This window comes from Abramis brama, assembly GCF_963993115.1.
Source record: "Abramis brama genome assembly, chromosome: 14".
NCBI classification, from domain to species: Eukaryota; Metazoa; Chordata; class Actinopteri; order Cypriniformes; family Leuciscidae; genus Abramis; species Abramis brama.
The window spans coordinates 33078914-33200809 of NC_139976.1; the positions used below are offsets into that span (position 1 = coordinate 33078914).

The 121896-nt window shown below is 38.3% G+C and overlaps 3 protein-coding genes across 4 annotated transcripts in view; 1 reads left to right on the forward strand and 2 right to left on the reverse strand.

Annotated features, from left to right (window-relative positions):
* The window catches only part of dlx3b (distal-less homeobox 3b), a 3412-nt gene extending 1225 nt beyond the window's left edge, over positions 1-2187 (reverse strand). Inside the window, exons 1-2 of the mRNA XM_084134172.1 lie at positions 1712-2187; positions 808-992 (exon numbers count right to left, since the gene is read on the reverse strand). Coding sequence (XP_083990298.1) covers positions 808-992; positions 1712-2033 — 507 coding nt within the window. The 5' untranslated portion in view covers positions 2034-2187. The remainder of the gene's footprint in view (positions 1-807; positions 993-1711) is intronic.
* A 21047-nt stretch (positions 2188-23234) lies between these two features.
* itga3b (integrin, alpha 3b) lies at positions 23235-78104 on the forward strand. 2 transcript variants are annotated; one of them, XM_084135965.1, is made up of 26 exons: positions 23235-23654; positions 47747-47883; positions 54106-54182; positions 55422-55668; positions 55806-55910; positions 58529-58733; positions 59207-59403; positions 60080-60168; positions 60379-60515; positions 62157-62237; positions 62342-62409; positions 62491-62627; positions 63946-64092; positions 64177-64274; positions 65018-65174; positions 65433-65510; positions 65688-65767; positions 65931-66008; positions 69334-69436; positions 70144-70320; positions 70404-70511; positions 70600-70713; positions 70797-70895; positions 72770-72895; positions 74248-74406; positions 75954-78104. In XM_084135965.1, exons 1-25 carry the CDS (start codon positions 23482-23484, stop codon positions 74356-74358), a joined length of 3129 nt encoding a protein of 1042 aa, XP_083992091.1. In that variant the 5' UTR covers positions 23235-23481; the 3' UTR covers positions 74359-74406; positions 75954-78104. The 2 variants fall into 2 exon arrangements, with proteins under 2 accessions (XP_083992091.1, XP_083992090.1); XM_084135964.1 differs by lacking the exon at positions 74248-74406.
* A 464-nt stretch (positions 78105-78568) lies between these two features.
* ace (angiotensin I converting enzyme (peptidyl-dipeptidase A) 1) lies at positions 78569-107577 on the reverse strand. The gene is made up of 25 exons (XM_084134323.1): positions 107175-107577; positions 98948-99118; positions 98776-98863; positions 96810-96953; positions 96521-96712; positions 95925-96022; positions 95253-95425; positions 93172-93395; positions 92946-93090; positions 92042-92140; positions 91810-91932; positions 91483-91694; positions 90390-90532; positions 90157-90315; positions 89829-89916; positions 88920-89063; positions 88489-88680; positions 86924-87021; positions 86149-86321; positions 85026-85249; positions 84801-84945; positions 83270-83368; positions 83050-83172; positions 82763-82950; positions 78569-79051 (listed from the first exon to the last, which is right to left on the reverse strand). Exons 1-25 carry the CDS (start codon positions 107382-107384, stop codon positions 78846-78848), a joined length of 3861 nt encoding a protein of 1286 aa, XP_083990449.1. The 5' UTR covers positions 107385-107577; the 3' UTR covers positions 78569-78845.
* Between the last annotated feature and the right edge of the window lie 14319 nt (positions 107578-121896).

Sequence of the window (121896 nt, forward strand, 5' to 3'; positions counted from 1 at the left end):
TAGGCTACTTTATTTCCATACAAGACAACATGGTTTCATTTCAGTGTAATAAAATAGAGTTACAAGTCAAAGCACGTATTTTGGCATTTCGATTATAGGCACACCAAACGAAAGTCGAAGGAACCATAAAAATAGTTGCCCATGTGCTTTTGATCATTTTAGATATTTTTAAGTATTAGGTAACTACAGATTTACAAATCAATAATATATGACAAACACTTCAGTGTTTAAAAAGTATTGTGTGACGATTACCTCGACAGACTGCGCCCCGAAAAGTTGGCCTATCTTTACTCTGCATTTATTTAAATCTTTAAAATCCTTTATAAGGCTAAAATTATTGCACACTGACTTTGAGTTAGATTACCAACGTTTAAAATTACAAAATATAACGGATAGAAACAAAGATGTTATTAATATTATATAATGATGAAATTATTTTTTTACAGTCTAAAAATTGGCCATATGATTAGCTTTTATGCAGGCTAAGCCGTCATTTTTTAAAAGCCTATAAAACTTTCCATAGCGACATATTGTGGTAAAAAAAAAAAAAAATGTTGTTGTTATAAAACATTACAGATGAATTTTAAACAATTATTACTTAATTAATTATGATGGTAAAAAAAAGAACGAGCAATAACATTTCCACACATCTTTTATGACCTGATAAGACTGCTGCTTATCCTTATCTCAGTGTGCTCAGTGTCAGCGATTGAAGTGCAAGAAATCGCTTTAAGCTAACACAATGTCAAGTGTCAGACGAGTAATTATGTTAACAGTATTATAAGTGAATGTGAGCTGCAGTGTTACCTGTGTCTGCGTGAGCCCCAGCTGTGCGGCGAGTTCCGCGCGCTCCGGCAGCGCCAGATATTGCGCCTTCTGGAAGCGGCGCTGCAGCGCGGCGAGCTGGTAACTCGAGTAAATGGTGCGCGGCTTGCGGATTTTCTTGGGTTTTCCGTTTACCATCCGAACTTCAGTCTCAGGTTCCTCTTTGACTGGAAAGAATAAAATGACAGACCACGTTATCTCAAAGTAGGATTATTTCAGGACCTAAAAGAAAACCGAAAACTGATTGGTTTCATTTTTGGGACTAAAACCACACCATTCTCGTTAAATCGTTAAACAAGTAAGCCTATGCTTCTTTAAAATTAAATAAGCGACACGAGTAAAATGATACATGTATTCTTGCTCTGGTAGGCAGTATCAAACGCAAAATGTGGGCACAAACAGACTAGCCTAGTTAAAACATCTTCAAGGAATGTCTGTAGCCTATAATGTAATTTAGGCCAACACCGACAATAAAATATATGATGACATCTATAGCCGGAGCAGCGAGTAATAATGATTAATCGTGTTACAGTCGCAATAAAAATGTCATTGGCTAATTGTTTTACAGCGACCACAAGTCTGTTGTGATAAAGAGGCAACTTTCTACCCTTCTGAAGTATATTTTATTTGAACTATGTCAATTCTTCAATGGGATAATAATACAGAGTAAAAACAACCAAACAAGTTAATTATTTAGGCTATAATAGCCGATTTCTTTTTCTCAAAAGAAACGCGAACTTACGTTTCTCGAGCCGCTCAAAACATAATTTTATAATCTCTAGAAAATTATTATTGAACCCGATATAAAGAAGGCAAATCCAGACAATTTGTAGATGTATAGGCATATAGCCTACCTCTGGCATATTTTCTGAATGTAATATCTCACCCGCGCTTTGTGGTGGCGTCTGCAGGTCTCTGCTGTAATGTCCGTATTGTCTGTAAGTATTGCTGTAAGGATACTCTGTCTTGGTGGGGTAAGGTCCGGCTGATGCCCCCATCCCAGACAGATTAAACTGGTGATATGAATTCATCTGTTGAGAGTATGGAGGACTCTGGTAGTATTCGTGATGGCTGCTGTAATAACCCATGTCTGTAGCCGAGGACTCTGGAAGAGTCGGAGAGTCCTTAGAAGTCGGATGGCAACTCATAGAGTTCGAAAGATCGGTTGAAATACCGGGTATCTTCCTGTCATATGTCGGTCCACTCATCCTTTAGGGGAAATAAAACAAGGGTCGTCCACTTTATTTCCAGGGCAGACTTGAACGAGTCATGCAGACGTTTCGATCAGGACGATGCCTGTAACACAATCCTCGATGAGCAGCTTTCTCTAACTCCCTCGGTTGAAGAACTGAAGGTAATGGCAGGAATCTGGTATGAGAAACTCTGAATTATAGGGCACATGGGTGGACGCTTGGCTCCTATTGGCTCCTCGCTTCTGCTTTTCTTTCTCTCTCTCTCTCCCTCCAGCCCTGAGGGCGAAGCAAGACTCCTCTCCGCCTCTCGCCCTAACGTCTCCAAACTTCAGCTTTTGGGATTTTAGCTGTGATAATTAAGTATAGAGCTGTACACTGTAAAATAAATAAATAAATAAATAAATATATATATATATATATATATATATATATATATATATATATATATATATATATATGATCAATAAGTTATGACAACATGTGTTTTTTTACATTGCTTTAACTCATCAAAATAAGCAATTTTCGTTTTTTTAAATAAATTATACAAGACTCATTTTTTTTTAAGTCAGTTTAATGTAATTTAAGTTGAAATGACTTTAACATCCACGTTGCTTGTAGCTACTCACATTTTTTTAGTTATAGTAAAGTAGGCTATGCATGTTTTCTTGGTGCATTAAAAAAAAACATGCTTCACTACTTTACAATATAGGCCTAAATATAGCTTAAACACCTAGAAATATAAATATCCTTTATCGTTTTAATTCTGATAAATGTCAGTTATAAGTAGCCTACATTATATTATTTAATGTGACTGAATTAGGTTGCAACAACAAAGGTCTAAGTTTTTTTTAAAGAGTCAGTTAGGAAATGACACAAATCTACACTCTTAAAAATAAATGTTCAAATTAAAACCAAAAACAGTCTTGGAAAAAAAAATTCCACACCAAGAACCAAGACTTAGCCTATCTGAAGAAACTGTAACGTATAACATCAAGACCTTTTTCAACCATCTAGCCAACTTGAGAACCTAAAAGAGTGAAAAGGGATCTTTCCTGAACCAAAGGTGCTGCAAAGAACCATTCAGGAATCTTTATTTATAATAGCGTGTGGAAGGCCAGACGTGCCTGTTTTACATTTTACAAGGTAAACCTTTAAATCATTTTTAATTTAGCTCAAATGTAAGGCATGGTTGGCTATGGCTGTCAGTCTGTTGGGAGACATGTTGATGTGATCAGTTCACTTGTTTTCTGGTTGAGAGTGTCTGCTGTGGTGAAAGAGGTTGGAGGAGTTTATCTGCTTCTCTGATCACCCCTGTGGCTCTCACTTGTGTACCCTCTTTATTATGGCAAGGCGTGGTCCCAGTACGTCTTACCTTCTTACACCCATAAGCTTTATCAGCCGCTGACCTGTAAATGCAAACGTGGAATGGACGAGAAGAACTGTTTACTGCTCCGCGTTATTTATTGTCAATATGCAAATGATATGCACGTGAACGCGCTGCTTCACAAGCTCCTCCTGCGAACTTCAGCCGCAAGACATCGGGTTGTCACATACCTGATGTGCACCGTCGTGGCATGTAGTCAAATTCCATGGAGTCTTTTGAAAGATATGCAAACCATTCTTGAGAGCTGTGACATTTTGTGCTATGTGTCAGTGTCAGGTTTTCAGTTAGTCAATTAATCAATAAAATAAAATGTTAAAATAATAATACATTTATTTAAAAATAAAAACAAACAAATTAAGTCAAATCGTCTTTCTAGCTAAGGTTTCAAATGATCACATATTACTATTTTTTATTATTTTAAATGGGTGTGTATACCTACATTAAATTGATGCCTATTGTGAAATGAATATTGTATGGTAGTAGTTGTGCAGCAGCTGTCCAGGCATGTTCTGAGCGCTGAGATCTTTGGTCTGATACTGCCTCCTTGTGGTTGTAGTGCAATAATTCATACTGGTGGTTAGAACTACATTTCTTCTTAAAGGGATAGTTCACCCAAAAATGAAAATTTTGTCATCATTTACTCACCCTCATTTTGTTCCAAACCTGTATGAGTTTCTCTCTTCTATTAAACACAAAAGAAGATATTTAGATGAATGTTTTTTTTTTTCCTACAATGGAAGTCAATGGCTGCCGTCAACTGTTTTATTATCAACATTCTTTAAACTATATTTTGTGTTCAGTAGAAGAAAGAAACTCATACAGGGTTGGAATAACTTGAGGATTTGTAAATGATGACAGAATTAAAAATTTTGGGTGAACTATCCCTTTAAGTAGAGGAGAGTGAAAGATGAAGTTTCCACTTTTATTGCAGGAGAATTTTTTTTAAAATCAAAAGGCACAGTCTGAAGGTGTCCTGTGGTTTCTGGCACCAAGGCGTTAGTAGCTGGTCCTTCAAGTCATGTATTGTGAGGTGGAGCCGCCGTGGATTGAACTTGTTCCCACAGATGTTCAACTGGACTGAGATCTGGGGGATAACAGGGAACACTGTTGACATGAAGAGTGCTGGTCTGCAACAGTGTTTAGGTGCCACATGCCAAATTTACGTCCACACGAATGACCGGATCCAGGGTTTCCAGCAGAACATGCTCAGAGCATCACACTCCCTCCACCGGCTGGTCATCGTCCCACAGTGCATCATGGTGCACTGCCATCACTTCCCCGGGTAAATGGAGCACACGTGCACGACCGTCCACGTAATGGAAAAAAAAATATGACTCATCAGTCCAGGCGAACTTCTTCCACTGCTCCAGGTCCAGTTATGATACTCATTGTAGGTGCTTTTGACGGGGATCATCATAGGCACTCAGCCTTGAGCGCCCAACACCCTGTCGCCGGTTTGTGGTTTGTCCCTCCTCGGACCACTGTTGGTAAATTCTGACCAATGCAACCCACAAGCCTTGCCGTTTCACAGATACTTTGTCTCGGTCAGCTTGCCATAACAATTCGACCCTGGGTCCTTGTCAAAGTTGCTCAGATCTTTAATCCTGTCCATTTCTCCTGCACCCAATACTCTTGTATAATCAGCAGGTGGCGCCAGTAACACAGGGTTTCTCTGTAATCTCACCTGCACTAAGTTACTGTAAACCTCAATTTTAATGCAGGAAATTATGCTTTAATTAACAAATAATGGTTAATAATAAATAATGAATTTTTCTTAGCAATTATGTGTGCATGTTTGCATTTTAAAACCAAACCTTTCTGCAACATAGGCCTAATGCTGTTTTATTTTGTATTATTATAAGAACATTTATTATATTATATGTGTTTTCTTATTTTTTACACTATACATGTAACAACATGAATAAGAAAGTTTCCTTTCGCCTCTTAACATTGGTTCATTCTTGCTGGTCAGTGGAAAGACTAAAAAATGCTGGGTTGTTTTAACCCAATGTTGAGTCAAATATGGACTAACCCAACGTTGGGTTAAAAAATGCAGTTTAAAAATGGACAAATTGCATTTTGGACAAAATCAAAAATGGACAAAAATGCAATTTAAAAATGGACAAATTGCAGTGGTTACATTAAAAATGTAACCCAACGTCTGGGTTTGTCCATTTTTAAATTGCATTTTTAACCCAACGTTGGGTTAGTCCATATTTGACCCAACATTGGGTTAAAATAACCCAGCATTTTTTAGAGTGATCTGACATACGCCTGGAAATAGACTAGCAGAGGATTAAAGATACATTGTTCACAATTTCCGACCCGATCTCCTGGCACTGCATATCTATAGCATGAGTTCATGCTTTTATTTGGCGTGCCTTTTTATACGCAAAAAGTAATCTTTTACGTACATCTGGTATATTTCGTAGCCTATCATGCTACCAAAAAGTGTGTATCACACTGTATGCACTAAGGTAATTTCTACAAATAAAGAGCATGCAAAATGAAAGCATGAACTCGTACTATAGATATGCAGGAGATTGGGCTCCGCTTTCCCTTTCTCAGGAAATCATTGGGCATTTCTCTGATAGGCCTATATCATGATCTATGAGAGTTTGAGGACTCAGCACTTAGAGATGTTCAGAATACACAGAGTCTTTTAAAAGTCTTGATGGAAGCTCTTGTAGACCTTCTTTATTTGATGTTTGAAGTGTTTAAACCTCTCATTTGTGGCTTGGCCAAAGCATTGAAGTCCTTCGGGGAAGCCTGCAATTACAGGATGAGTGTACAGTTCCACTGGTCATCCAGGTTGAGCGCAGTCTTTTGTTGTGACGATTACAAATGGTTCCGTCTTTCCTCAAAGTGCGTAATTTCCATTAAGCACTCCCAAATCCACCGGAAAATGTGCACAGCTGCGGCTTAAGACACTGCCTTTGGCAGGTAATGGTTGTTAAATTGTTGATGAATTAAGCGGCGATGTTCAGATGAAAACATTGTTACAGTTTACGTCCGAAATCGCATACTCTCCTGAGTAGAAACTTATTTTGAAAAAGTACTTACTTTGCAAGCTCTAAAAGAGTATGTTCTATGTAGTACGGGTGTGTGTAGTAGCGTATCAATGTAATCCGGTCAGACTACATTCACCATGTTGTCATTATCATGTGACCTACTGTACCAGCGTCAGTTGCGTTGCTTCACTGCCATTCACAAATCCTCTGGGATAGTAAAGTGTCCATGATATGCACACTTCAGGGTCTCGTCAGAAGAAGTAGGTCATCCAGATACTTTTTGCCTACTCGTTTACGAGTACTGGTACTTTGTCATACTATAAGTATGTGATTTCGGATGCAGCCAGTGTCTGGGAGTGTTTTAGTACACAACTTCCTCCAAAATGCATAGTGCATGCATTCAATAGATTCAATTTAGTTACTGTATTTCTAAATGTATAATGTAAATGTATTATACATGTCTACATACGTATGTGTGTTTGGCTTTTTCAACATTTTCTTTTTTGAAATATGCATTAAAAATGCGTGTGAACAAGTGCATACATGTTCTTACGTCACACACTAACTAATGAAGGGAGGATGAGAGGAAGAGGAATTTAATTAAGGTTGGAGAGGCAGGAAACAACAGCCCTCCCACTTGTGATTTTTTTCTCTCTTTTTGTGTGCTGAAAACCAACTCAGTTTCTTTGAGAAAAAAAATCAGAGAGCTCTCAGAGATAATGAAGTTCAAGGTTCTCTACATGCTTTCAAGTACAGACTGAACAGCAGGCTTAAACAACAGAAGCTCTGCACGTTTTTAAAGGGATTTTTCTTCACAAAAAGTATAAAAGAAAGGAAGAGAACTTGAACAGGACTATATCTTCATTAGGAGGGCACATTTAATATGAAAACAGAATCTTTCAGCATCTCAGCTGTGCTTCCAAATACGAATGCTGTCTTTTGCATTTTGTTTAATCTGTTTCATTCATTCTATAAGGTAGTTCGAGTGCTTACAGGGGCTCGTAAAGATTGCTGTGGGAGGCAGTTTAGGGGTTATGAGCTCTCAGTGTATAGGGTGTTAAAGGAAAAGCCCAAGCAATACACTCCCAGAGGACCACAGCTGTCGAAGGAGTCAGTTAGCAAACGACTGCCAGCTGTGGCTGGATGTGGTGAATGAAGTTTTTGCTTGATGCTTTACTATCCTTTACTAACTTTCTTACCGACACACACATATATGAATGCTCACAAGCATTTACCATCTGTTAAGAGTGATCTAATGATTTCTCATGATGTTTCCGCTTCTCGAGCCTTCATCTTTACCCCCTTCACAAGTACAGCTTTAGCCTTACATCATCTCCTCCAAAGGGATCCCGGTTCACAGCAGGTGCAACTCACGTCCACACAAATATACTGCTGCATGTTCTTCTGCACAAATACATTCTGCTAGAGCAGATTGTTTTTAGATCATAAACAGATTTGAATGAATTTCTCTTCTTTGGTGCTGAGACATCATAAAGTACCTGTATTATGCACATTTTTATTTTGGAGGTCTCCTACGATAGGTTTACATGCATTCAAGTAAAAAAAAAAAAAAAAAAAATCATGTTCATTTTCTCATAATAAACATTGCACATCACATCTTTTCTCACAGTGTCTTAGATGGTTTGATAAAGCATTCCTCCTCTCTAAACCCCTCCTTTCCGCAAGCCTACTCTGCTCTGATTGGTCAGATGGCCCAGTCTGTTGTGATTGGTCCAGCGCTTACAATGCGTTTATAGAAACAAAACGCCCATTACCATATCTGAATTCTGAATTCCATTGCCATATCTGATATGAACAGTAGTGATGCCCCGTTGTTCTCAGAGAGCAAATTGAGGACCATAGAAGACTGGAATTTCTGATTATTCATTGCAGGCAGTTCAGAATTAGTTCTTTTTTTGGGAGGCGATAGCTCCACTTGTCACGCACTTTGATCTTCGAAACTTTGCAGAGCTTTTACATACACAAACAGCTATATTACACAATATATAAATGGTAATTATGTAGCTTATGTGCTTTTTTGGTTACTTTTTCAGGAGACTTTAACTGAGCTCTTCATGGACTAATGCTTCAATTATAGGTGTTTCTCTTCAAATTTCTCAAGAGAAATTCAATTTAGATAGAAATAGGACTATTGCTGATATACAGTACAGTTAAGGATCCATAAAATGAATGTCAGATCAGTTGTTTTTAGAAAAAAAAAGTTTATAGTCTATATTGAGATCTCTGAGATTGATTGCAAAAAAAATCTGAGCAGAGTTTGAGATGTTGTTCAGACCACTATAAGATACACATGTGAGATTACAAGGGCACTTTTAAGAAGAAGAAAAATCGAAGAAACCATTGCTAGGAAAACAAATGAGATGTTTAAGAGATATTACGAGATTTTCCTTTTGGAAAAGAGCTGGCTTTAATAAAGCTCACTCAAGGGAATTCCACTGCCTTCAAAATTTTATTTAAAGATATTTGATATGAGACTAATCTGAGAGTCTATTTACTAAAAAAATATCACATTGCTTCTCTTCAGCAAGAATAGGATCTGCTGTGTTTTCTCTGAAGCTCTTGTACAGCATTTTCTAAATGTCTTCGTCTGTTCCATTCTCTGTTTTCCAACTGGTATCAGAAGGAATAGACGGCACAGAAGCAGCTGGTTCCTCTGGGTAACGCGAGCGTGCTTCACAGGAATGTGTTCATTTCGCAGGACTGACTCGTTCTGAACTGCTGGACAGAACAGCTGTGGTGGGACAGCCTCAAAGGGGAGAAGGGGGTCCCTCTTTTCTTAATGAACTCTGTCAATGCATTCAATCTCTTCTCATTCTTTAGCACCACTCAAGCCTTCAGCAGCTACCATGGTGGCATTTTGTGCAGCAACTGTATGTTGAAGATCTTAGAGCTCAAACCTTTTATAAATCAATTAGCAAAACCAGTGTGTGTGAATCAATCAAGCCTACATTTAAAAATAAATGTTCCAAAAACAGGTTTTTGCAGTCATGCCATAAAAGAACCGTATTTAGTTTGATATCTAAACAGGGGTCACAATGCAAAAAAGGCAGTTAGGTTTAGGTTTAAGACTTGAAGGAAATGAAAAATAAATAAAAGTCTTAAAAAATAAATAAGCGTCTTAAAATGTTTTCATTTGTTTGCTGATTTTATCAATGAAATGAAATGATTTTGAGCAAATTTGACATTTATAGACATTTAGTTTTAACAAATAAAAAAAATATATATTATTATGTTTAATTTTTTTGTTTACATACTAATAATAATTATTATTATAATTATATTATTGTTATCATTATTATATAATATATATTATTGTTGTTATTTCACCATGTTGTGCAGCAATTTTTGGCAGTCTATATCACAGTCCATCTATTTACTTCACAATATTTTAGCATTCCTTTAAATCATTTCATTTGAAAAAAGTGCCAGGTGTTTCTTAAAATTAGACACACAAAAAGCCCTGCAATACTGCAATAGGAAGTATTACAGTCTAAAGAAGAAGCCTAAAAGTCTGTTTCCTACTAAAGATAATAAAATGTGTTATTTGCGGTCTGGCCTCCCAGACTGGCCTGTTGTGTTTGCTGTTGTGCCAGGCTTTGACCTGTGTTCTGCTGTGCTAATGAATGGGCATGTAATGATCTGAAAGACGGATTCAATTGAGTGTGAAACATATAGGTTTGTGGAGCGCTCTTCTGTTCAAAGAGAACAAAGACCTGCTCTAACACTCAACTCTTCCCGTCTTTCTTTGTTTAACGCACTTCAAAATCCTAGGGATTTCTCAGACCTTAAAGTCGACATGAAATCAAAATTGACCCTATTTACTTTGTTAGCGCATATTACTAGTCTTATGGTGAACAATTAATATGTGCAAGTTAATACACAGAAAAAAATTGTTTGCCGTGGCAATCTTTAATCAAAATCTGAAAAGTTACTTCCGGTCTGGAATGGCGTTCCTTTTCTGATGACGTCAGTTTGACGGCTTGGGTTGAAAACGCTTAACCACTCCCCTCAAACCGTTAGTCTGCTATGAGCAGAGATGGAGAGGAGGAGCGCTAAAGTAAAACCCTGACCTCGGTTCAATATTCTGTTTCACTTGGAAATACGTCACAGCACTGGAGAAAAGTCGTTTGCAACTTCCAGTTCACGAGGACTATAAAAAAATAATTAAAAAAATATATATATCATGGCGTTATTATCTCTGGGTCTTTGAGGCTTTAGCACATTTCATAATTAGATTATATAAAATTTTGCATGAGGTCATGTCTTTCACGGTGCCTTCCATCCTTCTCTAACCGAAAACCCACACAGGATTGATGATCACACAGAGAGGGGATTGGAGAGAGAGAGTCGTAAATGTACAGAAAGTGAGCTGAAACAGTGTGATGTGATTCCCTCACACAGTTCTCACAACATGTATCACATAACAGGCCCCTATTGTCCAATATTTGATATGTTAAACACATGTAGCATGCGCCTCATAAGCCGCCGAGATAGCCTCAATCACCCAATGAGACATTCTCTGTTTGGTGACAGCAGCCCCTCTGTTTTTACCACCAAAACACACAAACAATTGCTCTGATCTACGCCACTGGGCTGAGCGGTCGACATAAACCTTCAGTGCCCTGACCGGGCAAAGGCAGAGAGGCCGTGCATCACTCCCAGTCTCCGAATCAGGAGGAGAAAAAGCCTCCAAAACCACCTGCTGGGAACAAAAAGGGATTGACACGACCTTAGGAATGTATCCGGGCCTGGGACGCATCAAGACTTTAACCAGCCCTGGGGCAAAGTCCATACAGGAGGAGCTAACAGAAAGAGCCTGCAGGTCCCCCATTCTCTTAAGAGAGGAAAGGGCCACCTAAAGAACTGTCTTAAGAGTCAAAAACTTCTCTGACACAGATTCTAATGGTTCGAACGGCTGACCTGCCAGACCTTCCATAACAGTGGTTAAATCCCAAGAGGGAATTCGTACAGGGCAGAAAGGCCTAAGCCGTCTCGTCCCTTGTAGAAAACGAGAAACCAGTAGGTGACGTCCAACGGAAACACCTCCTATTGGTACATGCTCTGCCGAAATAGCCATCACGTACACTTTAAGAGTTGCGGGGGCCGCACCCTCCGAAAAACAACTTTGCAGGAACTCCATTATTGAGCTCACAGGGCAATGAACTGGGTCCAAGTCGCGCTGGCTGCACCAAGAGGCGAACAGCCTCCATTTATAAGCATACAGACGCCTCGTAGAGGGGGCCCTAGAATTAAGGATAGTATCTGTAATCTCAGCTGAGAGTCCAGAATACATTAGCGCGCCCCGCTCAGGGCCCAAACTCACAGCTTCCATAGATCTGGACGGGGATGCCATATCGTACCCTGGGCCTGAGTCAACAGGTCTGATCTGAGGGGAACCTCCCACAGAGCCAAACGGGGCCACCAGCAACAAATATTTCACTTTGACTACTTTTACTCTGAGGAGGACCGCTGAGAGCAATCGAATCGATGGAAAGGCATAAAGCCTGGCCCTGGGCTACTCCTGAGCCAGAGCATCCAGTCCCAGAGGCAACGGAGGAGACAGGGAGAACCAGAGTGGCAGCAACACACTCTTCTGAAGGTTTATGCGTAAACCCAAGCTCCTCAAATGGCTGAGTACGATGTAGTTTCGATGTACTATTGCCAAGTCCTGAGATTGAGCTAATATTAGTCAATCGTCCAGGTAGTTTAAAATTCAGACACCCTGGAGCCGCAGCGGGGCCAGAGCTGTGTCCATATCATTTGTGAACGTTCGAGGAGCCAGAGCCAATCCAAACGGAAGAACACGGTATTGAGGCGCTTTGCCCTCGAAAGCAAACCTGAGGAACTTCCTGTGGCTTTTGACGACCTGGATGTGGAAGCACGCATCCTTCAGATCGATAGTCACAAACCAATCTCTGGTTTGGACATGAGTGGCGGAAACCTCTACAACAGGGAACGGTCTCATCGCCCGATCGGGCTTGGAGCGGAGTGTCTGGAGTGTTGCTCATCAAGGAAGCCCCGCCCGAAACCACCCGAGGCACAACATGTGGTGTAACAGTTAAGGTCGGAGCACGAAGGCCACAATAAGAGAGGTGAATACGCAGAGAGGGCCAGGCCTCCAAGGACGAGTGATGGAATCAGGAACTATTTCAGGGGGCCTGGGGTCGAGAGCTCTTTGCCGTCAGACCCAGGTCTATCCTTCTGCGTCATGAACGAAACGGTGGGCGCGTCCTAGGGCCCCAGTCTCTGCGAGGGGGCCTCCATATGTGATGGTTCACTTCACTGTGCCTCACGGTGGCGCTGTAGGGAAGACGAGTGTGAACGGACTGTAGGTGGTTGTTTCTCGCACTCCCTAGGCCTACGTCTAGGGATTCGTGCCGAAGAAGGCTGCTTCCAAGACTTCGAAACCTTATGGTGGAGGTATTGGAAGAAAGGGAGAGGCCTACGGGGCTGGGCTGGGGCGCGGCTAGTCAAATAGCGATCGTCCAGCTTCGACTGGGCCTGAGTTTGAGCAGGCTCGCTGTCCCAGTCTAGCCCCAGCTTGTTTACAGCACGAGTAACCACGTCTAACAGCTCATTATAGGACGGAGAAGTGCACTTTTCCTGTCCGCTCAGAGGGAGAGAGACCTATCGCCTATAAGTTCCTCAGAATCAGAGGCCGCCGTTGACAAAATGTCATCGTCAAACCGGCCACAACCAAAATAAATTGCATCGCGAGCTTCTGGAGTAGGCTGCAAATCGTCACGAACAAAAATGACGAGATGACGAGAGAGAGAGAAAGGGCGAATATTCCGTCTGCTCACTTTCCATGCGCTCGATCTCATAATCGTCACCTCAAGAATCCATCTCATGCGGCGCCTCGCAGAAATGGAGAGGCGAGGGTTAGAAGCGAGGCCTTCTTTCCTCAGAAAGCAGGTGAGTCTAGAGTGCAAAACTTTCAAATGCAGGCTATCACAGTGATTACAGTCAGATAGGCCGTTAAGCGCCACCTGGGCATGTTTAAGATCCAGACATTGCACACACCTGTCATGAGTGTCTCCTCCTGCAATGAACCTGTCACACGGGTCGATGCATTTCTAGAAACTCATCGTGACCAATTGAGAGGAGAGGTAAAACTGCTCTGAATTATAGTAAAGAACACAACAAACATGCTTTCCTACAGGCAACAGAAAATGCGCTTCATGAAGGAATAAAATCTGAGGAAATAGCGCGCAGCACACTAATATGAAGCATACGTGACGTATTCTTAGGGTGGTGCTAAGCGCTATTGGCGTGATGGTTTAAGGGCTTCAACTTTCGTCCACACCAAAGGTGTTCCCATTGTTACGAACTGCTCCGAGACACGAAGATCGATCCAAATGCAGCTTTTAATAAGGAAGGTCGTACAGGCAAGGGTCATACACAGATAGGCAGTCCAAACAAAGAAACAAACAAACAAACAAAACAGGCAGGGACCAGAGGCAAGAGAGTAATCCAGGGACCAGAGGCAAGAGAGTAATCCAGGGAACAGGGCAAGATATCCAAAAACCAAGAGACAAGAAAACCAAGAGAACGCTCAGAAATGCAGTGTGACACAAACAAGACTTCGCGGTGAGTGAATGAATGAACATGGTATAAATAGACTGAGACTAACAGGATGATGAGACACAGGTGAATGCAATCAGTGAATGAGGTACAGGTGAATGTGATCAGTGATGATGAGTCCGGGCAGTGAGTTATGGGAAATGTAGTTTGTGAGTGATAATAGTCTTATGTGGAGTGCCCTCTGGTGGCTCTCAAGGGCACTCCAGCTGGTGACCGTTACATAGCCCCCCCTTTAAGGAGCGGATTCCAGACGCTCCTAAAACTGTCCAGGAGGGAGGTGGAGCGGAGGCGGACCCGGGGGCGGGATGGAGGGCCAGGCCCGTGCAGCGGAAGAGGACCTGAATACCCCAGCAGGGTGGAAGGCCAGGGCGGAGCAGGCTGTGCAGGCGACCAGGGCGGATCAGGCTGTGCAGGCGGCCAGGGCGGAGCAGGCTGTGCAGGCGGCCAGGGCGGAGCAGGCTGTGCAGGCGGCCAGGGAGGAGACAACCCTTCAGACGGCCAGGGCGGAGACGACCCTTCAGGTGGCCAGGGCGGTTCCGACGGTTCAGGAACCGGAACGGGCTCAGGAACAGAAACGGTTTCAGGAACAGGAACGGGCTCAGGAACAGGAACGGGCTCAGGTACAAGCTCAGGGTCAGGGTCAGGAACAGGAACAGACACAGGAACAGGAACAGGTTCAAGCTCAGGCTCAGGGTCAGGAACAGGAACAGGAACAGGAACAGGAACAGGAACAGGAACAGGAACAGACACAGGCTCAGAGGATGCGGTGGCCATCTTGTCCGAAGACACAGGCTTGGAGTCGGCCATCTTGTCCGAAGACACAGGCGTGGAGTCGGCCATCTTGTCCGAAGACACAGGCGTGGAGTCAGCCATCTTGTTCAAAGACACAGGCGTGGAGTCAGCCATCTTGTTCAAAGACACAGGCGTGGGGTCGGCCATCTTGTCCAAAGACACAGGCGTGGAGTCGGCCATCTTGTCCGAAGACACAGGCGTGGAAGACGTGGCGTACACAGTCTCTGGCTGGGCAGGACTGACGTGAAGCTCTGGCTCTGGCTGGGCAGGACTGACGTGAAGCTCTGGCTCTGGCTGGGCAGGACTGACGTGAAGCTCTGGCTCGGCAGGACTGACGTGAAGCTCTGGCTCGGCAGGACTGACGTGAAGCTCTGGCTCGGCAGGACTGACGTGAAGCTCTGGCTCGGCAGGACTGACGTGAAGCTCTGGCTCGGCAGGACTGACGTGAAGCTCTGGCTCGGCAGGACTGACGTGAAGCTCTGGCTCGGCAGGACTGACGTGAAGCTCTGGCTCTGGCTCGGCAGGACTGACGTGAAGCTCTGGCTCTGGCTCGGCAGGACTGACGTGAAGCTCTGGCTCTGGCTCAGCAGGACTGACGTGAAGCTCTGGCTCTGGCTCGGCAGGACTGACGTGAAGCTCTGGCTCTGGCTCGGCAGGACTGACGTGAAGCTCTGGCTCTGGCTCGGCAGGACTGACGTGAAGCTCTGGCTCGGCAGGACTGACGTGAAGCTCTGGCTCTGGCTCGGCAGGACTGACGTGAAGCTCTGGCTCTGGCTCGGCAGGACTGACGTGAAGTGCAGGCTCGGCTGGACTGGCGTGGAGAAGCTCAGCCTCGAAGGACGTGACAGGACGAGGCTGAGGAATGAGGGCTAATGTGGGAGTACCATGCTTCTCCTCCGTGATCCCCACAGCATAGGCAGAACCACTCAGTTGCAGGGCCAAATAAATATAAAATCCTAAAGTCCATTGGGGATTGTGCAGTGGCATAGCAGAGCTGAGCGGCTCGGATAGCCCTCCACGAAAAAATATCATAAGGCATACCTCATCCATAGAAGTCAGGTGAGCAAGCTCCAGAAAGTCAACAATGTAACTCTCGATGGGTTGATCTCCTTGACGGAGACGCATAATCTTGACTGCTGAATTCATGATGGTGAGTTCTCAGCTGCTGGATCTATGTGAGGCGAAGTCTTCTGTTACGAACTGCTCCGAGACACGAAGATCGATCCAAATGCAGCTTTTAATAAGGAAGGTCGTACAGGCAAGGGTCATACACAGATAGGCAGTCCAAACAAAGAAACAAACAAACAAACAAAACAGGCAGGGACCAGAGGCAAGAGAGTAATCCAGGGACCAGAGGCAAGAGAGTAATCCAGGGAACAGGGCAAGATATCCAAAAACCAAGAGACAAGAAAACCAAGAGAACGCTCAGAAATGCAGTGTGACACAAACAAGACTTCGCGGTGAGTGAATGAATGAACATGGTATAAACAGACTGAGACTAACAGGATGATGAGACACAGGTGAATGCAATCAGTGAATGAGGTACAGGTGAATGTGATCAGTGATAAGTGATGATGAGTCCGGGCAGTGAGTTATGGGAAATGTAGTTTGTGAGTGAAATTAGTCTTATGTGGAGTGCCCTCTGGTGGCTCTCAAGGGCACTCCAGCTGGTGACCGTTACACCCATAGCGATATTCGCATTGTTGAGAGAACAATGAAAGGGAACTATTTTTGTCTTTGACCCTTTGACTTTGTATTTGCTATATATATATATATATATATATATATATATATATATATATATATATATATATATATATATATATATATATATATATAGATTGTGTCCTGTTTCATTTAATAATTGTTTTTTTCTGAGCAAAAAAATTAATTAACTATGACTTTTGCCTCAATAAACTCCTAATTATTGCTTATTAATAGGTAGTTGTTAAAATTAGGTATTGGGTAGGATTAAGGGATGTAGAATGGTTATGCAGAATAATGCATTAATATGTACTAATAAACAACCAATATCCTAGTAATATGCATGCTAATAAGCAACTAGTTAATAGTGAGAATTGGACCTAAAGTGTTACCGAATTTTTCATTTTGTAAGACTGACAGTTGGTCAAAGAGGACCACAAGGGCATTTCTCTTTGATTGTCTGAAACTATCTGACAAAGAAAGTTTGAACCAAAGCAAAAACTATTTTCCAAACAGAGTATTATCTTCCCAGTGCAGAACACCATGAAAGCTTCAAAGCTCTGAAAACACTGCGGACATTCTTTGTGGTCTACACTTTGCAATTGCTTTACTGCCTTTTTGTTGTCAAATAAATACATGAACTAAGCCGGAAGACGTGGATTAGACATGTCAGAACAGGAGCTATATAAGCAAAATAACCATGAGTGCTCATAATAAATTATGGTTGCACACTTATTAATTGTAAGGTATCAAATTCTCAGTTCCTGTAAAGTTGCTCTATGGCCACGATCATGGATTTGATCACTGACTCAATCAATGGCATAAGTTTGGTGCGAGACTGACCGACTGACTGGGTGACCAATGGCAGATTGGTGAATATTCCGGAAATCAGTGATTTTATTTGCAGTCTTGGTGACCTTGGTGGTGCAGATATTAGACGTGCTTGACCTTAAAGGACTGAGCGCTTTGTTTGTCACAGACTGACTGTTACATTGTCAGTGAGAAACATACTGTCTTTCACAAGCCTTCATGTGTCATTCTCAAAATATGGTGACAAACCTGTCCTTTGAATTTGAGTCATATTTTCAAATAGTCAAGAAAGTAATGTAAAAGACATTCAATATTTGAATGAGTCAAGTGCCTGAAAAAAATTGAATCTGGTACACCGCCTTTATGGCATTATGTCTACACGCAAAAGCCTTTCAGAAGATTTAACTTATTGTCCTTAACTCATAGCCTTTAACAGTGACCATTCCTCAGCAACAATCTTAATACAACTCATTTAGGCCACAAAAACTCACATTACAAGATTATATTGTCATGTCTGGCCCTTTTTGAATTCAGAAGTTGCCACAATGTAAAGTTTCTCTGATACAGCACAGTGAAGCAGTAAAGGTCACTAGAGCTGGAAAACTTGGCAGGGCTTTAAAAGAACTCAGTGCTCTCACATTTTGAGAGCACTGCGCACATAGCAACCAGGGTCTCCATGACAACGGCAGGCCTTGTTATCTAGGTGCGGACAGGAGTGAAGCCACTGACCGAAATTCTGAAAGCAGTACGCACTGCAGACTTGCTCAGTGAATCTGTACAATAATGGATTAAATTCACTTTAACATTGGTTTGCTTCTGAAAGATCTGAGCTGAGGTTAAGTAGATCAAGATATGTTTTATCAGCAGGATTATTTGCTCTTCCACCAATCCAGACAATGTTTGTTTTATTATTGTTTGAGGAAGCCGAAATCGGTCTTTCTTTTAGACATTACTGTATAGAGTGCAACAGTCGGGTTCCAACTCCAAACTCCATTCATTTTCTCCATAAGGAAAATGATTTTGAACGAAAACGTATAAACGTTTTAAGACAGACCTACTGTGAGCTATGAGGTTGATAATCCATGGTATTTGCTTCTGCTGAAGCCATCAGCCTGCATTATTTGTAAAATAATCGTGTATGGAATTCCTGGGGAAAAACTACATTACCCATAATGCTGTACAGAAAATTACACCAATCAGAGAGCCTCCAAAAAAATAGCTCTTTAACTCCACCCATTCCCATGAAGCACTGCGAATGGCGTAATCGAGTTGATCGCCCTATGCTTTCAAAATACTGAAATGTTTGTATATATATATATATATATATATATATATATATATATATGTATGTATATATATACATACGTTAATTTTTATTAAGCCCTAATTTGTATATATGGCCCTAATATATATATATATATATATATATATATATATATACATAGGCCTACTGTACAAATTAGGGCTTTAAAAATGAATGCCTTAATGCAAGCGATAATTGTTTTTCAGTTTAACAAGTTAAAAATATTTAAAGCAATTAAGTTTTTAAAAAACTTTTTTGCTTCAAATCAAAGTTTGTAGTGTTATGATTCTCCTCGTAGCTGATTGGTTTGGTTCATGGCTTATAACTCTTTAACAAAGATCATTTTAAAATCCCTATGAGAAAAATTAATGGAAAAAAAAACAATTCTGGAACCAGCGCCGCTGAAAAGGGGGCGGGCACTAATGCACTCTATTGTTAGCTCGCATATTTACTGTGGCAATGAATACTTGTTCCGACTCGACTGCTTTTGTCTGTATTCAAACTCTTTTGTTTGGACAGTGCAAACAAAACCCTGTTTACGGCAACTGACAAAGTCTAAAACGGATTAACAACTGATAACCCTTAGAGGCCTGAAGAAATAGACATACCCATAGCCATGGGGTTCAAGGGTCAACAGGACTATGCCATTTAAGAACAACGTAACAAGCCTTAAAGTGATCAGAGATCAGATTTCCCCCTCTCAGCTTCATTTATCTTTAGTGGCTAAACTGATCTCACTGAGAAATAGCCCTAAGGTAACGCCTATGCATTGTCATTCAGCCTAGATGATGTTTGGGCAAGAGAATTCCTCTTGTCATGTATCTCTATTATTTGTAGTATTTAAAGGGATAGTTCACCCAAAAAATTAAAATTCTGTCATCATTTACTCACCCTCAAGTTGTCAAGAAGACAGAAATTCATTCAGGTTTGGAACAACTTGAGGTTGAGTAAATGATGACAGAATTTTCATTTTTGGGTGAACAATCCCTTTAATCACCCTCAAGGTGTTCCAAACTCGTATATGCTTTTATATTATGTATTTAGTTTCATGACATGATATTTCCAATATTTCTACTGTAATTGTGCAGCTCGTTTTCAGACTTTTATTAGCAGAGAACTAGGACAATTTATATATTAAATGAACCATGATTGTGAAACCAGAAGTTCCAAGAGCCATATGTTCTTCAGTAAAAACTATTTATTGAGGGGGGAAAAAGGAAATACAATGTTAGTTTACTCTTTGATTTGTGTTTTTTACAAAATGAATTTAGATTAGAGTTAAATCTTCAACACTCTCATGGCAATTCGAAACTATTTGGCAAATTGGTGGCTAATTGTTAATTTTTTATACAATCTCGTACGATGCTTTTGTTCCACGGACAGTTATGTTTAGGGATGGATCTTTTTGCGTATTTTCTTTTCTAAAAATCATACATTTCCATTCATTTCTGTTCATCAGCACCACCAAGTTGAACTTTTATGTAAAAGCAGCAGCTCTGGACATGTGATTAAAAGTGCAATTCTCATTGGTTGCTTACAGTGTTTTTCACAGTACAATGAAAAATAGATTAGAACACCATGAAAAAAAAAATCACGGCATGTATGTTTTCATCTGTCTAAACAGCTGTTCATTCAAACTAAAATGTTAATCGCACTAAACATTCGCTTTGGTGTGAACAGGCCTTTATGGTGCAGTTTTGTCACTTTAAAACTTTGTTGTATGAAAATGCGTGAAAATTCTTCAATATTTCTACTTTTGTGTGCCTTTTACGTATATATAATGACAGTATGTTTTGGGGAAAGGGTAAAATTGATTCTTTAATTTGTTGGCAATAGCCAATTGCTTTGGGTAGAACACTTTTATGAGTTAAAAAATTAATGAGAAATAAGGGTGCTTTAGGCTATATTACTCAATACATCCAAGTATGTACTGTGGTTAGACTCTGTGGTAAACCCTATAGGGCCTAAGGTACTAGGGGGCTTTGTTTCGCGAGAGCAGTCAGACTGGTGTTGGTTTACTCAAGAGTCTGGGCCTGGGAAACAATACAACTGACATGTCTATCGATACAGAACTGTACACTGAATTAATCCATTAACATATTGCTATTAATATCCCACTTTTTTATCTCTACCAACAATGAATTCACAAGTCACTTGTGTCGCTAAGTCTCATTTGCTGTGTAATATTCACACTTACGGATCCAGCTCAGCATTCCCTTCACGCATATGTAAAAATGTTGTTGTCATGGGCAAGAGTAATATCTGTGTCCATAGAGAGAACAGAGCCCTACTAGATTTACAGAGCTCACTGTGGAGCAGGTAACATCATCTGTCCGGCTGAATAGACTGAGATATATATGTGCGGTTGCTTCAGGTGCGGTGAAGAGCTGGAGGGAGTGTATTGAGACCATTTTACAAGCCTGTATGCTTTACTGACAAAGACACTGATAATGCAAAGCCAGAGGATCCAGTATAACGGGAAAATGGAGGCAAACAGTCACTAAAACAAGATTTAATATGATTGGTGCTTACCATGCAAAAGCTGCTGCTGCAATGGTGTTGGGTGGTTTCTAAGGTGTTGCTATAGGCGTTGACTCCCACCAAGTCCCAAGTCTCCAGGATATTCCCGTCTCTAGATATGCCTCAGGTCCAGTCTAGATTTTTTCAACACAATCTAATGGCAATTCGTATATATATTTTACGTTTTGGCAAATTAAGGGCCAATTTGTGTGAATTTGCCTAATTTCATTCATATTTTTCTGCTTATGCCCCAGTGATGGTTATTTTTAGGGGTGGACCTTCATGCTTTCTCATTTCTAAAAATCGTACATTTTTGTATGATTCACACTGTACAAATTCATACAAAATCACCACCTTGTAAACTAGTAACATTTGCCTGTGAGATACATTTTTTTGAGCATATTTTATCATCTGCCAGTCAAAAATCAAAAGCCTAATTGCTCTGAAAAGTAGAGCACCTATCGTTAACAAGTTGCAAATTCAGGCGTCATTTATGTCTGTAGAACAAATGTATGTGCAATAATAGTGATGTTTGCCTTAGCAAAGGCAAACTGTATTTCAGTCTGGTTACAAAACCTGTTTGATATGAAAATCTTTACCCCAAACATATTTCCTGGAGTTTAGGAGTATCTCTGTAGTGTGATCAATTTGGCCTTTGCCATTTACAAGGCACCATCTGTACTTTGCCATTTCCATTTTTGACAAAAAACATTTGAGTGTTTTCAGTGTATTCCCCTAAATGGATAATTCTAAAACAGTCTAAGGGCTTTCATGGGCACACAGTTCAAGGCTTAAGGTTAATCCGAGAAGGTTCAAAAAGCACATCTACAGGGAATATAAACTAGCAGCAAAAAAACCTTTCCATGCCCTTTTTAATAGATTCAGATCTGCTTGGAGACTCATATCTGCTGCTGTGTTTTCCCACAAACTGGAGTCTTCCTCCCTGTTACAGAAGCTGGATCAGTCTGTCATTTTCCTGTGATCTGCTATCTACAAAGCTATTATTTCAGTTCAGATGGTGAATTCTTCCCCCCCCAAAACCATCCGCACCTCCATCCCCCACCTCCCTGGAAAAAGGGAGGAGAAACTCCAAGGCATGACAAGGCAGATCAGAAAGAGAGGGTGGTGGCGTTTTAAGGTCCCTGACACATGTGGGATCAAGCCTTGTCCCAAACCCACAAGCAGGCAAACGTAATCATAAAACTAAGATGGAAATCTCTGGTAATGTTATTTTGAATGTTGCTTCCTCCCTGGTCTATGTTCAGTCAGTTAGACCTGGGGATGACCTGGGGTCAGTCGTTGGTCTGTTTTGAGTATTGCTCTTATCAGGACTCTGATGTGTGTATACAGTGTGACGGCACCTCCGCTCCAATCAGAGTCTCGATTCTCATTTTTGATCACAATCGTATTCTTACGATTATTATGAGCAGGCTGATATTCAACGAGTTAATCTTATGTGTCCAGTTTGAATGTTTTTAAGAGGGATATATTTTTGCTAAGTTTGTGCCATTAAAGTAAATGGGTGAATCTCACAAAAACCTCTAAAAATTCTAAATGCTATTTTTATATAATACAATTTTACTTGGAAATCCAGCCATTTTAGGGCGAATCCATTGTAATGTTATTGACAATTATGCACATTTTCACCCAGTAATTGTTAGATCAATGCCGAAAAATATCTCATTTTCATTACCGTAATGTCAAAAATTGTTTAATTTCTATATTGAATTCTAAAGTATTTATATGCATCATGATAGTATTTGTAGGCTACTGATTTTGTAGCCTAAAAAAAAAAATCATTGTCATATTATATTAAGGAATGTGCTTAATTGTAATGGAAATAATTCCATAAGTAAAAAAGTAATTTTGGGCATGTTTTCTCGAGATATGTGGTAAAATATGAACAACAAAACCTTGAAAAATTAAATCTTATGTACAGCATAGCAACAAGTGAATGCTTGTATGTAACAGTGTTGTGTGTGTGTGTGTGTGTGTGTGTGTGAGGGGAGGAGGGGGGGAGGGGGGGAGGGGGCAGGGGGGGTTAGAGAGAAGAACTTTAAGTACTCTCTCTCCTTATCAGACTTGTGGGACACTTCTAGTCCTCTATTTGTGGAAGCGGGACTAGTAAAGTGTGGCGGGAGAGGCAGGTCGTAATTCGCTGTGAGGGTGTGTGGAGGCGGGGAACAGAGAACAGCAAGAGACACCTTACAGCTCAGTGCCAGAGTGTGAAGAGAGGGAGACGCTTACCTATGACTGACCAGTGATTGACCAGTCCACTCTTATTGGCTTTGGTTGTGCAAGTGGAAGAGAGAGCGAGAGCTGGGAATATTAAACATGGCTGGAAGGTCTCTGCACTTGTGCGTATTCGTAATCTACGCGATTCAAACGAACACTGGATTTAACATTGACGTGCAGTTCCCGGTCATCAAAGAAGGAAAAACCAAGGGCAGTTTATTTGGATTTTCTGTTGCATTGCATAAACAGACCGAAAAGACAAAGAAGAACTTGTAAGTACCCTCAGCTGCTTTGCGGAATGATACATTATATGTCACATTTGCTTCTTTTCTGTCTTTCTGAGCTGATCTGATACAGACTAGAATAAGGAATGACTAAACATATTCAACATTACAAACCTTTAGATGTTTATGCTCCTTACATGGATTCATGTATGAATTAATATCTAGCTGTGCGCATATAAAGAGAGAGAGAAAGAACAAAACTAGGCTACCTCTTTCGCACCTGCAGTGCTAGTGGTGTCCGATTCGCGAATTGTTTTTTTGAACCGATTCTGTTGAATGATTCGGTCGAACTAATTCACAAAGCTTTCGTTGCTTATTCTCTATTTTTGTATTTTGCCTATTATTGACTGTACGATAAGGGGCGATTCAAGAGTAAAACTAAGAAGGTAACAATAAAAATCTCGAGTAGCCTATTATATTTCTAAATATCTTCATTAATAATTGGCTATTGTAAACAATATTGTAGCTGCATGATTGCTGATTTATAGCTGTTCCAAACAGCTGGTGCCGCTGGTAGACCATCTTGGACCAGCAACCAACAACAACCAGCTGTTCACCCAATTCTTCAGTGACTCGCATCATTGAAACAATCGTCTTAACGAACCAACTGGCTAAAATGAATCGGACCTCTTAACGCTAACTGCGAAACGCAACCTTCACTAACTAGCCATTTACTTATCTACAATATTTAATTTCAGTTATAGGCCTATTACCTTCTGAGTTGTCCTGCTTTATATATGTGACAGAAATGTGCAAGCCTGAAGTTCTCTTAAACTAAATGCACTAACAAAAAAATACCACCATGACACCTTGATACTACTATATGTTGTTGTTGTTGTTTTATCTTCTGGAAATGATACCATGGGAAAAGCATATATTTTTGGGGTAATAACGTTGACATCAAGTAGCATGTGGCATACAACTATCATAAATAATCATTCAGCACTATGCAACAGTGTATGTCACAATACTAATATTAAGATTTGATACCATGGTACCACCACTGAACGTTTCTGACCTGTTAAACTTACTAGGCTCATTTAAAAATCGTTCTAGAACACACGGCTATAATTGACAACTTTTTTTAAATAATACTATTTATATAATACAAGCTCTTTTAGTGGTGTATATCAGTTTACAATTTCTACAGTGTTCTAGTTACCCTGCTAAGATCATTGTAATACAAATCCAGTGAAATAGCCCGGGTGTTAACGTACCAACAGACGCCAAGAACAGTCAAAACAATAGGACTGTAGCTGGAGAAGGCAGGACAGAGTAACCTACTGCAACTATTCATAATCATTTTCCTTCTAATGATAAATGCCTGCAGCTTCAAAGTTGTCTAGTTCAGATGGGTCAGATGAACCTGTTTTAGACTAATTTTACCTTCTCCACTGGGCTGGCGATGCCAAAGAAAAATAGGCCTTCACCTCAAGACATGGATTTAAAGCTGGCTGTGCTTTCGTAAAGACAGGAAACAGTCTATCGGATAAACATAATCTACTTTCTTTAGGCTTTTACAGTTGCTTTAATATGATATCTGGTGTCAGAAGTGTTCAGTTTTCTTACTTCAAAGTAAGGTTTTGTTCAGCAGAGCTCTGTCATTCCCTCATATCCTGTGCCGGTAAAACCTGTTGCCTGGAGAGACTGTTTATCCTCCTGATAAACCTATTGCCCTCTCTGTGGTTGCTTTCAAAAGGAAAACTCTCAGCAATGCCTTGCTGCTATATATCTAAGCATGCATATGTAGTGCCAGAATTAGTGGCACAAATTCACCTCTCTTTAGTGAGAAAAATGTATTGAATGTGCTGAATGTAATTGTCGCTGATGTATTTTTTGAAGCTGTCAGTCATGCCTCTGTTGTGGGATGGTAGGGAGTTCCCCCAAACGGCTCTTTCCTTATTTGTGATTTCCTGCTAATTAAGAGCCTATCATCTAGTTTCATCTATACAAGCCCTGAAGGAGGCACTTCAGAGAACTGTGGAATCTCCTCTGCGCATTTTTTTGCAGACGATGACTCTGCTTTGAATGTAATCACCTAAATCACTTCTTTTTGTGACCTCTCTGGTTCATCAAGCTGCTATAAATTTGCCACTTAATGCAGTGTTATTGTTGAAGGACTGGATCAATGGGCTCTGCAATCTGGGGAGCTTGATGTTGTCCAGGCTCTGAAACATGAGAGGGGGCCACATGGTCACAGTGACGTCCATTACTCATAGGCGTGTGGATGCACTGGTACAGAAATGGCATTTTGGATCTTTAGGAAGGCTAGATGGGCAGATGATGGGCAGTTAAAGAAGACCCAGCTGTGTTCACTTTAACAGCCATCTAAATAGACCCTTTACCCTTTAGAAAAGATGCTTTACATGCTATAAAACTGACAGCACACTGGCTTGTGAAAGCTAGCTAATAAAGTCAGTGCAGTTTATCTCATCATGAAAATGAGATTGTAATTTTACAAATTAAAGCAAATGAATTATAATGATAATGATTCTTTAATATTGTTGAAGTTAAAAATGAAAGACTTTATGTATCTGACTTTATGTATGTCATTATATATATATATATATATATATATAAAGGTTTAACTAAATTAACGAATACAACTTTTGATTTTAGTAATGTATTAGCGAATGTTAAAAACTAACATCAACGATTAATATTAACATTGTTAGTTGATGTTAACTAATATGTTTAATTCATTTTAACAAATTGAATAAACCTCATTTGTAAAATACAATGGTAGAATTAGTTTTAAATTACTTCAACTAGATTTCAATTTATATACAATTTTAAAGAAAAATTATCCTGATGATATCCTTGATATTTTTGGGTTTATTTAAATGAAACAATTTTTTTTTATTGGATGAATGATTGGATGCTTTAAATTATTTTGCTATAGAAAAGAACACAAGATTTGTTTTTGGATTTTGTTACTGACAATTTGGGATAAAATATGCTTTACAATATAAACAAAATACTGTTGTAATTTAAAAAAAATGCATGAGGGCATTGATGCATCTTATGAAAGAGATCTAATCAAATCTCTCTTTACTGTAGGCCATGTTTGCCTTAGCAGGACACTTCCCAGACCCCTCTCTTCTCTCGGCATATCCTGGGAGATGGAATGTGTTGGCTCAAACTGAGGCTTTATTAATGAAAAGAGACAAATATATTTCTCTGCTTTTCTAAATTTTACAACCAAAAACCAAATGTCTGCACTCTCTCACCACAGAGACAGGAATTAGACCTGGTTTTAGTTGAGCATGAGGAGTGTGAAGATTTAAATAATGCAGGAGTAAGGTGCGATCACCCTCTTACAACATGCATTAACACTGCTTTTAGAGCTTTTAGTGTGAAATGAAGACATAAGAGACAAGGGAGGTGAAGGATTTGCTTTTCAGGGAATGACATGGTGTGCCCCACTCAGGGTTATCATCTTTAACTAAAACAAAAACCATAAAAAAAATTGTAACTTGAAATAAAATAAACGTTAACTTAAAATAAAATACATAAAAAAAAACTTTAACTTATTTTATTTCAGCTATTTGCCAAGGCAACATTTCTCAACATTTTGTCAACATTTCTCAACATTTTCTCAACAAGGCAATGTTTCTCAACATTTCTCATTTACATTAGTTTAACATTAGTTTAACTTAAAGTGAACTAATACAATACAATCTATATAGATACGTATATTTAAAAAAAAAAAAAAAAACCTGCAACAAAATTACTTAAACTTTAACTAAAATTAAAGTGAAAATAGAACATTTAAAAAAATAAAATCTAATTCAAAATATTAACAAAAAAAAAGTAGTATATCAATGAAACTGAGGGACTGTTTACACAACACCATTTTCATCTAAAAGCGTAAAACATTCATTTACACGACAACAGCGTTTTGGGGGCCTGAAAACACAAACTTTGAACGTGTAAACTACAAAAAAGCATATGACTACTACAGTACGTATTAGTCGCGTAGCCTTTCTTTACAAAGTGACATCGCCAACTACTGGCCTGGCAGCATAGTACAGCTTTTTTAGTCATTTTCGCAGATCCGTTGTCGTCTGTACGCAAAAAAAGCGAAGGAAAAGCTTTTCCGTTTTTAGTACATTGTTGTATAAATGTACAATAACACTGATATAGAAAACCATCTTCATATCATAATTGTGGTCCAAACGAGAACATGAAATGAAAACTTGCTTCTTATAAGTCATGTACTTATCATGTATTTTACTTGGTTTTGTCCATTAGGTATGGGTTGGATCATGAGAAGCAATGAATTATATTTTGATTAAAGATACCACATACCAACATTTTTGTCTTTGGAATAAAGTGCACCAATGAATCATGCACACACAGTAGTATTTTTTAAGAAAGTAAAAGGGGTCATTTTTAATTTCAGGTCTGCTAGAGTAAACTCTTCATATCCCTGCTTGATCCCTTTTCAGAGATGGCAGCCTTTCAGAGCACAAAACAAATATATACCCCTCTTACGACTTCTTTAAACAGCTCATTCAGCATGGAGTGCCCAGTGGTTCTTTATGTCCTCTTCCTGTGCAGAATCTAGTGGTGTTGTGTTCAGCTCTATGATTGGTTATTCCAGTCTTCTGACCCTGTGGAATGCTGAGAATTCCTCATCATGCCCTGCTCAAGTGGACCTGCCAGGTTGCAGGTTGGGACAGGACGGGAACCTCTCAAAAACAGAGGAGGATTATAGCGCTATTAGAGGCCTGAAACCCAGACAGACATGCACAGTCATGGGCCTCAGAGTGAGAGTTTATTAAATGCTGAATGTGCTTTTGTTTTTTGATGGAGAGTAAGAACAGATCAATGAGTCTAATTACTCTGAGTCACACATTTAATTAAATTAAGGAAAACGTGTTGCCAGGCTTCAACTGTCTGCAAACTATGGCTTAAGGCAATGTTCTTTCATTCAATAGGCATGATCTTCTTATTAGCTATGTTTCCATTCACCTCTTTTTATGCACATTTTGGGATATCGCTGGATGTTTATCGTTGGGAAACGCCAAAATGCGCATAAATTCTATAAATGCATAGGATATTTTATCCAATAAGAAAACATGCACATAAACTACGATGGAAACATTTGTTGCTCAGCATCTGAAATGCTGTTTTGGTTGTTCTGAAATGCCTGAGCAAAGTCTGTTGTAAAAGTGGTTCAGTATAATTACCACCCAGAACTGTCTTACACGACTGCCTTCCCAGACAGCAGCATCCGCCTCCAAAAGCAAGATAACTTTATTGTGTTTCGTCAATTTATTATAATTTATTACAGTTTATTACAAAGTAATGCATTATATACAAAATTATTTGATATTGTGGCTTCTCTTACTGCAGCAACTTCCATTTCCAATCGCAACTTTGGATGGAAACATAGCTATTGAGAGTTTAAACTCTTTTGTAACTAAACATTCCATGAACATATCGACTCCCTCTTAAAAAACAGCACTCTTGCTCCATAAATAATTCAAAAACTCTTTTTCCCGGTATTTCATTCTCAGCTCCCACAATCCTCACTGGTATACCTCCCTCATTCTGATTGTTTATGTACAATAAGATAGAAATAATTAATGAGCTCTAGAGCAAATGTTTGCATGAACTTTCACATTCCCAAGATTACTTTCGTATCACTATATTTAAACGAGAAAAGGACTTTGTTTATGAGTGAATAAACAGAGAATGAGCTGTTCACGGTGCTTCGGTGCATGGCATGAATACGTGAGATTTGGCAACCCTCCAGCGTTCTCATTTTTCACCCCAGCCGTTACACTGTTTGATTCAGGTGTGGGTCTTTCAAAGCTCCAGCTGTGTACCATGATGATACCCTGCAGCGACAATGACATTTAATCCAATTCTTTTTTTGCCCATTCTATTTTTACAAGTGATAATAGACTTCAGGAACAAATTTTAAAGCAAAGGATCACTTGTTGACCCTCATGTCATTCCAAACCAGAGGTGCGTTTCCCAAAAGCATTGTTAGCCAACTATGGTCAGTTGTAAGTTCGGTCGTTATCAGCATAGTTCAACGAGTCGGTGTTTCCAGAAAACATAGTTCTAACGAACATTCGCAAACAGCATCGCAAAGTTGTGTGGTTGGAACGACAGATCTCGACCTGTGTGTAGAAGCATAGTTTCTTGACATTCATGCATGTTTGCATGACTTGTGGACTCAATAAATCCTTGACCCTAACCCTAACCCTAACCCTGTACGGGAAACGCAAATCACAAATCACAAGAAAATGTTAGAAGTTCTATGCTGTTGCTTGGGTGTTTTTGGAGGATTGGTAAGTGGTTGTTAGGGTTTTGTAGTTGTAATTTTTCTTACTGTTGTGGGACAGTTGGGACTGAAGTCTGTTTTACAGATTATCTCAAGCTGAGCTGTAAATATCTGGCCATCAAAAGACCCCTACTGGGAAGATCATGAAGTCCTCACCATTCTCATCAGGGAACTGGCTTTAATTCTCATCCTGAGCAGATTATATCAGATGAGAAAGAGTGAAGGTGTCTCACGGATAAGTGAAAATGGTCACCTAGGGTGCTGGATACATCTGGTTGTTCGCTCATCATTACTCAGTGCTCTCAGGAAACGTGATACAAAGGGCCCACCTTTCAACACGCACAGGAGAATACTAATTTGTGACCCCAGAGTCCAGACACTCTTCACAACACAAGTGCATCATGAAACATCAGGCTCTTTTGTTCCACATTTGATTAGAATTAAATGTTTTAAGGACGGCCAAACATTATAAACACAATATTAAGTGTTGAATATTCACACTTAACCTACTCAGTGCAAACTTTGATTTGTACAATATGAAATCTACAGTAGTATCTTTAGTTTTTGTACATTTTTGTACAAAGATTAAAGGTTTGCAAATGTTGAGTTACATTTATCAAATGTTCAGAATACAAATTGTAACCACCAACAACCATGCCATAGTACCATTTGCATACTGAATCACAGTAATTCTTTTGCTGTGTTGTAACCACTGCTGTTTCCTTCAGGACATGCAAATCTAGTTGTATGTTGATCCTCCTAGCGTGTCTGAGGTCGCAGTGCAAGTCTATAGCCTATGTCTCTCATCAATATTTTTCTTTTTCCTACTGTTTGCAAATCAGTGCAAAGACAACCGCGTAATCTGCAATTAGTTGTGTAGTTGCTCACCAACATGGCAGACTGGTTGGCTTATTCAGCATATTCATCCGAGCACTCCCACCTCTACCAATAAGCGGGCAATGGTGCATCCAACACAAATTAGCTAAACAAGAGTCAGCAGCTTTCAGAGAGCCAGATTTAAGTCTCCTACAGGGGAAGTGAGAGTTGATGGATGTGCTTTTCTGGGGCCACTCAGCATGAGCTTCTGATCAGTATGGATTAGATAACTGCATTCAGGTCACCATGAAATGTATTTTGCTCTGGTCATTGTGGTCAAGTCAGACTTCTGATTATTGACATAAAGTCTGGTCCACACTGAAGCTTATTCTGGCCAATAAATACCCTGAAACTGACATGAAAACTGCTGTTTTAAAGCAGTAGAAAATAGTTGACAACACAAATAATCTGACTAATAACTATTTACACTGCACAATTAATCGTATTTAACCAAAGGTTAACTATTTAACTAGTGTTAACTAGTGTGAAAAGCCCTCCTGTGTTCCTTCACGAGGCCGACCGCTTGTGCTATTTGCTGCAACTAAAGACCCTGAAATACTACAAGCGAAATCAGGGTTCGTATTTATCAAGCCTCTAAGAATTACTTTTTTTTGTTTAAAACTGTTTGAATTTACGTAAGAGTAAAAAAATTATTGTCTCAAAGCTGCGCTTAAAAGTTAGTTATCAAGCATCTAAGTCGTAATTTAAGTGAAGTGTAGATATAAAATCTTAAGTGTCAGTCTTAGAGATGATTCACGACACTTGAATGTTGAATCCCACAAACGGGATTTTGGATGACGACATTCGCATGGACCAATCACTGAATAGATTTCCTTATTGAAGAATATTCTCAGATAAATTCACATTGAATCGTAAAATTCCTAAGAGGAGTTTACATTCAAAAGAATACATTATGATACACATTGGAATGAAAGATAAACACGTTTTCCACCATGTCTTATTTACAAATTTTAAACCGGTGTGCTGTTAACTGACCTGCCTATATATAGCCTAGATTTTATGATATGGCAAATTATATGATATGATATGGGAGGAAGAAGCGCAAATGCGTGCTGAATTAGTCGAACAGCAGAAACATGTCATAAAAGGGAAGTTCAGCCCAACATTAACCAGCACTGACAAAGATAATGCCTGCTCTGTCCAAACGATACCGTTTGATTAACTGCTCGCCGTCAAATATTACAAAAACATTCTTCCTCTCCTGAAAGATGTGTGCATGTCTCTGTCTCCTCAGTGCCTTCACAAGCCCCTACTGGCAACTCCTAACCACTTGAGAGACCTCTCGAGCTGTCTTAAAGGGTTGGTTGATTATGATTTCACTTTTCTAACTTTAGTTAGTGTAATGTTGCTGTTTGAGCATAAACAGCATCTGCAAAGTTACAAAGTTCAAAGCAAAGGGAGATATTTTCTTTTAAAGAAATTGCTTTTTAAGGACTACAACAAATGGCTGGTAGGGACTACACGACATTCCTCTCGGGTTAGTGACATCACCAACCCTAAAATTTACATAAAACCCGCCCCTGGCAACGCGATTTATAGATTATCATTTATGATTATATAGATTTATAGACAGAATATGCTAATCAATGACTAAGATAGACACATAAGCTACATACATTCATCAACTAACCATTCAGAAATGTCCTGTTGCATTCTAGATGTTGTCACCACTTCTTGAGTCTCTCCATTATTGTCTGACTCCGGTCTGAACATAAAAGGCTAGAAGTTTTTGAAATTTTCAGTGTATGTCTGTGTGAGGAGGCAATTGAAGCTCTGCCCTCTGTGCTGGGAGCAGCAGCTCATTTGCATTTAAAGAAACAGACACAAAAACGGTGCGTTTTTGCTCACCCTCTAAAAGTGACAGTTTTAACATGTTATATAAAAATATCTGAGAGGTATTTTGAGCTAAAACTTCATATACACACTCTGGGGACATCATAGACTTATTTTACATCCTGTGAAAAGGGCATTATACCACCCCTTTAAATAACTGGGAGAGTAAGAGTGATTCTTAGCTTTAAGAAATTTGATAACTTGGTTTTATACTTACATTTAAAATTAGGAGTAAAATTCATGAATTCTCAGCACTTAAGACTAAAATGGCACTTTGAGAAGCTTGATAAATACAGGCCCAGGTCTTCATGATTAATGTGAGAAAGATTCATTGAGAAAATATGTCAATTATTACAGAATTCGAGGACCATTGATAATCATTGAGAGATCAATTAATTTAATGTTATAATATTTGAAAAGTTCATAGTGTTTATACTATAGTTATTTTTAGCCAGTTATTTATTTGTTGACATGCTCTTAATTAAAGGTTCCGTTCTTCGTGATCCCATGTTTCAAACTTTAGTTAGTGTGTAATGTTGCTGTTAGAGCATAAATAATATCTGTAAAATTATAAAGCTCAAAGTTAAATGCCAAGCGAGATATTTTATTTAACAGAAGTCGCCTACAGCGAACGGCCCGTTTGGACTACATCCCTCTACTTCCTTCTTTAATGACGTCAGTAGAACCGTTTTTTGACTAACCTCCGCCCACAGGAATGCTCCCTCAACTCTACCGAAATTCGTTTATGTACTTGCGCACTTCTTATAACTTACTGTGTTTACTCAGCTCTTATGGTGATTTTCTGAAGTAAAACTGACACTTCATCTTTTGTGTGATGTACAATAAACTTTATTAAACTCATCAGTATATGTTTGATCATCATTCAGACAGCAGACTTCACATACACACTCTGGGGACATCAGAGACTTATTTTACATCTTGTGAAAAGGGGCATAATACGGGACCTTTAATAGAATTCAAATGCGTTTGTGGTGGGGGATTCTCTTCAGGATGTTAAATTGTCTATTGGAGGGGTTTCCATCTCTTCTCATTATGGTTGCTGATGGCGTGTTTGGTAACAGATTTATTTTCCTCTGAGTCTCTTCTACTAATGGTGGCTGGTGCTGCTCTGACAGGATGTTTGCCTGCTGGAAAAGCCACTGACAGATGTGCCTGTATGTAGACACACACCTGAGAGACACAACAACAGATCTGGATGTTGCTAGTGTCAACATTGGAACTGGAGCATAATTTCTGTTAAGAACTGTTCTGACACGGCTGAAGATCCAAACGCAGCTTTTATTTAGGATAATTCACAGTCGTAATCCAGAAACAGGCACAGGGTCAAAAATACAGGCAAACAATCCAAACATAAAACAAGGTCCAAGAAACACAGGCAAACAAGGTAATCCAATGAACAGGTAACGGATCAAAACCATGAAAGAACGCTCAGAATTGCAGTTGTAACACAAAAAAGACTTTGCAACAAATGAGTGGAAACACAGGGCTTATAAAGGCAGATCTAAACAAGGTAATCACACACTGAACATAATCACACAAAATGAGTCAGGCAATGGGTACTGGGAAATGGAGTTCATGATGAGGAAGCTAAGGAGATGGAAGGAGTGCTCTCTGGGGGCGATCATGGGCACTCCAGCGAGCAGATGTGACAATTTCGATCTTACTGTCTATCTGGCCAGTGATTATCTACTGTCTTTTTTTTTTTAAAGTAAATATTCAGTTAAATTGCTGTAACGAAGATCTCATTGATTATGTCAAAAAAAAATTGCCTTATCTGAAAGTTGAAAACTGTTTGAAGAAAAATGTAAAGAATGGGGGTTAAATTTTTTGTTAAATAGGTTAAAAACTTGTACTTTTCTTCATGGTTGCTAAAAGGATTGTGAGAGATTGCTAGGTAGTTGCTAAGGTGTTTATGCTAGCTTCATGTGCTATCGAAAATTTCCTACTACCCACTTCTGAAGTGATTATGAGCTCCTCACTGCATTCAAGTGCTTTAGCGGCTGTTTACACGACACCATTTTAAAAACGTAAAACTTTTTATGCGTTTTGGCTGTTCGTTTACACGACAACAGCGTTTTGGGTGCCTGAAAACGCAAAGTTTTGAAAACGTGTTTCAAAGTGCAGGTTTTTGAAAACGGTCTCCGTGTAAACAACAAAAACGCGAATCTCTGAAGATGATGACATCATGCACATGCGTATTACGTGTATTATGTGTTACATATAGAGCTTCAGTGATTGAATGGAATTCAAGCGTAGTTCAGGCAGACCACTGATCGCTAAACAATATCAGCTGACGCTCAGCTGATTTGTTACTCCACCTACTCTAATCTACTATAGTATTTAAGCTCATTCAACGAATTCTCTGCAGTCTGTCGCACAGACATTTACACCCATCTCCATCCCTTCACCTCCTAGCATCTTCATAAGCTTAGACTCTTTAGACTCTATGCCTCTCGCCAAATCCAAAGATTGTCAATAAATTTAATTCTCAAAGTGGTCCTGACTGAACTAATGGCCTGGTAGCAGAAAAAAGGTTTTTAGTAGTTTTCGCGGATCCGTGTGAATGGGAATCATTTAGACAATGGTGTCGTCTGTACGTGGAAAACTAAAAGGAAAAAGCATATCGTTGTCGTGTAAACGTACCCTTAGTCAGCTTGCTGACGACTCTGGAATTTTGGTCAAATGCAGGCTATTTTTTCGCTGAGAATAAAACATACAATATGCTTCAAATGATTATTCATAATTATATGTAAATATACACTACTTTAACAACAAGACAAGGCGATGTAGCAGTTGTAGAAAAAAAATCATAAATAATACCATTTACAGCAGCAATCGTTCTCCCCTCCACCATGTTTAAAGTTTATGGCCCGCCCAACCCTGGAACTTGGCATTCAAATGATCCTAGAGCTTTACAGTTGTAAATATGGCTTGGGAGGGCATTCATGTCTAGTATTGCTTAGAATTTGGTAGAAACCTACTTTCAGCTATTTTCAGAAATGTTGGTCTCAGGCTAGAGATAAAAAAAAAAAAAACTTTAAGTCCCCCTGTAGGCAATAATTGTATCCCTTAAAACTCATCTTTGATCACCAAAATGACATATTTAAACATATTTAAACAAAAAAATTATTCTTGCCTTAAAATAACTTGAATGTAGCTCTACACCCTTGCTTCATTTAGTATACGGTTCTATGAATGTGCAAATTAGCCCCGCCTCCACTCACTCACAGCAGCTCAGAGATCCGCTTGTTGACGATCACACGTTGACGTGATTGGTTAGTTTGTGACGTCAGAAACACCAGCGATTTCAAACCGTGTTTTTGAGATTGTCTTTGGTTCACTGCAGTTTTAAAGTGAAAATACTCAGCAATGGTGTTGACTTATGAATTTTAAGTATATTAAAAACACAATATAGACACAGGGGGACTTTAATAAATGTTGATCTATTACGAACCAAACCAGTTATCCATGCACAGTGACAGACAAGAGAAAGAGTAATATAAAATATGGAAACATATGACATTTTTTCACCAATTATACTTTCTCTTCCTTGGGGAAACCTCTACACTTGCTTTGTGGTACTATTTAACATTTTTATTAAATTAATTTCTGAACAGTTATATGGCAGTAATGTTGATTGTTGCTCCATAGTCATATTGTGACTCTCCTGCTCAGAGTTGTAATTATGCCATTTACAAAAGGCTAAATAGATTAAGGACTTTGTTCCCGGCTTGTATTGTCAAATTCAATATGCCATCTGAGTGGTTGTATTACCCTGTTTACGGTATTTGTACAGAAATGAAAATCTGGTCAGCGGGGAACTTCACTGAATAATCCAATCACCAATAATTAAATTCATTGAACAATCTATTTATAGAGAGAATCAACTTCGGAGTGGAGAAGGAGCCCTGGCGTGACTGTGTTTTCAGCTATTTTAGGCTTGTCTGACTCTTGTGCCAGTAGTTTTGTCATGGAGCTGTTTCTGCCCTTCAGGCTAATTCATAAAATAACCACAAATTCAAAGTGTAGGTTGATATAAATAGGCAGTACTATTTACTGAGTACTATTAGTACTTAGTACTTTTACTTAGAACAAATACTTCTATGATGATACTTTTTTTCAATTTGTGAAAAATCAAATATACAAAAAACAATGCAAGTAAGTAAAAATTAAAAGTTTTTTGAAAACTACTTTGAGATAACTTGAAAATAATGTAAAATGTTTTCTATTTGAACATGTTCTGACAAGTGTGTGAATCACCTGATCTAATCTGATCATATTTCCATACGGGCATGAAGTTCACTGATTCATCTCAATAAGATGTCTACGCTCCATTCTAGACCGGTTTAGTTGAACATACATTGCTTACAGTGATCTTGAGCCATGCAGGTTGTTTGGGTTTTGCCTTATCACATTCACAACGCTGCTTGTTAAAGCAACACTAAGTAACTTTTGCTCTCGGGCGCCCCCTACAGTTGGGAAACAGTATTGTCTTCTACTACTGTCGTAAAATCTGTCATGGTTACATGGTTAACACGTGCATTTGTTGACAAGCCGTTACCCAAACTCTGCAGAAGGAGTTCTCACGTCTTGGGCAGACAGCCTGCGTTGCGTGTGAAATGTCTTCAACCCAGGTACAGTGGCATATATTTCAGCATGTCATATGAATATAATTTCATGGGTTTTATTTTTTTCAAGCGCCAAAAGATCGCGTAGCTCACGTTTACAAGCCAGCGTCATTATAGTAGCCTATTGGCTACTGTTTTACAGAATTCTAATTCAATTCAATGTTTGTGGGGTAGGTAATAGCCATATATCGTCAACATTATAATATCAAGCTACCATAGATGAATCTGCAAAGTTGAAAAATCAATTTGCATTATAGCCTGAGGCAAGACACTTTCACCAGAAAAATAAATAAACAAACATGACTATCAGCCTGCAGTCATTAGGCTAGTTAGCCTACTTCTGACTTTTTTTTTTTGTCCGTTGCTGCTTTGGCCATGGGGCTGTTTACACCTGGCCACTTCATGCGTTTTCTCAGATCGGATAGCTATCTGATATATCAAAACGATTCCATTTACACCTGGTCACATAAATGTGTTTTTGCGAAACGGATTTAAATCCGATCTTCAATTCCCGTGATATATATGCATGTTTATTGGAGTGCACGTCACTGAAAGCAACAGATACGAGCGGCATTTTATTGATCATCAGCTAAATTTTCAAAATCAGAGACCGCAATAAGAGAGAGCAGCAACAGCCCTGGTAAGATCATTTCATTTATTTACTTTTAATGATGATGATTGTGTGTTAAGCGTCTGCGACTTACTTTCACTTTGATTTGCGATAGTTTGCACGTTGGCTTGATGAATACATAACTTACTCAGCTGCTCATCTGCGGTGATTCCAGTAGCGTCGTCATATCTGGCTATCACATTACATATAGCCTATAACGCGTGTATTTATTTATTTTTTTAGCATTTTTGGGAGGAGTACAATTCAGGGGCGATTCTAGGATTTTCATTTTAGGGGGGCTCAGCCCCCAATGAGGGAAAAAAAAAAGTTAGTTTATGGTCTAATGCTCATTATTAACTAGTTTCATTCATTCATCCAGTAACATGCATATGGCAGGGTTTTAGAATCACTGAGGTCCCAAATGTGAGGTATTTAGGGGGGTTCGGGGGCATGCTCCCCCGAGAAAATGTTGATTTCTCTGATCTACATATGTGCATTTTAAGATGTTTTGAAGGCCAAAAAAATTGGATAACAATAGCTTTAAAACCATGTGCGGGCAGCTGTTTATTTTTCACACCTCATCAGCATCACACTCTTTTTCTCTTTGTTTTTATCTTGCTCTGTCTTTTCCCCTCCTAAAGCTGAGCTTTGACTGATATAGGCTTTTCATTTTTGTCTGTCAGTGAAGAAAGTAAACATAGGGTCAACTGATAGGTTGATTTATGAATCATTTTCTCAGACAAAGCTACCAGGAAAGCTAGGTAACTAAGTCTATTAAATTCATTCACAATATGTACACATTCATTATTGATCTAGGCCTAATACATGGCCGTAGACAGGGCTTTATAATCAAAGAGGTCATAAATTTGAGGTTGTTATGGGGTTAAACATTTTTATTTCTCTGATATGTGCATTTCAAGACGTTTGAAGGCCAAAAAAGGATAAGAAATATATTTAAAACCCGCTCTCTCCTCATCTCCATCACTCTGTCTTTTTCTCTCAGTCTCCTGATCTTGCCCTGTCTCTAATTCCCCTCCTAAAGCTGAACTTTTTTAATTTACTGAAGGCTACAAATTGTATTATATTAATTCTCAACATGTACACATGCATTATTAATCTTGTGCCTATGAAAACGGCTTTGTTGATGTTTCTTGTCCCCTCACAATGACATAATTACACGTTATATAGGCCTATTTTCAGCTCAAAATGGCGAAAATAGACAAAAGTTTATTAGTTTTCTAATTATTTTTGTCATTCGTTTAACATTTATGACCTAAAAAACTGTCAAATATAAAATGTTTAGTTTAGCTACTTACATCTTAACTCGCACTATAAACTGAAGCGTCAGTCGTGCTGCTAAAATTCCATGTAAAATTCGCGCTCAGCAGCTTCTGTGAACATAAAGCCCGCCTACTTTGATTTGATTGGTCATCTCAAATATTCTGACATTGACGAGAAGTGAAAGACCAATGAGGCTCAGATGAACAAACACACACACACACACACACACACACGCCTCTGTTTCTGACCTGCGCTCTGCTTGGCGCTGCTGCGGATTGAAGATGAAGAACATTATTTAACCTTGTCAAAGACGAACAAAAATTTTAGAATAACAACATTTCTTACTCCAAGTTTTAGGGGTGCTGAGCTCCTTTTTAGGGGTGCTGAAGCACCCCTAAAAAGGGGCTAGCCTCGCCCATGGTACAATTTACATATGTGGTTTCAACAACCAGATGCATTTTTACACTTGTCCAGTTTCATCTGGAATGCGTCTCAGACCTCCTCCTGAAGTGGTTTTGAGCGATCGGTTTCAAATCCGTCTCGAATGCGTTTCGGAGGGCATTTACACCTGGTCTTTTCACGATCGGATAGCTATCCGAATTGAGAAAACGCATGAAGTGGCCAGGTGTAAACACCCCCAAAAACATATGCATGAAAGCCGGAAAAACAAACGCTGGTTGGCCTCTCGCGTCCAAGGCCCTGTCCCAAATGGCACACTCCGGACTTGTGGACTTCCTCAGAGTCCACACTTTGGTGACGTCATGTAGTGCAGACCTATAGGGCCCTTGGTGTGAGTCCACGAGGGCGCATTGAGAGGTATTTTTGGGACAGACTCGATCGGCACGCCGGAAATAACAGCCTGGTTGTTGTTGGCCAGGAGAAACATTTTTCACATTTTTGCGCTCCGACGTCTTATCTGCATGTCAACTATACATCCTAATTTTACAGTTCTATATTTTGATATTGTGCATATCACCTGGGCATTAAACAATAGATATATCATGCTTATTTAAATGATGTATACAGTTGTACATAATAATAGGCTACATAATGTTCCATTTGAACTAAGATTACAATTTTAAAACATAATTTAAACATAATTTTTTCAATTTACAGGTTTCAATATTCATACTATGTTTACATTGATATGACTCAGTAAAGCCCTGACATTCGGTTCTATTTATTTAATGAATCATAATGCGATCGTATTATTAAACACGCTATTATTATGTTTGAGACATCAACCACTGGTCGATGACCATAATGTTTGTAAACTGTAGGTAACAACTGGTAAAATGTACATTTAGGTCATAAAAACCGTAATATTTTCTTCTCAGCCATGTCAACAATTATCCGTGAGTGAAATCTCCTCCCATCCGTTGTCTGATTGGCCTTTCGCAAGGATTCCTGGGTAGTTAAAGTGCGTGGAGCCTGCTTCTATGCGGGCTTCGCGGAAGACCGCTTCAAGGGTACAAAGGGGGCGCTGCTGAGCACACTTCAGAGCGGTAAAATGCTGAATGGGACGGCCTACGGACTCGTAGACTCAGCGAGCACGCGCAATTCAAGTCCACGAGACCGAAAGTCCGCATGAAGTGTGCCATTTGGGACAGGGCCCAAATTTGACGAAGTGGTGGGGGAAGTGACGTATGCCGTAAAGCAGTCGAATTTTGTAGTTCTTTTTGTGCTCGGGTAACTACCCGAACCCCGAAGTTACATAGTGCCAGTAAAAGCGATACAGACCCCGTCAGGCTATGGCAGATGTGTCATTCAACCTATTGTAAGTCCATGTACCATCACAAGGGTTTTGGAAATATATTATGAAGGTCGAAAAGTTACATAGTGTTGCTTTAAATGTGTGTGGCCTGGAGGTACTTTGAGACAACAGTACCTGCTATCTGCAGGTCTTTTTGAAGCTCTCCACAAGTGATCCTTGGCTCTTGGACAACTCTTCTGATTATTCTTTTCACTCCTCTATCAGAAATCTTGCGAGGAGCACTGGTCGAGGCAAATTTATGGAGAAATTATTGTCTTTTCACTTCCGTATTATGGCCCCAAAAGTGCTCACTGGACCATTCAGAAGCTTAGAATGGCGCCTATAACCAATGCCATCATTATGTTTTGCAACAATTAGGTTGGGAAGGTCTTGAGACAGCTCTTTGCTTTTACCCATCATGAGATGTGTCTTGTGTGACACCTTGGCAATGAGACCTTTTTGTAGGCCATCATTTGGGACTGAACCAGCTGTTATTAATTTCCACTGACAGGGGGCTGGGTTGCTTTTTAATTACTGTAAGTTTTCAGCAGTTGTCTTGGCTTTCAATGCCTTTTTGCGCCTCCCTTTCTTCATGTGTTCAATACTTTTTCCCTGTGTCATTTCACATTATTACACATAACTTAATTTCTGAACTTATTTTTGTTTGTTTCTTTGTATGTATGGCTTACTTGGGTTGTTACCAACATCTGGTGAAAATTTCATGTCAATAGCACCTTTGGAAATATATTTACTGAGAAAAATGATGACGTGTTCAATACTTATTTCCCCTGCTGTATAGTAATAGTATTCAGTGAATATTAATATGAATAGTATATGAATAACATTCTGATGAATATGAATAGTAGTTCAAATAGTATTGCCGGCGCCGGCGTGACCTTTCAACGTGATGACATAGTTCCCTGTCCGTTTGTTGGTCAGCTCAATCCAAACTATTGAAGGTAAAAAGTCTATACATTATATATTTTTTTTAAATGACCTATCGTTTCGCTAGATAACAACCTCTTCTTCAGCTGTGATCACGTACAGCCCGTTTAAACACTTCAAAGACTTTTGAAACTGCATTGATTTGGACTTAAAAACGATGGTAAGCAATTAAGTCCAATGTTAGAAGAAAAATCCAGAAATGTTTTCATCAAAAAACATAATTTCTCTCCCACTGAGGAAAGAAAGACATGGATATCTTGGATGGCATTGGGGTGAGTAAATTATTAGGAAATTTTCCTTTTGGGGTGAACTAATCCTTTAACTTTTTTGCGCACCAGCCACTGTGGCTAGTGATTTTCCAAAGTTACTAGCCATTCAGCATTTTCACTGGCCACAATTTTGACATCAATACCATAGGGAAAAACTAACATCTAGTCATCATTTTTAATATTGTCTCATAATTTGGCAGCCAGTATATTAGGCTGCTGCCACTTACTGTTTGATATAGCCAATATACTTTGTTTTATCTGCGCGCTTTTTGTTTGTGAGCACAAAATCTGCAGGAATGAGTAAAATTATGCGCAATATCCATAATCCCACGGGATACAGGTTTGTGTGTCAACTAGCTGTCATAGAGATGAGAGAGCGAGAACGCGCAGCTGTTATTGTGTATCCTACGGAAGAGTTTGAGATATTTCAGTGATATTTCAGTGTATTTCATGTCGAAAAAGCCATATTTTTGACAACACTACATTGCACTTAGTTTATTATTTCAGATGCCTTTTTAAAAGACTACAATTGAAAAATATATATAATATGTATATTTTATAAAATTCAACCCGCCAAAGCGGTTACTGGTTAGTAGGAGTGACTGAGTTACATGGCAATGCTGAAATACACCAGCATTTGGCGGGTTGGCGGGTGTTAATGTTATAATGTGATATGTTTGAAATAGATCTGCTACACTGCTGCTGCTGACCCGCTGCTGTCGGTTATTGCTGCTTTTGCTGCTGCAAAGCAAGTACGGGACTTGCTACTGCCAATACGCTGCTGTGAGCAATTAAGACATGGTGCTGCTGTACAATATAGCATACATGAATTCCCCGTAGCAGCTTTATAGAGGTGGAGCTGGGGAAGATGAAGGGTTTCTGAAAGCGCGCTGCAATTGCTACAGCAAATGACCAGTATTTTTAGGTTGAGCAGTAAGCTCATTTGCTACTGATACAGCAGGAACCAATCAGCTGTGCCCTATAGAGAACTATGTGATTGCAAGAAGATTGAGTTACGAACCTATCAGCCTACGCTATTTAGAGTTTCATGACATAACTTTTATTGTTGACAATCCTTCAACCTACTGATACTTTGAACTAGTAGCTACTAAACATAAACCACCTTACATCATGCAAAAAAGTGAACAGGTTTACATTGGGCCTGTAAGTCACAACGTAGTGTGAAGCTAAGTGTGTTGCATTGAGCCAGAGGTGCCTGTTCTTAATGTCAGTCTCACAGGCACTAAACACCCCTGCTCTCAGATTAGCTTAGCATGGCATGCCCTAATTCCTCTCAGCATTACTGGGACAAACTGAGGTCATGCTTTATGTTTTTTGTTTTTGTTTTTTCACAGACTGCTGTGGTTGTTGGCAAAAGTTAAAGTTAAAGATTTATTTTTTGTCGATACAATGAATGTCAATGAGGTCCTGTATTGTTTGGATCTCAACATTCCTCAAATGATATGCTATGAGTAAATGAACAGGTGAACCAACCCTTAATGCTGCTATTACATGCTGTCGGAAATGACCTACTTCCCACTTCTGAAGTCGTAATTACGAGTTCAAGAGCTTTGTTGTCAGAGACAACTATGGAGGACACCAGGTTCATTCTTGCCTATTTTATGGGGAAATCTTATTAAAGCCAATATGTATAGATTAAAGAAGATATTTAGTCAATATCCAATTGTGAATAAAATGTTGCATCCGTTAGTTGGCAACATAAACATTACTGTGCAATAGTAGGCCTATACATTCATGCTATAGTCAGCTTGCTGACTATAAATGCTGTTTTCGCTGTGTAAAATACATGCAATATGATTCATATAGTTATTTATATATACAAATTTACATGACTGGAACAGCAAGAGAAAGCAATGTAGATGTGAGGAAAACGTATCAAATGTATCATTCACTACTGCAATTCTTCTTTCTTCTGCCATGTTTAAAATTTATGGCCAGCTCAAGTTGGAAACTTGGGTATCAAAATGATCCCTGAGTGTCCCAATTATAAATGCATCTTTAGAGGGGTTTCATGTCCAGTTTCCTACTAGTAAACTTGAATTTATGGCAATTCCAAAGGCAGCATTTGACGTGCTGTAACATTCAGTGACTGAGAACAGATCAAATACAAAACAACATCATATTTGAAGTGGATATATACTTTGTTGACTCAGAAGCTCTTTTTTGTTAATGCATCAGGCATTTGAGTTGTGTTTGATGAAGGGAGTGTTCAGGAAACCTGTGAGAAAACAGTCATTACTAACACAGTTTTGTTTGGTGTCACTATTGACACACTTAACACAGCTTTCAATTTAGTTGAACAGTATGCTGGAATTGCTTTACTTTGATGTTATACACCAATCGGTCTGCACAGCACTGCTTCAAGTCGAACACCATGTGACTTTGTGATCCTGTGACTTATATAACCCTATGGCTCCTTGATTTGTTTTTGTTTTTTCAGGCAGAAATGTTTCTGGAATTTTAATCCCAGCTGTTCAACTGTTCTTTATTTGACAAAACAATTTTACAATTTACAGTGTTACTGCATAGGATACCAATAGCTTTATGTGAAAAATGCAACACAGGTTATTTGCAAATGTGACTGTGGTGGCATTCCTACATTTCACAACACTTTCAAAGCATAGTGTCTAGTGAGTTGTGCTAAAATCACATTCAAAAGTACTGAAACAGATAAACGTTAATCTGGCCATGTTTTATTAAGTTGGTTGTACGTATTGCGACAGTCCAGAAATGTAATGTCCAGTTAGAAGTGCTAAAAGGCCAATGCTCCATCACGTTTGAAAATAATGTACCACCCACACAAAACCCTACCCTTATCCTAACTGATAGTGTTAACAAAAGTAAACGTGATATAAGAATGCATTTGCTGAAGCAACAATGCCATTTTAGCTTGCTTCTACAAGTGCTTGAGCTTTTTACCGTGTCTTGTGTTTTACAAGTGCAATGGTGTGTATCATGTGAGCACCAAGGAAGTTTACTACATCAGAAAAGCAATGCATATGGAGCTGGTTATATGATGCAAAGATCAAAATGTATTAGATTACAAATCGTGCACTATGGTAAAAGTGTTATTGTGCAAGGAACCGTGCAAAAAAAGTCTTTATTAATCAATAATATGTCCCTGTAATCATAATTTGTGTGAAAATGAATACAAGTTGTTGGTGTTTCGCTGCCACTAGTGTTCATTTAAGCTGGAATCTGCAGTGAATTGTATGTTTAGGTGTGTTTTTGGAGTTTTGGAGCTTTTGTTTCAGCTATTTTCTGTAAGTGTTCCTCCCTCTCCTCTGCGGTTTGCTCAGTGTAAACACTAATGTAAGCAGCAGGGTATCGGTGCTAGTATGAGACAGGTACTCCAATTTTGGGGAGGAGAGTCATTCCTGCAAAAACCACTGGCAAATATTAGTCATGACTGATTATAGGTTTGGTTCAGAACTCTCACCTGTGAAAAATTCCTGTAATGCCATTTTACTGTGGGGGTCTTGTCTGAACATGAGCAAACTGCACTCCGCAGCTTTAGCTGCCATTTATGGTGCCAATAGTCTCACTCAGACGTCCACTAGAAAGTCACTCTACACTCTTTCTTTTCTAAAATATGGAAGGATCTCAGATAGTAGATACTGCACCTCAGTTTGTCTAAGAAAAGCGGACACACACCAGTTTATCCTCTATTATCAGTGAGGCATGGGCTCGAGTTTTACAACTCAACAAGTCCAAACTGTTCTAGCTAAGATCACTGCAGTGACACCCGGTGATAGTGAGTGTCCTCAGGACTCAGAAACAGTTCCCCTGTCTCTCATGACATCATTCACACGCTCTCAGAGCAAAAGCTGAATTCTTCGCTCCAAGGGCAAATATGTGGCGGTTGTAGGTGAAAGTTAACATTGAAACAAGGAAGGAAACTGTTTAAAAACACAAATTTGTCCTTAACAAAAAGCTTAATACATAATGAAATGAAAAATACATTTAAAATCATGTCCAGCAAAATATAGACTCCATTCATATCATTAGCCTACTAGTGAGTGGGACGCCTCATGGAGGCAGACATGTTGAGATCACATGACCTGTGAATATCCCACGTTAGAACAGATAATCGCTTGAGTTCAGCGTGACAAAATAGCACGTATAGTTTGAATGTCATGATCAAATTTACAGAAATTGAAAACTGAGACTTTAGCTGCATCCCAATTCGCATACCATCCGTCCTAAATAGTATTAGGATTAGTGTGTTCCATATCGTAGTATGTTGAAATGAGTATTCCAAAGATACCCATAAACAGTACATACTTTTAGGGCTCAGTATGAGTAGGCGAATTGGGACGCAGCATTTGCTTCTTAAAGTAACGAAACACAAAACTTATTGTGATTAGATCACTTCCATCTTATTGGATGGAAGGCACACTACAAATAATGTTCAGTTTGTAAGCTTTGTTCATGCATCAACTCAGCACAGACTAAAGACTGATCTTGGGATTTACAGAAGGAAACAATATCAAATTATTGTCAACAACAAAAAATTCTAAAGAACATTCAAAACTAATTTCCACTTGGTGTTGTTGGTGGTTGCCAGGGTGTTACTATGATATTGCTAGTTTTTAATGCTGAATTTTGAAAGATATTTTCACTGTTTACTTTTACTGTTCCACTTTCTGTGAAGGCCAAAGCAATGCATGACTCTAAAGCCCTGAGTCATGTGAAAGAGCCTTTAGCAAACACTATTAATAAATCGTACATTCAGCTTGCTAACATATTTGTGTCATTTGCTTTTTTTATTTTAATACCTATAGGTCCAAAACCGGTGCAGTTTTGTTCTAGTATGTTATTTGATCAAATGCCATGGTGGCAGGTGTTTGGTTACAGGACGTCTCTGCCGCTTTATTGAATCTCTTTATCCTCAACTCATTCTCATAAAGCTTGCAAGAGGGGAGGAATGAAAATAAAAGGTCTGCACTGCGCCTTTCATTTCAGGTCTGGGCTTGTTTGCCTTCTCTAATCCTCCTTTTCTCCGTTGCTTTTCTAGACCATACACTTTAGAATTTACCCCCTATGGTCATGTATTTAGGTATATTAGTTTGTGCTCGGTTTGATCTAAATCAGGAACTAGACAAAATTCTGTGTAAAGGATTAATGAAAAAGATGAAATGTAGGGCGGGGACTTGAATCGATGCATCGGTTGTTGATTGGATGTTGAGATGTGGGCGTGGCACTCAAAAGTGGAGCTTGCAGAGGCGGGGTTTAACCGCACTAAATGATTGGAGAAGTCTTGTATACATCATGAGAGAGAAGTCTGTCGTTTACACTAGAAGGTCCAGTTATGACATTTTTATTTAAACATTGCAAGGTCAAAAAAAAAAAAAGCACAGATGAATTATTCACAATAAGATCTATAATATGCATTTAGAAAACAGATAGGATGAATTTTCATTTCATGCTGACTTTAAGCCAGTATTAAGAAAAAAGACATTACATGCTTCACCAGTTGTATCAATCAGTCTTTCATTCAGTGTTTGCTGTTTTTCTGTAGGCTTTTAGTCGGGGCGCCCCAAGAGAAAGCCCAGCCCAATCTCAGCAAATACAACATTAATGAAACTGGAGCCGTGTATTATTGTCCCGTCACTACTGAACAGGATGACTGCAGGAGGATGGACCTCATCAGTGCACGTAGGTATTCATATTACTTATCATAAAAAAGAAAAAAAATATTTGATTTGTGAAAATATATAAAAATACATTACCGTTTTAAAGTTTGGAGTCAGTAAGATTTTTAAATGTTTTTGAAGTCTCTTCTGCTTGAGCAAAAATACAGTAAAAACAATATTGTGAAATATGATTACATTTTAAAGAAGTGTTTTCTATTTGAATATATTTTAAAATGTAACTTATTCCTGTGATCAAAGCTGAATTTTCAGCATCATTACTCCAGTATTCAGTGTCAGATGATTCTTCAGAAATCATTCTAATATGATGATTTGATGTTCAAGAAACATTTCTTATCATTATCAATGTTGAAAACAGTTGTGATGCTTAGTATGTTTGTGGAAACCATGATTATTATTTTTCAGGATTCTTTGAGTAGGTAATAGAATTTACAGCTTTTATTTGGAATATAAATCTTTTGTAATATTATAAATGTCTTTAGTGTCACTGTTACTTGATCAATTGAATGTGTCCTTGCTGAATAAAATTCATAATTTCTTTAAAAAAAAAAAATCTTACTGACCCCAAATGTTTGAATGATAGTGTAGATTTATTATGGCATTTTAGCTTTAGAAGCCAAATATCATTCACAGTGTTACTGTAGCTCAAAGGACTATGGACATTTAAGGCATTCTGTTCACAGATTAGATAATGTGTCTCACATCTGCATATCACTCTAAAAATAATAATCTGGAGGGCTCAGACAGCCCTGACTGTTTCCCAAAATTCCCTGCTCCCGTTTTAGACATAAGTGAATGTTAAAACAAGCCTCAACACAGCAACAATAAAATTTACCAGTCTGAGTGGTGTCTCATTCCATGTTATTCAAAATACCTTTTTTACTCTATCCTGCCTTTCTCTCTCCTCTATCAGGTCAGGATGATTGGCTCATGTTGCAGGCAGGTATTTAGTTAAGAAATAACTCGATACGTTCAGTACATAAAGCACAGGAAGTAACTTGGTCTGCAACTTTAAAGTTAAAGTAGACTTTAAAGTAGAGCTAGCATTTTAGTAAAATTTTAAAAATTGAATTGGTTCTTGTTTGCTTTTTAGCTTTAGTACTTTCTGTGTTGGATAAAGTATGCTAAAAAAAAAAAAAAAAAACATATCTTACCAAACACACCGCAATGCCCTAGCAACCACACTAGATAATTTTGCTTCAGAAAATGTATTAAAGCACGCAGCCCCTGATATCTTTTGAATTCATAGGTAATATTATGGCTATTTACAAGACTAGCATGTATCTTTTTTATCACAAATATGTCACAGCTTTCAAATTTCCTCCGTGTTCTTGCCCTGCAGCTAGAAGAGGCTAACAGTGAGGCATTCCCCTTGAGAAAAAGTGCATTCAGTTGTGCTGAATGTGCACTTGTTGTAACGATCACCAGCTGGAGTGCCCTTGAGAGCCACCAGAGGGCACTCCACATAAGACTCTCCTATTCACTCACAAACTACAGTTCCCATAACTCACTGCCTGGACTCATCACTTATCACTGATCACATTCACCTGTACCTCATTCACTGATTGCATTCACCTGTCTCATCCTGTTAGTCTGTCTATTTATACCATGTTCATTCATTCACTCACTGCGAAGTCTTGTTGTACTGTTAGTCTGCATTTCCGAGCATTTTCCCTGGTTTCATGTTTCTTGGTTTTCTGGATATCTTGCCTTGTTCCCTGGATTACTCTCTTGCCTCTGGTCCCTGCCTGTTTTGTTTGTTTGTTTGTTTATTTGTTTGTTTGGACTGCTTACCTGTGTTTCGACCATTGCCTGTTTTTGGATTACGATTCTGGATAACCCTTAAAATAAAGCTGCATTTGGATCTCTCCCTTCGTGTCTCCGAGCAGTTCGTAACAGAAGACTTCGCCACACCCAGATCCAGCAGCTATGACCTCCAGGAATCCAGCAGTACAGATCTCGCCTGATCTTCCCAGCATGAGCCGGGAGTTTGCTGGACAGATTGCGGCCTTGGCCCTGGATAGCCTCGATCTGTTCCAGTACACCTGGGGGTTTGTTCCTCTCGCTGCCTCTTGCTCTCTGGGTGACGAGGCAATTAAGTTGTGTTACCGGCTGGGAGCTAAGGAGGTCGACCCGAGGGAGCTCCCCGATCTCTCTGGTCTGGATTGGAGAGAGGCACTCTCCAGATGTCTGGAGAACTTCCTTCCGTGGCACCCCCGTCCAGCCGAGCCTGCACTTCACGCCAGATCTGCCGAAGCCAAGACAGCAAGCGACATGCCCGCCAAGCTAGAGTTTTCACCGCTGGTCCCGTCCAGCACAGAGCCCTCTTCACCGCTGGTCCCGTCCAGCACAGAGCCCTCTTCACTGCTGGTCCCGTCCAGCACAGAGCCCTCTTCACCGCTGGTCCCGTCCAGCACAGAGCCTTCACCGCTGGTCCCGTCCAGCACAGAGCCTTCACTGCTGGTCCCGTCCAGCACAAAGCCTTCACTGCTGGTCCCGTCCAGCTCAGAGCCCTCTTCGCCGCTGGTCCCGCCCAGCTCAGAGCCCTCTTCGCCGCTGGTTCTGTCCAGCTCAAAGCCGCCTTCATCGCTGGTCCTAACCAGCTCAGAGTCCTCTTCGCCGCTGGTCCTACCCAGCTCAAAGCCCTCGCCGCCGCTGGTCCCGTCAAGCTCAGAGTGCGCTTCTGCTGATCCAGAGACTGTTCACGTTGCTTCTGCTGATCCAGAGACTGTTCATGTCGCTTCTGCTGATGCAGAGACTGTTCACGTCGCTTCTGCTGATCCAGAGACTGTTCACGTCGCTTCTGCTGATCCAGAGACTGTTCACGTCACTTCTGCCGATCCAGAGAGTGAGCTTCACGTCACTTCTGCTGATCCAGAGACTGTTCACGTCACTTCTGCCGATCCAGAGACTGAGCTTCATGTCACTTCTGCCGATCCAGAGACTGAGCTTCACGTCACGTCCGCCCGTCAAGTGTCTCGTCCCGCCGAGACTGAATCTGTTCCTGAGCCTGAAACTGATCTGGATACTGAGCTTGAATCTGTTCCTCTTCCTCTTTCAACGCCTGTGTCTTTGGACAAGATGGCCGACTCCACGCCTGTGTCTTCGGACAAGATGGCCGACTCCACGCCTGTGTCTTCGGACAAGATGGCCGACTCCACGCCTGTGTCTTTGGACAAGATGGCCGACTCCACGCCTGTGTCTTTGGACAAGATGGCCGACTCCACGCCTGTGTCTTCGGACAAGATGGCCGAAACCACGCCTGTGTCTTCGGACAAGATGGCCACCGCCGAACCAGTGTCTCCGGACAAGATGGTCTCCGCTGAGCCGGTGTCTGGTCCTGAGCCGGTGTCTGTTCCAGTTCCTGAGCCAGAGCCATTGCCTTTGTCTGTGTCTGTGTCTGTTCCAGTTCCTGAGCCAGAGCCAGTGTCTGTGTCTGTTCCTGAACCTGAGTCGGTGGTGCCGGTTCCAGTGCCAGTTCCGGTGGTGCCAGTTCCAGTTCCTGAGCCGTTGGTGTCTGTTCCAGTTCCTCCGCCGTGGTCGCCCGAGGGGTCTTCACCGCCGTGGTCGCCCGAGGGGTCTTCACCGCCGTGGCCGCCCAAGGGGTCTTCACCGCCGTGGCTGCCCGAGGGAAAGTCTCCGCTCTGGCCGCCCGATGAACTGTTGTCTCTGCCTTGGTCGTCCGATGGACTGTTGACTCCGCCCTGGCCGCCCGAGGGAAAGTCTCCGCCCAGGCCACCTGAATGGTCGTCTATGCCCTGGCCGCCTGAAGGTTCGTCTCCTCCCTGGCCGCCTGAATGGTCGTCTCCTCCCTGGCCGCCTGAAGGTTCCTCTCCTCCCTGGCCGCCTGAAGGGTTGTCTCCGCCCTGGTCGCCTGCACAGCCTGCTCCGCCCTGGTCGCCTGCACAGCCTGCTCCGCCCTGGTCGCCTGCACAGCCTGCTCCGCCCTGGTCGCCTGCACAGCCTGCTCCGCCCTGGTCGCCTGCACAGCCTGCTCCGCCCTGGTCGCCTGCACAGCCTGCTCCGCCCTGGTCGCCTGCACAGCCTGCTCCGCCCTGGTCGCCTGCACAGCCTGCTCCGCCCTGGTCACCTGCACAGCCTGATCCGCCCTGGCCTCCCATCCTGCTGCAGTATCCAGGTCCTCTGCCGCTCCACGGGCCTGGCCCTCCATCCCGCCCCCAGGTCCACCTCCGCTCCACCTCCCTCCTGGACAGTTTAGGAGCGTCTGGAATCCGCTCCTTAAAGGGGGGGCTATGTAACGATCACCAGCTGGAGTGCCCTTGAGAGCCACCAGAGGGCACTCCACATAAGACTCTCCTATTCACTCACAAACTACAGTTCCCATAACTCACTGCCTGGACTCATCACTTATCACTGATCACATTCACCTGTACCTCATTCACTGATTGCATTCACCTGTCTCATCCTGTTAGTCTGTCTATTTATACCATGTTCATTCATTCACTCACTGCGAAGTCTTGTTGTACTGTTAGTCTGCATTTCCGAGCATTTTCCCTGGTTTCATGTTTCTTGGTTTTCTGGATATCTTGCCTTGTTCCCTGGATTACTCTCTTGCCTCTGGTCCCTGCCTGTTTTGTTTGTTTGTTTGTTTATTTGTTTGTTTGGACTGCTTACCTGTGTTTCGACCATTGCCTGTTTTTGGATTACGATTCTGGATAACCCTTAAAATAAAGCTGCATTTGGATCTCTCCCTTCGTGTCTCCGAGCAGTTCGTAACACTTGTAGAGTACTTCAAATCTTAAAAGTATATATTTAAAATCTGTACTTGCAGATAATATAATACAATAAAATAAACAAAACCAATTTAAGTGCACTTCAAGAGATACTCGTGAGTTTAAAAAATGCACTTTGTAATAATGTCAAATGAAATGTTTAAATAAAATACATTTGAAATCATAATGTTTTAATAATCTTTTGACATATTTTAAAGTACACTAATTTTGTTGCTAAAGCACATGTAAAGTACCTGTTTATAATTTTAACTAGTGTTATTTAATATGAATATTTTAAACATACTAAATTAAAGGGGTGGTTGATTATGATTTGACTTTTCTAACTGTAGTTAGTGTGTAATGTTGCTGTTTGAGCATAAACAACATCTGCAAAGTTACAACGTTCAAAGTTCAAAGCAAAGGGAGATATTTGCTTTTAAAGAAATCGCTTTTTAAGGACTACAACAAACGGCTGGTAGAGACTACACATTCCTCCCGGGTAAGTGACATCACCAACCCTAGAATTTACATAAACCCCGCCCCCGGAACACGATTTAGATTATCACAACAGAATATGCTAATTAATGACTAGAAGATAACTACACATCAGCTTCATAAATTCATCAACTAACCATTCAGAAATGTCCTGTTGCTTCTACATGTTGTCACTTCTTGAGTCTCTCCATCATTGACTGACTCCAGTTTGAACATAAAAGGCTGAAAGCTTTTGAAATTTTCAGTGCATGTGTGTGTGAGGTAAAAGGACACAAGCTCTTGAAGCTCCGCCCCCTGTGCCGGGAGCAGCAGCTCATTTGCATTTAAAGGGACAGACACAAAACGGTGCGTTTTTGCTCACCCTCAAAAAGTGACAATTTTAACATGCTATATAAACATATCTGTGGGGTATTTTGAGCTAAAACTTCCCAAACACACTCTGGGGACATCAGAGACACTCTTTACATCTTGTGAAAAGGGCATTATACCACCCCTTTAATGTTTATCATTACAAATGTGCAATTACAAATATATTAAATACATGACATACAAGTTTCAATTGAAATGACATTAGATTATTTTAGTTTACCATAAATGCTTGTCAGTACGTCAGCAGTAAGCTTTAACCATATTTCAAAGAAAATAGAGGTAAATATGAAATTAATTCCTAATTAAGCAGATCAAAAGCACTCTTAAGTGTAACTAATATCATTTAATTTTAATTTAATCTATAATACATTTTAATATAATTGTAAATAACATGCAATTAAGTCTCTGAAAAACGTACATTCAGTATATTATTTTAAAGTACATTATTTCTCTAATAATACTCCTTTTAGAAATGACATTACTTTTCACAAGTGTCTACATGCGAATGTTATTATTATTTCTGTTTGTGAATCTCTCTCAAGCCAGAAACTGAGCACTCTTCAACGAACTCATTCAGATTTTGATGTTATAAAATATCTGCTCTCTGATGGAGTTTGTTTCTCCTCTAGCTCAGTCAACGGAGATGGTGGAGGGCATGTGGCTGGGAGTGACCGTGGCCAGTCAAAGGAATGGAGGACGTGTGCTGGTGAGATGAGATCCATCTTTGGTTCCCTTTTATTTTAGTAAGAACATTTTCAAGACCATCGCTTGAAATTCACAGACAGAATTGTAAGTGTCGGACCCCTTCTCCGGACTCAATGAGTAGGTCAGATGCACTTTAGTTCAAACCCTGCTTTTACACACCGGCCTGTCATTATCAAGTAAGCTTGAAGCCCTTGATTAGCTGGTTCACATGTCTTTGGTTACAGTTGGAAATATTCTTGAAGCTGGCGCATCACCTTAGTGGAAAAAGAAAAAGAAATTAATACTTTTATTCAGTGAGGATGCATTTAAGGGATAATGCTTTCATCATTTACTCACCCGCAGGGTGTTCCAAACCTGTATGAATTTCCATCTTCTATCTAAAGGTGCTCTAAGCGATGTTGGGTGACGTCACTTCTTGTTGACGTTCGAAGTATTGTCAAACAAAACAGAGGCTAGCTCGACCCTCCCTCCTCCTCATCCCGCCCCCTCCCCCTCCCTTCCGTGCTTTCTGAAACAGGCTTTTCCGATGTAAATTCGGGACTTCGCGCGTTCCTTCTCCTTTTCCCTTTTCTTTGCTATTTGTTCATCGGAACGTCGTCTCTTTGGTCGTGTGTCGGCCATATCAAAATTCAAGAGAATATAAATCTAACGTTAGTCGTTGTCGTTGTCTAGGACATCTCTCCTCTCGCTAACTTCCCTCTTCCGGCTTCTCTCTCCTCCACTCCCCACACCCCCCTTCATGTGCAAATCATTCTTGTCGGTTATTGGCTGGAACACTGTTTGTTATGTTTCGTGGTCCAGGCTGGGCCAGTTTGTTTTTGTTGCCGTTTGTGGAGCCTGGGCTGTCTACAGAGACCGTGTTTTTTTACAGTGTGTTCAGGGGACAGGCAGCTAGTGGATAGTGAGGAGATGTTTGCTGTACGTGACGTTTTTCAAAGAATCTTGAAACAATTTCTGAAGGATCATGTGACACTGAAGACTGAAGTAATGATGTTGAAAAATCACCTTTGCATCACATGAATAAATTACATTTTAAAATATATTCAAATAGAAAACCGTTCTTTTTAACTGAAATAGTATTTTATAATATTACTGTTTTTCCTGGATTTTTGTTTAAATAAATGCAGCCTTGCTGAGCATAAGAGACCTTTAAAAAAATCTTTTGAATAATAGCAGTTGTGGTCAAAATACTAATACTAATCAGAATTCCTCATGTTCATCTCTTCTTTCATGTTGGCAGGCATGTGGCCATCGCTATGTGAAAAAACTGCTGGGCGTTGAAGAACAGCAGCGTATGGTGGGCAAATGTTACGTGCGGGGAAACGACTTGACCTACGACCCTAATGATGACTGGCAGTCTGACACTTACGAGCTGTGCGACTTCAACTATGACCAGAACTTGGAGGGCATGTGTAACATGGGCATCTCAGGGGGCATGACGGAGAATGATGTGTACTTTGGGACCCCTGGCAGCTTTGTGTGGCAAGGTGAGTAAAAGAAGTTTGGGAAAATCCACAAATGGTTCATGTGGAAAATGTACTGGCTTCTTTAGCGTGTGTCAGCTCAACATTATCACATAAAAAGAGGGTCATACTGAAAATAAAAGGAATTATTCTGTTTATAGGCACTGTCCATATGAAAAGCAGAGACAACAACACAGATTTTGACGGAGATGCCAATGAAAGAAGCTTCAGTATGCTAGGCAAGGACAGGCTCAACATCTACATGGGTATGTACTGTGATTTTCTTACTGTGAATCACATCTTGACAATGTTGGGAAATAACTAGTAGCTGTTGTAACAGTAACAGGAGCTGTTGGTGAATATAAATGATCAAAGTGCACAACAAATAAAGTGATTGTCTCCTAAAAGAAATAATCGATTCTGAACTGCTGAAATGGTTCGTCAGCAATTGTTACAAACCTGCGTAACAATGTAACAAATTTGCATAATGCCAGCCCATGGTCTTCATTGGCTGCCTGCAAACAACATCTACTCTGACCCGTCCACAAACAATGTAGTCTGAGACAGAAAGAGTTTGGTTTGTGTTGTCGACATGTCGAGAAGATCATGTTTTCAGTGCTGCGAATCCACATTGCATGCATTTCCAAATTGATACGGTAAAACCGACGACATCGTTACTGTTCGTATCACTGTGTATTAAGTGCTGAGGAAGCCTCCGGCGCTGAAATTCAGGAATGGGAATGGTCGTTTTGTTTCCGGCATGCCGTTAGTAAGTGGTAGACCAATCACAACAGACTTGGTCGTCTGACCAATCAGAGCAATCAGAGTCTCAAGGAAAGGAGGGGTTTAGAGAGACTGAATCTTCGAACAAACAAATTTCACACTCTTTGAGAAATGAGGTGATGCTGCAATGTTTATTATGAGAAAATTAAAGTGTTTTTTTTTATCTTTTATGTATGTTAACATATTGTAAGAGACCCCCAAAACAAAATTAGGAACCTTTAAAATAGCATAAAATACCTTTAAATGAAACCATTAAAAAATGTCTCACTGATTCATATGAATCTCTTTACAGTTTTCTGCATGGCATTTTAATGCATGACACTGCATGTCTTTTTTCTATATAGCAAAGGATATTAAAGAATAATCTTACAATAATTTTTTGTTTATGCATTAATTACAGTGTTTTTTGTTTGTACTGTTAGTGTTCAGTGTTAAATTATTGTACGATTATTGATCACGTATTGAATCAAGTATAAAGTGTTAATTGGTCAGCAATATCAGTAATATTTATAAAATATAAATAAAATATTTTGTTTTTGTTAGTATTTAGTGTTATTTAATCAATCATCTTCTAATAATTTGATCAATATTTTTTATATTATGCTGTCTTTGTGTTTAAATGTGCACACTATGCAAGATTTGTACATTTTTATAACAGCTTCGAAATCATTTCGATGGTAAACGAACTTGTAGTAGGGCTAATCATCCCGATAGCAAAGCGGGGGGGAGGGGACACTGCTGGCAAAACCAGCAATGCAGGTTTTAGAGGTGGTGCGCCGACAAATCTCGCGAGAATCACAACTTGCTTTACGGCACGACGTCACATACATCAACAACATATGAAGCAGCCTCTATGGAAGACACTAGCACGCATTTCAGACGTGAATCATGACAGAGTCGACGAAGAAAACGAAGAAAGCGCGGTCGGAAGAGTGCAGAGACGGCTCTGCGTGAGTGGTATTTACTACAGTAACGTTAAATACAAGTACTCGACAGCGACGCTAGGGGTCGCTGTTTGAGAAAAACAGAAACTGCACAGTGTGCCTTTAAATGCTGTTTAATGTTGTTTCTCATCATTTTGTTTCAGATAAATACAGCACTGTTTTCATTGAATAAAATAAAGTAATAATTGTAGCATAACTTTTTCCTTCTTTCTCAAAAGAGTCTCTTGACTGTAAATGAACTTAATAATTTTAACGAGAGTAAAACTGAGGTCATGATTCTTAGACCCAGTGGCACCTCTGATGTCTCACAAATAGATCTGGCCATTTTGCAACCTTATGTTAAGTCTGTTGTAACAAACCTGGGAGTCAAAATGGATTGTGATTTTAAAATGGAGAAGCAGATCAATTCTGTTGTGAAAGCCAGTTTCTTTCAACTTAGGCTTCTTACTAAGCTTAAGCCCTTTTTATCTTTCACAGACTTTGAGAGGGTTATACATGCATTCATCACAACACGCCTTGATTGTTGTAATGCTCTGTATGTAGGTGTTAGCCAGGCCTCCCTTTCTCGTCTACAACTGGTTCAAAGTGCTGCCGCTCGTCTCCTTACTGGAACTCGTAAGCGTGATCATATCACCCATGTCCTTGCCTCTCTTCACTGGCTCCCTGATTTTAAGATTCTGTTGTTTGTTTTTAAAGCCCTTCATGGACTAGCTCCTGTCTATATCACTGATCTGTTGAAGCCACATGCTCCTTCAAGGTCTTTGAGGTCTGCAAACCAGTCTCTTCTTGTTGTCCCTAAAACACGGCTAAAGAGCAGAGGGGATCGAGCTTTCTCGGTCGCAGCCCCGAGACTGTGGAATGAATTGCCTCCTCATGTTAGATTGGCCCCCAGCCTTACGGTTTTTAAATCGTGACTTAAAACACATTTTTATTCCTTGGCTTTTAATCCGGCATGAGAATTGTTGTATTGTCTGGTTGTATTGTCTGGTGTTGTATCCTGTCTATTTACTGTTTCTTGCAAATGTACAGCACTTTGGTCAACATGGTTGATTTAAAATGTGCTTTAGAAATAAAGTTTGTATTGTATTAATAGTAGCTTGCCAGCCTACAGTTGGTCACACACTTTTCAGTTTGAGAACACTCATCTCTTTCCTCAGGTTACTCTGTGCTGGAGGACACGAAGTTGCTGCATCGCTCCGAGTACACTGTGGTGACGGGGGCTCCCAGAGACAATTTCAAGGGTTCAGTGATCCTGGCAGGAAAACAAGATTCGGTTCTTAACCCACTGATGACGATCCCAGGAGAACAAATAGGGTCGTACTTTGGCAGTTGCTTGGCGGTAACAGACCTCAACAATGACGGGTAGGTCACTGTGTAACTCAATCACCGTATTGTTACTGTAAAAGTCTTTTTTATTATAATATCATAGTATTTGATGTTTATTTGATTTTATATCACATCAAACAAGTATACATATTCAAAAGAACACATCTTAGTTGTTTTTTTGTCCGTACTTTGAAATTCAATGGGATCCAATTCCAAGTCACACAGTTTTGCACTATTGGTGAAATTTGCCAATGTCACTGTTCGCATATCAAGTAAACTGTTATCATCACAGTGAACTGAAAGGAAGTACAGTAAATCAAAGCATGTCTGACGTTCCCCATGCGCCCTTGCAAAGATCCCATTGAGCTTTATTACCTGAGCATGTCAGCAGACACACGGCTGAATGCATTTATCTGGCAGATTTCTCATTCTTTACTAAAGCTTCTGTGAAAACAAACATGAGTCATTCAGACATAACATGTCATTCGTGTGGTTTCATGCTGTTGTAGCTGGAACGACCTGATCGTTGGAGCGCCGTTCTACTTTGACCGCTACAAGGAGGAGGGAGGAGCTGTTTACATCTTCATGAACGAGAACGGTTCCTTCCAGGAAAAATCCAGCTTGGTTCTGAAGGGGGGAAAAAAAGGTTCAGGTTTTGGATTTGCTGTTGCCGCAGTGGGGGACGTCAATCAGGACGGATTTCAAGGTAGCACACCTATTATGAATATGCAATTGTTTGAAAACGCCATTTTAAAAATGTATGCTGTCATAAAATATGATCATATTATGTATAAGCATAATATATGTCACATGAGCATGCTCAAAAGTACACTGTGGAGTTTTTCAAAATAATTGAATACTTGTATTCAGCAAGGACGCATCAAATTGATCAAAAGTGACATTTATAATGTTATGAAAGATTTCTATTTCAAATACTGTAAATGCTGTTCTTTTGAATTTTTTCTATTCATCAGAGAATCCTGAAAAAACAATGCATCACAGTTTCCACAAAATGTGAAGCAGCAAAACTGTTTTCAACATTGATAATAATAAGAAATGTTTCAGCAAATCAGCTTATTAGAATGATTTCTGAAGGATCATGTGACTGAAGACTGGAGTAATGATGCTGAAAATTCAGCTTTGCATCACAAATTACATTTTAAAATATATTCAAATACAAAACAGATATTTTAAATCATAATAATATTTCACAATTTGACTGTATTTTTGTTCAAATAGAACAAATAAGATTTATTTCAAAAACATTTAAAAAATCTTACAAACACAAACGTTTGAATGGTAGTGTGTATGCAAAGTGTGTAATTTAATGTGATTCATTTCAGGCCATGGAGAGTTAATCACGTGTTGTTTTGTTCATTCAGATTTCGCTGTTGGTGCTCCGTTCCAAGACTCTGGGAAAGTCTTTATATGGATGGGAAGTAAAAATGGAATAAGCAAGGAATACAGCCAGGTAAAGTAAAACATCATAGGATTTTTATGGAAACAGCTTTACTTTAGATTTTGGAGTGACTTTTCTACAGCTACCTACTGTTTCATATCATTGATAATTACGTGATCATAGACCACAGATCAACAGATGATCATATCTGACATATCTGGACCTTGTATTAGAGAGCGTGAGAATAAGAACGGATGATTTACTGTATCCTCTTTCTCTTAGGTGATAGATGGGAAGTCAGTAGGTCCCAGTGGCTTTCAGACGTTTGGCTACTCCCTCAATGGAGGAATGGATATGGATGGAAATGATTATCCTGACATTTTGGTGGGCTCCATGGACGACCGCATCGCTCTCTTGAGGTTCAGTCTTTCAACAGTGTTTGGTATAGATGTTGAATGTAGCAATGTTCGATGTTATGGGAAGAAGGAGGCGGGAACCGGCGAACATTCAAAACACAATTTAATAATAAAATGTAAAAGACAGCAGCCCCTCACGGACGCTTGCTGTCACATATAATAAAACATAAATCCAGGCCTGGCCTCTCTCGATCTCCACTGTCATCGCTCCTCCGTGAGAGATACGAGACCGGTGCGTTGCGACTAGCCTCGTCCTGTAAAAGAATATTTTGAAATATTCTTTTTCCAAACGTATATATACATACAAATACTTTCAATCAAAAGTTTGGGCACACTTAAATGTATGTTTCTCATGACCTTAAAATAACTTTTTGGTTCTTGAAATTTGCTCTGTAGACAAATATAAATTGTGCTTATCAAAGGATTGATTGATTGATTGATTGATTTAGTATATTATATGTTATGTCATTTATAATTATTTTTATTTATTGTATTTAGTAAATGTATGTGTAGTAGGCTATATTATATTTTATATAATTTATATTTATTTAAATCTATAAATAAATAAATGTATTGTTATTATTAAAAACCACAATATTTATTTATTTACTTACATAAAGTAACTGTTAAAAGTTTGGAATCATTACAATCTTCTGCTCACCTAAATACCGGTTTTATATGTGAATATACAGTAAAGTGTCATTTATTCCTGTGATCAAAGCTGAATTTTCAGCATCATTACTCCAGTCTTCAGTGTCACATGATCCTTCAGAAATCATTCTAATATGATGATTTGCTGCTCAAGAAACATTTCTTTTTATTATTAACGATAACATTTTTGTGGAAACAATGATACCATTCAAACATTTGTGGTAAGTTAAAGGAGAAGAAAAAGAAATTAATACATTTTATTCATCAATGATGCATTCAATTGACATAAGTGACAGTGAAGACATTTATAATTAAATAAATGGTTTAATAAATGTAATAAATACATTTAATACATTTTAATAATAGCTCTTTATTGAACTTTCAATTCATCAAAGAATCCTGAGAAAGAAACACCATTTCCGCAAAAATGTTAAACTGCAAAACTGTTTTGAACATTGATAATAATAAAAAATAATAAATGTTTATTGTGCAGCTAATCAGCATATTAGAATGATTTCTGAAGGATCATGTGACACTGAAGACTGGAGTAATGATGCTGAAAATGCAGCTTTTCATTACAGAAATAAATACATTTTAAAACATATTACAATATAAAACAGTTATTTTAAATTGTAATAATATTTCATAATATTTCTGTTTTTACTGTATTTTTGATGCAGCTTTGGTGAGCATTAGAGTCAATTTTTAATTGTTTAATTAGACAAATTTTAATTGTTTCCAAACTTTTGACAGGTACTGTATATACATACATACATATTGTACATATTATACATACGTACATACATACATGCATACATACAATAATAACAGACAGCAAGCAGTCAACAAGCATCCAGATGAACACCAGAGACCAAATGGATGTGGTCCCTGCGTGCTAGGAGCGCCCCCTGCTGGTCACAAGCGTTCTACTAAAAATCAATCCGTTCTGTAAGATAACCTCAAAATATGTGATGCTTGATGGGTGTTTTCCAGGTCGCGTCCGGTCATCCACCTCTCCAAAAACTTTACAGTGGAGCCTAAGATTGTGATTCCAAGCCAGTGTGTGAATTCCTGGTAAGATGCACATGCATTTGATTTTTCAGTATGCATTAGCTGTTATTATGTTATACTGGTCCTGTAGTAGCATTTAAAATAATTATAATATGTTATTTTTATAGCATAAAGGTGAAGATGTGTTTCAGTTACACTCTCAGCAATGGAAACAGAGCCTTCAAGAAGGACATCAGTAAGTGAAACCCTGATTCAGGAGTGTTTCATCTGTGTTTTATTGGATTTACCGCACACTGTTTGTTTCGTCCTGCCTCAGCGGTGAAGTACATTGTAGACGCGGACCAGAATCGCCGTGGTGCCCGAGTCCGTTTCCTTGACAACAAGCAAAGCACATTTACAGGCCTTCTCTCTTTCTCTGCTCCCGCATGTCAAGAGCTGGAACTTAGTGTTAATGTGAGAGACCACCTGCTCAGACCACCATGCACATACACACACACACGCATACTTGAATATGTGGTTTAAGGGGACTCTCCATAGGCATAATGATTTTTATACTGTACAAACTGTATATTCTATCCCCCTACCCATCACAGAAAACTTGTGGTGTTTTTGAATTTTAATGAAAAACTTTTAATATGTTTTTTAAATAATTTGGTGTACATGGGCACGGGAGGTGTCCTCTTAAACCATGTTTACATTGTGATACCCATGTGATTATACACATTGGTGTGCTTACAAACCATATATACAAGAACACACACACACACACACACACACACACGTATTCACACTGATGCAAACCCTGCATTTAGAGAGCCATAGTAGGGTATTATTTGTCTGATGGTAATAATTATAATAATTAATATTAATGATAAATGTATATATTTATTTTTTAATGATATTTTACATTTTATATAATTATCCATTTATTTCTAAATAAATAAATACATTAATTGATGTATTATTATTATTACTATTAATAATTATTATTTATGTTTATTTATATTTATTTTAAATTAATTATATAGTATGTTATACAATGTATATTCATTTATAAAGAAGTAAATTAATGAATAAATAAATGTATTATTATTATTATTATTATATTTAACAACAATAGTGCATGCATTTATTTATTTATATTATTTTTATAATATATTTAGTATAATTTATAAATTAATGAATAAATACATTAAATTAATTATTAATTATTTATTTATATTTATATTAATTCTATATTATGTTATAAAATAAATTAATGTTATTAAATTTAATTAACATTAAATTCAAACATAATTAACAATAATGCATGTACTTATAAAAATTAATTTTATAATATATTTTAGTATAATTTATATTTATAAATAAATCAAAATTATTATTATTATTATAACAATAATTATCTATCTATCTAGGAAAAGAAGCCAACATATATAAAACGTATATTATAATTGTATTTAATGCATACAGAAAATTTGCTGTCAAATTGATTAGTCGCGATTAATCGCATCTAACATAAATGTTTTTACATATATAATATACATGTGTGTGTCTGTGTGTATGTGTATATATATATACATATATATATATATATATATATACATATATATATATATATATATATATATATATATACATATATATATATATACATATATATATATATACATATACTAACTTTCATATCGATCTAAGAAATATGGTAGTATGCAATTCTGAACCAGTGATCTGTGTTTAGTGAATGAAAAGAGTTTTTTTCTCCCCTCTCCAGACTCCAGTGCTGGACAAACTTCATCCCATAGTGTTCACATTGAACGTGTCCCTGCATGAGCAGAAAGCAGCAGCACAACAAACATTACAGAACCTGGACGCTTTCCCTGTGCTGAGCGGCCAGCAGAAGCAGACTGACAAAACTGAGGTACAAACCAGTCTGCATTTCCGTCAGCCGAACACAAACCTCTGCTCCAAGGTCTTGAGTGTGCTTTGCTGTGTTTTTCCTCAGATCAACTTTCACAAGGAGTGTGGTGACGACAACACTTGTAGCAGTAACCTGCAGCTGAAGGCCATATTTGCTGATGAGAATTACATTCCCTTCCCAAGGTGAGGATTCGTGATGGAAACTGCTAAATATGAATATACACACACTGACATGAGCATTTATTCAAAGATGGAGGTTCCACAGCTACAGTCAGTTGTCTTTTGAGTGAAAGCAGTAATTAAATTATTATTATTATTATTATATAGGCCTACTATTATTATTTCAATGATATTCTAATTTTGGCAGGCTTATCCATAAATCTAATGATTACTGTAAGTTCCAATTGTGTGCCATGTGAAACAATGTTCAGAGTGGAAGTACTGCCTATAGTGTAGTTTTTACTACATAGTGCCCACTATTTATTAAAAACATATTTTTAATAAATGAAGTCTGAAATCTGATTATTTTATTGTATTTTATTTTATTTTATGTTGGGTAAACTATATAATTAGTTAGTAATTATTGCAAAACTATTGGCAACTTACCTATATCATTATATTATTTGTGGTGTAATGTACAGTAAGCCAGCCACTATTGGAAAATAAACTTACCAAGGTTTTTTGTATTTTTTTGTATTTGTTTTTGTTACGTTATTATGTGAGAGGACAGGAGAGATATGACAGACATGAGAGCAGCACATGGACTAAAAATAAAATGAACTATAAAAAAAATAATTAATTAATTAATTAAGTCTGAAATCAAAGTATCTACATTTTATTTTAATTTACAAATTAGCTAGTCCTCCTCAAAAACTATTGTTTGAATACACATGGAAAATATGCTGGATGTGCTGGTTTGTTCACAGTCAAACTATGGAGTTCAACAGTACCATTAAGAAGCTGGTGATGATGGTGGACGTCACTAACATGCCCGATGAAGGCAGGCAGGCCGAGGACGCCCATCAGGCCACGCTCAACATCACCACCCCCCCCACACTCAGATACTCAGGAGTGCGCATTCAGGTGAGTCCACATGGGGACGCTGTTTCACAAAGATGATCTCTTTCATGTCTCAAACGTTTGTGCTTTCTTGAGCTATGAAAGAGCAACATCTGAGCAATACAGTTTTCATGTATTTCCTGTACAATTTTCACTTTGATTTGGTATTTGCTTCGTACAATATGTTGCTTGGTTGCTACATTTGAATTTAATTTCCTGCTTGAGACTTTTTCTAGTTAATCTTATTAATTGAATCATTCTCTTGATTTGTCTTCATTACAGCCTGGTTTTGATATTGAGTGCAGCGCAGACGACACCATCATATGCGATCTGGGAAACCCATTTAAAAGCAAACAGAAGGTAGCAGTCTTACTGAAACCTGTCCAATGTGTGACCTTTCTGAAGATTTGCATGTACATTAAAAAAGCCTCTCTGATTACTCATTTTCCACGGGCCATTTGAATGAACTCAGCTAATCAATTGTACAGCTGAAATGTTTTGCTAATTTATTCTCTCTCTTGATTTCCGTCTTCACAGACCTCATTGAAAATCATCTTTGAGACCTCTGGTATAACACTTTACACAGAACAGATTCAATCTCAACTTCAGCTCTCCACGTACGTATGTGGTAACTTAGATGGTTTCTGGTTTATACAGTATACAGTTCCCCTCAATTCCCCTCAACAAATTCTGCATAAAAGACATTTGATTCCACAAGTCGTTTCTGCAGGTGGTTTCTGTTACGGTGACTGACTGAACGGTGTTTGTGTTTGTCTTCAGTATAAGTGACCAGAAGGACCTGAATCCTGTTCCTGTCACCCTCAGCGTGAAGAACACAGTCCTCACTACCTTTTCCTTGTACGTACCTTGATATATTGTTAAAAATAAGAAAAAATATTTTGATGATTCATCTGTGCATGTTAAACAAAGGTCATACTGCAGTTCTGTACACACATAATTCAGTAATATACGGGAGTGACAACTGCATTCTACAACCAAATTAAAATGCAGGTAGTGACAATCAAATTTACAATAATTCTACACAGTGTGTAGGGAAGTGAACTGAACAACTAGTTGTTAAGGACGTATTTAAACGTGCACAGGGAAAGATATACAAGCGTTTACTTGCTTGTTTTGCCAGATCTTGCAAGAAAAAAACAGCGAATAAGTACAAGCCCATAATAAACTGAAATAAATCAAAATGCTTTACATTAAAAATAAGACCAAAACATTTTAAAGGTACAATATGTAAGAATTTTGTATCAAAATATCCAAAAACCACTTGCAGTGTTATATATTTCTTTCAATTGTGTACTTCCATTATCCTAAATGTTTCCAAGAATTTGTAAATTCAGAGAAATTCACAATTTTAAAAAGTGCTCGTCCCTTTTCACTTGTCGCCTGTCAATGACGTAATATCCGCGATATCCCTGGTTTCCACTCGTACTGCCTTAGTAACCATGGCGACAGACGTGGACAACTGTGTTACGTCTAGTGGCACGCTCACGCTGTTGTTGTTTCGTTCAAACTTTATGGATCATGGCAAGCAGACTTTGGGACAAAAGGAGAAATAAAACGAGGATCAATATTGGCGTGGCATTTTCGAGATGCCGGGAGCTCTGAGTCCGCGACTAACTTCGACTTGACAGAGCTTCACGAGTCATGACTTGACAGAGTCACGCTCTTGCATGTACTTTATTAGACAAGTGAGCAAATGTACATAAAACAAATCAATGTTATATAGCTCAACATGATGAAATGTTATTCTAATGTTGATCTAGCTTACTGCTAGTCTCATACAGACAAACTAACACATAGAATAACATTATAACTTTCAACACACTCAAATGCTGTTTAGTATGATAGTGTAACATTAGACCAAATGAAACAGCGCTGCGTTACCTCACTGTCACGGTCACACTACATTTCCCATCATCCTCCCTGGCCCTCACCTGCATGCGCTTCCCAATCACAGAGATCACCGTCACCTGTCACCAATCTTCACTGATCATCATCCAGCACTATATAACTCTTCCCACTGCAGTTCACCAGTTCTTCCCTCAAAGAACGCGTGAACTAATTGTCTTCAGTCATCTGCTTCCTTCAGCCGTTTTCAGTCATCTGCCTCGATCTCCATTTCAGAACCTGCAACAGATAAGACCATTACTCATCCAGACATCCATCCTCCTGAACACTATTCATCAGTTACTCACCTGCTTCCATCATTGCGATCACATACTTCTGCAAATAAATCTGTTGATTACTTTACCTGTGTGAATCCTTCTGTTTTATGACACTCACAAGTTTAATTCGTCAAATAAACTGACCTGTGTGAGTACTTCAGCACTTGTGTGTCATTCGGTAGAATGAAATGTCCTCATTCCTTTATATCCGCGGGACTCTCGTGTGGCGCTGATATGTCTCTTATTAGCAATCGCGTCCTGCTTCATACTACAGTCATGTTAAAAAGCATGAATGTTTTCACTCATCCATAAACATTATTAGATCCATCAGCATGGCAGCAAGTCCCATCATTCCACTTATCACTGTGTCATCAACCTACACATTTGTTATTGTAAGAGGTTAGTGACCCCTAGTGGCAAAAAAAAAACATTGTAGCTTTAATAAATCCATAAACTTGATCACTATAAAAACACAACGCCTCTGTAGATGGTAGTTAAAATTGCAGTCTTTTGTCATTGTAATATTACTTTGGTCAAAATAGCAGATGCTAAACACGCAAGATGCCAGAATGATGCAATAGTATTTAAATGCAGTTGTCACTCCTGAAACTTTACAGTGTGTTTGTGGCCAAAAAAAAAAATTGTTGCTGTGGATAAACCCTTCAGTGTTAAAAATCAGTGTTATTTCAGTATCGAGACACTATTATAGGGTTTACTAATATTTAGAATTTATTTTTTATTTTTATATTTTCACATAATTTTTATTATTTTATAGTATTTTATTTCATTTAACATTTATCATTTCAAGTAACAAAAATGTTTTATTCATGGTTTTAGTTTCAGTTTAAGCTTTAGTTAACTATAACTCTTAAATGTATCAAATATATTATTAATGCACTGTTCATAAGTCCTCATACAACAAAAACAGTCCTGATGATCTTCATTTAAAGGTACCACTCAATGCAAGAGTAGATGTCTCTTTATCATAGCTGAAGAGAAGCAAAATAAAGCTTTGTTAGCGAAGATGACGAATGAATGACAAGAAAGAACAAAAAAATAAACATACAGTAAACAAAAGTATATACAACACACCAGGTCCAGACAATCAATGACACTCAAAACTGTCCTGTTACTTTAGCTAACATTACACAACAGCATATCTTGGTTCTGTGAATCATAGCAAAACTAATGTAACTCGCGTATGGCGCAGAAACAACACAACCTCAGCATCAGTTTTCAGGCCTTCCCGCTCAGCTCTCTCCAGCGCTGGAAAGCTTTTCTAACATTGAACACTCGATTGCCGAGTTCACGCGCATAGGTTTAGTTACCAATGATCACGCGCGTGAACTCGGCAATTGACTACTTTGGACTTCAACCGAAAAACAGGATGTAAACAGGTATTTGCGCTGGCTTAAATAACATAATTTTTATACATATCTTTTAAATCTACCGCAGTCAGATCCACTCGTGTTCACTCAGAAGGAATCACTCACATTTTCTGTGCACTTGTAATGACACATCAAGGATGTTAAGAGGCTAAAAGCAGGTTTAAACATTGCCCCATTGAAGTCAACAGGGTGCAAATTTTAAAAATAGAATAACTCGGTGTAGGCAACACCGATTTTTGTCGTTGTTCTCTGTATTGACAGCACTCCAAATGTACAATAAAATGAGCTCAATGTTAAAATTGACCGGAGTTCTCCTTTAACACTGGTCCTAAAGCTCTTGCCTGATCATGACCCTTCTTTTTCCAGTAATATTCCTCTGAGCTTTTCTCTTTTGTAATGTCTCTCGCCCATCTCTCTTTCTACAGTCTTTCTTCAAATCTCCCTCTTGCTCACTCTCTCTCCTCCCCCATCATGAGTGGACACGCCCCCTCCTGCTGATTGGCTACAAGTGTGTTGTGCTGCTCAGTCTGATCCACTTTCAACAGCGCTTCTCAGAAATCACTTACTGCACCTTTAATGCTGTGATTCTCATTCTCTTCCTGTCGTGTGCAGAGAAAAGCCAGTGATTGACACGTCCTTCAGTGGAAGTGTGATCGGGGAGTCTGCCATGAACAGCACCAGTGATGTGGGGAGTCCGTTGGAGTTTGTGTTTCGTGTGAGTGTGGCTTTATAGGTTTGTTTGGACACACACCAAAAAGGATTTTTATTTTAATGTATCGGGCTCAAATCATTTTAATTGTATACAATATTTAGCTGGTGCAGATTCTCAAAAAATCTAAAGTAGACAACATCTAAATAGACCAAAATGAGAACTGAGCCCACTTTTAAAGCAATAGTTTACTTAAAGGGATGGTTCGGAGTAAAATCAACCTAGGGTGCTTTGCACTATGACCCCGAGCCAAACACCCCCCAGAAGCCTTTTTTCCCTTGGTCGAACATTATTAAAGTTAGAGCTTATTTAGAGATATCAGCCGGATGGCTTAGTGCAGGTGCTAACGGATCCAAGGATGTATCTCGTAAATTACCCCACTAATAATGCCCAGAACAAAATAATTTACTCCGAACCATCACTTTAAAAATTAACATTGTCATCATTTACTCACCCTAATGTCGTTCCAAACCTGTATGAGTTTCTTTCTTCTACGAAACACAAAATAAGATATTTTAAGGAATCTGTTTTTTGTCCATACAATAGAAGTCAATGTTCACCAGAACTGTTTGATTACCAACATTCTTCAGAATATGTACTTTTGTGTCACATGAGGGTGAGTGAATGATAATGTAAGTTGTGGGTGAACTATCCTCTTACGCTCCCTTTAATTAGGTCAAACGCTAAAAAAGTTATTTGTGTTCACATTCCAGGTGAAAGTGCTGGGAGAACCTCTGGGAAATTTGGGAACTATGATGATTGACTTTGAATGGCCATTTGAGGTGAGCAATGGGAAATGGCTGCTGTATCTCACAGAGATAGTGATCAAAGGAGCGACGGAGTCCCGCTGTGTCCCACCAGGGAAGATTGTCAACCATCTCAACCTCACAGTGAGTCTGAGGAAATGGATACAGCAGGCCACAGTTACTCGTTTTCAATTTCATTCACTCCATTCGGTTGTCATTTCTTCCAGTTGTCAGATCGAGGTACTAAACGATCTAAGAGAGAGGCGGGCTCTGCGTATCCCCATGCAGAAGCTTCTGTTAAAGTCCTGGCAACTCGTAAAGTGCCCCATTTGCTGGTGAGGCAGACGTTTGCTCTCTGAGGAGTGATTTTCATAGTGTCCCACCAGTTATTTCATCATCCTAATGTCTTTTATCTCTGTTCAGGAGTGTTCAAGGCAGACGGCCCACTGTCTGACCTTCTCCTGCCCGCTGCACAACATGTCGACTCAGGCGGAGATCAGAGTCAGGTCACGTGTGTGGAACGGCACCTTGCTGGAGGTTTGTACAGTAGCTGTTTATCAAGTACTCTTTGTCGTGGTGCTCACTAAATGGCTCCTGGAATCTTTGTGGTTTTCTTGCAGGATTACGCCAATGCCTTGCGAGTGGAGGTAAAGGGGCAGGCCACGTTGAGACTGCTGGCAGACAAACCGGCCATCAAAATGGACAACCAGACCAGAGAGGTCAGAGCTGTTCACATTAAAGTTCACACAATAATGAATGATTTTCTTACCCTCATGACGTTTCATAGTTCATAACCTCCATGGACTGTCAAGCTCCAAAAAAAGAACTGTAAAAGCACCATTAAAGTAGTCTAGACCAGAGGCTTTCAAACTGGGGTCCGGAGACCCCCAAAGTGGCCGCAAAGGAGTGACAAGGGGTCAATGGAAAAGTCTACAAAAAAAAATAAAATAAATAAATATATATATATATATATATATATAGGCCTATGTATGTATATGTGTGTGTGTGTGTGTGTGTGTGTATATATATATATATATATATATATATATATATATATATATATATATATAATATATGAATAAATAATAATAAATAAATGAATTAATAAAAATTTGATTAAAATAAAAATAAATGTATTTATTAATATATTAAATCGATTAAAATAAATAAATAAACAAATAAATAAATAATACATTTAACAGTACATTCCTATAATTAGTAGAGAAATATATAATAATGTAACTTAATAGAAAGTCATTTTATATTTATATTATTAATTTTTCAGTGGATAAATTGGGAGATGCCTTTTACATTTTATGATGAGGGTCCCCCACATGAGGATGATCATATTTGGGTGTCCATGGCATCTAAAAGATTGAAAACATTATTACTCTCTAGATGACTTGTGCACTGTATTGTATAGTAAGTCTTCTAAAAGCGGTGATTGATTATGATTTCATTTTTCTAACATTAGTTAGTGTGTAATGTTGCTGTTTGAGCATAAACAACATCTGCAAAGTTACAACGCTCAAAGTTCAAAGCAAAGGAAGATATTTGTTTTTAAAGAAATCATTTTTTTAAGGACTACAACAAACGGCTGGTAGGGACTACAGGGCATTTCTCCCAGCTTAGTGACATCACCAACCCTAAAATGTACATAAACTCCGCCCCCTGAACACGATTTATTGATTATCAAGACAGAATATGCTAATCAATGACTAGAAGATAACTACACATAAGCTACATAAATTCATCAACTAACCATTCAGAGATGTCCTGTTGCTTCTACATGTTGTCACTTCTTCTTGAGTCTCTCCATCTTTGTCTGACTCTGGTTTGAACATAAACATTGACATTTTCAGTGCATGTCTGTGTGAGGTTAAAGGACACAAGCTGTTGAAGCTCCGCCCCCTGTGCTGGGAGCAGCAGCTCATTTGCATTTAAAGAAACAGACACAAAACGAGGCGTTTTTGCTCACCCTCAAAAAGTGACAATTTTAACATGCTATATAAAATATCTGTGGGGTTTTTGAGCTAAAACTTTACATACACACTCTTATTTGACATCTTGTGAAAAGGGCATATACCACCCTTTTAAATCTTGTAATATACTGTACAATTCAAATTGACTAGTTTAAAAGACAATTAAAGTGTAACTTTGCTGATTTTCAAAGCGCCTTATATTGTTACAATGTCGGTAGGACATGTAAATGAACAATGTTTACTCATTCTCCGTGTTACCTGGATCGAAAAATTCACGTTCATTTGTCAGCAAAATCACACCAGATGACGCAAAACGCGTGAATACTACAGATCGGCATTGTTCAGCTCACGGACAGTTTGATTAACAGAGGGTTATTAACCAAACAGTTATTGTAAGAGTAGGGTTTTCACTGGAAATTGTGCTTTTCTGTGGTCACTATAAACTCTGAATCCTCATCTATTTGTTTTGTTCCATGGAGTGACATGAGAGTAAATAAATGATGACTGAATGTTAATGTTTGGATTAACTGATCCTTTAAAATATTCACAGTGTAACTCCTAATGGCATGGCTAAAAGCTCATCTATTTTGAATGTCCTTTTGTCTCTGTAGTTTTCAGTAAACATTGACCCGGTGCTGGGAGAGGAGATGCCGTATGAAGTTCCTCTCTGGATCATCATTGTTGCAGCGGTTGCAGGGATACTGTTATTAGGCATCATCAGTCTCATTCTGTGGAAGGTATTTGTGCACTTATATTTGGTTCATATTTGGTATTGGTTCACCCATCATTTAGAATGATCTGAAATCCAGGTCAAAACTGGGCTGGGAAGTATTATGTTATATACTTGAGATGAGAAATGTGATACAGACTAGACAGAATTTAATTAATTGGTCACTGGTGTGTGCTATTTTATGATGGCACTGAATATGGATCGTCTGGTCCGTCTGAGTTGATGTCAGTGTTGGGGGTACGTTACAAGTAACGTGAGTTTCGTAATCAGAATACTTTTGTTTTTCAAGTAATGGATTACTTTTAAATTTACAACAAACTTTCTGAATTACTTTTTTAAATAAGTAACGCAAGTTACTTTGTTTTTCCATTTACTGACTGACAGCTCTCCTGTCTCCATATTGAGAGAAATCAGGAGTAAGTGCAGAGGCGTTGTGTGCACTCTGAGAACATTACGGTAATTGTAGTTACTCTTGCACAAAAACAGATTCAGTAAAAACAGTGAAATGCAATCTCAGAAAATTACACAAACCTGCAATAATTAAATATGTTAAATTATACTTTATGTATTTAATATCACTTTATTAACTAATATCTTTGCTGCTGACCTTTGATGATCAAATTCAGCCATACCAATAAGCAAAATAACTTCAGTTAAATATCGCATTGACTTTAGTTAAACATTGAACTTTCTTCTCCTGCGTCTGCAATCCAGAACTGCAGCACAGCTGAAAGGTTTGTTTGAGCTGCGCCCTCTACTGTACAGGCGTGAATTTGCATTTCCATGATTCATTTTTGCCAAATATACAGTGTAACATAACACATAACTAAGTTACTTTTTTAAGGAATAATGCAATATATGTGCTGATCAAGAAACATTTCTTATTATTATCAATGTTGAAAATAGTTGTGCTTCTTCATATGTTTGTGGAAACCCTGATGCATTTTTTCCAGGATTATTTAATAAATAGAAAGAACTTTTGTAACATTGTTAAAGTTTTTGCTGTCAATTCTATCAATTTAATGCATCCTAACTGGAAAAAAGTATTCATTTCTTTAAAACAAAAAAAATCATACCGACAACAAACTTTTGAACTATAGTGTGAAATATACCATTACATAAAATTACCTAAGCATGAAATTAAATTTTGATCATACCATCCACCATAAAACATTTATCTATAAACCATAACTTAACCAAGGACGATTAATAGACCCATATGACAGGACAGATTTAAACCTTGGCTTGCAGTCCATGAAATTAAATTTTACTGCTCAGACTTGATGTGAAATGTCACCGCATCTTGTTATTTAAATTAGTAATACATGTCCCGCCTTGGGCTCCGCCCCTCCTCCACAGTGCGGTTTCTTCCGACGGGCCAGCAGGAGGGAGATGTATGAGGCCAAATCCCAGAAAGCAGAAATAAAGATCCAGCCCTCTGAGACAGAGAGGCTGACGGAGGAAAACTGAGCCTGCGGGGCCCGTGGGCCGCTATGGCAGCACCGTTAGGGCCCTTCGGTAAAGCAGAGCCAGGATCTCTCCCTGGTTAACATACGCTTTTTCTGACTCTTCACTTTGGAAGCCTGTCACTCACATTCTAACTCCGTAATCCCTTCACTGCCAGAGTCAGATAACAATCTCCTCTTTTCTTATTCTGTCTTGCTCAGTAAACTAACCCTAAATATTCCCACGTAAAATGGACCTCAAATGGGAATCTCAATGCATTTAATCCATTAATGAACTTTTACGTTTCAGTACATTCTTTTTTCCACTGTAATCTGCCCACTTTTTCAGCGGCTTGGGTTCCAAAAGTATTTTTTCCATTCATTTTTCCCATAGGAATTGTAGTCTTCGTTATAAGCCCTGAACCAAACCAGCCCGCTACAAGATGAATCATAACACTACAAACTTTGATTTGAAGCAAAAAAGTATTTGAAAATCTGACAAAAATGCAAAGGTACAAGACTGTGTACTTAAAGAACTACAATCCCATGAAGCATTGCGAACAGCATAATCAAATTAAAAAGTATTTGAGAGCGTAGGGAAACTGACTCCACTGTGGCATCCGTAGTGCTTCATGGGAGTGGGCGGAGCTAAAAAGCTCTTTAGGCACGTTTTGCTTTTTTCCCCGACTCTTGATTGGCAGAATTTTCTGTACAGCATCATGGGTAATGTAGTTTTTCACCACATATTTTGCTGTTAAACAATTAATAAGTTGAAATAATGCAGGCTGACACTTCAGCAGAAGCAAATACCATTGATTAACAACCTCGTAGCTCACAGTATGTGTGTCTTTAAAGTTTTATCCTTAAAGATAAATTTCCCTATGTAGAAAATGAATGGAGTTTTTACTTCCGGGACCTTACTGTTTCATTCTATTGAAGCAAAAAGATTCTGTTTTTTTTTTCCTATGATCTTTAATCATGTTTATGCATTTATACAGTGTTACATATTCACCCCAAAACTAATATTTTGTCATCATTTACTTATCACATTTTATTTATTTTCTTCTGTGAAGCACAACATGAGATGCACAATTTCCAGGCTGCTATTTTTTTTAATCAAGGAAAGTGGATTTTTACTGCAAAGCTCCAAAAATGACAACAACAACAACAAAAAACATAAAAAAGTATGATAAATATGACTAATGTCATTTGTGCTTGCATTCAATTAAAATTTGATGCCAGACAACTTTTCTTGTGTCACGTGAAGAATCATGGCGCAGCAAATTTGAACAAATCAAATGAGAAACAAAGCAGTGAAATGAAGTTTTTCAGTGAATAACAGTTGAAATTTTGGTCTGTTTCTCACAAATTTATCAAATGGTTTCACAAGATCTGAAATATAGTGCACACGTCACATGGATTACTTTTATTTTTATTGCTTTTGTGATGTTTTTCGGAGCTTTGCAGCATAAATCACTGTCTACTTTCATGAAAAACACCTCAAAAGATAGGTTAGGATGAGTAAATGAGAAAATTTTAATTTGGAGGTAGTTATATTAAGAAGCATATCTGTTACTCTTACCTGAAATATTTCTTTGATTCTCTGTCTGTCTTGCGCAGTGTGGTTTCTTCAAGAGGGCTGTTTACTACAGGATAATGCCAAAGTACCACGGTGTGAAAATACGCAAAGAGGAACGCTATAACTTGGCCTTTCAGCCCGAGCAAGAACTGAGCAAGAAACTCTGGGTCACCAACTGGACAGAAATGCATGAATATTACTACTGACCTCTTCACCTCTCTCCGTCCAGAGCCAGGGGAGCGTGACGATTGGAGGATGTATTTTATTAACCCCGGACAACTCAACAGACACTGGACACTGGCGTTTGGAGCCATCATTCACACGCAGTGAGCTATTGAGAATATGTTTTGAAATGTTTGTTGGTCTGTGTGCAATATCATGTTTTGTAGACCATTAAACCACTTTCAGCAAAGCCAGATTTTCGGCATTGTCTGGGACGTCTCTAACCTAGTAATGATGAATTGATTTATTTGACTATTTTTCAATCTTCATGAACATGTAAATATGTGTTGGTTTCAAGCGTGTGCTTTATTGCTTTTTTAATTTCATTCCACTATAATAGTTTTTTTTTTTTTTTTTATGTAATCAAGGTGATATACTAACTTTCCCCCTTATGTTGAGGTCAGAAGATGTCTGCTATAGTTTACCTGCCAAAGCAGTGGGTCATTTTTACTTGACATTTCCATCATGCTATAACTGATCTGAGAGCTGTTCTCATAAAACAGCACTGAGGAAATAGACACGATTTCCAGTTCTGCTGAATTCAATTGCATTTTGTTTGGATGCTTATTTTGTAACACTTGTCTATTTTTCCAGCTACTTCCTCCCATGGAGAAAGACTCTTAAAAACAAAGGTTCTTTATTGGCATCAGTGGTTCCATGAAGAACCTTGAACATCCACTGAACCTTTCCAGCGCACAAAAGGTTTTTTAAAGTGGAAAAAAGGTTCTTCAGATTATTAAAAATACATTTAAATAAAAAAAATTAAAAAGAAAAAAATTGATCTTTTAAGGACCGTTCACTGAAAGCTTCTTTGGGGAACCAAACATGGTTCTTCTATGGCATCGCTGTAAAAAAAAACTCCTTTTGGAACCTTTATTTTTAAGACTACATTGTCTAAGTGTGTAAAATGTTTGCTCAAATCATTATGTTCCTATCAGAATTAGTTGGGTGAATCTCAAACAAAGAAAAAAACCCTCAAATATATTTCAGTCATGACAACTCTTGGAGTGTATTATTTAACCAACATTGGTTGATGGTCCCTTTTGAACATTCTGTTGACTATAAGTAACTTTACAACTACATGTCAACTAACTCTCATTAGAGTATTAGACTGTCTGTTTAATATCTGCTAACTCTTTATTGTGATGTTCCCCAAAAAGTAACTTTGCAAGTACATCAACTTATTCTAACCCTGACCCTACCAGTTAGTTATACTCCTCTTAGTAGACATGTACTGTAGGTATAACGTTACTTATACTCAACAAAGTGAAACCCCAGCATTTATTGGCATGGGGCATGGAAAGTACATATGCTTGATTTTGGCAGACGAGATCTGCTACGCTGATGCTGAGCAAGTACAAGAATTGTACAGATCTCTATAAGTGGTGCTGGGGAGGGGGAAGGGTAAACAGAAGTTTTCATAAGGGCGATCACATGCTAAGGTACGAAATACTGTTTATGTGAATGGGGATGGATGTCTGGTCAGCGTTAGAGGAACCAATCAACGCTCGTTTAGAGTTTCATGACTGAAATATATATATATAAAATTTTGGATATTTTGTTTTTGTGACAATTTATGACAATTAAGCACAATTAAATTCTCATTACTGCAATGCGGGGGAAAAAAGTCAGCAAAAATCCAAACTCCACTTATTGTTTGAGCCAATGTTTAGTTTTTGTTGATTCTGTGGTGTAATATAACTAGAAATTGTGGTCAGTTTTTGAGCCATTTAGTTCTTGTTTATTAATTTAGTTAAGACGTCCAGTTAAATATGTTTTTGTTAATAATTAAGAATATCTTTGTCTCTACTGTGTCAAATTGTATTGTGTTGACCCTTTTTTTGCAGAGGAACAACTACAAGAGAACTACTGTCATGTTGGTGCGATTAATTTTACAAGTGAAGAATGTAGATGTATGCTTGAACAAATGCTATATTTCTATAAAATATGTACAGCCATTGTACTGCCAAGCCACGTGGATTGCAGGTTTCATTTCAAAAACATCTCAGATCAGTCCATTCTCAATGATGAGTATATATTGTATAAGATGATAAAAGATTATTTATGGTGAAGTGGAGTAAGTTTAATATTTTAGTGGAATTTGATATAGGCTAATCATATGGTGGATTTGAGTGCATTGTCAGAGAGAAGCGCATATTGTTTAGTTGTTATTGTAAAGAGTTGGAAACTAGAGCAGATTTAGTAAACCACTATACTTCATTACATTCGGAGCAAACAAAATGACACAGTGCATGTATACCTCAGACCTGGGTAGGTATTTAAGATGAGAAAATGTACTGTATGTCCACACAGAAAAAAGACATATTTAAAGGCGTTTTAAATATATTGTACTGATATTAAAATGTTTTTAAAAACTAAAGGCTGCTGTTTTAATGAAATGTTCTTGCGCTCAGACAATAAGCGAAGCCAGAACGTCTGTATAATTCTTTATTTTCTATAAAGGTTTACCAGTAGAATCGATCAGAAATGTACACAGTTAAGACAATACAAATAATTGAAAACAGCAGTGAAACATTGAATTTTTTTTTTTTTTTTTTTTACAAATAAATTACAAGTCACTTTTCATTGCATAGTCAAACAAATTTGACCAAAAATAATAAATATACATTACATTCAAAAAGAGGTGAATCTTGTCAAAAAATGAATGACTGCAAATGGTAAGAATAGAATAGTTTCCTTTTTGAATCATTTTACTTGAGCTCCATCTGAGACATTGATTTGTCCTGTAAGCGTTTAGTCTTCCTGTATCTGAAGACCAAGAAGACGATGCCGAGCAGGAAGACGATGCTCAGAACCAGCAGGATCCATTGACCCGCTGCAGCGCCTGCCTCATCCACACTCAATCCCAGGAAGCTGACTGCTTTCGGCTTCTCTTCCAACACGGACGTCGCTGAAACTAACAGGTGAGAAGTGTGGGAGCATTCTGTTAGTTAAAAAGTGCCATGGTCTGCAATTTTGGTATTGATGGTAATGACATTGTTTACCTTGGAGAAAAAGTTGTAAAAACCCATGTTACTTTAGTATTATTGAGATACTGATATAGTTTTTATTCATTTTTGAATCCGTTTTTTTATTTGAATAGTGTCCATGTTCATTTTAATAAAAATAAAAAAAGATATATAGGCTATGAAGCAAGGCTATGGTTATGACTGTTGAATGTTATTTTAGTTCGTCAAGTGAAAATTAGAAATGTTGATGAAGTTAGATAGTAACTTAGTCAGGTAACAATTAAGAAAAATATTGAAAAGAAAGGGATTATTTCTTAATTAAAATTCTTAAATATTATAACTAACATCAAATGATTTTAAAATCTTAAAAAATAATGATAATTCTGAGTTTCTGTCACTGAGAAATGTTCTCATTCCATCATAGCTATAAAAAACTGTATTCACCTTATTTTCCACGACAACAAGGGTGACGCCATTACGTTCGTTTTACTTCCGGCTGAAAGGACCTACGCTAGTTTCTAGACGTAATTCTATAGTTGTAACGGTAAAATATGTCAAGTATTATATGCTCAGTTAGGGGCTGCCATAACAATTGGATTAAGAGGATAGAAAATTTTAACCAACGGTGTTACGAACACAATGTAAAGCGATCGGAATGTTGTGGTGTACTTTACGATTTACACCCACCACCACCTAAAGACGAGGAGCACCTGAGGCAATGGCGGAAGGCGCTAAAAATGAAGTGCCCGCACCCAAGCGCTCTTATGTGTGTTCGTACCATTTTATGGACGGGAAGCCGACTGACGAACACCCTTACCCCGAGTAAAGGCTCGGCTACGATGTTCTGGTAAACGAAGTCCCGCCGGGTGCTGAACAGGTTGTCAAATTCAGGTAAGCTAACTTACCTAACTTAACTGTTGTTACCTAACTTAACTATCTAACGTTATGTGCTTGTTAGCCTAACGTTAGATTCGTCAAATCCGTTCTATGAATACATTTAAGATTAGTAACGAGACGTTAACAAAATACAACGAATCTTGCATGATTACCATTGGCCACATATATATGTCATATTTCTTATATTTCGTTTACTTTGTGATATGGACCTAAGGGTCTGAAATAAAGAATGAATATTAACGATAGTACAATATATTATGGTACATTACAGTCTTACAATAGCTCACATTATTCCTGTAAGGAGGCCATCTAGCTACATCTCTCATTCAGATATTGATATTGACCTACGTAGAGTTAGGAGATTGTGTGTATACTGTCTCGTTTTTAATGCATCTCTCTTTTTCACACTGTTCTAAGTATGAGTGCCATCATAAATTAATTCTCATGATCTATTTTAAGTACTATTGTAAAAATGTTTATGGTTATATTATTTCCTTAGATCATTGATGAGCGTCAGTGTTGCAGTGGACAACTGTGAGGATGATCACAGCCACATGCCGTCTCTGACCACAACTACACTTCAAAATCTCAACTCAACCTGAAGCCACCTACATCTGAAATGGGAACACAATGCGTTGAGCCAGTGCCATACTACATAACTCTGCTGAGAAACGACCACCTTTGTCAGCTCTACACAGGGTCGACATTGGATGCATTCCATTCGGTTGCCGAGCACCTTATCAATTCAAACACCAACAGCTTTCAGCTACACACTTGGGATCAGCTCCTGATGACTCTGATGAATCTGCATCTTAATTTATTGCAGGGTGATCTTGCTGGAAGGTTTGGTGTTTCTCAGTCCATTGTAAGCAAGGTGATTTCGCGTTGGCTTGACATTATGGAGGAGAAGTGTTTCAGAGAGCAATTTCCAAACACAACATGTAGGGCTGCACAATATATCAAAATATCGCAAATGTATATATCGCAATATGCATAATTTGTTTTAGCTTTAATAAGAATCGGTATATATATTTAATTCATACAGTGAAAACTAAGCAGTGTTTTATTTTTACATTTGATTATTCAGTTTCTGTTGTTAAATAGACCTAATGTAGGATAACCTGAACCCCGTGGTTTACACTGATGTTAAAATAACACTTCTTATGCTACAGTAAAACACTGCTGTTCACTTTCAGAAGCTGTAGGGATGTTTTCTTGTCACAAAAAGAATGTGAAACCCAAACACGTATGTAGGTTATATAATTTTAAATCTAATTTAAGTTAATTTTATACACTTTAAGCATTATTGTATCGCATATCGAATATCGCATTGTTTAATGAGTTATCGCATATCGCGTTTTTCTTCAATATCGTGCACTTAATAAGTTCGTCCAGGCGATGAAGTAATGGCAGACAGAGGCTTCACCATTACCGATCTCCTCTATGAAAGGAAGGTGAAACTTGTCCTTCCTGTAAACCTTTACAATGTGACCAGATTTTACCTGTTATGAATAGTTATTTTTATAAACCTTTACAATGTGCCCAGACGTTACCTGTTATGAAGTTATTTTTATAAACCTTTACAGTGTGAGCAGATGTTACCTGTCAGTCATTTATTATTAAACCATATAATGTGAGCTCTGTAAATTCCCTTTAAAACTTAAATGAATTAAGTCTTCTAGTTAGAAGGAATAAGTCACGTCAAGTTTGCAAATGAATACCATCTTGGTTTATTACTTATGAAATTTAAATGGTGAAATGTATCTACATGAAGGTCAGTAGAAGGTGTCTCTAGCTTCCTGAAAACATCAAACACTTCTTACAACTGATTTTATACAACTTATTTTAATCATACCTAATCTCCTATCCTTAACCCTAAATATTCTCATTCCTTCTTATTTACAAATAATTTTTCATTGCTGCTCCATCAACTCCTTCTGACAGGACGAAGTAGTTAAATATGTCTCCATAGGTTACCTCTGGCCACGTTAACAATGACGATGGATGAGACCAACTGATCGTCGTACGAAGTTTTCTCCGTGCTCCCAATTTAAAACATTTACAGTATTAACGTTATTTGTCATTTTGCTAAAGTTTTGGCTAACTATAAACAATCTTCTAACTACTGAACTAGCTACCGGATGTGCCGTGCCAGTTTAGCGGAAGTCGGATGACAAAATGCGGAAGCGCGAGGTATTAAAAGTGGGCGGGGCGGAATAAGGTGACAGAATTAAGTGATTCTTAAATTGTACATATACACCAGTTAACTAAAAAATCAGATCCTCATGAAGAGCTTATGAAAGGCAGCTTTTTAGAAATGTATTTTATAGAAAGGTAGTTAAGACATATGGGTAGGGAACTAGTCCAAACTAGAGGAATTTTGGCAAAATTTAGAACTCAAAAATATTTAAATATATTAAAAAAGCTCAATAAACACACATTCCAAAATATTATAACTACTGGAAAAAAAAAATATATATATATATATGATTTTTTTATTGTTACAATCAGAAAATAAATTTTCTCCATTGGAAGAATCACCTAAATCCAGTGATTTGAAATTGTGTTGGAGCTTGGAAAGTTGTTGTTGGGATTGGTTAACTCACATCTGATGATCAAGAAATAAATACAATTTTATTCTGTTCCAATTCATTTGACTCAAATTCATTCCAGTTTCCCAGCGGAAGCACATTTATTTTTCAATAAAACACTTCAGTGGTAAACCAACATTTTGGATGTCGATTCATGAACTCCATGCTTACTTTTGTATGGTGCCCAGTCGTACTCTGGCCATCCCATGACGTCCCCGTTCTTTTTGTTCTCCTCCTTCAGCCAGTCGATGAGCGGTTGGAAATACTCCATCAGAGGCTGGACTGACATTTTGGGCTGGCCAGTAATCAAAGTCATGGCTTCAGGCCAGGGTTTACTGAAGCCCATCTTCATCACATCACTGAGACAAGAGGAGACAAAAATGACAAAAAAACTTCATTACTCGTAGTGCTTGTAAAAACTGTAAACAGTCTCAGTTTGTCATCAGTGATTCACTGACCCCAGGAGTTTCCCTGCTTCTTTGGACTGGTAGATGTCACAGTTGTGGAGCGGTGCTGGCTGACCGGCGGCATCACACAGGGCCTTGTGGAACTGGAACTGAATTACAAAACTCACAAAGTACCTATTGGAGCCAAACCAAATATATAGTCAATCCAAAGACTGTTGTGTAACATTATAGATATTTTCACATTGATGATTTATTTTATTGTTATCTATACCTGACATAGGGCACATTAGCTGGGATGTGGAACTTTGCTCCAGGGTCGAAGTCTTCCTCAGTGCGAGGTACAGGTGGACACAGTCCCTGGTACTTCATTCTGTTACAATAAAATACAAAAATTCAGCTCTGGTAAAAACTTTACGTATTGCACAATTTACATGTTAATATAACTGAAAGCAAACAACAATAACAATGTTTAGATATAAATCAATGCACCGATCAAATGATTACCTAGTTCTGGCATGAAACTCTAGATGGCGCAGGCTGATAGGTCTAAAACTCATTTTGTAGCGATCATGTCATTATCTATATAGCACAGCTCAACATTCAAACAAAAACCAGTAGTGTTGCTAGAAGTCTGCAGCACGCTTTCAGAACACATCAACATCTACATCATCAACATCAACAACATCATCTGCGCATACACTGTACTGTAAAAAAATATATTTTAATTCTTTATCACAATTTTTCACAAATCTTTTGTCAATTCAGCTAAGGTTCTAACGCTGACACTGCGCCGCTGGGAACCGAACAGGTTGAATAGCGCTAACGCGCGTCAGAGTAAAGCTCAAAAACGCACTGTGAAAGATGTAGAGGAGCCGAAGCCTGCCGCCGTTTGCATATGAGGTTTAGAAGGGGACTGAGGCGATCACAAATTCGTGTACAAGTAGAGAAAGGGTCTAGTGAAGCCCCTGGTACCGGCAACATGTCAGAAGTGCCGGTACGCAAGAAGCAGCGAGGGCATGTACCAGCCCAATTCGAGCACTGGGTGGGTTTAACTTTAAGGGTACATTCATTTATTTCCAAGAGCAATGTTTTATTAGCTATGCTAAATGTGTGTGGTTGATTCAGATGCTTGTGTGTCCAAGTCACCATTAAAGAACAATCAGTAGAGTTAAACTAAGCATCATCTCATTCTTTGGATTACTACTGCACAGTCTAGTGACAGTCGCATTTGTCGGCCACATACATCATCAAGGTTGCCTCATTTCATAAAAACAACTATTATAAAACTGACTGTTATTCCTCATGAGGCGTAAATTATTGTAATTTCTGTCTTACTTTAAAACATAATGGTTACTGTTCTGAAATGAGGCAAACTCAATGACATAGGGCGCACCCTTTCGAAATGAGACACAGCATATGAAATGCTGGTGAATTGAGTCTAAGAGCAACTCTGGAGATGAAGTTCATTTGTTCATGTCCTCAAATAGTGAGACGGCAGAAACGAAAAACACCACAAGCGTCACGTGTGCTTGAGTATGCGTAGAAGATCAAACGGCGCCGCTCATTCACACAGAGACACACAGAACATGTAGATTTCCTGTTTAAATAGTCTTTTTGCGGTTTAACATTCACAGACACTACTCTATATTGTGATTTGAGTGTACAGCCATACATTTGATTGATTCATCCAAATTTGCCAAATTCCGAGACTTTCCGCATTCTACAGTAAGACTGGATTCTACATCACGGGAATCATAGTGCCCTACTACCCCTTTAACGGTGTGGATTAGAAGAATGGTCACCTCAGGTTCCACCACTCTTTGTTGTACTCTGAGCTTGAGGTCCTTCCATCAAATACTTTCCACCTCCACTGGTCCATCAGGTAGCCGAAAGGCAGGAAGGCAATCTTATCCAAGGCAATGCTCATCAGGAAGTTGATGGTGCTCTCTACAGACCAGTAAAAATCACTTAAGAGTTTGGATTGGCATTTAACGTGTGTTTTGTTGCGAGCTTCATTGCGGATGTACCTTTATTTTCCTCCACCTTGTCCAGCAGGCCAATGCTCTTAAGATGTTTAGGTGTGGAGACTGACAGGGCCAATACGTCACCAATGGCCTCGTGGAATCCAGGGTTGGCGCCGTCACGGAAAGAGATGGGTTGATCTTTATACTGCAGGAAGTACTGAACATGGCCCATCTCATGGTGCACAGTGATGAGGTCATCCATGGTCACCACCGTGCACTGCTTGATCCTAGATATGGTAAGAGGATGGGAAAAGGTTCACAGTGAGGTTCACAAAATAACACATGGGAAGGAAAAGGCTAAAAAGCTGTTGTTTCAGATGTCATTTCAGCTCCAACATCCTGCCCTTATGAAATGAATAACAGGAGTAGGTGAAATTGTGGTTTATTTGGCCTGGCAGACAACTTAGGACACTGAAATATAGGCTTTTTCTAAAAACTAGCAAGATTTGTTGTTGTTTACTGCCTATAGGAAGCATAGTGACTGAATCAAGACAAAACCAAACACTGTACTGTACATAGAAACTTTATACATTATACAAATAACACTCCACATCCGAACCGCATGAGAGACTTAACACCCAATAGATTCCAATTGAGTTTGTTCCTAAGCTAATAACACGAAGCTTGAGAAAAATACTTTAGCATACTTTTAAGATTTGAAGTACACATTCACTACAATTAAGCACTTCTTTTTCTCAAGGGGATACTCTAGCAAGCATTGTATATGTAGTCCATTTTAAATATATTGAACAATTTTCACCATCTTGGGTGATTTTTGGGATGTTATTGAAACTAACTTCGTCAAAAAATCATATTGGTTTTTATATGTGGTACCACAGCTTTTGTTATTGAATATATCTCACCTCTCCTGCACTCTTGTAAAAAAAAAGGTACAAAAGCTATCACTGGGGCAGTACCCTTTCAAAAGGTAGGCCTACACCTTTGTACCAAGAGTGCATATTAGTACCTTAAAGGTACATATGTATTGGTACCAAAAGTGTACATATTAGTACCTAAATGGTACCATAGGACTACCGTCCCAGTGACAGTTTTTGTGCCATTTTTTTTCTGAGAGTGTGCCACCATGCCTGAGTATGACCATCTTGCTGTGATATGAGGCATGTACCTGAAGTCTTTGCGGTTGTAGAAGTCCCAAGCAGAGGCATGGCAGACCACTTCACGGCCATCAGTTGGCTTTTCCAGCATGGACTTGTTCCAAAACTCAGGAGGCATGGGTAGAAGTCCCAGAGAAGTGAAGAACTTGTCCGATTCCTCAAACATCCGCTTGGCGTCCCAACCCTGAGGAAACAAAGAGCAGTTTACTAGATGGAAACCAAAGTTTAATATAGATTTATATGCCATTGCACAGTACATCTTTACTAAAAGAAAACCCAAAAAAGTTTCAAGGTTATCTTTTGCATTTAGTTAAGGAAATTATCATCATCATCATCATCAATCGACTGCGAACAGGGTAGGTTGACAGTCAGTCACTAATTTTCTCCATTCCTTGCGAAAATTAGTGACCGACTGTCATCCTACCCTGTTTGCAGCCGATTGATGATGATGATGATGATGATGATGAGGAAATATCATTTTAAATTCCTAAATATTTAATTTAACTGCCTGAATTCCAATAATCCAATGAAATTTTGTATGCACAAGGAGGCATGAAATATGTCTATCATGCCTATTTGCACTCCATGTAAACAAGATGCTATTTGTTGCTATTTACACTTGGTGCAAACAGTTTCTACCACTATTTGCCCTCAGTGTAAACAACATCTACCTCTCTTAATAAATAGCCGCTGCATTCAGAGAATGACACACATGGAACTTTTTCCAAGAGTTCAGACTGTTATCTGGGAATAGATTAAAGAATGTGTTTTCAATTTTGATCTTACTTGGGCAAGCATGGCTGGAGTAGCATCCACTTGTGTGGCATCAGGGAACGGAATGGCAAGGTCCATGATCCCAGACCATGTTTGTGCCCACATGTTTCCTGAGAAAAAACAAGCAGAGAAAAATCTCAGCCAACTGAACGGCAGGACGTGAGAGATGGTGTAATATCTCTGATCACTGGCACTGGAGGAAACCACTGGGATTGGAATTCCAAGCCATTTAATCTCCAGTCATGTGGAAGTGGAACCATTGCATACACACAAACACAAGTACACACAATTTCCCACACGTGCATACCTAATATGTACAGACACACTCACACAGTCACGCTTGATGAATTTGAATGCACATTAAGTCCTGTCGATTCTTTTGGAGTTGCCGCAAACAACTACAGAATATCAATGTAAACCCTCAACAACTAAAAAAAAAGATGGCAATCTGCAAAGTACTTTTTAGCAGAAACAGTGTAGATTTCAGCAACTTTAGCCTTTGTTTTGGTCTTACTGAATCCTTTTCTGTGTTTAGCCACTTCTGTGAAAGAAAGCTTTGGTTTAAAGAACTAAGGACTAGAATTGATTCGAATTGATTCGGACTTCTGAAGTGCTGAATTTGAATTGAGGTAGCAAGAACTCAGATTTGGTTTAAAGTAAAGTAACCTCTTAAAAAACCCTCTCTGTCATCATTCACAACACAAAGCTGCTGTTTTTCATAATGAAAGTGAATGCCAACTACAACTGTCAAGCAAGCTATTCCATTCTGTTCTACTTTTATATGGATGATGGTGCAACAACAATACACCAAGAATGCTCTAGTCTTCTAAATGGAGCCAAAAAATATTAGTTTGACACATTAATAGTTAGTTACTGTACATCAGTGGGGAATAAATAGACATAATTAGTCTGAATCAATAATGTAATAATTTATGTTTTGTTCAACACAGTCGTGGCAGTTTGTGACTTGGTGGCTAATTCGTATGTTTTTGTATGATCTGCTATGCCCCAGTGACAGTTATGTTTAGTGGTGGACATTCATGCTTACTTTTTTCATGCTTAATTTTTCAAATCCTTATCTTGAGGTAATTGACATTCAGTACGATCTATATCTTTCATGTTGAATATATACAAATTTAAATTACGTCTTTTAGTTTGTCAAGAAATTTAAAGTGCCATGTGCGTACGTGCTCTAGTACGTAAGAAGGAGCCTATGATTGAATCTGGAAATAAAGCAAAATAACAGAAAAATGATAGTCAGTCCTCAGATGCCATAGTAAAAAAAACTGGCATTGATTCGACTGATTAATTAAAAGAAGTTATTACCCCAACACCTAAATTTTTGAACAAAAAATTTTAGTAAACTGTCGTGACTAGCTAGTAGATTTCTTCAACAATGCATCGTTCTATGGTAGTTAAGCAGCGAGTTACATCATTGTATGGAAAACCCTGATATTAATGGACCAGAGAGTTTAGATAACATGTAACATATTACATATTTTTGGTAACACTTTCTAACCAAAGCATATTGCAATAAAAAGTACAAATCACGTTAATGTGAATAGTTCATCTCTCACCGAGCAAATGAGCTGGAATTGGTCCTTTAAGGTTGATGCGTTCTGGTCCATATTTCTTGTACAGTGCCCTGCGCACATAAGCATGAACGTTGAGGTAGAGCGGTTCTAGATCCTTCCACAAGGCCTCCAGATCCTGTTCAAAGGTGGGCGTCTCATACAGGGAACGCCAGAATGCCCCATTATCAGTGTGACCTGATAATGGACAAACAATCAACATTAGAACATCACTGAAAGATCTCTTGAACTATTTTTATGGTGAGTCAGTCAGTGTGTGTTGCCTGCCACTTGGAAAAAGTTTGTACTCTTTCAAAATGTAGCCTGAAAACCAAATCTTCCCTTCATCAATCTTCTTCAAATTAAATATCTTTCTCCAGCTGTCCTGTGTTGCAAGAGATCTTCATACAAGATGTGCTTTATTTTCAGGCATTTACCATTGCTCTTTGCAGCTAAGTTGGCAAGCTCCACGTATCTCTTGTAGCTGTCGCGGAGCTCTCTGCCCGAGGCATTACGCCAACCCTGCCAGGCGAACAGCAGCTCATCATAATCCCTGGACTCGGCCATGATCTTATTCAGATCTGAAAAACAAAACACAAACACATCAAAAACAGAGCATAAGGGGGGTTGGAGTAATCAATTTGGCATGCTGTGATAAGAAAAACAGACGCTATAAGCACTTTCATTGTTCACTGTTTCACTATGAACAGTTTGCAGTTAGTATAACTAACAAAAACACAGTGGGTTTTTAGACGGCATGTATATAACTTCTAAAACATCAAATAAAATCTTTTAGTAACTTTATGAGCTGAATTCCACACATTGCTTTGAAATACATGATCAGTTGTAAGCTTGTCTACTAAGATTTCTTGATGTTTTTCTTCTCACCAAGGTTGCATTTATTTGGTCAAACACAAGTAAAAACAGGAATATTGTGAAATATTTTTACAATTTAAAATAACTCTTTTTTTTCTATTTTAATGTAATATAAAATGTAATTTATTCCTGTGATCAAAGCTGAATTTTCAGCATCATTACTCCAGTCTTCAGTGTCACATGATCCTTCAGAAATCATTCTAACATGCCGATTTGCTAAAAAATGTTGCTTAATATGTTTGTGGAAACTGTTATAAAAAATTGTTTTCAGAATTCTTTGATGAATAGAATGTTCAAAAACGGCCTTTATATGAATTTTAAATCTTTTGTAAGACTATAAATGTCTTTACTGTCACTTTTGATCAGTGTAATGCATCCTTGCTAAATAAAAATATTACTGTCTTTAAAAAAAAGAAGGTCTGACCCCAAACTTTAAAACGGTATGGCAAAACTAGTAAAAGTTAACTTACCTGGATCCAAAGACAGACAATCTGATTCATGCTTGCAGACTGTCGCTACACTGTACAGGGTCTCCATGGACGCTAGCAAATTATTGTACTATGAACATGAAAAATATAAGGTCATATTTTAGTCTTCCAAAAAACAAGTTCAGCTCTATCAACAGCAACTTTGACCTGCTATCAATTACCACAGATACATGTTTTGTAAAATCCATTAAAAAACACATTTACAGTATTGCACTTACAGTGGGGTAAGACAGTCGGCATGGGTTCAATGGTAAAAATGTATGGTTGCAAAGCAATAAAGAAATTTCTCTGTCTGTCTGTCTCTCCGTACCTCCTTGAGCTGTTCTTCAGGAAGTATAGCTCTCTCAAGGTCACTCAGTTTCATCAGGGTTCTCTTCATCGACTCATCCTGGAAGTCACTGGTGTCGAACTTATGGGCCTCTAGTCCATAGATCTTTGTGTGATTGGCCATCTCCAAGTTTTTTTGCAGCTAAAGCCAAAAAACAGCAGCATGAGACTCTGAGAATGAATGTTGTTGTAGTACCAGAGCAGTCTGGGCCTCACCATGATCTGCTTGTTGGCTTCAGTGATGTCGGTGTTGTAGGTCCAGGAGGCCTCAGTATAGGCGTTCCAGACCTCCTCGGCTGTGCTGTTGTATTCCTCCAAGAACTTTTTGGCCTGCATCTCATCTGTTATTTTACCTGTGGCTTTTAAGGGAAAACATGAGGATGAGTTTTGCTCATTTTCTGAGGAGGCTTTGTAGGCCTAAAATATCAATGAAATGTCAAGTCGCAGCAATGGTTTAAAAAGTAGCCTAATTCTGTGGGGAAGCCATGGAATTGGCAATTCTGCAGCTAAGAGACACAACGTTTCCCCTTTCTGCAGGCCAGGGGGCATGCATGACTAAACGTGTTATTTGTAATGCGTTACATTATTTTTTATTTCTCACATGGCTCTCTGAAATGCTTGAGATCAGTTATTTCCCAATAGCAATACTGTATAATGAGCGCTCATCTGGGTATTTGAGGCACCGCTTCTTTTTATGTCTCTCGTACCAGAACGCAGACACGCTCTCTCTCGTTTCATTAAAATGCAGCAGACGACCTCTAGGGCCTCAAGTTATTGACTGTATTTACTGTTAAATTAAATCGGAGGACTTCAGTAGGCCTATTAATAGTAAGGATACAAGAATATTGTTAAACTGTTTGTCTTGTTTTCTAGAACTATTGTTTTGTACACTGTAGCCAATAAACAGGTAAGATTTCACATTCCCGTCATTATTTATGTGGTGAATAAGCCGTGTAATCAAAATATTGATATTGAATATTGAAGCATTTATAATAAATGATTTATCTATGCAAATTCATGTGCTTTATAATCATTAATCCTAATAATTTCCCCTCCCTCTTGCAGCAACATCTCTTCTCTTCTCTGATCGTGTTTATTGGCGAGAGGGCGGGGCAACCTGTCACTCAAATGAGATCAGCCAATAGCAAACCACAACCATCCAATCAATTCCAGATTGATAAAATCAAGTCCCACCCTACATTTTTTTCTTGTTCGAGAAGCCGTTTCACTCAGATTTACGTCACAATAAGAAAAGCCTCAATGCCATTTCATGCGAACTTTAATAAAGATAGTCTGCACATGGTCTTACCAATGTCTTCAGGGTAGCCTTCTGGTACAGGTGGCACCCAATTGAAATCAGGCCAGCCTAGCGTCTCTTTGGTTTTGTTGTTCTGTTCCTGTAGCCAGGTAGTAACTGGCTCAAAATAGCTCATCAGGGAGCTGGCGTTCATTTTGTTAGTGCCCAGAGCCTCTTGAAGCACCTCTGGCCAAGGCTTTGAAGAGCCAGCCTTTAAGACTTTCCTTCCAAAAACAATACAATAACACTCAGTCCCGAAGTACAGACTTTCCATTCATTGCAATGATACAGTGTTTTCATTCAAACCACCATCAGTCGATCTGTATAGTCAATACTTACTGTAAAACAGCTCCAGCCACTTCCGATCTGTAAATATCACATTTGTGCAGAGCTCCAGTATGTCCAGCCTCTTGACATAGTTTCTCATGGAACTGGAACTGAAGAATGAAGCTCACAAAGTATCTACAAGATTAAATGAGAGAAAAAAAAATAGTTAGCCTATCTTCTCTGTGTAAATCAGAGTTTTGATTATTGATTATTTATCACGGGAAGCTCATGATAAGAACCCAACCTGATGTACGGTGTGTTTCCAGGAATGTGATATTTTGCTCCAGCATCAAAATGTTCCTCTGTACGTCTGGTTGGTGGACAGATGCCTTGGTATTTTGTCCTAATAAAATAAATAAAATATCAATTAATTCAAGAGAGTACTGGTGATTTCCTTTTTTTTTAAAAAAAAAAAAAAAAAAAAAAAAACACTGTTCAAAGGTTTGGGGTTGGTAATATTGTTTTATGTTTTTGAAAGTAGTCTCTTATGCTAATGCATTTATTTGATTAAAAAATACAATAAAAACAGTATTTATTTAAATATTTTGTAGCATTACAACTGTCTTTACTGACACTTTTGATCAATTCAATGCGTTCTTGCTGAATAAAAGTATTAATTTCTTTCTTTTTTCTTTTGACCCCAAACTTTTGCATGGTAGTGTATGTAGAGAAGTAAGCAAAAGTATGTTTTTGACATTTAAACAATTGTGCACCATTTATTTCAAATCATAAATTGATTCGGCGTTACAATAAAAGTTGTTGATTAGTTTTGATGTCTCATAAACAAAAGAATAATAATACAGACATCAGTTCAGGAGGGTTATGGACCCCTATATGGACATGGGAGTGGAAAAAAATATGAGATGGCAGGGGAAAAAAACATTGCATTCACTCACAAAGAAGTTTCTCAGGGGAAAATATTTTGCGAGTCAATACAAAGTATCTTGAGGGAACGCAAAAAAATTGCAAGAGAATGCAAAAGCATTAACATAATTTTTCCTCCCATCTCATATTTTTTTCCCTCTCACCATGTCCCTTTATGGACTCTGTATGTTACCTATCAATATGATCAGGAACTATTCATGAGATAACAGCACAAATTATCGATTGCTGACCACAACGATCCATTATGAGACACTGGTTTTTACCTGAGGTACCACCAATCTGCATTGTAACGTTCAACTGGTGTTTGTCCACTAAACACACCCCAGCGCCACTGATCAATAAGGTATCCAAAAGGAAGGAAGGCGATCTTTTCCAAAGCCATTTTCAGCAGGTAGTTGATGTCACTCTCTATGGAATTTCAAATACTTAATCAGTTTATCAGAGATTTACACTATACTGTAAGTATCATTTTGAACATCTTTCGCTTACCAGCATCATCGGTCAGTTGTTCCAGAAGGCCAATGGTGTGGAGATGTTTAGGTGTGGACACAGAAAGAGACAGCACATCCCCTATGGCCTCATGGAAGCCAGGGTTGGCTCCTCCCCTGAAGCTGACCGGCTGGTCTTTATACTGGAGGTAATATTCCACGTGGCCCATCTCATGATGCACGGTGAAAAGCTGCTCCATAGTCACAGTAGTGCACTGTTTGATTCTAAAAAGAACCCAACACAAACATTTAGCTGTTTATTACTCATATCTATGATGGTGATGTTTTGTTTTTATATTAATCCCGGCTGATACTTTTAAACTAAACAATCCATTTGTAGGTTGCTTTCCCTGAAAAGCTTAACGATGTAATGCTATCAAAATGTTCTGTTTATTTGATCATTAACACTCCTCCCATCTTGCCTATTGTTCGGCAAGAACTCGTACCCCAAACTCACTCTCTCAATTGTTTGAGGCAATGTTGTTATGTCAAGCCCAGTAAAGCTAATCAAACAAACATACTGTAATTCTGTTCTGGTGCTGCAAAAATATTGTCTGTTTCTCAAACTCATGACAATGGTTTCCAATCAGAAACAGCAGTGTTGATTCCACTATTGTCATGAGTTTGGGAACAGACAATATTATTCTTTCAAAAATCTCACACTCACTAGTAGTGTTCAGATTTACAAAAATACATGCATCAGAGTAGAATAACTTTTAAATGTAGTGGAAATGTCCAACAAATTTTTATTTCCACCTTACATTTATGCATTTACGCTTATAACCAAAGTGACCAAAAAAAAAAAAGTAATTTGTCAAAAGAGCCAACAATATTCATAATATACTGTATTATATACCATATCTCAAATGATGTAGTGTTTTTTAAACCATGGAAATTTATACAATTAGGAATACCATTAGCAATTCTTGATAAATGTTAAAAGTTAATGTATTAACTAACATTAAATATTAATGTGCAATACATTTGTCACAGTATTTATTAATCTTTGTTAATGCTAAAAACACAACGGTTCATTGTTAGTTCATTTTTGCTTAGATTTTAATAATGTATTAGTAAATGTTGAAATTATTATTAAGATTATTAAATGCTTTAGAAATATTTTTCATTGTTATTTCAGTCATGACAACTCTCGGAAGAGAATTAAACAGCATTTTATTGATAAGAATGGAATGTGCATAGGCTTTGTCTTGGCGGACTAGATCTGATACGCTGCTGCTGCTGCACGAGGAAAGACTACTGCTGAAACATGCACATAAATACAGGGAATAGGATACGAGCCGCTGCAAGGAAGGTAGGGAGAACTCCCAAGCAGATCTAGGCAGGTGGTGCTGGGGAAGGTGGAGGGCTAGGAAAAGTGTTCTTGTTGCTTCATAACATTAAGGTTGAACCACTGTAGTCAGTTTTTAACAATGTCTTTAAAATGTCAGAAAGCTCTAGGATTTCAGCAAAAATATCTTAATTTGTGTTCTGAAGATGAACGGTGGTCTTACGGGTTTAGAACGGCATGAGGGTGAGTAATTAATGACAGGATTTTCATTTTGGGGTGAGCTATCCCTTTAAGCGTTTACACTACGAAAGCAATCCAGTTGAATGTGTTTTCAACTCTTGAAGTGGTCGAAAGTGGACAGTTTAGATCTCATTTACACCATTTAGCCTCATCCACTTGTGATCCGATTGACCAATCTTTATTTCAGGTGTAAAGAGCGCCTCTGATGAATGATGTCATTAGCAAATGCAAAACATGACACTACAACCAAGTTATTTTCGAACAATAAATATTGGAATTGTTTATTTCACTCTTTGCTCAGGATATCATAGTTTTAAACATGTAATATATCTAAAGGCATTTAAAAAGTTGCAAAAATAATTCATGAGGACATAGGAAAGTTTGAAAGACTGTTTTAATGTAATCAACCCATGGGACATGAGAGTGCCAAATGTGAAGCTACACCCAAATGCGAGGATAGTTGCCTCAGTAAATACACAAGCATCAGAAACTTGGAACACAGTCTTCCATTGAGCTACAATATGAACCACTTTCCTGTGATACGATTCATGTACCTGAAGTCTTTGCGGTTGTAAAAGTCCCACGCAGAGGCATGGCAAACCACCTCCCTTCCATCACTTGGTTTCTCAAGCATGGCCCGGTCCCAAAACTCAGGAGGCATTTCGATCAAACCCAGAGAGGTGAAGAACTCCTCAGCCACCCGGAACATGTGAGTGGCATTATAACCCTATGGGTAAACATTTAAAGGGGTCATCGGATGCCCATTTTCCACAAGTTAGTATGATTCTTAAGGGTCTTCATGTAAAGTTTCTAACATACTTTGGTTAAAAATCCTCAATGGTTGTGTAAAACAACACCCTTTTTACCTCCTCAAAAACAGCTCTGTTCACAGCGACCCGTTTCGGTGCATGTCTCTTTAAATGATAATGAGCAACTGCTCACCCCACCCCTCTCTTCCGTGGGGCGTGTCGACACAAGACACGTAAATAGCTGCCTTGGCGGACAGTATACAAATGGCTGAGGTCGGAAATATGCTAATACGCTAATATGCTAATACGGGACAGTCCGTCAGTGGTCACAATATGACATTGTATTGCTCAGAAAATCCAAACGGCTTGATTATTGAGAGTGTTTAGGCTTTTTGAGGACCCCTTTAACACTCTCTGGAGGGCTCAGGTATTATCTATAATCTATTATCTAGTCATTGAGATATAGCTCTAGCTTACTTTATCAATCATGGTGTTTGTCACATCTACATTGGGTTTGTCAGGAAAAGGGACCATCATGTTGTAGACGTTGTTCCACGTTTGTGACCACATGTTGCCTAACAGAAACCAAACACAATGAGAACATCACCTTGAGTCTCTTAAACACTTATTGTTGTAAATGATGAAAAAGATGTTTAACATATAATTCTTAGGCCTGGTTTCACAGACAGGGTTTAGATTAAGCCAGGATTAGGCCTTAGTTAAATTAGGACATTTAAGTACCTTTTATAAATGTGCCTTAGAAAAAAAAACATTACACATACACTAGATGAGTAAATGCCATAAGATATTATATCTTATGACATTTTACTACTTCAGTAAATGCATCTTGATTTAAGAATTTTTTTATATGTGGACTGAAAACAAGACAAATATTCTAATTAAGAATTTTTTTTTTTTTTTGCAGTGTACATCCAATTTACACTTAAGTATATTATTTTAAAGTATAATATTTCTGTAATAAGTCCTTTAAAAAAAAGTATGCTAAAGTTTACTTCTTTTTCACAAGGGATAGTCTTCAAAAATGTGTATTTTTCTCAATTAATCGAACTCACCCAGGAGGTGGGCAGGGATGGGACCCTTGAGGTTGATGTATTTAGGACCGTAGTAGTCGTAGAGCTTTCGGCGGACAAAGGCGTGCAGGTTTTGGTAGAGAGGTTCCAGCTGTTTAAACAGATTCTCTAGGTCTTGCTTGAATTCTGGAGATTCGTACCAGGATCGCCAGTAGTCTCCTGTATCGTTAAAGCCTGAGAAGATCAGATAAAAAGAACATGGGTGTTAGTTAGATCTTACTTTCTTTATCTTTCTCCCCCCTCAGTTCATCCAAAAGAATGACTCGCTTACCATCCATCCGAGATGCCTTGTTGCTGAGCTCCACAAACTCAGGGTAGAGGGATCTAAGTGGAACCCCTGAGGAGTTGTGCCAGCCTTCCCAGGCGTACAGAAGCCTCTTATAGCTTCTTGACGTAGCCATGATTTCTGTGAGCTCTGAAAGACACATAAATAGCATAAATGCATAATAATTAATGCTAACTGAACAGTAAAACAGTTTCTGAGTCTTGCAAATGAGCCCCAGAAGAAAAAAAGGGCATTTGTTTACAACAGTGTTCCCGGATATTTGCGGCTCACAGAAGCTAAATCAGTGCCGTTTCTCAGGAAAACGCCTTGAACGGAAGCATTTAGGAGCCAATGATACAGAACATGTTGACTAAAGCTTAGGATCTTATAGCAGGATCAATTAAGTGGCAAGAGTTGATGGGCATCAGCTAGGCTAGATAGTGTTGTGTGTTCATACGGAGTCAGATTTACTTGTTTGTGGCTTTTTTGGTGTAAGTGCATTTGGAGATGGGAAACAGCACACATCCGTTGCACTTATATGCATGCATGGTCACATGAATGAAACTCTGTTAGTTGAAACTTTATCAAAGAAACAATTAACAGATATTTTTTTGGTTTTGAATATTTATCATTGGTTTATAATATTTATATAAATAAACTTGCCTTGCCTTATAATAGTGTTGCATGTGATATGGATGTAATGGTGCACTCTTCAGATAAATGCCTTTAGGTGAGGCTAAATAATTCAAATGCAACATTTTGTTCATTAGGCAAAAAACATAAACCTAACACTGCTAATGTTAACTTTAAACATTTTGTAAAGTTAAATGTTGAGAATAATGCAAGTGGTGGGGATTTTACTGCAGGTTGCATCTTTATACTGGTAGGTATGTGTCACGTTTGGTTTTGGGTTTTGGTTCACGGTTATGTTTCATGTCTTTTATTTTGAAATTCTCAGTCATGTTTCCTGATTTCTGGTCATGTGACTTCCTTACCCTCATGTGATCATGTCTTGTGCTTCTCTTGTCTTATGTGTCATGTTATGATTGGTTGATTATCTTTATTGTTCACAGGTGTTTCTTGTTGGTCATTAGTCTTGTTGTATAAATAGTCCTCATGTTTCCATTGTATCTTGTATGAAGATGTATGAAGAACAGCTTACAATGAAGTCACTTTCAATCTAAGCAACTTTCTTGTTGGTCAATGCCCATTGTGAAATATGCATGAGAAAATATTTTACCCTCATGCGAAATTCATCCTCCGTGCATTCCCCAATGAAATTATATATTTTTATTTCTATTTTGGGGCTTTTTTTGCCTTTATTTAGATACAGTAGGAGGACAGACAGGAAAAAATGGGAGATGAGACAGGGGAATTGGATCGGGAAAGGACCTCGAGCCAGGACTCGAACTCGGGTCGCCCGAAGTGCACCATATGTCGAAGCACTTGCCCATGCGACTATGGCTCTGACCAAAACATAAAATCTTTCAGAAACAAATAGCTATCTTTATGTGTGAGTCATTGAATCATTCACTACTGTGTGTTGCTTATTTGTTGGCTGAACAAAAATGAATAAGTAACTTAATTTTAACATCTTGTTTATTGTTAACTGTTGTGTATAAGCAATATCACACTTCCAATCAGGCTGTTTAGGCTGAATAGCAACTTTAATTATAAATATTAAATTTTAAAGCTGCAAAATTGTCCTTTGTCTAGCATTTTAACAAAGTTCCCCATTTAAAAGCTAATCTGTCTGCAAATGTGTCATTGCCACTTTTGTATACTGGGTTGTGATTAGTGTTCTTTGTTTCATCTCTTTAATCGTCTTTCGCTTGATTCTCACGCTCATCTAAAACATAATTCTTTGGCTGCATTGCAAGCACTTGTATGTCCTTTTGAGTATACATGAATTTTCACCTTCACTTTGACCCTTACTGACACACATCAACAAAGTGTTGGGAGTGTTTCTCACCAGGCTCCAAAGACCAGCATTCCTCTGGAGTGAGACACACCTTTGCAGTTGAGTAGATGCTATCCATCTGGCTCAGAATGGTATTGTACTGGGAAAACAAAGAGAGCGATCAAAACACAATCTTGATGCATCATCAGGAGCTCCACAGCTTCAGTGGTGTATGACAACTCACCCTCTCTCTCTCTGCGGTTGGGAGATTGGCCGGTCCCAGAACATTGATACTTTTGATGATTTTCTTCAGGTCTGGATTAGTGAAGGTATCCATGAGAGAATCAGGGAATGTAGCCTTTGCTTTTTGACCCCATGCCTCTGTGAATTCCTGTTCCTCCAAAGATGCAGACACCTGGAGGAACAAGTGAAGAGAGTCAGAATATTCATGCAAAATGGGTCCAATCATTATTAATGAGACAGACTCTTACTGAAAATCTGAAAAAAAAAACTATTATTTTTCACAGAAATATAATGAATATTTCTCATTTAAAGTCAATTAAAGTTTTCATTATTTAATGAAATTTAATGAAATGAAAACTGATCATGTTAATTTTACTTTCACAAATACTGTATAAGCCTACAAAATGTCCCTACAGAGATGGCAATTTCTGAAATCTACAGAGCCCCTAAAGGGACATGGTAAAAAAAAAAAAAAAAGATGGGAGGAAAGATTATTTGGCAATGCTTTTACATTCCCTCTCAAATGTTTTGCATTCCCCCGAGAAACTTTGCATTCACTCGCAAAGAACAAAAGTTTTTGCTAGGGAACGCAAAGGTTTTGCGAGCGAACTCAAAGATTTTGCTAGCGAACTCAACGGTTTTTCGAGTGAACTGAAAGGTTTTGCGAGTGAACTCAAAGGTTTTGGAAGCGAACTGAAAGGTTTTGCGAGCAAACTAAAAGGTTTTGCGAGCAAACTCAAAGGTTTGGCTAGCGAACGCAAAGTTTCTCGGGAGAACGCAAAACAATTGCGTGAGAACACAAAAACATTGACTTATTGATTATTTTTCCTCCCACCTCATTTTTTCCCGCACCACCATGTCCCATTAGGGGCTCCGTAGAAATCTTTGTCCTTGGGGATATTGTTTGGTCCCCATGAGGAAAATAGCTTGTAAATCATACTAAGTGATGTTTTTTGAAAATGTAAAAATGCAGAAAGTTTTCTCTGATGGGTAGGTTTAGGATTAGGGGATAGAATACACACTTTGCACAGTATAAAAATCATTATGTCTATGGAATGGCCCCATAAAACATGAAGTGAAGGATTTTTCAGACTGCTTCAAACCGGGAATCTGAATACATTAGCCACACTGTTTATTAAATAGAATTTTTTTTTAAATCACCCCCTCTACTCCAATGAACCAACCAGGGGTGCGTTTCCCGAAAGCATCGTTGGCCAACTATGGTCGCAAGTTCATCGTAATGTCCATTGAACTCTATTGGTAACGAGGGAACTTGCGACCATAGTTGGCTAACGATGCTTTCGGGAAACGCACCCCAGGTCTGTTCTGGTATGTAATCCCCACTTTTCAATAAAAATAATCACTCCTGATAGATAAAATCAAGTAAGAAAGTCAAGAAAGACAGATTACAGAGCGAATGCAATTTGTTGATTCATTTTGTATATTTCAGAAAATAATAGAATGTGCACTAAAGTACAGTAACATGTTATGCTTTTGTGGGAGAAATGTGTCATATTCCCATATCTCATTCCATCCCCATGATTTTCTGTTCTCTCATTGCAATCTCTCTTAATAATAATTTCTGGCTCTTGCTCAATACTTCAGTTACTTTCTGTCTTGTTATGTTTTCAATAAGAGCTTGGATTGCTTTTGCAGCCACAAGGGATAGAAATGGGGTGGCTCAGCTGAGTTAGCACCATCCATCAATTTATCCTTTGAATCCTGACAGGAACTCATTTCTTCTTGTGGAAGCAACTGAAACAATTCAGGCTGAGGTATAAAGCACCTGCTAGCTCATATGTCATAAAACAGTTGTGTGTCTGTTGTGGTCATGTTAGACATCACTGAGCTGAGAATGTGGTTATCTTGTCAGGGATGATGACTTCTCCAACTCTGTGCATTTTAAGATACTGTGGGGTGAGGATACAGAAGTGAAGTTGGATGTTTGTCCAAGCGTTGAACTTCCTAACAGGATTTCAAAACTTCATGATTTACATGTTACTAAAAGGGATAGTTCATCCAAAATGTCCTTCTAAACTATGCACTGCTTTCTTCTGCAAACACAAAATAAGATATTTTGAAGAATGTTGTTATCCAAACCGTTTTATTGACAACTATTGTATAGACCAAAAAAAAAAAATGTAATTCATAAAGTTTTAGAATGACATGAAGGTGGGCAAATGATAACAGAATTACATTTTTTGGGTCAACTATCATTTTAAGACAAATATTCATTAAGTTTTTTTAATTCATTAGTGGAGTTACTGAAGTTCATTACAAATAAGACTTTCCATGAATCATGACTAATAAACAAACATGTATTCATTGTGTACAGTCAGTGTACAGTCTATTCAAAAATAATGTTTCATGAGTTGTGAATGTGATTTTGCATCCAAATTGAATGTGGTGAGATAAAAAAAAAAATAGTGTACTACAAAATGAAACAACTGAATTGTCCTCATGAGCGAGCGTGCAAAAACAATCATAACAGCGTAGGTTAGTCGATTCACATACAAATGACTCACAAATTACCGGTTTGAAAGAGTCTGATCAATCCACTGAATGAACTCAGCTACTGAATCAAAATCTGATTCAGTTCCTGAACTGTGAGTTATCATTTCTTTTAGTGATGTCTGTGTGCTTAAGTGGTGAAACTTAAAGTAACATGTTTATAGACTAGTTAAAACACAATTCTCTTACCATTAGTGTGGCACACATGACACTAAAATAATGCAACATACATTAACTAAATAACATCAGTGCAACATCCCTGCAAAAAATGATAAACAACTTTTAAATAAAATATCAAAATATCTCAATATAACATATTAACCAGAAACTTTTTACCTGCAAAAAACCTATAGTTGTAAAAAAAAAAAAAAAAAAGTACATTGCTGTACATATATGCATCATGTTATTGTATTTAATTTAATTTATTCTTTTGCTGTACATTATAAGCCATTTTTCCTTGCATGCCAAAAAAGATTTTATAGCAGTGAAAAATTCGGATATTTTTTATTGTATATATGTAACAGAGGCCAGCTAAGTAGTCGCTGTGCAAGTAAACCTCACTCCCCTGATCTCAAGAGGAGCTCCAGCGACTGGCGCTAGAGACTGTGGTCTTTAGCCTCCCACACTGGAGACGCAGATTCGAGGCCCACACAGAGCGGGTTACATATATATTATGATAACTTAACAAACTAACAGGATTTAATCTAGCATTGTTTCTTTTTTTAATGTCAAAATTCCTAACGTTTTTAGTGTACATTCTTCCTAAAGGTTTATTGTTTCCTGGTCTTGGGTGCATCATGCTTTTTTGAAGTTTTACCGTGTCCCGTTGTGGACCGTCTGACCCCAGCATCCCTTCTCTGTTATGATAACCGCAGGGCGCATTTGCCCTGTCACAGCGAGTGCACTCATTAGTTCATGGGGTGATGCCTTTGTTGACCCGAGTGGAGATGAGCTCCCTTCCACAGTTTATTTTCCTCCATCACTGATTAGCAAGCTGTTGACATGTGCATTTATCTCTATTATCTCCTATCCTTCACTTGCTTGTTCACACTCCGTTTTCCTCAGAGATAAAGACTGCTAGCTTCTTGTTTTTCCACCTCTTCTTCCAAGGTCCCATTTGTTCTGTCATGTTTATGCAAGAAAGTGATGATAAGTCGTAATAGAGTGCAAGGTTCAAGGCTTGACATAAAAAAGTTAAATAATAACTTGTGACTGACACCATCAAAAGGGTGACAAGCTTTAGAGCTCAGTCATGTGCACTTGGCTCTGAATCATCCATGCAAACCTCCCTAAACACTCTCTCTTGTCGGCAGATGTTTGATGGGTATGGAATGTGAGTTTTCAGAGCAGATTGTACGTGTTTTCCAGCTCATTCTGTCCTTGAAGGAACCAAACAGTTGTTAAAGATGCCTGTGTGTGTGTGTGTGCTTTTTAGAGGCTAATTTAAAGAGTCTGTTTGATCTGATGCACCGACTGGCCTCACTCAATACAGAAATGAAATGATGGGCTACGCATGGCCACTTTGCCACAGATGTGAAAGCGAGTGCTTCCATACCACAATGGGAGTGGCATGGCAGGAAAGCAGATTTGTAGAATTCGCCGCATGAATAATGCAGACTCAAGGGACGCATTTACATAAACAATTTCAGATATTGAAACAAATGTTGAAATAGATATTTGGCATTAAATGTGGTTCTACAGCTGCACAATTTAAATGATAATAAAAACAGTGGCTTTAGAAATATCACAAAAATAAAGTTCTTTACTACCATAATAAAATCTCTGAATATCACTTAAGTGATTAAATGGGGATAGATTACCAAAATAAATGTCTAAAAATACAACAGTTAATTTATTGCACAAAAATAAATTAGTATTTACCTAACTAATGATATTTTTAAGATATATTTAAGATTTTTGTTAAACTTCAGTCAACATATTTGAGAATGGAGAAATTATACTGCTCAGTTTCAAGAACTACAATTATTACTCATTTTATAAACACAATTAACAATCACATGCAAAGGGAGGGAAATGCTTTTCCCAGCATGATTTTATACAGACTATAAGGAGCGTAATTGTTCACATTAAAATAATTTTCTGTGTTTTTGCACATGATTACTATTGGAGGAGATTATATGTTTAATGTTATTTTGCCATTTTTGGAATACCATTGTGCCTGGTTCGGTTGAGGACAGGCTAAGAGAAATAAATACTATGTAAATATTAGCATGTTGCTTTATATTAACTCTTTCCCTGCCATTGACAGAATTTGCCGTCATTTATATGACGCAACACTTCCCTGCCATTGACGGAATTTTCGGGCAATCCATGTTTTCACTGTTATACGTTTGAGGGTGTTCTGAACTTCTGACGGAAAAATCTGATTTTGCTACCAACGCTATATTTCCATTGTTTTAAGGGTAGGTTTAGCGTATACTATAGATGTTAATAAAGCCTCAAACCACATGAATATGATGCTGGAAGCACAATCTTATAGGTAGCATTTTTCGCTATCGAATTGTGCAACCTACTGTTTCAATGGGAGCTAACAAAATCTGAGCGGGTAGCACAAATCGTCAGAACGGGCGCTATATACAATATTTAGCCTAAGTGTTGATAAAAAAAGAGAATGCATGCATTTTAGAATAAAAGATAGAATAAAAAGTTTTTTTCTTTAAAAGCAGAGGCCCTGTTCTTTCTTTTCATATATTGCATGTTCAGTTATTCATACAACACAATATTATGGCGGCCATTACATTTTTGTAAAAAAAAAAAGAAAAAAATCACAATTGCTGGCAATTGCTGCCAGCTTAAAAAAAACCTGCTGGTATGGAAAGAGTTAAAAGTAAAAAAATAAGAAAACAAAGTGGAGAAAAAAACAAAAACAAACCAATTACCTACTATTCCTCTCCATGCCGATGTTTATGCATCCGTGTAAAATATTTTTACAATTATCAACAGAAAAGCTCATTTGAAACGTTTACGCACCTAAATCTGCAAAAAAGGTTTTAGCATAATAATGTAATGCAGGAATTTCGACTCATAAATGCACTTTATTTGCTTAAAACTAATCTTTATCACGATCATCTTGGGTGCCGCCATGTTTGCTTGACGTCATGCACAGCATCACAGTTCATTAGGAGTCGGGGCTTTCCGCCAATTACGAATTTGGCTTTTCCAATTACGAAGTCCAAGTTCAAGTAGCATACTTTTGCACTTTGCAAGCTGCTTGGAAGTTTAAAATTCCAAGTGTTTCCCTTTTCCCCTGCTTTATACTAAATCCCTGCAGTCCTCAACAACAGCATATGCTACATTAGCATAACCTCCACCGATCATCTGTTGAACGCACACCACCAAGATGCCTATACGGTCACGATGAATGCGAAAACAAAAATCGCTACTCCAGCAACCATGACCGGGTGTCCTGTGACCGCGTTCTCTGTGGAATGAGTGCAACGGGTGTGTTGCTTTCATACAATGCTGCTTTATCTTCATACGCAGTCAGAGAGAGCCTCGCTCACAGCAACAACCTGGCCTGCCGCCTTCAATAGAGATGCCTGAAACGGAGGCACTTTGATCAACTCGTTTGATGTGTCTGAAATAATAGACATCACACCAGGCATTGCTCAGGTTCTGCCCAGCTTTCTATCAACTTGTTTGCGGCCTTTTTTGTTGAGGTTTCGCTCAGATGTTGAGCAGCGAGTGCGGTGCCAGCATCCATTTGAAAAACTGTGAGCAAGTGTTGAGACAGCTGTGAAATAGTGTTGAAACAGCTGTCTGAAGGAGGCTTGTGTGTGTGTGGGAAGAGCAATGGTCACCACCTCGCCTCTGCATTGATCACACTGGCATTCATTGTTAGCTCACGTGAGCTCAGTTCCATTAAATAATCTTAACACTTTAACACTTTGGTAACACTCTATTTTAAGGTGACGTAATTACACATTACTGCATGTACTTACTATAGTAATAACAGTAAATTATGCATAATTACTACAAAAAACTAACCCTACGCCTAACAGTAACTCTAGTAAGTCCGGTAACACTTTATTTTACAGTGTCCTTGTTACATATGTTACACGTACTTACCATAGTAATAACAGTAAATTGTGCATAATTACATGCAACTAACCCTCAACCAAATCCTAATCCTACCCTAACCCTATAGTAAGTACATGTTGTTAAATAATATTACACAGTACTTAAATATATGATTACACTGTTACAATGACACCTTAAAATAAAGTGTAACCGTAAGTCCATACATAACTGATATTACTCAGTACTTATTTGAGTAAGTACAATGTAACTACGTCACCTTAATATAAAGTGGAGCCACAACTTTTAATAATTAACATTATTCAAGTTTACTAAATGCTTTAGAAGTATTTTTCAGTGTTAGTTTATATTAACTAATATAGTAAACTAATGCTGACAAATGGAGCCTCTTTGTAAAGTGTTACCATTTTTATCGATATCACTGATATTTGATGTTTAATTCATTTTACATTGTAAAAAAAGTTGCTGCTTATTTTTTTATTTTTTGTCATTTCAACTTAAATTACATGAAACTGACTTAACTTGTTTTGATGAGTTAAAGCAATGTAAAAACATATGTGGTCATTACTTATTGATCATATCTTTTTTTTTTTTTTACATGGTAGATAACCTTGGCCATTATCTAACACTTGCTAAGATTTCATTTTTAATTGCACTGACAATTTAAAAACACTGTTAAATATAATCTTAGACAAAACTCAAAATTAGTATCCATTTTTCATACCGTATTGTAATGTTGTTAAATTCAATTGCAGCATTTACAGTTGATTTTTATTTTTTCAAACCAACAATTTATTGGTTATCAGCCATAACATTGTCCATAAAATAATTATTGGCTTTTCTGAATATCATAAATCAGAAATATGATCTGATAGCATTGCATAACATGAGTTGGACTTGTACACTATGCATCCCACAGGAAAGAAAATCCCAAATGGGTTTTTAGCTTTTCAATTGCTTCTCCTTGACAGCATTGATATAGAACAGAGAGCAAATGGAGACTTTTGTGTAAGTCTTCTCAGATTCTTCTTTTGAGAAAAAAAAAACCCAGTTATTACCCATCTCTTTATAGAGTTTCTTCTGAAACCAAACCAGAGAGATCTCAAAAACTCAAATGTTTCTCCTCAAATTCTTCAAAGCCCATGTTTTGAGCTATGCTAACCACCATCATTTTCATTCAACTCCATCCTCTTACTTCATTTCAACAATTATCTAATTTTAGTCTATTTTCTGAGACAAAGTTGCTCATCCCTAAGCCCCGAAAGAGCAGCAAAATGATGACACGTGGGAGTATTGTAATGATTAGTCATGTCATTTAACTCAACTGTTGCACTTTTGCAGAATGTTACTAAGTAAACTCCCAATTCTTGGTCCTACCCTTTAGTGAAAGTTTACAAGAGTCCTATAAAACTATAAATCAAAATATGAATAATAAAACCCACTGGAAGACAAAAAAATATGTTATAACAGGCTGCCCAAAGAGCTGTTGAAATGGCTGATTCAACAGTCTCATGTGCAAAAAAAAGGACTTCCAGCAGAGCCATATACAACCTAAATTCATGGAGTCAGTCTTGAATTATATTACATCACGTTTGGCAGTTGTACCCTGTCAGACTATATAAGCAATGTTTCTGGATGTCAAACACATTGACTGTTACCTGCAGCTGGGAATTGTGCTCAGTCAGGTTTGTGTTGTAGTTCCAGCTGGCCTCTGTGCTGAAGTAAAAGACCTCTTCGGCGGTTGAGTTGTAGTCGCTCACGAACCTCTCAGCCCCTTCTTCTGTCGTAGAATAATTCCCCGGGGTCCACTCGGGTTTCAGAGCTGTGCTCGTGCTGATGAGAGTCAGCAGCACCACTGCCCGGTGCATAATGGACTACAGCTGCGACGTGAGGAATGGGAAAAGTGCAGGAATCAAAGTTCCTGGAGGAGCCGTCTTCACACTCACTGCTGGATGCTCCCGTCAAGTGTGTGTTTCCTATCTCTGTCCTTCTCTCCCTCTTCCCCCTGTTAATCAGGCACAGAACAATCCCAGTCAGCTCTTTTAAGTGCCAGTTTAACCCAACCCACCCTCTCTCTTGGAGGATACGCACAGTTCCTCTTATTCTCTCTTTCTGTCCCTCCTACTTTCCCCTTTCCCCTTCCTCCTCTCTCCCAGCCTCTCACTCTACCTGTCTCTTACAACTTCTACTGGACACTGATTGAAGGAAAAATCGTTTCTTAATATCTCAGTTGTTTCTCAAGGAGATTCTCAGATCCTAGTGATTTTGCATGCTTTTCAGTAAACCTCTTAACAGTATATGTTGAGGTTTCCCAAGATCCCAAATTCTTTATATGAACATTTCATCCAATAACAAATGATCATTAATTTTTTGGGTTTCCATCGTCAGCAATTATCTCATTCACATATATCTATTTTTTATTAAAGTGACATTTACTTTTATTGCATTTGCAAAAAAACAACAACACAAAAGTGAGTAAATGATGACAACAAAATGTCATGTTCACTGGAGAAAAAAGAAGTGTGCCTAATGGAATGTGCACTTGTAGTATATATAGGGTACAATTCTCACAATAAACTTTTAACTATGACTTTTGCCTCAATAAACTCATAATTACTGCTTACTAATAGTTAGTAAGGTAATTGTTAAATGTAGGTATTGGGTAGGATTAAGGGATGTAGAATATGGACATGCAGAATAATGCATTAATATGTGCTTTATAAATACTAATAAACTGCCAATATCCTATAATATGCAATAAGCAACTGAACCTTAAACTAAAGAGTTACAAAAAGTTTTCATTTAAAGTACATTTTAAATGTATGTTTTAATAATCTTTTGTCATGCTTTGTTGACTAACATACTAAACCTGTTTAGAATTTTAACTGTAGTGTGTAGTTAATACTACATTTAAAGTTAAATGTATTAAAGTGCAACTTAATCATTACAAATTTGTTTAAAATATGACACAAGTTTGAATGGAAATTACATTAAAGTGTATTTTAGTTTACATTCATTTTTATCAGAACATCCAGCAGTTATTTCAAAAACAACACAATTATGAAATCACATAAAAAGACATACTTAAGTTGTACTTACGTGGGTCAAAAAACACTTCTTAAATGTAACTGTCATGGTTTTCATGGGAAAGGGAAGGAAGGGGGAGACAAGGAACTAAGTGCAGAATATTTTACAAAATAAACAAAACATAAGTGAAACTGGAAACCAAGGAACACGAAGAACAGGAATAGCCGTCGAGTGAAAACTAACACAGCAAACACTAGGGCTTATACACACTGGAAAAAACTAGATCAACAAATGGGAGGTTCTGTCATGTTTTTTTTTGTGTGTGTTTTTTTGGACTTTTATGTTTAGTTTAATTTAGCTCCTACTTCAGAGTAGGGTCTAAACCAGTACTATAGGAACTACCAGTGACGTTAGTGTACGCTGTTGTATGCTGATTGGCCAGCACGAACACCAACACCCGCCATTTAAAAAAAAAAAGCTGTGTAAACACACAGAGTATAGCCTATATATTTACTCAAGAAACTAACTCTACGAACATGGAAAACAGTGATAGATGGGCCTCTTAATCTTTACACTAAAGAAAAAATCCAACGCAAAAGGACCAAAGGTATTTCAACTTCTGGACTTCAACTACACGGCATACGCTAATCAATTTTCATATACTTTCTATGTATAACAGTTCTATCTAATAACACATTAGACAGGACTGTTAGACAGATTGTAAACTAATGAACACAGGGAATGTGAGCACTGTGTGCTCAGACTCTGGCGTTCTCAGTGCCGTCAAAATAAAGGTCTACCGCGTGGTCAAAATAAAAGTCACAACAACAAGCGCGGCTTACGTCACTTCAGAGTTCCTACTACTGGCGGTGCGAATGCAACCAGGAAAATGTTCCTAAGGGAACCATTAGTTCTCCGGGAACCACCCTGGTGGCTAGTTCCTAGAACAAAGTTCCTAGAACTACCAGGTGTGAAAGCCCCTTATAAGGCAGGTCTAGCAGAGCAGGGAACCAAGGTGGAAGAAGCCAGGGCGGATCCGGAGACCACGGTGGAGCTGGCAGAGATAGAGCTGGCAAGATGGAGACAACGGTGGAGCAGGACACCAATGTGGATTCGATGACCGCCAAGGCGGAGCCGGAAGCCGCTGGAGTGCCAGTTGAGAAGGGAGCAAAGAGAGTTCAGGGGTGGCTTCTGTGAAATTTATTTAATGTAAATTTAAACTATAATACATTTTTCATTTAATTGCATAATTGTGTCTGCAAACATTCAAACATAAGTATATTATTTTAAAGTATATTGATTCCATGATAAGTCTTTTTTTAAAGGATGCTAAAGTGTACTTTCTTTTTTTTCCCAAAGGTTTCCTCAGTTATAATTCCTGCAGTAAAGAAAACATATATGGCTTAATATTTTTTGAAGAATGAAATATTACTGTACTGCTCCTGTTTCTGTTCTATAGCCTACAATCTGGCAGACTGAAGCATTAGCACAGCTGCCAAGCTCTGGCTCTTCAATCACTGTTCAATCAGTGATTCTTTGAAGAGAAGGAGAAAATTGCTTTCTGCTCACTAAGGAGGTAAATCTTAAAGTGATAGATAAGAGAAACAGGTGGGTGCATGTTAAAAATCTTCTTGCACTAAAAATACCAATGATTACATTTGCAATGTTGCACACAGAGCTCTGAAAAGCCTTTTCTTAGATTAGAGAATGTCAAGTATTTTAATATTTATACAAACTGAAACCTGTTCCTGGCAAGTCTCTTTAAGTCTCTTTTTAAGGCTTGTTAAAAAAAATGTTTTAGAAGTTGTAAATAAAACAACGATAATTGAAGTATGTTTTACAAGAAAATACTTTTTCAGTCTTTCTATTTCAAATTGTCACTTTTAATTAGTAATGTGCCTATTCTTTGTATTCATTTACTAACAATTGACCATAAGAAGGGAGTTTGACTGACAGGCGATCTGACCAATCATAATCCGCCATCCGCCATTTTTTTGTCCGACAAAGCAGTCAGGAGAGTAGATTAACGTTGGTGGACTAGAACTTGAAAAACGGTGTGTACTGACGTCTTTCCGCGGTTAAAACAACATTCCTTCTTATGTTCATTCATGTTTATTTGATGCTATAAATTAACTAGAAGGAAGAGATGATCAGTTCACGAGCAGCTTTAACTGAGGCTCTATACAGCGATCTGTCACACACATTAAAGAGCCACAAAACGGTATTGTTTAAATTTCTTTAAAAAATGACAAAATTTGAAAAGGTGAGACTTTGTTTCGTATCAAAAGTAACCTGGTCTGTCCTCTATCTGTCAGTGCTTGTCAGCGTCCTCTCTGCTCCTCGAGAGATGTTGTCGGACATTACAGGAACTAAAGGGGGCGGGTCTTTGCGAACGGTCAATTGAGAATTGTTTCTACATGTCTAAATGTGCAGTCTAGTATTCTGACAAAACGAAAAAAATATTATATTATAGGAGGATTCTTTAAAAATCATTGATAATCACTAGTGAAGTGCTAATGAAGTTTCTGTCACACCAGGGCTTGGACACAATGATAGGAGAGTCAGATTAACAATTAACAGGTAGCCTCCATTTATTGTTAGACACAATCCAATGAAGGTGAATAATGAAGAGCAGGACAAGGTTATTATAGTTTTGCATTTTTAAATTAGTTTTTATTTTAATATCATTTTCAAATTTCCTATAAATTTCAGTTTAGTTTTAGTTAGTTTCATTAATGGTTTTGTTAGTTTTAGTTTAGTTTTTATTTTGTGAACACATTTCTATTTAGTTTTTATATATTTAGTTTAAGTTTAAGTTTTAGTAATTATAGTTTAGCAGACATTTAATTTCAGCACAGTTTAATGTTTGCAGTTTACATTTAACTCTTGTGAAAACCTCTTAATAATAAAAATTAAATCATTGTTTGAGGATGAACAAAGAACCAAACAAATGCAACTAAAAAGTAAAAATTATATGAAAATGAAATGAAATGAAAACGTGGTGTATAAGAAAAAGTACACGGACCAATATGCGTATGATTATTATGATTATTCTTTAAGGTTATTTCTATGATTAATCCTTTCAAACATTATTCTTGTATTGATCCATTTATGCTTTTTGTCTATTGCATCGTTTAAAATCATATAGGCTACTCATAGTTATACACATATTCAAATGTTCTCTTCAGACCAGACATTTACTTCTACACTGACAAATATACGTCTATTTCTGGGCTATAGACATGTTATTTGTTTTTTCCGTATTCTGCTCAGTGTGGTATCTTGTCTAGGCCTATCTTGTTTCACATGAGCTGTTATCTTATACCTGGAATTAAGGTGCAGCTGTATGTGCATGAGGTGGAAATACTTATTTGGGCCTTTCTGCTTCTTAGGGCTGGTTCACACAGAGAGCGGTTTTGCTTTGAAAAACGGAAAAAGACGCGGGCACAGTGGGGAAAAAGCGCAAGGTCTCGATACGCGTCTTTTAAAAGTTGAACTTATTTTAACTTGAGTGCCGCGTTCCCAGATATCACATCAGATCCTTTCCAGATTAAGTGATCTTTAACAGACATCTTGCAGACGTACGTGTGCTATCTGGGTTTTTAGAGCGTCGTGTCATGCACGTGATGCTGCAGAAGACGCGTCATACATTGAAAAATAAAGTAGCACAGTGGAATGGAAAAAAGTGATTTTCCGGTAGGCTACAGGATGAGAGCTTATTAATTACAAAAGCGATTATTTATTTCTGCTAATTATTATTTTGTTCCAGTTCGTTTTTCAGTAACTGTTGTTAGTTTCGTTTAGTTTTAGTTTTTCATTAATGTAGAAATTTCTATTTTATTTCAGTTTACGAAAATGTTTTTTGACCAATAGTTTTAGTCTTAGTTTCAGTTTTCGTTTACGAAAATAACCTTGGAGCAGGAGAATCAATAACAATAGAATCTTTGAATGAATATGCAGATGATAACTGGGTTTGTCTTACAGGGAGTCACACACACACACACACACACACAAGGGAGCAGACAAGACAATGAGACGACTTGGATGTGACTTGATACAGGATAACAGGGTTTGTAGAAGATCACAGAGGTTTACGAACATTTCAGGATTTTCTGTTATTGTTATTGTATATTGCACATATTTAATTAATTAATATCTTGAGCTAACTTTGACAGCTCTAGGATTTTTTTTCCCTAGGTTGGTCCATTTAATGCACACGTGCATCTACAGTACTTGCAAATGGCTCTTTTAACTCAAAGCCGGGACTTTCATTCCAGCAGCCGCCATATTGATTGGTAGCCTGGTAATACCAAGCGTGCCGCACAAGCCCTGAAAAGTGAAGCCAAAACGTCTCGATCGCCCCCCGGTGACTGGTCCTAGTATAGGTCATAAGCCCCGCCTCCCCATGTTATTCAACGGGACGTGAGACCAACTAAACAATTAAATTACACTTCAAATATCTTTTTTCCAAAGGTGGTTTCTTTCATTTGCTGTCGTTTTTATCACGCTGATGTTAGTTCAAGTGTCTGTTTCAAAAATAAGTTGTTTTTTTGGTTAGTTACGTGATGCGGTGGTGTAACGTCATGACTGACAGCTGTGATTGACAGGTTCTCTGAGCGAAGTAGTCACTGAAGCACCAACGGACATTTTTTCGGGATCTTCGGAGGACTGAGGAGATTGTATTTACTTTATTTTAACAAGCCTCTTGACGTACTGCAATCAATTTTTAAAAAAGTGTGCAGAATCCTCTCTCCCTGAGTGCATTCTGCGAGAGTGAGGGCGGAGCGTTGATTTCACGGCTTTACTTCCTGCTCACTACTGCGCAGGTCTGGTCCCGAGATCGCTACTGCGCAGACTCAAGTTCCAATATGTCAGCGCCATATCAGGACTCTGGCGGCTTCAGTTCTCATCAATGGAAGAGAGCGAAGGGGCGTCGTCCATCTTTTTTTACAGTCTATGGGTAATACCAAACACTGCTACTTCGTAGACAGAGTCTGGCATGGCATAATTGAAAAGCGTTTTCTTTCTCGCGGGGGGCGCTTGTCGGAGGTTTAAAATCATTGGCTACCCGTAAGCCAATCACATAACGTTTGGTTATGGCGTGTGTTATGCGCATGCTCAGCCGCATCTAACTTCCACTGTAAACACATGTATGATGCGAAAACAAAACCATGGAGCGAAATACCGGAGTGAACATGGCTGTGCGCGACTTTTGCAGATTATGTGAAGTAAATCTACGCATCCACGGTGCAGTCAGCGTCTACGTCACGGCTCTCAGCCCGCCCTCTGTTCGTTGATTGGCCGGCTGTTTTCAGGCCGGAGGAAAACGGAAAGCTATTACGCTTTCTCAGACTGAATACAGAAGCGAAATGAAATTGAGCGGAAGTAGGAAGTCTGACGTAGTCAGGCTAATTGATTGGTGGGATTACTCCCATTCATATTTCTACAAGAGGTCCATCTCCGCTTTATACTGTCTCTGACTATAGGAAACTGTCTCTCAGCATTTGAATGGAAGTTGTGGCATTGCATTCCATTGCTAATGCATTGGTTCAGCTTGAACAATATTGGTCTGACTCTGAACTTGGCAATGCAGTGATATACATGCAGGAAACTTTACTGAAGAACACAGGGTAAGATGGGAAGACTGTACTGTGCAATCTGGGGGTCACCGTCAAAACAAACAATTCATTCCTGCATGTGACTTGGAGAACAATTATCTGTGTGTTGGGAAAGAAGAGGTGCCATACACATCCAGCTGAGAATTCTGGAGAATCTGTCCATAATCCTTGAGCAAACGATGTCATCCTCCTGGAATTTATGTGCTGTGTGCTTTTTTGAGAGGGCAGCTTAGAGCAGCTTATGGTGTCATGACCAAGGTTATCCACTGACTGAGCTAATGACTGCTCCTAAAATTCTGCACTGCATGACCTCTACTCTAGTGATGCTTTTTTTTTGGTCTAGGAAATCAAAAACAGCATGGTCCTTTAGAGAGTCCGAAATATCTTGTGCCAAGGACACTTGGCAAGTTGAACTTTATTTTACACATTATAAATCTGAGCTGAATACACACTCACTCTGTTCTGTCAGCTTGTTTAAGTGAAAAAAAAAAAAAAAATTGTTGTTAAGTGTTTATTGTTTACTTACAATAAGGTTATTTCAGTTGCAAAAAAAAAAAAAAGTTGTTCACTGATTTAATCAAACTGCACTGAAAAAACATTTGGTGTAAGATTTACTTTGAAACAATTTTCACTCAAAAATTGATAGTAAATTTCACAAATTATTAAAAGAAATGGCAAATAACGTATTATTGTCGTATTATTATTAACGTGTTATTGTATTGTCTCCTCTCCACCAATAAGCTGGTGTGTGGTGGGCGTAAAAATGTAACGAATTATTATTATTATTAAAATCAAGTGAATGTTTAAAGGTGCAGTAGGTGATTTCTGAGAAACACAGTTGAAAGTGGATCAGACTGAGCAGCACAACACACTTGTAGCCAATCAGCAGTAGGAGGCGTGTCCACTCATGACGGGGGAGGAGAGAGAGTGAGCAAGAGGGAGATTTGAAGAAAGACTGTAGAAAGAGAGATGGCTGAGAGACATTAAAAAAGAGAAAATGTCAAAGGAATATCACTGAAAAAAGAAGCACTGCGAGTTTTTCATCTTCATTTTATCCACTCTAGCATGTTCATGCATTTTTGGGGGTCGGAGCAATGAAGGGAGGGGTGTGTTTGTGTGAGTTGATTTCAAATATCAACAGTGTTTCTCAGAAATCGTTTACTGCACCTTTAAAGGTGGGGTACGCGATATTTCAGAACTTTTGTATTGTGTCTGCGTATTTACAGTGAGGAAAATAAGTATTTGAACACCCTGCTATTTTGCAAGTTCTCCCACTTAGAAATCATGGAGGGGTCTGAAATTGTCATCGTAGGTGCATGTCCACTGTGAGAGACATAATCAAAAAAAAAAAAATCCAGAAATCACAATGTATGATTTTTTAACTATTTATTTGTATGATACAGCTGCAAATAAGTATTTGAACACCTGAGAAAATCAATGTTAATATTTGGTACAGTAGCCTTTGTTTGCAATTACAGAGGTCAAACATTTCCTGTAGTTTTTCACCAGGTTTGCACACATTGCAGGAGGGATTTTGGCCCACTCCTCCACACAGATCTTCTCTAGATCAGTCAGGTTTCTGGGCTGTCGCTGAGAAACACGGAGTTTGAGCTCCCTCCAAAGATTCTCTATTGGGTTTAGGTCTGGAGACTGGCTAGGCCACGCCAGAACCTTGATATGCTTCTTACAGAGCCACTCCTTGGTTATCCTGGCTGTGTGCTTCGGGTCATTGTCATGTTGGAAGACCCAGCCTCGACCCATCTTCAATGCTCTAACTGAGGGAAGGAGGTTGTTCCCCAAAATCTCGCAATACATGGCCCCGGTCATCCTCTCCATAATACAGTGCAGTCGCCCTGTCCCATGTGCAGAAAAACACCCCCAAAGCATGATGCTACCACAGTAGGGATGGTGTTCTTGGGATGGTACTCATCATTCTTCTTCCTCCAAACACGTTTAGTGGAATTATGACCAAAAAGTTCTATTTTGGTCTCATCTGACCACATGACTTTCTCCCATGACTCCTCTGGATCATCCAAATGGTCATTGGCAAACTTAAGACGGGCCTTGACATGTGCTGGTTTAAGCAGGGGAACCTTCCGTGCCATGCATGATTTCAAACCATGACGTCTTAGTGTATTACCAACAGTAACCTTGGAAACGGTGGTCCCAGCTCTTTTCAGGTCATTGGCCAGCTCCTCCCGTGTAGTTCTGGGCTGATTTCTCACCTTTCTTAGGATCATTGAGACCCCACGAGGTGAGATCTTGCATGGAGCCCCAGTCCGAGGGAGATTGACAGTCATGTTTAGCTTCTTCCATTTTCTAATGATTGCTCCAACAGTGGACCTTTTTTCACCAAGCTGCTTGGCAATTTCCCCGTAGCCCTTTCCAGCCTTGTGGAGGTGTACAATTTTGTCTCTAGTGTCTTTGGACAGTTCTTTGGTCTTGGCCATGTTAGTAGTTGGATTCTTACTGATTGTATGGGGTGGACAGGTGTCTTTATGCAGCTAACGACCTCAAACAGGTGCATCTAATTTAGGATAATAAATGGAGTGGAGGTGGACATTTTAAAGGCAGACTAACAGGTCTTTGAGGGTCAGAATTCTAGCTGATAGACAGGTGTTCAAATACTTATTTGCAGCTGTATCATACAAATAAATAGTTCAACAAATAATAAAAACAAATAATAATCATATATTGTGATTTCTGGATTTTTTTTTTTTTAGATTATGTCTCTCACAGTGGACATGCACATACGATGACAATTTCAGACCCCTCCATGATTTCCAAGTGGGAGAACTTGCAAAATAGCAGGGTGTTCAAATACTTATTTTCCTCACTGTATATCTCGCAATTCTGACTTTATAACACGCAATTGCGACTTTATATCATGCAATTCTGACTTTATAAATCACAATTGCGACTTTATATCATGCAATTTTGTAAGAATTGTGAGATAAAAAGTCGCAATTACCTTTTTTATTTTTTATTCTGTGGCGGAAACAAGCTTCCATACAAATGTGAACCAATCAAGTACAAAAAAAATTTAACAAAAAGTAAAAATTTTAGATGTTGACAACTGAATCTGTATGCTTTGCAAGTATGCTTTGCATGGGATTTAATGTGGAGAGTAATTATGTTGAAATTAAGTATCATTTTTTTGTGTTTTTGGATTTTTTGGATTGACAGAAATTCTTATTACAAATCACAGCTTGATCTGCTTGTTTTTCACTAATCTAACATCAGTAACCAACCATTAAACATATTTAACTCTGACATTTTAACTGAATTCATTAAAATGTATTAATTAATTGATTTTGGTTTTGGAAGATGTCAGAGTGTCAAGGTAAAAAGTTGCCATTAACTTAAGTGTTCTGTTTTAAAATCTAAACAGCACAGGACGGTTTCTGTAAATGGTTTCTCAGAATACATAATTCACAACATTTCTAAACGTGTATTTCTGTTCTATGCGCTTCTGTCTAACAGTCTATGGGGACATAACGTATCATGAATGTGCTGAAATGGCCTCTATTATCTGCCAACACGAGACATAAATTGCTCTTAACATGCTGACAGCAGGTCTTTCTGATAACTGGGAATATCTTATTGACCAAAAACACAGTGCTGTTAACTGCAACTGCTGATAAACTATCAAATCCAAAGGTGAGATATGGATAATCGCTGACATCCTCATACCTGCTGTATCTCAGCTTCTCAATTTGATTTATAAATTCATTTATCATCTCACTGAAGGTCTAATCAGTGTAGAAGGTCGCCTTTGATGGTGAGCAAATGTCGTCTGAAATAATATAAATAATTTGTTTCGATAGCACAAAATCAGGAGGTTAAACATTAGTAAACCTGTTGGTCATGTCCACGTTTATGATGAGCCATGTCATGCCTTTGCTTCATGTTTGATCACGTTTTGCTTGGGTTCTCTACAAACTTGCCTTCAGTGGACTATATTACAATCAGCTTGGAAGCCAAAACACATATTACCAGGGCTGCCATTTTAATGTATTTATTTAGCGTAAATAATAGTAAAATAATCTACTTAAAATACATTTATGGAAAATTTATTTTGATATTTTTTTAATGTCTATTCACTGATTTCATCTGCCACTATAATTAAATGTCTCTGAATTATCTATATTGGGGCAGATATTTATATATACTGATAATTGTAATCAGTTGACTTGTTAATGAACATTTCATTTATTCAATTAAAAATAAAACTTTGAATTGACTGACAGCCCTATCTATAAACACTCACACAACAACACAAGTATTATAAGTCTTTCTCAATAGATTATAAAACAGAGTCTGTCCTTGCATCACTCTGAGGAGACGCGTTTGCCATTCTGTACAGTTATCCATGTGATATGATTGTTATGAGTCTGCTGTCACGTTAAAACTGGAACATGACGTAAGTTTGGAACCAAACTAAAACAGCCTTGGAGATTAAAACTTGGCTCTGGTTTGCAAAATCTATTGTTATTGCACAGCAGTGAAATACACAGGCTGTAAAAATGAACAACATTGTTGCAGAAAAACACCACAACCCTGTAATTTAAACCTCATTAGGGAAAAGGGGATTTCCTCCCAAGCCCTTGTTCAAAAACATCCTCATTTGAAGACATTGTGTTTATTATAGCTCAATGAGAGCAGTATGCTACTCAATTGTCAGGTTTTTTTTTTCCCTCAGTGCTCTATTTTGCATGCATTATTGGGCGTACAGGCCTATTCACACCATATATTCATTGCAAATGTTCTTTCTTTTTGTTTTTACAGACAGCAGCCTGTTTTTCCCCCCTTCGACTGATGATGACAAGTGACCGTGAGCTTTCGGTCGTGTTTTCTGAGCCTTTGCTGCCACACAATCCAGCACTAGAGTGGCAACAACCAGCAAAAAGTGTGCTTGTAAAATATATTCATATTTTAAAATAAAACAGTTTATGAGCCCTTTGTGCTATAGACATAGCCCTGACCTCATCTGTTAATACTGTACAATGTTAAGTTTAGAAACACCAAAATCTTTCATTTTGCATCATGAAAGACTTTTATTTAAAAAATATATATATATGTTTGAACTTTCTGTTTATCAAATAATAGTTAAAATTCAGCTTTGTATCACAGTAATAAATTATATTTTGAAAAAATATATTCAAATACAAAACAGTTACAGTGAGGAAAATAAGTATTTGAACACCGTGCTATTTTGCAAGTTCTCCCATTTGGAAATCATGGAGGGGTCTGAAATTGTCATCGTAGGTGCATGTCCACTGTGAGAGACATAATCTAAATAAAAAAATCCAGAAATCACAATATATGATTTTTTTACTATTTATTTGTATGATACAGCTGCAAATAAGTATTTGAACACCTGTCTATCAGCTAGAATTCTGACCCTCAAAGACCTGTTAGTCTGCCTTTAAAATGTCCACCTCCACTCCATTTATTATCCTAAATTAGATGCACCTGTTTGAGGTCGTTAGCTGCATAAAGACACCTGTCCACCCCATACAATCAGTAAGAATCCAACTACTAACATGGCCAAGACCAAAGAGCTGTCCAAAGACACTAGAGACAAAATTGTACACCTCCACAAGGCTGGAAAGGGCTACGGGGAAATTGCCAAGCAGCTTGGTGAAAAAAGGTCCACTGTTGGAGCAATCATTAGAAAATGGAAGAAGCTAAACATGACTGTCAATCTCCCTCGGACTGGGGCTCCATGCAAGATCTCACCTCGTGGGGTCTCAATGATCCTAAGAAAGGTGAGAAATCAGCCCAGAACTACACGGGAGGAGCTGGTCAATGACCTGAAAAGAGCTGGGACCACCGTTTCCAAGGTTACTGTTGGTAATACACTAAGACGTCATGGTTTGAAATCATGCATGGCACGGAAGGTTCCCCTGCTTAAACCAGCACATGTCAAGGCCCGTCTTAAGTTTGCCAATGACCATTTGGATGATCCAGAGGAGTCATGGGAGAAAGTCATGTGGTCAGATGAGACCAAAATAGAACTTTTTGGTCATAATTCCACTAAACGTGTTTGGAGGAAGAAGAATGATGAGTACCATCCCAAGAACACCATCCCTACTGTGAAGCATGGGGGTGGTAGCATCATGCTTTGGGGGTGTTTTTCTGCATATGGGACAAGGCGACTGCACTGTATTAAGGAGAGGATGACCGGGGCCATGTATTGCGAGATTTTGGGGAACAACCTCCTTCCCTCAGTTAGAGCATTGAAGATGGGTCGAGGCTGGGTCTTCCAACATGACAATGACCCGAAGCACACAGCCAGGATAACCAAGGAGTGGCTCTGTAAGAAGCATATCAAGGTTCTGGCGTGGCCTAGCCAGTCTCCAGAACTAAACCCAATAGAGAATCTTTGGAGGGAGCTCAAACTCCGTGTTTCTCAGCGACAGCCCAGAAACCTGACTGATCTAGAGAAGATCTGTGTGGAGGAGTGGGCCAAAATCCCTCCTGCAGTGTGTGCAAACCTGGTGAAAAACTACAGGAAACGTTTGACCTCTGTAATTGCAAACAAAGGCTTCTGTACCAAATATTAACATTGATTTTCTCAGGTGTTCAAATACTTATTTGCAGCTGTATCATACAAATAAATAGTTAAAAAATCATACATTGTGATTTCTGGATATTTTTTTTTTTAGATTATGTCTCTCACAGTGGACATGCACCTACGATGACAATTTCAGACCCCTCCATGATTTCTAAGTGGGAGAACTTGCAAAATAGCAGGGTGTTCAAATACTTATTTTCCTCACTGTATTTGCAATATTTCACAATATTACTGCTTTTACTATATTTTTGATCAAATAAATGCAGCCTTCGTGAGCATAAAATACTTTTTTCGAAAACATTTAATAATTGAACAACCCAAAACTCAATCAATCAGTAAAACTATAAAGGTTTACTGACCCAATAAATCAGGCAGCAGACAAAGTGGCATCTGACTGTGGCGTTTGGATATTGCCTTTATTAGGCAGTCAGAAATAATAGCATTATTGCTGCTCTTCATTGATATTTGCAATAAATGTTAACAATCTGTAATGATATGGTCCAAACCCTTACTTTTATAGTACCTTCTTATCTTTCCAAACTTTAGAGGGCACTTGTCATGTTCCCATCCTATTCCTCTCTTTCTCTCCCTTTGGTTAATTTCCAGACTCTGTACTACTGCATCTATCAATAAAATGTGGCAAAAAAGAATGCTACACTTTTGATGGATTTAAAGTCAGCATGAAATTAATATTGACCCTATATACTTCATTAATACACCATACTGGTCTTATTGTGCACAATTCATCAGTCGCCATTTTGGATATGTTTCTGTTACTGTGTGGTAGCCAACACACATGAAGAAGACTTGGAAAATCAAACAAAAATCATCTTTATTTAAATAATCGCTGGAGACTAAATAGAAACACAGGGAAACCACCAACCACACTAAATGTAAACGAGAACCAACCAAAACACTCAGTTCTACAAGAAATACAAACATAAACCTATAACAGTAAATATAGTAAAACCTAATTTTATTAGTTTATTTTATTAGTTTATTCCTGATAACATCAAGTCTTTAGTTTATTTATTGTTGAATATCCTGTTTCACTCAGAAATTAATCTTATTAAAGGAGAACTCCGATATGAATGAATGAAAGATATGAATAAAAATGATGTTATTTCAGCCAGCGCACATACCTGTATTTACATC

Excerpts from the sequence above, each read along its gene's own strand:
- ace (XM_084134323.1), bottom strand. The coding sequence starts at position 107,384 with ATGCACCGGGCAGTGGTGCTGCTGACTCTCATCAGCACGAGCACAGCT. Across the intron at positions 85,250-86,148 it reads TACAACCGCAAAGACTTCAG|GATCAAGCAGTGCACGGTGG; the intron begins GTACATGCCTCA and ends TACCATATCTAG. Across the intron at positions 83,173-83,269 it reads GCTAATGTGCCCTATGTCAG|GTACTTTGTGAGTTTTGTAA; the intron begins GTATAGATAACA and ends TGGCTCCAATAG.
- itga3b (XM_084135964.1), top strand. The coding sequence starts at position 23,482 with ATGGCTGGAAGGTCTCTGCACTTGTGCGTATTCGTAATCTACGCGATT. Across the intron at positions 23,655-47,746 it reads GAAAAGACAAAGAAGAACTT|GCTTTTAGTCGGGGCGCCCC; the intron begins GTAAGTACCCTC and ends GTTTTTCTGTAG. Across the intron at positions 72,896-75,953 it reads TCAGTCTCATTCTGTGGAAG|TGTGGTTTCTTCAAGAGGGC; the intron begins GTATTTGTGCAC and ends TGTCTTGCGCAG.